Raw genomic sequence first — 144179 nt, 5'->3', positions numbered from 1 at the left:
GCTACGATTAAGGACAGAGTGGTTTCTAACCTGACAGTGTGCTGAGGAAAGTTCCAGCATGGCAGCTGTGCATCAGGCCTGGCGACCAGTTAGTCTACAAGGGGAGAAGAATTGGAGAGCTGTTGGAGGTTGTCTGGGTGAAACGAGGGTTCCGTGCAAGACTATCATTGAAAGGCAGGGAGAAATTGAGGATACTGTAATAGCTTATTAATCTTCATTCAACAAGAAAAACAAAAGGTAATTTGAAATCTTAGGAAAAACCAAACAGAACAAAGTCATGGGTCACACAGAAAATTCACTACTTTGTGTTATGACTGGGGAATGGGTTGAGTGTAAGGACAGGGAATTTATTTGATCTTGACTCTACCAACATTTTTCTCCAAATGTCCCTGGGGTTAAAACATTTTACTTGTAGACAAAGAAGAGTAATTATATGATACCAATTGGCTCTGTGATAAACAATATTTACATAGTAATTGCCATGTAAAAGGTGTTTATTGGCTTGTTAGTGTTGAGACTCAATCTATAAACAAAGTGTGGAAGATTTAATTAAGCTTATGGAATTGTATTTAAATGTTATTGTCCTCAATCATGTAAAAGAAAATATACAACAGAAGTATGGATACGGAAAGAAGAGAAATGAGAACAGTAAGTTAGGGACAGTCAGATCCTCAACTTATAATGGTAGGTGGTAGTTAAGAAATACTGCCAAAAGTTGATGGAACCAAAACTAGGTGTTTATGTATGTTATTTAAAATTACACTGGCAGCTGGTAGATAATGTGAATAGTTGAGTGCTACTATTTATTCCTGATAGAAAATAGAAGATGGTAAAAGAAAGACTGTTGTCATTTCTCCAGCTCATCACTAAGCAGTAAATAGTCATGTTTGTTGCTAAGAATATTGACTGGGGTATACTTGAAAATTAATGAGTACAGACATACAGTGCTTTTCAATTGCTAAACGTTTTCATTAAAGGGGACAGGCTCTCTAGGGCACTGACTTAACATTTTTAGTGCTTGAGGCCCAAGCAAAGTGAAGGGTGTGAATATTCCATGTTTCCAGCCACCTTAATTGTCTATGATAATGATAAAACTGCTGGAGAAATGTCCCATTAAAAACCAAAGAGGGCCAATTTCCAGATGCACCACTGAACACAAATGCACTTATTCTGCTGGTCCATTTGACAGCAGCCTCCTCAAGCCCAACTCAAGTGGCACTTGCCAGAGAGATGAGGCTGGAGCCAGTGGTCCCATTCACAGGACCTAGCAAGGCTGCAGCAGCACCTGTCTGGGCCTCTGTGGCCAAGGCAACTCTCTCTGCCAAGCTATCACCTGAGATTCAGATGCAAGAGGATATTTGCTTCAGGGAACATGTCTTGTACAAGGCAGGTAACAGCTTCAGACTCATGTCAGTGCTCTATTTGCTGCCCTACGAGACAGTGGAACTAAATGAGTGGCAAAGGCAGTCCTTCTCTGGCAGGCTTTCTTCTGAACTGATCTAGAGACAGGAACCTCTTGTTATGAAGAAAGACAGTTTCCCTATTCAGGGAGAATTACTGCCCTCTCCTGCTGACGCTGAGAAACCTGCTAAGTCTGATACCTTAAGTAGGATGCCCTTTAAAAGAGAATTCTTGTCAGGCATCTAAGTTCACTTTTCACTTTATAGTAGAAATTGGGCCCAGCTTGGTTGTTCCTGCCTGTAATCCCAGCACTTTGGGAGGCTAAGGCAAGAGGATCACCTGAGCTCAGTTCAAGCCTGCAGTGTTCTATAATTGCTCCACTGCACTTCCAGGATGGGTGACAAAGTGAGACCCTGTCTCTCTGTATAACTATCTATGTTTTTATCTGTATCTATCTGTATATAGATATAGATACAGAGACAGAGTGGAAATTGGGTCAAATGCCTGTAGTTATATTCTTTCTTAACACAGTGAGAATGAGATTCTGTAAAATAGGATTTTAAAACAAATTATTTACTATGACCCACGAAATATACAGAAGTATGCTCAGGTAACTGACAGCTGAGTTCTTACCTCCTAATTGTTCAGGATAGATAGGCTAAGCTTTGAAAAGTCTGCCTTGACCACAACCTTATGCTAAGGGATTGCTGTGCACTGGCTTCTCATGATGGAAGTAACAGTCAAGTTACACAATAGAGCCTCACTTCTATAGCTTAAACCAATCAGACCTGTAGAAGGTGTCTGATGTATAGATTAGCAAATCCATAGGCTGATGAATGGCAGCCTGTGATAGCACACAGCATGGGAACTCTGCCAAATAGGAACATCATGATACTTCCTCAGAAATCTGAATTGGAATTAGAGGAAGACAGTTGATGAGTTTGTAGGAGTAACAGAAGTGGGACAGCACAGTCTGAGAAGGTAATACACAGATAAAATATGGAAGCGTCCAGGAGACATCATTACCATGAGCATATACATTTCAAGGTAGAGCAAAGTCACTAGAGTAGAGGCTGGCGTGGATTGTGGAGATGGGGCGGCAGAAGCAAAGACAGAGACGAACTGAGTCAATGTTAATGGTGGAGTTCAGAGAGCAGATTAATAACATTCTGCCACTGAGAGAATGTCTGAGGTGCTCTGGTGCTTCCCTTGAGGCCTGGTATGCAGCTGTTTCTCGGCTTCATGGCATCCCCTTGCTTCCATGCATAACTTGATGAGAGACTCCCACAGTGTGAATGAACCAGCAAGGGTCTCCGTTCTTTGCAGCCCAAAGAACCCGGCTAAACACAACAACCCATCTGTGCTGCCTTTCTAGTTGGACATGTTCTTTTGAGACTGCTTTCCTGGGGAGGTGATAAAGTAACTGAGGCATTGAAAAAACTAGTCGGAAGCAAAGAAAATCAGCACTGCCCACTAAAGCCTAAGAGTAGCACACCAAGGCAAGTTCTTTTCTGGTATCCAGGAAAAGACAACTGAGGAGCAAGTGCTGAGTGCTTGGGGATTATGTCAGAAACTCCATTTCCAATGTCTTCACTGCCAAGGAATCCCCATTACCCCCACCCCACCCCACCCTCAACCAACCACTTTGGTTTTTCTCCAAGGACACTAAGTTTTGAAAAGATTTAATCTAGCAAACCGGCTATGTTTATTTAGGTAATGCATCATTTTCTTATTGGAATAGATATGAATCTTACCCATAAGCTCAGGACGAATAGATAATACTTTTTTTACTCTCCAGCGCTACCCAATTTTATTCTGAGTTCCCATTTCACTGAAGCAGGAGGAAATTTAACTCAGTCAATCTCGAGGCACTATGTCCCAAGTGAGGTAGGGTGCAGGGGATGGTACTGGTCACTGGCCATCTCTGTCCCCATGAGCGGTTAATTCTGAGATCTCCATGGTTCCTACAGGCTCATTCTCCACACCTCCCACACCACAGCTGGGCGTTGAAAGCTTCACTGTGACTGGAAACTCAGTGCTAGGGTCCCTTTCCCTGAGTGTGGCTTGCAGCCATCCCCTGGAAGGTGTGGCCCTTGCCTAGGGGCACTGTCTTGGAAAAGGGCAGTGGTCCAAGATTTTTCTCTTCCTCTTTTGGGCCAGTTGGGAAATCTTTGCTTTTTAGTTGCAGAGAACCCTCCCCTATAAAATTAATCTGGATGATAGGAAGTTGAACAGGAAGCCCAGTGCCTGTGGAAAACTTATTATATAACTGTAACTTGAGCGCTTAGCCATACACACACAAATGTGCATGCATGTGTGTGCTCAAGTGAATTAAATTAGTCACTAAAATCATGTTTTCTCTCTCAGAATTAAATAATAATTATGTTGATTGAATGCACACGACGTAGGAAGCGACATGGTAAATATCAATAAGCTAGTGGGATTTCTGGAGTTTCTTTTGGTTGAGTCCCAAAGCAAAGAGGAGCCATGTGGATTAGAGACTCTCGTAAAATAAATTCCGTGAAGCAAGTCAATGAACTGTTAGCTCAGTCTCATTAACTTTAGGGAGACCCCAGATGAGGCCTTATTTCTGAAATATCTGGTTGCAGGAAAAGTAAAAACCTGCAAATGTCTCCTTAATGTCTCTTGTTGCCACTAAATTGCTGCCCACTTAATTCTAACCCTGAGCCTCTGCAGAAGGAACTGAATGACACTGGGCTTGGGGATACAGTTTATTTCTGGGCTCCGGAGTTTCTCTTGTAAGTACCCTCCTGCATGTCTTCCAGAGTGAAAGAGTCCTCTCTGTTTCTCTCGGTTGTCTGTACTAACAGCCTTGAAATTATAGACCTGTCCCCAGTGATTGGAAAGTGCTGACTCATCAGTTCCAGGGTTTTCTAAAATGTGTTCAGTGGCCTGTGCGGGGAGAGAGGGAAAGACAGAGCAGAAACATCTTTCCTGTGACTAGGGCTTTAAGTTTAGTGTATTCAGGACTTCAGTGCACAGTATTTATCTGCCCTCACACAGCACTGTGCAGAGTGGTGGCGGTGTCCTTTCACATGAAAAATGGGGCTCAGAGAGGCAGAGGGGCTTGCTCGGGGTCATACAGCAGAGCTAGAACTGGACCAGCTCTTCTGTTTCCCACCTCCATGCTCTTTGCCTGATACCCAGTCCTTCTCAGTGGAACTAGGTAGTGGCCATACAAGGAGCTCTTAATATGAGCACACTTCTGGCCCAGTAGAAATAGCAAGAAAATATTAGATACATTTCTTGCCCTTGAGTCACATAGAGCTTAGTTGTTTTTTGTTTTTGTTTTTGTTTTTTTAACTTTTATTTTAGGTTCAGTACATGTGCCGGTTTGTTTTACAGGTAAGTTGCATGTCACAGAGGTTTGGTGTAAAGATTATTTCATCACTCAAATAAGCATAGTACCTGATACGCAGTTTTCAATCTTCTCACTTCTTATACCCTCCACCCTCAAGTAGGCCCCAGTATCTGTTGTTCCCTTCTTTGTATCAATGTATACTCAGTGTAGCTCCCACTTATAAGTGAGAAAATGCGGTACTTGGTTTTCTGTTCCTGCATTAATTCACTTAGGATAATGGCCTCTGGCTCCATCCATGTCCTTGCTGCAAAGGACACAATCTAATTTTTTAAGGCTACATAGTATTCCATGGTATTTATGTACCACATTTTCTTCATCCAGTCTACCACTGATGGACATTTAGGTTGATTCGATATCTTTGCTGTTGTGAATAGTACTGTGATGAACACATGCATATGTGTGTCTTTATGGTAGAACAATTTATATTCCTTTGGGTATATACCCAGTAATAGAACTGCTGGGTCAAATGGTAATTCTGTTTTAAGTTCTTTCAGAAATCACCACACTGCTTTTCACAATGGCTGAACTAATTTACATTTCTACCAGCAGTGTATAAGTGTTCCTTTTCTCCACAACCACACCAGCATCTGTTATTGTTTGACTTTTTAATAACAGTCATTGTGACTGGTGTGAGATGGTATCTCATTGTAGTTTTGATTTGCATTTTTCTGATGATTAGTGATGTTGAGCATTTTTTCATATGCCTGTTGGCCATGTATATGTCTTCTTTTCAAAAGTGTCTGTTCATGTCCTTTGCCCACTTTTTAATGGGGTTGTTTGTTTTTTCATGTAAATTTGTTTAAGTTCTTTATACATTCTGGATATTAGACCTTTGTTGGATATATGGTTTGAAAATATTTTCTCCCATTCTGTAGGTTGTTTGTTTACTCTATTGATAGTTTATTTTGCTGTGCAGAAACTCTCTAGTTTAATTAGGTCCCATTTGTTGATTTTTATTTTTGTTGCAATTGTTTTAGGTATCATTGTTATGAAATCTTTGTCAGGACCTATGTCCAGAATGATATTTCCTAGGTTATCTTGCAGGGTTCTTATCGTTTTATATTTTACATTTAAGTCTTTAAACCACCTTGAGTTTTTTTGTGTATAGTATAAGGAAGGGGTCCAGTTTCAGTCTTCTGCATATAGCTAGCTGGTTATCCCAGCACCATTTATTGAAAAGGGAGTCCTTTCCCCATTTCTTGTTTGTGTCCAGTTTGTCGAAGATCTAATAATTACAGGTGTGCAACTTTACATCTGGGCTTTCTATTCTGTTTCATTTGTCTATGTGTTTGTTTTCATACCAGTACCATGTTGTTTTGGTTTCTGTAGGCCTGTAGTATAATTTGAAGTAGGGTGGCATGAAGCCTCCAGCTTTGTTATAGCCTTGGCTATTTGGGATTTTCCTTTGGGTTCCATGTGATTTTTAAAATAGTTTTTTTCTAATTATGTGAGGAATGTCATTGGTAGTTTGATAGGGATAGCGCCGAGTCTATAAATTGCTTTGAGCAGTATGGCCGTTTCAATGATATTGATTCTTCTTATCCATGAGCATGGAATGTTTTTCTATTTGTTTGTATCATTTCTGTTTATTTTTTCTCAATGAACGAATTTTTTTTATTCCTTCTCATTTGCAGATATATGTATATATGCAAACACAAACATATAAACAAATGTGTTACTTTTTTTAGGATGTTTCTTTTTTTAATTTTACTTTAAGTTTCGGGATACATGTGCAGAATGTGCAGGTTTGTTACATAGGTATATGTGTGCCATGGTGGTTTACTGCACCTATTGACCCATCCTCTAAGTTCCCTCCCCTTGCACCCTACCCCCAACAGGCCCTGGTATGTGTTGTTCCCCTACCTGTGTCTGATTGTTCACCTCCCACTTATGAGTTAGAACATGCGGTGTTTGGTTTTCTATTCCTGTGTTAGTTTGCTGAGGATAATGGCTTCCAGCTTTATCCATGTTCTGCAGAGGACATGATCTCATTCTTTTTTATGGCTATGTAGTATTCCATGGTATATATGTACCACATTTTCTTTGTCCAGTCTATTATTTATGAGCATTTGGGTTGGTTCCACATCTTTGCTATTATAAATAGTGCTGCAATAAACATATGTGTGCATATGTCTTTATAGTAGAATGATTTATATTCCTTTGGGTATATAACCAGTAATGGGATTGCTGGGTTAAGTGGCATTTCTGGTTCCAGATCCTTGAGGAATTGTCATACTGTCTTCCACAATGTTTGAACTAATTTACATTCCCACCAACAGTGTAAAAGCATTCCCATTTCTCCACAGCCTCACCAGCATCTATTGTTTCTTGACATTTTAATAATCGCCATTCTGACTGACGTAAGATGATATTTCATTGTGGTTTTGATTTGCATTTCTCTAATGACCAGTGATGCTATATATTAGACCTTTGTCAGATGGATAGATTGCAAAAATTTTCTCCCATTCTGTAGGTTGACTGTGCACTCTGATGACAGTTTCTTTTGCTGTGCAGAAGCACTTTAGTTTAATTAGATTCAATTTGTCAATTTTGGCTTCTATTGCAATTGCTTTTGGCATTTTCATCATGAAGTCTTTGCCCATGCCTATGTCCTGAATGGTATTGTCTAGGTTTTCTTCTAGGGTTTTTATGGTTTTAGGTTTTACGTTTAAGTCTTTAATGTATCTTGAGTTAATTTTTGTATAAGGTGTAAGGAAGGGGTCCTGTTTCAGCTTTCTGCATATAGCTAACCAGTTTTCCCAGCACCATTTATTGAATAGGAGATCCTTTCCCCATTGCTTGTTTTTGTCAGGTGTGTCAAAGATCAGATGGTTGTAGATGTGTGGTGTTATTTCTGAGGTCTCTGATCTATTCTACTGGTCTGTATGTCTATTTTGGAACCAGTACCATGCTGTTTTGGTTACTGTAGCCTTGTAGTATAGTTTGAAGTCAGGCAGTGTGATGCCTCCAACTTTGTTCTTTTTGCTTAGGATTGTCTTGGCTATATGGGGTCTTCTTTGATTCCATATGAAATTTAAAATAGTTTTTTTCTAATTCTGTGAAGAATGTCAGTGGTAGTTTGATGGGAATAGCATTGAATCTATAAATTACTTTGGGCAGTATGGCCATTTTCATGATATTGATTTTTCTTATCCATGAGGATAAGATATTTTTCCATTTGTTTGTATCTTCTCTTATTTCCTTGAGCAGTGGCTTGTATTTCTCCTTGCAAAGGTCCTTCATGTCCCTTATTAGCTGTATTCCTAAGTATATAATTTTCTTTGTAGCAATTGTGAATGGGAGTTCATTCATGATTTGCTCTCTGCTTGTCTTTGTTGGTGTATAAAAATGCTTGAGATTTTTGCACATAGATTTTGTATCCTGAGACTTCACGGAAGTTGCTTATCAGTTTAAGGAGTTTTTGGGCTGAGATGATGGAATTTTCTAAATATAAAATCATGTTATCTGCAAACAGAGAAAATTTGACTTCCTCTCTTCCTAATTGAATATGCTTTGTTTCTTTCTCTTGCCTGGTTGCCCTGGCCAGAACTTCCAATACTATGTTGAATAGGAGTGGTGAGAGAGAGCATCCTCATCTTGTACTGGTTTTCAAAGGGAATGCTTCCAGCTTTTGCTCATTCAATATTATATTGGCTGTGGGTTTGTCATAAATAGCTCTTATTATTTTGAGGCATGTTTCATCAATACCTAGTTTATTGAGAGTTTTTAACGTGAAGGGATGTAGAATTTTATCAAAGGCCTTTTCTACATCTATTGAGATAATCATGTGGTTTTTGCCTCTGGTTCTGTTTATGTGATGGATTATGTTTATTGATTTTCATATGTTGAACCCGCCTTGCATTCCAGGGATGAAGCCGATGTGATTGTGCTGGGTAAGTGTTTTGATGTGCTCCTGGATTCAGTTTGCCAGTATTTTATTGAGGATTTTTGCATTGATGTTCATTAGGAATATTGGCCTGAAGTTTTCTTTTTTGTGTGTATATTTCTTCACGGTTTTGGTATCAGGATGATGCTAGTTTCATAAAATGAGTTAGGGAGGAGTTCCTCCTTTTCAATTGCTTGAAATACTTTTGGAAGGAATGGTACCAGCTCCTCCTTGTACCTCTGGTAGAATTTGGCTGTGAATCTTTCTGTCCAGGGCTATATTTTGTTGGTAGGCTATTACTGCCTCAACTTGAGAACTTGTTATTGGTCTATTCAGGGATTCGACTTCTTCCTGGTTTAGTCTTGGGAGGGTGTATGTGTCCAGGAATTTATCCATTTCTTCTAGATTTTCTGGTTTATTTGCATAGAGGTGTTTTTATAGCATTCTCTGAAGGTAGTTTGTATTTCTGTGGGGTCAGTGGTGATACCCCCTTTATCATTTTGTATTGTGTCTAATTGATTCTTCTCAATTTTCTTCTTTATTAGTTTAGCTAGGGGGTCTATGTATTTTGTTAATTTTTTTCAAAAAAACCCAAGCTCCTGGATTCATTGATTTTTTTGAAGTGTTTTTCATGTCTCTATCTCCTTCAATTCTGCTCTGATTTTAGTTATTTCTTGCCTTCTGCTAGCTTTTGGATCTGTTTTCTCTTACCTCTTTGGCTCTTTTAATTGTTATGTTAGGGTGTCGATTTGAGATCATTTTAGCTTTCTGATGTGGGCATTTAGTGCTACAAATTTCCCTCTTAACACTGCTCTAGCTGTGTCCCAGATATTCTGGTACATTGTCTCTTTGTTCTCATTGGTTTCAAATAACTTCTAGATTTCTGCCTTAATTTCATTATTTACACAAGAGTCATTCAGGAGCAGGTTGCTGAATTTCCATGTAATTATGTAGTTTTGAGTGAATTTCTTAATTGTGAGTTCTAATGTGATTGCACTGTGGTCTGAGAGACTGTTATGATTTCAGTTATTTTGCATTTGCTGAGAAGTGTTTTACTTCCAATTATGTGGTTGATTTTAGAATAAGTGCCATGTGGCACTGAGAAGAATGTATATTCTGTTGATTTGGGGTGGAGAGTTCTGTAGATGTCTATTAGGTCCACTTGATCCTGAGCTGAATTCAAGTCCTGAATATCCTTGTTAATCTTCTGTCTTGTTGATCTGTCCAATATTGACAATGGGGTGTTCAAGTCTCCCACTATTTTTTTGTGGGAGTCTAAGTCTCTTTGTGGGTCTCTAAGGACTTGTTTTATGAATCTGGATGCTCCTTTATTAGGTGCATATACATTTAGAATAGTTAGCTCTTCTTGTTGAATTGTTCTGTTTACCATTATGTAATGCCCTTCTTTGTCTGTTTTTGATCTTTGTTGGTTTAAAGTCTGTTTTATCAGAGACTGGGATTGCAACTCCTGCTTTTTTTGTTTTCTATTTGCTTGGAAAATGTTTGTCCATCCCTTTATTTTGAGCCTATGTGTGTCTTCACATGTGAGATGGGTCTCCTCAATATAGCACACCAATGGGTCTTGACTCTATCCAATTTGCCATTCTGTGTCTTTTAATCGGGGCATTTAGCCCATTTACATGTAATGTTACTATTGTTATGTGTGAATTTGATCCTGTCATCATGATGCTATCTGGTTATTTTGCACACTAGTTGATGCAGTTGCTTCATAGTGTCGTTGGTGTTTATATTTTGGTGTGTTTTTGCAGTGGCTGGTAGCGGTTTTTCATTTCCATATTTAGTGCTTCTTTCAGGAGTTCTTGCAAGGCAAGCCTGGTGGTAGCAAAATCCCTCAGCATTTGTTTGTCTGGAAAGGATTTTATTTCTCCTTCGCTTATGAAACTTAGTTTGGCTGGATATGAAATTCTGGTTGAAAATTCTTTTCTTTAGAACATTGAATACTGGCCCCCAATCTCTTCTGGCTTGTAGAGTTTCTGCTGAGAGGTCTGTTAGTTTGATGGGCTTCCCTTTGTAGGTGACCCGTGCCAAGACCAGCTTGGTCTGGGAGACCCTAACCCAACGGCACTAGAGGAATTAAAGACACACACACAGAAATATAGCCTGTGGAGTGGGAAATCAGGGAGACTCATAGACTTCAGAGCTGAGAGCCTCGAACAAAGATTTACCCACATATTTACTGACAGCAAGCCAGTGATAAGCATTATTTCTATAGATTATAGATTAACTACAAATATTCCTTACGGGAAACAAAGGGATGGGCCAAAACAAAGGGATGGGCTCTGGCTAGTTATCTGCAGCAGGAGCATGTCCTTAAGGCACAGATCGCTCATGCTATTATTTGTGGTTCAGGACTGCCTTTAAGCGGTTTTCCACCCTGGATGGGCCAGGGGTTCCTTGCCTTCATTCCGGTAAACCAACAACCTTCAGTGTGGGCATCATGGCCATCACGAACATGTCACAGTGCTGCAGAGATTTTGTTTATGGTCAGTTTTGGGGACAGGTTATGGCCAGATTTGGGGGCCTATCCCCAGAAGACCTGGCCTTTCTCTCTGGCTGCTTTTAATATTTTTTCCTTCATTTTAACCTTGGAGAATCTGACAATTATGTGTCTTGGGGTTGATCTTCTCATGGAGTATCTTAGAGGTGTTCTCTGTATTTCCTGAATTTGCATGTTGGCCTGTCTTGCTAGGTTGGGGAAGTTCTCCTGGATAATATCCTGAAGTGTGTTTTCCAGCTTGTTTCCATTCTCCCCGTCTCCTTCAGGTACTCCAATTGTATATTTGGTCTTTGTACAAAGTACCATATTTCTCAGAGGGTTTGTTCATTCCTTTTTATTTTTTCCTCTAGTCTTGTCTGCATGCCTTATTTCAGCAAGGTGGTCTTCAAACTCTGATATTCTTTCTTCCACTTGGTCAATTTGGCCATTGATGCTTGTGTATGCTTCACAAAGTTCTTGTGCTGTGTTTTTCAGCTCCATCAGGTCATTTATGTTCCTCTCTAAGCTAGTTATTCTAGTTAGAAGCTCCTCTAACCTTTTATCAAGGTTCTTAGCTTTGTTGCATTGGGTTAGAACATGCTCCTTTAGCTCAGTGTAGTTTTTTATTACTCATCTTCTGAAGCCTACTTCTGTCAATTTGTCCATCTCATCCTCTGTCTAGTTCTGCACTCTTGCTGGAGAGACATTGCTATCATTTGGAGGAAAGAAGCACTCTGGTTTTTTGGGCTTTCAGAATTTTTTCATTGATTCTTTTTCATCTTCATGAGTTTGTCAAGTTTTGATCTTTGAGGCTATTGACCCTTGGATGGAGTTTTTATGGGGGCTTTTGGTTGTTTTCGATGCTCTTTTTGTTGCTTTCTATTTGTTTGTTTTTCAGTGGTCAGGTCCCTCTTTTGTAGAGCTGCTGTGGTTTTCTAGGGGTTTTCTTCAGTCCTTATTCATCTGGTTTGCTCCCATGCCTGGAGATGTCACTCAAGGAGGCTGGAGAACAGCAAATATGGGTGCCTGCTCCTTCTTCTAGGATCTCTGACCTCAAGGGGAACCAACCTGATGCCAGTAGGATCACTCTTGTATGGGGTGTCTGACAACCCCTGTTGGAGGGTCTCATCTAGTTGGGTGGCATGGGGAACAGGACTCATTTAATGAAGCACTTTGTCCCTTGGTGGGGTGTGCTTTGCTGGAGGGAAACGCATTCATCTGGGCTGCCCGGATTCCTCAGAACTACCCAGAGGAAAGACTTAAGTCTGCTGGTCCACAGAGACTGCAGCCACCCCTCCTGCTAGGGGCTCAGGCCCAGGGAGTTCTGGGTTCTGTCCCTGAGCCTCTGGCTGGAGTTATTGAAGTTCCTGCAGAGAAGCCCTGCCAAGTGAAGAAGGAACAGTCAGGGTCAGGTCTGAAGAGGCACTCTGGCCGCAGTCTGCCACAGCCTGTATGTTGGGCTGGCTGTGGGGAACACATCTTGGGACAAAGCCATCCAGCCTCCCTGGCTCCAGCAGGGGAAAAGTGTGGCCTGGAGCAATAGAGATGGATGCTGCCCTTCCCCAACCCATGGAGCTTAATGTGTTAGGCAGTTGTGAGTCCCAGTGCTGGCTGCTGCCCCTCCCACAAGGAGCTCATCTGGCTTAGACAGCAGGCAACTGCAGCTGTGGTACTGGACTCCGCTTACCCCAGGAGCTCAGTAGGCTTAAGCAGATTCCAGCTGAGAGACTGTTGAGAATCTATGTGGCTCCAGAGTTGCTATGCTAGGGCCCGGTGGTGTGGGTTTGTGAGTGGGATCTTCCAATCTATGGGTTGTAGTTCTGTGGAAAAAGCATGGTTTCCCCGGCTGGTTAGCAGGCTCACTCACCACCTCCCTTAGCTGGGTGGGGGACCTCCCCTGCCCTGTGTGGCTTTCAGGTGGCCTGCTGAACCACACTGCTCTTCCTTCCTCTCCATGGATCATGCCAGCCACCTAGTCAGTTCTGATGAGAGAACCTGGATACCTTGGTTGACAGTGAAGGATTCACAGCCTTATTATGGTTTTTGTCAATGGGAGCCTCCGATCGCTACTCTTTCTAGTCTGCCATCTTGGCCCCACCCCTTCTCTGTTTTCTTTGAGCAGTGTTTTATTGTTCTCATTGTAGAGATCTTTCACTTCCCTGGCTAGCCATATTCATAAGTACTTTATTCTTTTTGAGACTATTGTGAATGTTATTGCATTCTTGATTTGTCTCTCACCTTGGATGCTGTTAATGTATAGAAATGCTACTGATTCTTGTACATTGATTTTGTATACTGGAACTTTGCTGAAGCCGTTTTTCAGATCTAGGAGCTTTCAGGCAGAGCCTGTGGGGTTGTCTGGATATAGAATAATATAATCTGCAAACAGAGATAGTTTGAGTTCCTCTCTTCCAGTTTGGATGCCTTTTATTTCTTTCTCTTTCCTAATTGCTCTGGCAAGGACTTCCAGTGCTATGTTGAATATGAGTGGTGAGATTGAGTATCCTTATCTTATTCCAGTTCTCAAGGTACATGCTTACAGCTTTTGTCTATTTAGTATGATGTTGGCTGTGGGTTTGTTATAGATGGCTCTTGCTATTTTGAAGTATGTTATCTCAATGGCATTTGTTGAGGGTTTTTAACATGAAGGGATGTTGAACTTTATTGAAAGCCTTTTTTTTTTTTTTTTTTTTGCATCTATTGCAATGATCATGTGGTTTTTGTCTTTAGGTCTGTTTGTGTGATGAATTACATTTATTGATTTGTGTATGTTGAACCAACCTTGCATCCCAGGGATAAAGACTACTTGATTGTGGTAGATAAGCTTTCTGATGTGCTGCTGGATTTGGTTTGCTAATATTTTGTTGAGGATTTTTACATTGATGTTCATCAAGTAAATTGGCCCGAACTTTCTGTTTTTGTTGTGTCTTTGCTAGGTTTGGTACCAGAATGGTGCTGGCCTCATAAAATGAGTTAGGGAGGAGTTTTTCCTCCTCAATTTTTTGGAATAGTTTCAGTAGGAATAGTACGAGAATACACCAGGTAGAATTTGGCTGTGAATCTCTCTGGTCTTGGGCTTTTTCTGGTTGGTAGACTTTGTATTACTGATTTAATTTTGGACCTTGTTATAGGTCTGTTCAGGCATTCAATTTCTTCCTAGTTCAATCTTGGGAAGTTTTATGTTTCCAGGAATTTATCCGGTGCTCAGCTCCCAACTTCTGCACTGTGTATTCTAACTGTGGGGGACTTGTATCGGGCACTGACTTTGTTCTCTGGCTCCTCAAGATTAGGAGTCCACTGCATTGGGAAGGCCTAAGTGCTCCCAGACTTCTGGCCGCTACACTCTGATGGGTGGTGTCAGCCAAAGCATTTCATAGTGTGGTGGTAGTGGGATCCATCCTTGTTTGCCTGTGCCAATAGTGGCAGCAGTGGCAGCACAGCAGAGTGCATGCTCTTTGGCTGTGGCCTGGTGCAAGAGGGTGCTGGGGTGCCTGCCTCCATGCAGCCATTTACCACAGTGGTGGAGGTAGCATGGCTTGGGGGGTGTGGGGCCCCTGCTGGTGACTATACACATGATTGTGCTGCTGTTGGTGTCAGTATGGGGGCATGGCACTGGCAGGCACAGGTCTGTGTGAGCATTCTTGCACCACAGGCAGGAGTGGTCACTCAGGGTGGAGGCGGGTTCACTGTTCTTTGTGCTTAGTTTCACTCCCATGGCAGTGTGGGCACAAGGGCAGGGCTGGCTGACTCTGTGCCCACCAAGGTGCCATCTGCTATGGCAGTTCAGTGGAGGCAGGAGTGGGCAGTGTGCACTCCTGCTGTAGCAGTGGTAAGGAAGGGTGCATGCACACATGTGTGCTGGTGGGGCAAGGAAGACAGAACCTGTCCACACACACATCCACCAGCAAAGTAATGTCGGGGATTGCTATGGGCCTAGGGGAAGTTGCATTGTGGGAAGGGAGCAGGTGGGCTGGTGTGTGGTTATGGAGTCCACTCCACTGGAGCTCTCTGCTGGTCAAGCATAGTCTGCCAGCACAGGAGCTATGATGTAGGCCCCCAGGGCACCCAAGGCTGCCCTGCAAGCAGGCATGGCCAGGCTGGGGCCCCAGGAGAGGCCAGCCAACCAAGCGTGCTCAGGTTGGCCCAGTCTGATGGGCAAGACTGCCCTGCAGAGTTCAGGTGAACAGTTCCCCTAGGGCTAAAGTCTCCTATGGGACCACGTCGAGCCTTGGGGGATGGGCATCCCTGGTTGTGCTCCACTAGAGATGCTCCTGCACAAAACCCTCTGGGTTTCACATCAGCTGGCTTGCTGTCACCACCACTTCTCTAAACAGCTCTCCCTGCCAATTCGAGTGTCCATGGTGGTTGAGGTGTCTCTCCTGCCAGAATTCCAGAGGCCCATGGTGAGAGCATATTGCTCCTTGCCAGTTCAAATCATCCATTCCCCCATAGTTGTTGGGGGCCAGGAACAAATCCCATTGTGCAGCAGCCCCATGCAGGGATCCCAGCTTCCTCCCTCTTCAGCCCACCTTCTGTGTCTTCCCTCTGTCCACGCTCAGTGCCTTCCCTCTGAGCTGTAAGGAGTGCTCCAGTTATCTTGGTCCCTCAGTGGCAGCTGTTCCAACTGGCTGCTGCTGTTCGGCCATTTTACCCAGTATTAAGGTGCAATTTTCTTTGCATGTGAAATGAGACCCATCTCACTGAGACTCCTAGTGCTGTGTGTGTGTTACTGGTGGCTACTATTATTTCCACAGGACACATCCTTCAACCTGCTGACCTCCATCCTCATTCATTCTGTCTCCTCTCCAGTGACCTGAATCCCATGCCCCTGAAACCATTCTGGCATTTTCCTCCGGCAGGAATTGCCACTCTCTGCTAGGTCATTCCCTTCCATGTCAAGCAAGTACTATAATACCTCCTAGCTTTAAGAAAAACTACCTGTCCTTGACCTTGCTTTTTTCTCCTTCTACAGCATCGTTTATCTGCTTCTTGTTGCAGTAAAACTAGTACTAAAAAAAAAAAAAGTCTGTATTCACTGTCTTCACTTCCTCTTTTTTCATTTCTTCTTGAGATCACCCAAACAAGCTTTGATCCTCACCGCTTCACAAAACTAGTCTTGTTAAGGTCACCAGGGGCATCCCTGCTGCAAATCCAGTGGTTCAGTCTTTGTCCTCTTCTGATTGGCCTCCTGCAGTATTTGGCACTATTCACTCCCTGCTCCTTGCAACCAGTTCTTCGTTTGGCTACTGGGACACCACTTTTCTGGTTTTCTGCATACCTCATTTCCTAGCTTTGCCTTTTCCAGGTCTCTAAACTACCACCTTCCTCAGAGCACAGAGCACAGAGCACAGTCCTCTTTTCTAATTACATTCACCTCCCAAGAAATCTCCTCCACTTTTATGCTTTAAGTGGCATCTCTCTGCTGTCAGTTCCTGTGAACTCCAGGATGGTACATCCAACTACCCACTCAACATCTCTACATCTCGCTTTCTCTTACACTCCATATCCAATCCATCAGCAAATCCTGTTGGCTATATGTTCAAATTTATTCAACTTCTCACTTCCCTTCACAAACTAGCCCCAGCCATAATGATCTCTCTCCTTGAATACCACACTAGATTTCTTAACTGTTCCCACATCTATACTTGTCTCTCCATAGTAAATTGCTACATGTCAGCAAGAGTTGTCTTTAAAATGTAAATCATATTATATCATTCTCCTGATCAAAACTCTCCAATAACTTCTCATAAAATTCTAAAGGTCTACAAGGCCCCCCGTGATCTGACCCCTAATTCTATCTTTAACCTCATGTCCTCACACTCCCTCTCTATCACTACTCCAACCCCACTGGTCAACTTACTATTCTTGGAGCCTGCTGAGAGTGTTCCCAGCAGGGCCTCTACCCTTGCTATTCCCTGTGCTGGACTCCTTCTCCCAGAGAGTGGAGAGCCAGTTGCAATAGTTTTCTATTGCTGCAGTCATTTTAGAAATTACCACATATTTAGGAGCTTAAAACAGCACCCATTCATTGTCTCACATTTCCACAGGTCAGAAGCCCACCACTGTGGCTGCAGCATTCCACTCCTAGGTATATTTCCAATAGAACACATACATGAGAGTACCAAGAATGTGTACAAGGATGTTCGGAGAGCCTGCTTCATGATACCCTCATATGACAAAGAGCCCTAACTGATAATAATCAACAGTAGAATGAATAAATAAATGCTGTATATTTTTGAGATGGGATGCTAGGCAATAAAAAGAGTGAACAAATTATAGCCACAGACAATGATGTGGATAAATCTAAATAACATAATTTTTGAGTGAAAGAAGTAAAAAATCTAAAATGTGTGATTCCATTTAGTTAAGTGAGTTCAAAACACATTGAAACTATAATATTTAGGGATAAGGAATATGTGACAAACTATAAAGGAACAAAAGGAGTAGTCACAGTCCAAGTCAAGATGGTTTCCTTTGTGGAGAAGGATGAGATAGGGATGGGAGAGGATTCTGCACATTTCCTTCTTGATCTGGCTGGTGGTCACACAGAGCTCCACTTCATGGGAAATTATTTAGCTATATAATTTTGATTTATGTGGGGTGTTTTGGTGCATATTATAACACAAAGAGAAAAATATATATGTACCTGGAAATATAGGTTTAGAGGAAACTGTTCTGCGTCTAGAATTGAAGGCGGGTTGTGGGTTTTATTCAGTGGGATAGGAAACTGTTGAAGTGCTTGTTTGCTAGGCAGGCAGGGGATCTTTTTACCAAAACATTAACATAAATCCAAGTAAATGAGAAGATTTCCTGTAATTCTACCATTTTCACTTTTGAGTACTTCTTAGAAAAATTTTACCATCCTTACTAGATAAGTGGATAAAACAGGATATGGCTTTAATTTTCAATACTTTTTAAAAAAGATATAGGTCAATGTTTCATGTCACTAACCAGTCTTCATAATAATTTTTATTGACTTTATAATGTTCATTTGAGTGGATTTACCTTAATTTACTTAACCATTCTCTTATTATTGCTTTAAATCCATTCTGACATTTCATTATTATAGGCAATACCTCATAAGCATCATATCCCCATTGAATGACTGCCTCAAAACACATTCTCAGAATATTATTTTAAGGTCAAAGATTATGAATATTTTAATGAATATTGATACTTGCAAATTACTTTCCAAAAGAATTTTTACTGGTTCATATTGCCAGCCAGTATGCATGAGCAGATTCATTCATTTAGTCATTCAACAAATATTCAATGAGCACCTATTGTATTCCAGGACTACCTCTGCTGTCAGAGAGTTCAGTGTCAAGTAAGGAAGACACACAAGCAAAAATAAACTATGATTGGGGGCCAAGGAAGATCCCCCAGAAGATCAGGCCCACATAGCAGATTAACTGTGAAATGCATGTGGCTGTGTTTTAATAGATGTGAAAGTTTGTTGACAGTTTTTGAGCAGTGTTGATATGAAAAGAACAACACTTCAGAAAAGTTAATTTGGCCACCAGTTGCAGGAGAGATTGGTTGTGAGTGGCTGGTGCCAGGGAGAAGGGTATGAAACTTTGGGGAAAAAGGGAATGAGGGTTCCTGAACCAGAGAAGAACTAGGAAAAGAAGAGCAGCAGAGAGGTGAAAGTGACTGTAACACTGTTTAACAAGCTAGGAGATCATGTATTAGCCATATAAAATGTTATAGTACAAACACAAAGCATGACTACATCATTAGGGTTGACAGTTCCACACTGCAGATGGCTGATTGACTTTGGGGTCTCATTGTGACATTCGTCAGCTCTACTCAGTGCCATGCATAACCTGATGGTTAGAAAATCATGTGGCCCGATTACTGTGACTGTGGGAATCTTAACGTCTATATTCCTAATTTCCTGTGTGTTTAAAACTATGCTCTAAATGATACTTGAAGGTAGTTTTTGCATCCTGTATATGCTGTGATTTTCCCAGGATGTCACTGGCCTCATACGATAATAGACTCTGACTGTCTGATACATTTGCTCTTGCAACACTGTCGCAATTTATTGCTGAAACTGAATACAAGTGGCATCAAAATGCTCCCCAACAGCTTTTACCAGCTCTCTTCACAAAGCGAGGAGGCCATAAATCAGGCAGATGTTAAACATCTGAGTTGAAGCTGTATCTCTCGGCCTGAGCCCAAAGCCTCTGGGTTGGCATTGATGTGTGGCTGGGAATGGTTTATGCTTGTCTTTCCCTCCAGAGCATATGGGACAGCACTAACCGAGAATTACAGACTGGGGATCCTGAAATCTCACAAAATTAATCAACTGTAATGTTTTTACAGAGATGGGGGAAATAGAAGAAGTATAACTTAGGAAAATGGCTTGGTTTTGCAACCCATAAGCTGCTATCTGTTCTGCTGCTTCTTGTGTGCAGTAGATGTTGAGGTCAGTATTTAGACAAACGCTGCCCCAGCGCTGTGGCGGCCACGCATCATTGCTAAAAGCATTCAAACCAACAAAATGAGATTTTGAATGTTCAGGAGATGTTGACTTGACTTAAATAATTTAAGGTCTTGTAAAACCAGGAACAAGCCCTGAAAAACTAAAATCTACATAAAAGAAACTTAGCTGTTCATATTTTCTTCTGTTCCCCTTGGCTGCCCATTAAATGTTCTGATCCTTCTCCACCTATCTTCATGGAATTTTTTATTTCCCTGCTCTTTTTAGTGATTTTCTTTCTAATCTAAAAGTCAACACTTATTTTCTCTGTCTGTACCTCCTGGAACATTGTGAACTCCGTCAAAATCTTTCAGAATAATACATTTATCATTTCTTAAGAACTTACTATGTCCCAGGCACTGTGTTGATTCCTTACATGTATTATTTCTATAAGGTTATTACCATCTTTCACTGGAGACAGTGGAAACTCAGGCAGGTTAAATATTGTCCCAAGTCACAAGACGACAGTGGCTTAGTTGACATCAGAATCTGTATCTGACTAGCTCGAAAACTTATTTTTCTTTCCGTTCCGGCTTCTACCTCCCAGATCTAAAACTTAGCAAAATAATCCAAACCCAGTTTTTCCCCTCAATAATTTTATAACGTTTGATATTTTATCAAATTTAACTGCAGATTGCACATTGTCACGGGCTCCTGCACCCAAGAGGAGTTAATGCCTTGCTGGGCTTCCAGCAGCAGCACTCCTATTCTTGGAGGTCTGGCTGAAGTTTTGCAAAGAGCAAGGAAAATCCCATTTGCTCCAGGCTGCAGACTCTGAGCAGCTTGGCTGCTGAGTCTGGGTCTTGTCCTGGAGCTGAAAAATATCACTAACCATGTCCTGTTTGGCAGATAAATCTTGCCACCATCATGCCTGTCACTGGTCGCATCTCACATGCCCCAGGCTATCTCCTGAAGAAGAATTGCCTTGCCAGGTGGCTATTTGGCCTGAACCACTGCTGCATATATCACCCAGGGAAATCAGATCAAGCCAAGAGTGAATTCATTGCATGTATTGAGGAGTGATTTCACCAGATAAAATACATAATGTGTCTTTGTTGATCTAGCAGACACCAAGGCAACCTTGCTGAGAATGGTCTGGTCTGGTCAGGAAAAGGAAGGGCTTCAGAGAGAGGAGTTAGGGAACCACCACATAGTCACTAGCAAGTTCACAGCAGGAAAAACCCTAAAACAATGCTGCATAAACAAGTTTTCATCTTTTTATTATAACTTTCAAACACTCAAAGTTAGAGAAAGTAGTAAAATGAAGTCAGATCAGACTCAACAGTTATTAAGATTTTGTTACATTTGCCTCATTTATCCCTGAAAACCCACTTTTTGGGGGCCAGAAGTAGGATTTCCACTTCAGGTCTTGGGTCTGCCACAGAAGAGGAATAGCAAGAGTTGAATTCTAGCTCCCTATTATTTTTATGAGTAAATTGATGCCCATTTATTTGTTTTAAAACATTTACTGAGTGCCTGAGCACTAAAAATGACAGAAAAAGAAAAAGGCAGCATGCTTTATTGGAAAGAGCTTTGGCTCTGCTGTCTACTACGTGCTCAGCAAATGGCCATGAACAATCTTCATGGTCATGGAACTATAATTACTATAATACTATCAGGATAAGATCCTGCCAGTAAGGGGCTTTCAACCTCACTGGGGGAGACAGACCTTCAAAATAATAGGTGCAACAAAGTCATTAATATAGGGATAAAATTTTCTATGGGGGCACAGTGGGGAAAATAACAAGAGGATGAGTTGTAACTGAGTGGTAATTGAACTGAGCCTGGACAAACACAGTAGGTGCCTCCAGGTGGAGGCTTGAGTATGGGTGGAATGGCAATCCAGGCAGATGGAAGATCCCCAGCAAAGGCACAGAAGTGTAACCCTTATGGGGAGCTCATCACACTTCAAATAGGTACATGACTGATCTAGTGGGTAGCAGGGGCCACATCAGAAAGAACCATTTATGCTTCAAACTTTATCCTGTAAACAGTGGGAACTAATGATGATAGGAGTCACAGGATTCAGCCTGGAAGCTGTACGTGATGGTGGGCTTAAAAGACTGGAGGTGGGGAAGCTAGGTAGTAGGTGTTAATTCAGATGAGAGATGCTAAAGGCCTCTGCTAAGACAGTAGCTTTTGAGGGCAAAGAAAGAGTCTAGGTAGGAGAAATGTTGGTGCCAACATCAATAGAACTTAGTGATTCACTAGATCTTTGAAGGGGCAGGGGCCAGAGGTACCTTGAGGAAGAAGAAGGAGTCAAGGCTGGTTTGAAGGTCCAGCTTTAATGTAATTCACAAGGGGAGCAAGTCTTAGACTCTGGTTACAGGCAGGATTGATCAGAAGGCACTTGATCACACACAATGATGTATTGTCCTTATGGTTTTCATTATATTTCATTTATATATACCATTATATTTCAGCTTTTATAATAGGCCTCTCTGGAACTTTATGAGCATATAATATTTATTTAACAGTTTTTTCAGTAATTACTAGGTTCTGCTAGTCTAGGCACTGTGAATACTAATGAACCTCATTAAAGCAGGAACCCCCATGATCTAATTTCAAAACAGGATTATGATTAAGGAAAAACATAGTCCATCAACTGAAAAGAAATTTCTAAGTTTTTTAATAATTGCTATTTTTGGATATGTTGAAAGGACTCACAGTCCCGAGAAACAGTTCTCTTTTTAATCTTTTTCTCTTCCATCAATTTTTCTCATACACTGCAAATACTCCCCCACATTTCTTCAGAACCACTCCTGTTAAGCCTTCTCCCTGCACTGGCTCTGATCACTCTTATGCTATTCTTTCTCCTTCTCTAGATTCTGTGCTATGAAAGGCCAAAGGACCAGAGGGCAAGAGCAGGCAGTAATTGATCAGACAGGCAAAGCCAGATCCCCCTTTAATGAGCAGTGAGAGAGAACAGTCTGGAAATATATATAATTATAATTTGGGTTTCATCACACAAAGATGAATAAGCCATCTGCGATGATGGACACCTCGCTCCCCAGTGATGTGTATATTATAATCATTTTATGTTTATTTTTGTTGTAGGCAACTTTCATCTTGTGGATGGCAATGCCAACATTATAATGAGCCAGGAAAGCTTGCTTACTGGAAGAGGGGTTGAGGGCAGCTGGTGTTAGAGGAACTGCCTCTGCCAGGAAGCTGGGACTGTCTGTTCTCCTTCTCCGAATTCACACTTCAGGCTGCTTTTGGTTGACGTTTTAGGGAGATGTTTTGGGATTGGCTCTCACAAGGGTAAGAGAATAATAGTAAGGCAGCCAGGGCTGAGCCAGAAGTTTGCTGCGGCTTTGGGGAGTCTCCTTGTTGTTGGTGACCTATGACTGTTCTCTCGCCTGCTGGCTGCTCCTGCCTGGCCCCTTTAGCATTTCCAATCTCTGATTTTGCCTGGCCCCTGACTTTGCCTAGTCACTTGCCTAGTCATTGGCTCCAGTATCTCCAGGGCCTGCCAATAGGTCTTAATTTTGGATGCTGTTTGCTATCTGGCCTTCAACCCCACTGCTGCTGTGATCCTGCATTTTGAAGGGCCCCACTAAGCAGTCCTTAGGGTCCTAAGCACTCAGGCAGGTGCACCCTTGGTACCTACTGCCAGAGACCTACTGCCAGGGGTGCACCTTCCTGACTGCTTAGGACCAGAGAGAATTTAGCAGCAGGATATGATGAGCCAATTAAGGACATGCAAAAGAAAGGGATTAAATTGACCAAGTTGGGCCAAAAGAGAAGGTAACTTAGGAGAAACTGTATAGAGTATAGTTTTTAATCTTGGTGGCAAATTGGACTTACTAGGGAGTTTAACAAAAGAAAAAGATGATTGGGCCCCAAACCAGTTAAATTAAAATCTTTGGGAATGGGGTCTGTAGAGGCAGGTCTTCAAGGCCCCCAATGTTTCTTCCCCCTGATATTCTCATCCTTTTAGGATTTTATCCCATTGAGTGTGGGTAGAACTTAGTGATTTGTTTCTAGTAGAATAAGGTGGAAGTGAAGATATGTGACTTGGAAACTATGTCATAACAGGCAGAGTGGCATTGCTTTGGAGAAAGCAGAATGCCATGCCAGTAGCAGCCTGGTGGAGAGGACCAGGCTGAGAAACTTTGGCCAAGAGCCAATAAATGAGTGAGCTAAATGTAAAGTATAGCCTCCCACCCAGTCAAGTCTCAGGTGACATCTTGATTACAAACATCATGAGAAACTCTTAGAACTACTTGGCTAAACTGCTATGGTATTTCTGATCCACAGAAACTGTGACATAATAAATGTATGTTTCTTAAGCCACTAAGCTTTGGAGTGATTTGTTATACAGCAATAGCTAATTGATACAGGGCTCAAGCATCTGTATTTTTTACAGGTTTCCCAGGTGATTCTAAAGTATAGCCAGAGTTGAGAACCTTCTGGAATCAAGGACTGAATGAGAGCAGGAACCTAGGAGCTCACTGGGAGCTGTGGAATGAAACAAATGTCGTGTGTCGGTAACCGTGCTAGATATTTATATATGGTATCACTTGCTGAAGTCAGAGCACCTTCCATAGGTTATGTGGTATCCTCCCTATTTTACAGATGAAGAAACTGAGACTTGGCAAAGTTACCCATTAGGAAGACTTGAAACCCAGGTCTAACCTTATTCAGAAGCCTGAGTTTCCTCTGCTATTTCTGATGCAGCATACCCAATCCCCTGTGAGATAGCTTGGACCAAAAACAGAGGTCTGGCTCCTGCTAAGCCAGGAGCAGTAATTTGCCTGCATGTCAGTTTACCTGGATTTACCTTCTGCTCCAGTGGCTGCTGAGAGCTTGCTGGAAGGAGTGCTGATTACATGCTCACCAGGGATGTAATGTGCATCACCACCTACCACTCAATATACATTGCAGGGGAAGCCTGAGGCAAGAGCATTTTTGGAGAGAAGAGGCCAGGACAGACTGTGCAGTCCTGACTGCATGATCCTAGTGAGGCCTCTCTCTTCACCCCTTGGAGAAGATTTGTGGGCCTGGAGTCCTAAGCTCTTTTCTCAGACCATTTTACCCCACCATTTAACTATGATTTTTAAATTTGAAGCCCTTTATGACTTCACGCAATGTACTAAAATGGTCCATGTGCTAGGGATACCTGCGCTTCCAACATACACTGCCTATATCTATGTCCGTCTCCAACCCTAGGGAGAAAATCTGCCTTTAATTAAAGATGGTTCTGGAATGAAGTTTAGAGAACAACTAGCCATAGAAAAAGTGAGAAAGCAGGTGTCCTTCAGTTGGAACTTTATAGGAGATTTTTAACAAAATCATTATCATCCAAGCCACATAGTGTTGTTCATCAGGCCTCAGCTGCAAAAACCAGTCCTAAAAGAAATACATTATCATAATTGAATAATCTTTAATTACTGATACCAAAGTGAAAAACAACAAAACCAAACCCAAACCCAGCTCTCAATTTATGGTTAGTGTGGATTACTTAAAGTTAATATCTTGTGAAAATAGCTCAGTAAATTTAATTACTCAGCAGTGGTGTCCCATAAATCTGAAAGTCAATAGCTAAGTCAATTAGCTGCTCTAGTCTAACTCACATTATCTTCACCTTCTATGGTGGCTTCTGGGTAAGTGCCTTTAGTGACCCAAAGCTGTTTTGTCATAGTGCTCAAGTACATGGAGATACTCCTGGGGCTTTGAAAAGTAGGGACAGTCATAGGGAGACATCACATTCCTTCAATGACCATTCATCACTATAGGACAGAGGGTAATGAAGCAAGGCACACCTGAGCCACCAGCGGCATGGGACTTGATGCAAAGTGGAAATCAATGAGGTGCAAACACTACGCCCATGAGGTCAAGGCAACATTCACTCACTTCTCCAGTTTTGTCTCTGCCCTTCAAATCTGGATACGATTTTAAAATATGTTTGCAATAAAGGTAAGAGTATGGCATTTATGAGGTAAAAACATTAATATGGAAAAATATGAAGAAGAAAATAAAATTGCCTGTAATCCACAGATAATGCTTCATAGATAACCACTTTTAATATTAATAGTTTGGTGTTTTCTTTTCTGGTCTTTTTTAACAAACACACATATTTTTAGAGTCTGCATAGTTTCCTTTCTTGCTTTTTAATTTATAATTATGTCATGAACATTTCCTCTTGCCATTTAAAATTCATTTAATGGACGATCAGTATTCTGTTGTTAGGCTGAGTCACAAGTTAATTTATCCATGTTGTATTATTGGACATACAGGTTGTTTTCAATTTTTCTTTATAGAAACACTATTTCTAGAAGTGTTCTATGTAAATATTTGTACTTTTCCCTAATAATTTTCTTAGAATAAATTCCAAGAAGTGGACTTTCTGGGCCAGAGGATTGCACATGTTTAGGTCCCTTTAGTCATGCTGTTAAAGTCACTGCACCTGTAGATACAGGACTGCCTTGTTTGGTTGCACAGTTTGGACACTGTGCAAAGGTACCTAGCCGAGAGGATGAATTAGGGCTGAAATCCACTCAGCAGTTCCCTTGCCCAGCCTTGCTCCCTGCAAGTGCGACACCACAGAGAAAGAAAGAAATGCTTTCTACTTTGTCCGAAAGCTCCACCAGGTTGTCATACCATACCACCCCACCTGCCCAGAAGGGGTTTGTCTTTCCACCTTGTCAGCCTAAATAGACATATTTTTGTAAATTCTACATAGGTACTGTATAAGTTAGCTGGAGGCTGGCTCCACAGTATAATTTTTTAAAATTGAGAAATTTAATGGCAAAAATTGATATCTCATTAAAATTTACCCGGGATGTCTCTTTCAGTTGTATGGATTGCCAAAGCCTTCCTTCAAACCACATCCACCGTTGTGTTGCATCTTCATATCAAAGTGCTTTCGAATCACTGTCCTCTGGATCACAAAGATCTCCAAATTGGGCATTCTGCCTTATCAGAATCACTGCCGTCCTGATCTAGCAATGTATGTGTTTCTTAGCAACCTCCTGCATGAGTCCAAGCTGGGTTTGCTGTAAAGGTAATGTAGCTTATGCTTCCAGGCCCTTCCCAAGGCCCTAGATCTAATTTGGTATTAGTAATTTTTTAAAGAAGAGTCATCCAAATTGTATAATCTTCAAATCCTGCAAAACACAATTCACTCCTGCCTGGGAGCTACACTTCTCAATTATTTCTGGGTCTAAATTTCATTTGAGTTACTATTCGCACTAACTGAGGTCTTTAGAAGCCATGGGTACAGGAAAGTGCTATCTTAAAACATGTTTTTCAGCCTCGTCAGGCCTTTTATTACCTACTCAATACTTTCTCAGTTATTGCCTCAGGATTACAATCTCTTCTGTCCATCACGATTGTTTAAAAATATATAATTTTAAAATATGTTTTTTATAACTTTTGGCTTGCTTGTCCCTTGACTGCCAGCTCAACTCCAGTAATCCTCTGCCTCACATTCCTGTCCATGTGCATGATACTCCTGAAGGATCCCCAAACCGTCTCTGGGTAACAAAGTCATCAGTGCCTCCTGATTATATTCATGCTGACTTTGAGCCTCTTGGCAACCACAGATAACCCTCGGGGCTACTTAAATATATGCACATTGCTAGACAATTTTTTTTTGTAATACATCTGTTCACATTTCAACAGTGCTAAAGAATCTAATCTTGCTTTGTAACCATAATCAGGGATGCTGAATTTAGCAGTAAGTAATTTAGTCAAACTGCCTGGTGTTACATCTTGTCTTTGTCCTTTTCTAGCTGGGGCAAATTACTTAACCTTTATGATTTTCACTTCTGTAAAATAAGAATGATAATAATACCTACCTCATGGAGTTTTCTGAAAAATAATAATACATATTGACTAATTAGAATAGAGCTTATAACTTAGGCAGTTATAATAATTGTAATGGTTTTTAAGGCAGCACTGGTTAGAATTAGAATTTTGGAAGAGAATAAGTAAATTAAGATGAGGTCTGTTTTGTACATTACTATGTCCCTGATGCCTAGAACACTGCCTGGCATTTAATAGTTATGCAATAGATGTTAGTGTTTAAATGAGTGAAAGAATGAAGCCTAGAACCAGAATTTGCAACCTTTGAATTGAAGGCCTACAAAGAAACTGACGTTTGGTTTGAGAGACTGAAGCAGCAGATGGCGGATGCAGTGGTTTATGATTTAATCAGAGATTGTCAAAAACTTCAAGTGGAAACAATCGATAACTAAGACATGATTTACTTAAAGGAATCTGGCTGTTTCCTCTAGACCCAAAACACAACTACTGAGCGGTCCATGGTGCCAGTTTAACTGGCAAGCAATCTTTGTGCTGAAACCCAGCAGTTGGAGAAGGTGGGAAGGAGTGGAGGAAAAAGGGATATTCATCTAGGGTGATGTTCTGGAGGGGCGTTAGCAACAGAGGGCCTGCCTAGAAACAGGGCTTCTAAATCTCGAACCCACAGAATCTGGGTCCACAGATGGGTGGGGGAGTGTGGTCTGTGAACTCCCTTAAAATTATATCCAGGGTATGGGAAAATCTGAGTATGTACATATGTGCATTATTCTGGGAATCCCAGTACTGTTGACAATTCTCAAATAGTTGCAAGACCCAGAAAGGATTAAGAATCATTTGAGTATCTGCTTAAAATCAGGAAGCTACAGGGAGGTTGTGGAAGGTTCAGGGTGGAAGATGACCAGCAACATTCTGTGTGATATCTTCTACCACTCTGCCTCTCAGGCAGGAAGGAACAACTGTTTCTCAGATGGAGCTGTGCTGTTCTCTCCAGTGCGGCCCCTTTGGGTGCTCACTAAACATTAGCTGGTCTTGGTCTCCTTGTTGAGCCATTCATTTGATGCTTGAGCTTCCATCTGATGCTTGGCTTGTGTGGGACCAGGCAATGTCCATACCTTAAAGACACTGAGTCAGAAGACAAAGAATGTACAAGGTAAGCATCTAGGACTGGAGGAAAGAATGAGTCAATGTCCATGCTCATCTCCAGTCTTACTGAGGGCTGCTCACATTCTTCTTCCCTTTAGTTGTTTCACCATAGGGGATCTGGGAAGAAAAGCTTCAGGCAAAGACATTGACTTTTAGGAAGTGGTTTTCTAGATGAACAGCTGCTGACTTTGTTGCTAGAGTTATAAACTCTCCCCTGGTCTTCAGGAAACACTGGAGTCTTCCTGATTTTGCCAGCCAAGGGCTGGGTGGAGATGAAGTAGTCACTTCAGGGCAGACAAATCGCATTTGGTTTTCAAAAGCTATAAATAGAAAATGTATTTTTACAGAATATGCCCCTGTAGGTCTAGCCCAACTTTAGGGTCCTTTACATTCAACAGACTCATCCGTTGGGTGTTGTCTTAGAGTCTCTCTGAGGTTTGTTAACACAGCAGGCAGACTAGATGCCAGCAGCTGTCCAGGGCGTTCAGCCTCTGCTACGTGCTGCCTTCTAACATGGCCTATTTGAGGTCACCACCTCACCTCGCCCTTGAAATGTAGGGAGGTGGAGCTTACTTTGAAACTGAAGATGAACACACTACTCACTTGAGTTTGAGAGCTTTGGAATACTTGAAATAACTGTTTTCTTTTCCACTATTACTTTTTTAAAGTTTTTGGTTTTGTTTTTTTTTGTTTTTTTTTTTAACGGAAATACCTGAGAGGTTTAATAACACGAAAGAAAGTCTGATAAGCTTGGTCTGGGAACATCAGAAGGTTTCAATTTTTTTCCTCTAATGAACACTGCATTGATTGACACATTTAAAAAATAGCTATCAGACACGAGTGACTAAAGATCTCATAGGGCTGATTGTCCTACCCAAGAGGTCATGCTGATTTCCATCTTATTGGTTTTACTTAAATACCACTCCCAGCCTCCAAGTGAGCACATTGTTCATGTCAGGGACTTTAGGTTATGTGACCTTTTTGCTGCCATCCTGCCCCAAGCATCATACCTTGTCTCTCAATAAAGAACATGAGTCTGATGATGATCCCTGGGATTTTGATTTCCAATATTAACAATAATGAGGTATGCTGTGAAGATGAAGATAGAGGAAGAAGGGACATTCACTCATGGCTCTGGGCCTGGTGGTTCATGCCTGTAGACTCAGCTACTCAGGATGCTGAGGCAGGAGGATCCCTTGAGCCCAGGAGTTCAAAGCCAACCTGAGCATCATAGTGAGACCCTGTCTCTTAAAAAAAAAAAAATATATATATATATATATATATTTTCACCCCAGAATTCATACAGGATAAAAGAGAATTTTTTAAAAAGAAAAACAAAAAACACAATGAAACAAAACAAAACAGGGTGCTATTTTTTAATGTGTCTTCAGCCAGGAGAAAATTTTTATCTAAATTGTGTTGAGCATCCACAACTCATGATGTAGTAAAAACTCAACCCTATCATTATCAGTTTTTGGGTAATTTAAATTTATCCCCTGCCCCTAGAAAATGTTTGGTAAATCATAGATGGTCCTATGGTCATTCTGAGTCTCAACACATAATCTCAATTCAGTAATAGAATCAATCCAGTCCATGACATTAATCAATGTCTCAGTCTTCATTCAGAGGAGAGACATCAACTTCTTTTTAGTGGGCTGAGGCCAATAATTGGCATCTACCTGCCTTTAAGGTTCTACTCTTTCTCTTACTTACCTTCTTGCAGACTCCCAAACTCCTATATTCTATCCTGCAAGGGCTGAAGAGGGGCAGAGAAAGAGGAGAGGTAAGGGGAAAGGAAAGCTCTGACTTGGCTGAGCAGCTTTTGCTCTCGGTGGAGAGTGGTTAAAACTCATTCTTTCTCTCCTGGGATATGCAAATACACCTGTCACTAGGGACCTCCCACATGCAAGTCTTGGACTATAAGGGATGCTGTCTATTCCCTAGACAAGCTGCTTCCCTTGTACCCTGGCTCCCTAGTGGCCCACTAGCCGAATGCTGGAGCTGACTTACAATACAAGCAGCTCACCAAAGCCGACTGTGCATGTCCGTTCCCAACTCCACAGAGACTTCAGACAGGTGGCTGGAAATTGGCCATGAGGGAGTATTTACACCCAAGAAATTGGCAAATGCAAAAAATCAGAGCCTTTTTTTTTTTTTTTTTTTTTTTTTTTCTGGAGAACTGGTTCTTAAACATTTACCAGCACATCGCTGAGTCCACCCCATCCTGGCTCGTGCTTTTGGAGTCCCACTGCTCTCCAAGGCAGTCTTCATGCGCAGGATTTAACCAGCTCTGGCCCAGCTTTCTCTCCCTCCTGTGTCTACAGGAAAGCCATCTTTTGTCTTACCAAGCTCTGTGAGGACTATAGGCAGATCCCAAGGTAACAGTGGCAGCTACTTTCTCCAAAGAAGGCCGGGCGCGGTGGCTCAAGCCTGTAATCCCAGCACTTTGGGAGGCCGAGACGGGCGGATCACGAGGTCAGGAGATCGAGACCATCCTGGCTAACACAGTGAAACCCCGTCTCTACTAAAAATACAAAAAACTAGCCGGGCGAGGTGGCGGGCGCCTGTAGTCCGAGCTACTCCGGAGGCTGAGGCAGGAGAATGGCGCAAACCTGGGAGGCGGAGCTTGCAGTGAGCTGAGATCCGGCCACTGCACTCCAGCCCGGGCTACAGAGCAAGACTCCGTCTCAAAAAAAAAAAAAAAGAATCTCTTCATCACATTTTCTGTCCTCTTCACACTTTGATTGTTTTTTAATAGCCTTTATCTGGCAGGGAAGAAGGGGCAAGTATCATGGAACCAGTTAAACTGGTCATTTCCTTTGGAAACTGCATCTGGGGAGGCTGTCTCACACTCATTTTGATATTTGATGTATATGGACCTTGTTTTAATTCCTCTTATTCATCCATGTGTCATTCTGGGCCAGGTTATCATTCTGCGGCTTTCAAAATGCTGGGGAAGCAAGCACTGTTCCACGTCATAACAATTAGAAGTCGTGCTGTCTAGTATGGTAATCACTGCACTCTTGTAGTTAAATGTAAGTTTAAATTAAATAAAAGTAAATAAAATTTAGTTCCTCAGTTGTACTAGCCACATTTCAAGTGCTTAGTAGCCATATGTGGCTACTGGCTTTTTATTGGACAAAAGATTTCTGACACTGCAAAAAGTTGTATTGGACAGTGCTTATTTAGATGGACTTCGCCATGAGAAGTTCAAAATGGCAGGGATATGATACAATAATGAAGGAGAGTCCTAATTCAAAATAAGTGCCGGTGCCTATTATATTAAGATCCTTAAAGTCTAGTTTGTACAGGCTACACAGCGTTTCACAACTAAGATTCCACTGTCAAGCACCAGAGAGGGACAAGAGACTGACATTGCACCATCTTGTAGCCTTTGGCTGCAGCACCACAGGAAATGAACAGATTCCTTGGCAAAAGTCATGAACATTTGCAAATTTTGATATGTATACTCTGGACTTTTACACTTGCTTTTAAAATATGGTGTCTGTTTGACAATGTCATCCTTCAACTGTTGTTAGTCTGCCTGGAGGTGAAAGTTGGGATGTGAGGCTGAGAAGAGGAAGCCAGGGAATGTCAGCCAAGGGGCATTCAAAATTAGTAGGGCTGGGTGCCGTGGCTCATGCCTGTAATCCCAGCACTTTGGGAGGCGGAGGTGGGTGGATCACCTGAGGTCAGGAGTTCAAGACCACCTGGCCAACATGGAGAAACCCTGTCTCTACTAAAAATACAAAAATTAGCTGGGCCTGGTGGCGCGTGCCTGTAGTCCCAGCTACTCAGGAGGCTGAGGCAGGAGAATTGCTTGAACCCAGGAGGTGGAGGTTGCAGTGAGCTGAGATCGTGCCATTTGCACTCCAGCATGGGCAACAAAAGCAAAACTCTGTCTCCCCCCCCCCAAAAAAAGAAAAGAAAATTAGTAGTTTCAGTAAAGCCCAAACTTTATGGGCTCCAGGAAAAATTTCCTTCTTACCAAGCACCAGAAATGTTTCAAGTTATATGGGAATTTTGAAGATTATTAGACTTAATATAGGGATTTAGACTTTATACCATCTTGACCAGATGATTTGTAATCCTAGTGAGTAGATTCTTGTACTCACTGTAGGCTGTGGATTTTCTGCAATCATGAGTAAGGGGAATTGATGCTCATGTTTCAGCATTCATGTATGAATGTCTATATGTTTTGAGGTGGTCAACTTGCTCTGATCACCATTTCTGAGGTCTGAGCAATGGGCCATGCCTGGGTAATACCTCAAAGCTATCACCATGAGCATTACTGTGCAGTAGTTTGAGGCCCCCATAGACAGAGTGTTTGAGTGAAAAATGGCTTTGGTCTTGGAAGCGGCTTTCTGGGGGCAACCCCTCAAGTCCAGTGCTTGAGGGACTTGTGTAAGCTGTGAGAAATCTTTATAACCTGGAGCAGAGACAGCAGTGAGGCAGTTTTGCTGCAGTATGTAGGCTTAATGGTCTAGATATTTTCATCCAGAGTTATGAGGCTTTTCCAAGGCTGACAGCGGTGCAAGGCCTGATGGTGGAAGAGGAAGTTAAGGTAAGGAAATGTGAGGAGCTCCAGTGGTAAATGAGGGAGCTCACCCCAAATACAGAAGAGCTGGGCTTGGCCTAGGGAGGCACTTTTCCCCTAGGACACAGGAAAGTCTTTCAAGAAAGATCACTAAACTTTTGTGAGCAAGATGCAAATGACCTAAAGATCACTTACTTGGAGGTTGATGGGTTGATGAGTAAATGGAAAATGATTGCAGTTTTTCTTTCTCTCTCTTGGATGCAAATATGGAATGATGAAGTTGTCTAAGTTTCTAGACACCATGCAACAGCAGCAGCTCTGTCCCTCTATTTGTTTTGGAAGACCAATACTTTTCTTTGCCTTGTTGGGGAATATAGAAAGAGAACATAGTTGCTCTTAGAGAAGTTCAAACATAAATCAGGTTGTATACCTTGAAGTTTTGGGGTTTTCTTCTTGTTCAGTTTTATAGAGAGAATATTCATAAGTGTCTACCTAGAGGAAGCTTTGGAAACACATCTTAGCCAACTGCCCCCAGGCTCCTGCTTAACCTGGGATGGATGCCCGACTCTGCAGATACCATATAAAAACTTGGATCCTAAATCAGGAGACCCTATTTTGTTTTAAAGTCCCTTTTACCACTGGTGTCTAGTACCTGAATCTATTGCCCTGGTTCTTTTTGGGGGTCTTTTACTTATTCTTTTCTCACTTCCATTGGGAAATTGAAAGATTTCTATTCCATATTTCAAGTTTTGCTATATTTTAAGTTTTTCCATACAGACTCCATCCCTGTGTTTTCAATATCTGGATGTCTGGGTCCCAGATCCTCACCTGGAATCCATGGGCCACTGATCATCTGCTTCTATAACTGTTAGAAAAAAGACACTACATTTGCTATGAACCCAGACTTAGGTTTGCTCTCTTTAGGATAGTATTTTGGAAACACCAAAACGAAGAAAATAGATTTACGCCAAATGTTACTTTAATCTCTAGTCGCAAATACAGCCATGCATCACATAATGACATTTCAGTCAGCAATGGACTACATATGCAACGCTGGTCCCATAGTGTTATAACATCATATTTTTACTGTACTTCTATGGTTAGATATGTTTAGCTACACAAATACTTACCATTGTGTTCCGCTGCCTAAGTATTCAAGACAGTAATATGCTGTACAGGTTTGTTGCTAGCAATAGGCTATATCATATAGCCTAGGTGTGTAGTAGGCTATGACATCTAGGTTTGTGTGAGTACAAGCTGTGATGTTTGCCCAGTGATGAAATCACCTAATCATGCATTTGTCAGAATATATCCCCATGGTTAAGCAATGCATGACTGTATTTCAAGAACACTTATTGTGGGCATTAACCTATGAGAATATAGAAATGTATAAGACTCAACTCCATCCTTAGACAACTTAAACTTTAGTTAGATACATAAAACAGAAGCATATGAAAAATTAAATGAGACCAGTATTAATAGCCAGTGTATTAAATGCCTACTGTGTGCTAGGTGATTTACATGCATTATTTTAATTGTCACAGTTACTCCACAAGGTATGATTATCTGCATTTAACAGATGGTAACCCCCATGCCTTAGAGAGGGTAAAAATTTTCCAAAGTTTACTTGGCTAGCAAGGAGAGGCACCAGGGCCTGTCTTCAAAGTCAGAACTCTTTCTGCTGAAATATATTGACTTTATATTTGCTCATTTTAACAAAAATAGAGATTATTGCTGTGTACAACATAAATGCTTAGTAAAAAGTTATAAGGAATTCTGAGGAGGGAAAGTGTTCTGTGGCCTGGGGTGGTTAGGGAAGACCTTGAGTAGAGATGGAGTGATTTGATCTAAGATTCAAAAAATCAGGAGGATTTGCCTAGGGAAGAGGAACGAGAGACCAGCCTACCTACAGGGGGAATGGCTTGAGCCACAGCCTTCTGGAGCCATCTTGAGGGATGCACTGGGAGGCGCAGCTTAGTCTCATTTCAGTTCCAACTGAGAGGCTCTACAGGGCTGGAGAAGTTTTGGGGATAGGATGGAGTTATGACTGTTATCCCCATGGTTGGGTTACCTTTCAATGCCCAGGTTTGCTTCTGGAAGGATTTTCTTAGTTTGTGTCTCCCATGGCAATATTCTATACGGGCACTGGGAAAACACATTTTGGGAGTGTAAAACAGTGTTGGCATCCCACTTCTTAATGGTGCAAGTTATGGGGCCCGAGAATTGCCTTAGAGGTTGAATAATTACTGGGTTTTGGATTTTTTAGTTCTCTTAAAAACTCTTCAGGCTTTGAGTCTATGTGTATGCTTCTGATCCAGAGCCAAAGTTCTTAACTACACAAAGCTATTGAGCCCAAGAAATGCTGTCTTTCTTTTTTAATTGAGACAGAGTCTTGCTCTGTCACCCAGGCTGGAGTGCAGTGGCACAAGGTTGGCTCACTGCAACCTCAGCCTCCCGGGTTCATGCAATTCTCCTGCCTTAGCCTCTCCAGCAACTGGGATTAAAGGTGTCCACTACCATGCCCAGCTAATTTTTGTATTTTTAGTAGGGACAGGGTTTTGTCATGTTGGCCAGGCGGGTCTTGAACTCCAGACTTCAAGTGATCCACCTACCTCGGCCTCCCAAAGAGCTGGGATTACAGGTGTGAGCCACCTGGCCCGGCCCAAGAATTGCTGTCTTTCAACCAAGGGCCGGTGCTCTGATGTCTCCCAGATTGTCAGAATAATAGTTTTGGGGCACCATCTGCAATCCTACCCCATAATCCAATCTTGCCCACCTTCATCTTCACAACCACCTCAAAAAGTTATCATCATTATCCTAATTTCACAGACAGAATAAGACACCAATGGAAAGGAGCAGAGGTCTTCAGGGTTCTCTCACTTCTCTAGGTTGGATGAGGCCCTGGCACACAAGTTCTCTAGGGAGTCCCCAGGTACATTCCACAAAGTTCTGGTCCATCTTTCTTAACAAATCTTTTGCCTTTGAGGTTTCTCTTCATGCCATCCTTCTGCCTTTGATCTGAGAAAACACAGGCCCAGTAGGTGTCAGGACTCTGGACTCATGGATCCTCCTTTTTAGAAGTGGGCAGTAGGGTGTGAAGCTTCAGAGAGTGCTCCTGGCCCCCTTTGCCTGTCAGAACCACAGGGAATAAATCCCCTCTTGGCCCAGCAGTAATCAGCTCATGCCTTGGAGCATGAAATTTGATTAGCCCTTTATCTCAGCTGCATTACTTGGACTGTTATTATGAGTCATAAAATTTACAAACCCCCATCCCACCCACCCCTCTGTCAGTGTGACACTGGTGTAGGACTTGGTGACCTTTAGGGAACAGGAGCAGGGCTTTGCTCTTTTTCATGTCTGTGAATTTGCATATACAGACCAAGGTCATACTGCCACAAAAGGAGACTCACTTATTAGGGAAATCCTAAGAGTTACTGAGGTTGCTTTTTGCCCTTTTGGTATACCACTCGTACAGGGGAGGGAAACGGTGTAGGTATGCATAATAAGACATGCCTATCGTATTTGCAATGCAAATTCTGTCCCAAATTAGAAAAAGAGCTACATTACTCTGTAGAAATGAGTTGAGGGTCTGAATCTGGAAATAGTAGCCTATACTGATTTCCCAAACTGATTTGCAAATTAGAATATTCTAGAGCACTGTTTAAAAAAAAAAAAAATCATTTCTAGCCCCTACTTCATACCTTTTGCATTGGAATCCATATTTCTAAAAATTCAGCCAAGGAGTCTGTATTGATCATTTTTGACCAGTGTTTTGGGATGCACTCATTAGCCTCCATTTGGATGCCTAAGGATCATGCATATCACAGCTTGGGTGCCCTAGAGATGCCTTGTTAACAGACAGTCACTCAAGCTTGAGTAAAGAGGGTTTACTTTAAGGATTCAACAGGCATGAAGGGCCAGAGAGAGAGTCCTCCTGAGTCATGTGAGAACAGACACTGTAAGTGGGAGTAGGGAGTCAGGACGGAGCCTGCCCTCTTGTTCCTGAAAGGCCACAGGCCCCTGCCTGACAGCTTCATGCCTCATTCTCTGCCTGTACACAACCCAGCCTACTCAGGTCAGGCATCTGCCATGCTGACTGGTTTCTGTATTTTGTGATCCAAATTATTTGGCTTTTCTGTGTCGTGGGTTCAATCACAGCCAAACTGACTGAAACTGAGAAAGCCAGGTCAGTGAGAGTCCTAGATCTCCCTTTTCCAGTCTTCTGAAGATCTTTCTCATTAAGATATAAGGAACAGGCTGGGCATAGTGGCTCATCCCTGTAATCCCAGCACTTTGGGATGCTGAGGCCGGTGGATCATTTGAGGTCAGGAGTTTGAAACCATCCTGGCCAACATGGTGAAATCTTGTTTCTGCTAAAAATATAAAAATTAGTGGGACATGGTGGTGGATGCCTGTGATCCCAGTTACTGGATAGGCTGAGGCAGAAGAATCACTTGAGCTTGGGAAGTGGAGGTTGCAATGAGCAGAGATTGCACCACTCACTCTAGCCTGGGTGGCAGAGCAAGACTCCATTTCAAAAAAAAAAAAAAAAAGACGTAGGGAACAATGAGAATGACAGGCCCATTGCCCAACATGTTCAATACACCATCAAAGAATAACATGCCATTTTAACCAGAAACTTTTATATGGACCAGAAGGAATCATGGTGGCATGACCAGCACATTCTCTTCTTGTAGTCAAGATGCATGGGAGGTCAAGTCAGAATCAGTAATTTTTATGGCATTTACTGTTCATCTCTTGATTCATTAAAAAAAAGTATTTATTCAGCACATATTTTGTGCCAGGTGCTTTGGGACCTTGGTACTGTTTAGGTGCTTAGAATACTTTCATGAAAAAAATAAAGAAACTTGATTTTAAGGAGCTTGCATTTTAGAGGAGAGATGGGGGAAGATAGACAATAAACAATAAATAAGTTATGCAGTATGTTAGAAAGTGATTATTTCTATGGAGGGAAATATGTTAGGGTAAAAGGGATCAAGAATTCCAGAGAGGTAGATTGCAATTTTGAATAGGGTGATCAGTATGGTCTCATTGAGAGAGAACATGTGAGGAAAGATTGAAGGAGGGTAGATATGTGTTGGGAGAGCATTCTGGACAGAGACAATAGGCTAAGAAAAGGCCCTAAGGAGAGAAAACGCCATTGTCACTGGAATGGGTGAGTGAGGACTGATAATGGTGGCAGAGGCCATAAGGACACAGCACATGGGAACTCATTTAGACTTTGGTTTTTTACTCTAAATGAGATGGAAGTCAAGGCAAGGTTGTAAGCAGAGGGATGACATAATTTGACTTGCTTTTTCATTAATTTTGTGTTTAATTTTCATTATGTAGACAAATAATATTACCACATTATTATATTATCATATAATATATATTGTCATATTATATTATTACTTAGTAATTATAATGTTGTATAATAATAGGGTCAATTATTACACAATATTTTATTATGTAGACAAATTTATATTTAAATTTTTTATTTATTTTTTAAGCTAAAAAAGCAGACAAAATAGTATAATAACCCTTCATGTGCCCATTACCCACTTTTACAATTATCAACTCATCAATATTTTATAAATATACTCCCCATTCACTTTCCCTCCTCTCTGAATTCCAGATATAATATTTACTCAGTAAACACTTCCGTTACGTAATGTCTTTTTGATTGAGGTACAATTTACAATAAACTACAGCTTCAGGAATATTTTCATACCCTTGTAACCATTATTCAGATAGGGATATAAAACAGAGTCTTTCCAGCACTCAAGATTCCCTTGTTTCTCAATTCATAACCCTACCACCACTATCCAAGGTAGTCACTATTTTAACTCCTATCATCAAAGATTAATTTTGCCTGTTCTTGAATTTTTTTGTAGAAAGAATCATACAGTATGTAGCCTTTTGTGTCTGACTACTTTAGCTCACCATTTTGTCTGCAAGATTCATTGATGTGATTGTATGTAGCAGAAGTTTGTTGTTTTTCACTGATGTATAGTATTTTATGATATGACTATTCCACAATTTATCCATTCTGTTGACAGCTGGATTATTTCCAATTTGGGGCTACTGTGAACATTCTTGTGCATGTCTTCTGTCAGACATATGAACTCATTTCTCATGGATATATACCTAAAAGTATTGCATCTAGGAATGCAATTGCTGTGTCATAGGGCAGACAAATGTTTAGTTTTAATGGGTATTTTCAAAGTGGTTGAACTGATTTCACTCCCTTTTGTAATGTAGCAAAGTTCTAATTGTTCCACATCCTCACCAACACTTAGTATTATCAGGTTTTTAAAAAATTTTAGTCATTCTGGTGGGTATTACTTTCCTAATGAGTAATATTATTGAACACCTTTCCATATGCTTAATAGACATTTGAATTAATATTTTATAAAATATCTGTTTAAGCATTTTGCACATTAAAAATGATTTATTTTGTTTTGTAGGTGTTCTTTATATATTTTGGATACAAGATCTTTGTCAGACATTTGTATCATGAATATCTTCTTCTGGTCTATTGGTTGTCTAATAGCTTTCTTGATGATTTGATCAACAGACATTGTTAATTTAATAAAATGTAATTTATCATTTTTTCCTTTTATGATACAGTCTGGCTTCTACATTTAGATACATGATCTACCTAGAATTAGTCTATGTTTATGCTAGGAGGTAGAAGTCAGAGTTAATTTTGTTTCACAGAATATGTGATTACTTCAGCATCATTTTTTGGAAAGACTATTCTTTCTCCACTGAATTGCAGTGGCTGGCTTTCTTTCTCTTCCTTTCTCTTGTTCTCTCTCTCGCTCTCTCTTTCTTTGCAAATCAAGTGATTACACAGGAGAGGGACTATTCTGGCCTCTCTATTGTGTTTCATTGATCTATTTGTTTACATTTGTACCCGTACCAAGCTGCCCTAATTTCTATAGTTTTATGGTAGGCCTTGAAATCGGGTAGTGTGAAGTCCTCTAACTTGATTATTCTTTTTCAACATTGTCTCGATTATTTTAGACAATGTGTTTTTGCATTTTCTTAAGTTTTAGAATCACTTTGTCAATTTCCAGAAAATCTCTTTTGATTTTGATTGGGAAGAATTGAATCTATAAATCAATTTGGCAAAAATTGGCATCTTAACAATATTGAATCTTCCTTTCAATGTACATGTAATGTTTCTTCACTTATTTAGGTCTTCTTTGATTTTTCTTAGCAATGTTTTGTAGATTATAGTGTAGAGGTCTTGTACATTTTTGTTAGATTTTGTATTAGGTATTTTATCATTTTTTGCTATTGTAAGTGGTAATTTTTTCATTTAATTTCCTAATTGTTTTTTGCAAATATATGCTAATATAATAATTTGTTTTGTATGTTCACTTGGTATCCAGCAGTCTTGATCAATTAACTTATTAATTCTAATAGTTTTTAGATTCTTTGGGGGAATTTCAACGTATACTATTATATCATCTGTGAATAAAAGACTTACTGATTCCTTTCTAATCTTTATACTTTGTATTATATTTCTTATTATTTCCTCATCACATTGCTAGGACCTCTAGTACAATGTTGAAAAGAATGGTGACAGTACATATCCTTATCTTGTTCCTGACTTTAGAGGAGAAACATTTCAAAATTCACCACTGAAAATCATGTTGGGTCCACTTTTTTGTTGTTGCTGTTGTTGTTTCTTTGTTTTGTAGATACCTTTTTTTCGTAAATTTTTTAAGGAAGTTACTTTCTATTCCTAGTTCACTGAGAGTTTTTTAAAAACTAAGAATTAGTTTTAGCTTGGGTTCAGGGGCTCATGCCTATAATCCCAGCACTTTGGGAGGCTGAGGCAAGAGGATTGCTTGAAGCCAGGTGTTCAAGACTAGCCTGGGCAACAAAGTGAAACCCCATTTCTACAAAAATAAAAAAACATAATAATAAATTAGTTTTTTATTTTTTTTAAATTGAGACTATCTCACCCTGTTGTCCAGGCTGGAGTGCAGTGGCTCAATCACAGCTCATTGTAGTCTTGACCTCCTGGGCTCAGAAGATCCTCCCACCTTAACCTCCCAAGTAGCTGGGACCACAGGTGCACACCAGCACACCCAGCTATTTTTTTTAATTAGTTGTAGAGATGGAGTCTCCCTGTGTTGCCCAGACTGGTCTCAAACTCCTGGAACTCAAGTGATCCTCCCACCTCAGCCTCCCAAAGTGCTGGGATTGCAGGTGTGAGTCACAGTGCCTTGCTAGTTTTGAATTTTATCAAATAATTTTTCAGCATCTATTGAGATAATTATGTATGTAGTTTTTCTCATTATTCCATTAATGTGATTAATTACATTGATGGATCTTCAAATATTAAACCATTTTTTCACATTTACAAAAGGACTACTCTTACTGTTGTGTTGAAGATAGATTAGAAGGGCCCCAGATAGAGGCAGGGAGAGTTATTAGGAGGTTATTGTAGTCATCCAGGAGAGAGATGTTGGTGGTTCAGACCAATGTAGTTGCAATGGAAGTAGCGACGAGTAGTCAAATTACAGTTATATTTTGAAATATAGGGATTTCCAGATATAGCTTATGTGGGAACTATAAGGAAAACACTGGAGTCAATAATGAAGTCAAAGTTTTTTACTTGAGCAACTAGAAAGAGTTGCCATCAACTAGGATAGGAAATGATGCACTTGAAACAGGTTTAGGAATTAAGAGTTACGTTTTTGACATGTTAAGGGAAACTGTGGAGATGTCCAGTAGGAAGTTGGACATATGGATCCAGAATTAAGGAGAAAGTTCTGGGCTGAAGATGTAAAATTGGGAGTCATTGAAGACTAGATGGGATTTAAAACAATGAGACTGAATCATATCATCAAGGGAGTTGAGTAGATAGAGGAAAGGTCCACTCCAAGAAGACAATGGGAGGAAAGAAAGAATAGTAAAGGAAGCTAAAAGTGGAATCACTGGGATAGGAGGAGAAACAAAGAAAGTCCATCCAGGGACCCAGTGAATAACACTGAATCGGGAACAGAGGCATGATGAGTCGTGCCAAAGGCTGCTGGTGGAACAAGTTAGATAAAAACAAAAATTAAGTATTAGACTTAGGAGTGTGTAGGTAACTGGTAACCTTTATAAGAATAAGTTTAAAGACAAGAAACTGATTGAAGGGTTTAAGAGAGAATGAGAGGAAAGTGCTTGATTAGAATACATAGCACTTTTGAAGAGTTTGGTAGCAGAGAGAGCAAAGAAATGGGGCCAGAGCTAGGGGAAAAGTAGGATTAGGAGAATGTTTATTTGCTTTAAAGATGGAAGAATTAATAGTATGCCTGCATGCTCATGGTAATGATCCAGTAGGAAAAGAAAAACTGAAGATATAAGAGAAGGAAGTGAATTGCTGGAGCAAAATCCTCAGGTAAATGAGAGTTGAGATCTACTGCACAAGTGGAAGATTGGCTTTAAACAGGGAAAGGAAATCACCCATGCCTTAGAGACTGAACATAGTTCTGGGGGCAGGATTGGTAAGCACTGAAATCCAGGTATCTCTGACTTTGTCAGATTGGGAATAAAGATGTAGTCTCCATGAGAGCCAAATCTTAATGTCTGTGAGCCCTCTGCTTGCCGCTGGAATCTCAGCCTTTTCTCCCAGTAGATTTAGAGACCCAGGGATGCTGCTTATACTTGTACCCACATGAACCCTGTTTATTAATAGCTATCACAGGTGGATAAACTTAAACTTCACACATTCAAACCCTGACAGTTCTACAAGGCTCAAGGCCAGAGCTCCTTTATCCCTGCTGTAAATAAATACTTCTTCTTAGTTATGCAAAGGCCCCAGAGCGGAGTTACTTATGCAAACTATGTCTCGAAAGGCACACATGTGACACCGGCAAAGCTGGATCAGGGTAGATTCTGGTGTCAGTTGCTGCACAAAGCCAAGAGCCACTATTTCCTCCCAACATCTGGTCTTAGCATTAGCTTGGGCTCATGATAGCTCAAGTCTTCTTCCCTGTGGTGAGTAAAGTCTCAACACCTCCACTATTGCTTCATTTAAGCTGGCTTTCACTAGTCTCCCTGCTCCCCACCAAACTGGAGCATGATAAAGACAGACAAAGGACAAAGAAAGACATTTGTCTCCAGGCACCAGTCTGTGTGGGTACTAGAAACACTAGGTGCAAATTTCAGTGCTGTGGCAGCAGAGTAGAGGGAGAGAAGGAAAGCACAAGCACATTTCACTGTCCCTGGGCATCCTACACCCTCTTCTTGCCACTGCACCAAGTCCCACCATATGCTAAGTCCACCAGCTGTGTTGTTTCTCACTGAACCCCACAATTTGAGTCTTTGCCCCAGTGATTTCTCAGCTTTTATGTAAATCAAGGGTCTGAAATGTATATACCGGAGGGAGTGGCATGACCTAATTCCTCCAGCTTCTATTCAGTCAATACATATGGAATCAGAACAAGGAATGCTTAAGTCTGTAGCAGTGTGAGGCTAAGATGATTCAAAGGATTTTTCTACTAGGGAATCCAGACTACTTAAGTGTCTCTCTTTCCAGGACACTGCTGTCGTGGGCACTGCCAGTGGCTGTCTTTATGGCTTTTTTTCTGAGTGTCATGGCTGACCAGCTGACATTTGCCTAGGCTCACTTTTCCTTTATTCATGTTAATTAAATCAAAGGTGTCATGGCAAAGTTTTGCTGGCCAAGATGCCAGAATTTTAGAAAGGATTTAACTCCAAGAATTGTAGAACTTTTATGTTAATAACTCAAATTAAAGTGTTTTGTGGGACAAAAATTGATGAGGCTTGTAAAAATCACCAGGGGAGGAGACTCAGTGCTCTCTGACAGCCTTTGCACATTTCTTGGATGAGTCATGAATCTCTCAGTGGAATTCAACTGGTTTGCTCTAAATGAAGTTATCAATCTGCCTTTCTCTGACCCCCAATATATACATTGATCACAATGGAAATTACAGGGTTGCAGCATCATAACACTGCTGTTACTTGTTAAGGATGACCATGAGTGAAAGTCCTGTGGATCTGGCCTTGTGGGAGACACGTCTTCTGCTTCATGGTCTCTGTGTTGGGTCTGCTCATCGGTTAGGTGTTTCTCTCCAGGGCTGACTCCTGGGAGACTGACTTGCGAGAGATTCTCTATTCTCTGTGCCCTGTAGAGCGATGGGGAAAGCTAGGCTTCAAGTAGCCACAGACTGGAACATCTATTTCTGCTGCTTCTTTTGGTCAGGAATCCTCCTTCTTTATATCCTGTGTCCAGATCCTACTGACTCAGCCTAGATCTCTGTACAACAGAGGGACTATGGGTCACTGTAATAGCCATTTACCTGGTATTCCCTCAAATGATAGATTCAGACAAGAGAGCAGAGTTTCTTCCTCTGACATACACATCCCTGGGATAGACAGTCTGGGTAGTGCATACGACTTTCCACTATCCTAGTGTCATTCCCAAATATACATCCATTTGCAAGGTGTGGTAGCAAAAGTCTTTTGAGTAAAACTAACGCATATCCAAATTCTAGTTTTGCCACTTATCCTGTGACGTTAGGAAAATTAATTTATTCTTTATATGGGAATAGTGGTTTACAGTTAAAGCGGTAGCCATTTGTGGGTTCACAAAACCAGCTTGGTCAATCCCCTCCACAATCCTTTGAGGCTGCTATAGTACCCCAATTCTACCAACAAGGAAAGGCAGCCTGGGCAAGGAGAAGAGGGAGGACCAGGTTTGCCTGTCCAGAGCAGTGAAACTGGGTCTTGCCCCAGGCTTTATGGAGAGAATCCCAGTGTTCTTTAATTTTTTGGTTGTCACAACTGCAGGGTGAAATGTTCCTGGCATCTAGTGGGTGGAGGTCAGGAATGCTTCTAAACACACTGCAAGGGTGCATGGGACAGCTGCCCACAATAAGGAATTATCCAGCCAAAATGTCAACAGTGCCAAGGCTGAGAATGGCAATAGACCCAAATATGACTTCATCAAAGATGGGTAAAAAATGTCCCCCAATTTGCTGAGTTCCCTTGAAAAGAATTGTATTTTAAACATATGTCAAGCTGCAGAGAATACTAGAATGTTCCTCTTGGCATTTCACCTTGGCATTGGCTCACTTTGCATATGTTCCTCTTTGCATAGGCTCACTTTTCTTTTACTCACATTAATTAAATCAAAGGTGTGATTGCAAAGTTTTGCTGGCCGAGGTGCCAGAATTTTAGAAGGGATTTAACTTCCTGAATTCTAGAACTCCATACCATACACATAAAATAATTCCAGGTAGATCATATATCTAAATGTAAAAGCCAGACTATCATTTCAAAAAAAGATAAATTAGATTTTATTAAATTAAGAATATCTGCTGATCAAATCACATCAAGAAAGTTATTAAGCAACTGTGATGGTTAATACGAAGTGTCAATTTGATTGGGTTGAAGGATGCAAAGTATTGTTCCTGGGTGTGTATGTGAGGTGTTGCCAAAGGAGATTAATATTTGAGTCAGTGGGCTGGGAAAGGCAGACCCACTCTTAATCAAAAGCAGTCAGAAGAATGTGGAAAGGCTAGACTGGCTGAGTCTTTGGGCTTTCATCTTTCTCCCGTGCTGGATGCTTCCTGCCCTTGAGCATTGGATTCCAAGTTCTTCAGCTTTTGGATTCTTAAAGGACTTACACCAGTGGTTTGCCAGAGAATCTTGGGCCTTCAGCCCCAGACTGAAGGCTACACTGTCAGCTTTCCTACTTTTAAGGTTTTGGGACTCAGACTGGCTTCCTTGCTCCTTAGCTTGCGGACAACTTATTGTGGGACATCGCCTTGTGATTGTATGAGTCAGTGCTCCTTAATAAACTCCCTGTCATATATACATCTATCCTGTTAGTCCTGTCCCTCTAAAGAACACTGACTAATAGAGCAACCAATAGACTGTAAGAAGATGTTCATGATATAAATGTCTGACAAAGATCTTGTGTCCAAACTATATAAAGAACTACAAAGAAAAAGAAAATAAACCATTTTAAAAATTGAATTAATCTTTTATAACAAACATTTTATAAAAGATTAATTCAGATGTCTAGTAAGCATATGAGAAGGTGTTCAATAACATTCATTAGGAAAGTACAAATTCCCATACATACCAGAATAGCTAAAGTTATTTTCAAAACTAATAATACTAAGTATTGCTGAGGATGTGGAACAATTAGAACTCATACATTATAGGAGGGAGTGAAATCAGTTCAACCGCTTTGGAAATACCTATTAAAGCTAAATACTTGTCTATCCTATGACACAGCAATTGCACTCCTAGATGCAATGCTCCTAGGTATATATCCATGAGAAATGAGTTCGCATATCCAACAGAAGATGTGCACAAGAATGTTCACAGTAACCCCAAAATGGAAACAAGCACTGTCAACAGAATGGATAAACGTGGTATAGTCATGTCGTAAAATATGACATACATCAATAAAAAAATAACAAACTTCTACATACAATCACATCAATGTGAAACAGCTTGCTGTGACAAAGAACAGAATTCTAACAAGTAGGAAACTCTTGGGTAGACAATTTAAAATATAGACCTGTATTAAATTCATAGAATAAACTAAACAATTTTATAAGGGAAAAGAATATATTGGAAGTTGTTTACATATTTCATAAGCTCTAACCACTGGTGTGCTGTATGACAAGACTTACAATTTCTAGAAACTATTTGTATACTAGATTCCCTGATAAAATAGTTCATGTCTTTTTGTAAGCAAAATTTCTAATAAATGTATTTGTCAGTGGGTAGTGTAGTTTATGGACATCTGGCAGCAAAATCACCAAATTTCAAACTAATAGCCCTTGTAACATCAGACCTTTACACATTTTACGTGTTGTTTTGAGATTCATAGATTCACATACATTTACTTCCCTCAGCTCATGAGAGTAAGGCTCATATTTTTCACGGCATATTCAGAGGTCTCAATCGTAAATTCTTACACAAATTCCAAAGGCAATATTTTCTTTAGACCCAGGGCACGTATTAGTATTTTTGGCTGGAGTTAGGTGAGATAACTCTCTAAAAGCGATGGCGATGGCAGAATATTAAACAGGCAAGTAGAGAAATCTCATACTTGGAAGCTACTTAAATGAGCTTGTTCCCAATATCGGTGATTCTAATACCAATGATGTCGACTGTTTCCCACTGAGGTGGCCACAGGAGTCTCCATGAGGAGGGCTGTTTTTGAGTTGACATTTGAAGAAAGACTGGAATTCTGATGGAGAAAAAAACCACCTAAGTGACAGAAATGACATAAGCAAAAGCCAGGGTCTGGGAAGTAAAAACGTAATTGAAGGAGAGTAATTTAAAGTACAGTGTTTATGAAGGAAGTATTCATGAAGAAAAGTAGTTGGAGATAAGACTGGAAAAAGCGATTAAGATCAGAGTTTTGAGAACACGGATTAGGGCTTTGGGTGTTTAAGGGGGCAGAACCATGTAATTACGTTAGCAGGGTGGGAATAACTTTCTTTAAAACTATTTTTGAAATCTCAGCCAAATTATGAAGTCTAAGCTTCCATAGTCTAATGAAGAAGAAGTGAAAAGCAGAATCCAGAAGGAGTAGTTAACTTATGGTTGGCAGGGGTTGGGAAGACGGTGGAGGAAAGGAGCTCCAGCCTGTGATGGGCACGGTGTGCCAATGCCGGGAGCCACTCTGGGCTGCATGAGGCAGGCGTGCACCTTGGATTGGCTGGGGTGGACGTGTCAGCAGCTCAGCCCCAAGCCCTGCCTGACTTGGCTGTGGTTTCCTAGTGTTGGCCTGAATAACCCCCGAGAAAGTGAGCTTTCCTGTTGGCATTCCTCACCTCTGACTTGAACTTGTCTCCTCCTCTGTAAGCAAAGATTTCTCTGTGTGGTTATGCTAACTGGCAGATTTTAGAACATTCTCTGGGTCTCTCTTCATTCTTCAGTCTTGTATATGTGAATCTAGATAAACTCTCTTTTCCATTATGGGACCAGGAGAAATTGTTGCTTGGTTAAGTGTAAGAGGAAAAAATACCAGTAAATTGGATTTGAGGTAGGTAATTTACCGTTTTGTCTTCCTGGTTTCCCTTCTGCCCTTGTCTGGCATTCCCTTTCCTTAGGGAAATGCACAGTTTTCTATTCCATGTGGTTCTGGTGGTACTGTCACTGCTGGTGCTCTGCTTCACTAAGCCACAGGTGTGGGCATGTGACCAGAGTCTGGCCAATCATAGTGTCCCATTCTCCAGGCCACAGTGATTGGACTAAGATGCAGGCATGTGACTGAAGCAGGACCAATCAGAATCCTTCTCTGGGACTTACGGGATCTGCCACAATGATGCTTAGAATTTTCTGTAATAAAGATCGTTTTTCAGTTAAAAAGAATGAGGCCACCACACTGAAAGAAGCAGAGCTGAGAGAGAGAGAGACCTGATAACTGTCCTTTGTGTTCCTAGATCTCAGTATGTAGGAGCCTGTTCCCCTACTGTCCCCTCTCCCCAGTACCTATTTCTTTTTTGCTTGAGTTAGTTTGTGAGTTGTATTTTGTTCACTTCAACTTAAAAACAAACCCTGATTAATATAAAAGTTGTTTCTTGTCATTTGCTTTATTATTAGCTTCAGCTGTATAACTTTTTTGGTCCTACATAACCAGCAAAGCCTTTTGAGGATGAGACCCTCTGTAGTGTTCATTTAAGCTTAGTCCAGGAGGTATCCTTACAGATGTGACATCTTTTCAATGTCTCCTGGCTTTCTATTCTCAATTCTGTGGAGTTATGCATCCCTAAAGACATCTCAAAATACTTGCTAACAACATAGACAGGGATACCTGCTCTTTGGGTCTAGTTTCCCAGCAAGGAAAATAGATTTTGTAGAGTATTTCTGAAAAACAGATGAAAATTGTGGTGATAACATACATCAAATACTAAAAAGAAAAGTGGTTCAGAGAAAAGGCATTATAGCTATGAGTATCATTAAGGTGTTTCATTATGTAGTAAACGAAATGCAGTTTCACACTCCATCAACTTAAGTTTAAGACACTGCGTGCGTGTGTTTGTATGTATGTATGTGTATAAGACTTTGCTACAGAAAATGGGACAACCTAAAGTCACTACAAAAGCCTTGAATCTTGATATTAGGAAAACATTTCACTTGTGTGTGTGTGTGTGTGTGTACACAAGAGTTCTTAAAGTGTTCTAGTAATACACTTCCTGTCAGAAACATTGTTGTTATCTTAATCCATGCATGCTCAGCTGTGAGTGAGTTGGGACAAATGAAAGGGGGAGCCAGGAAAATGTCCCTGAAATGAGATCATCTGAACCAGCCTCGCCAGTTAAGATGAGTGACTTTGTGGGGCAAGGCATGGCATTAGGAGTGGCCAGGCACCTGGGATGATGCCTGAGTGTGCAGTGGCAGCACTGTGGTTCTGAGTGGTTCTTCTCTTTGGAGCAGGACTTCAGGTGGCAGCTTGCAACTGAGGCAGAAAAGCTGTGCAAAGCTGCTTAGCCCAGCAATAGCAGGAAAGAAAAGCAGTCCAGGAAGAAATGCGACAGGACACCATGATGTCTTCCCCTTGCAATGCTTAGATCTAGTAATGCCTCCTATGAAGTCAAGTTTGCCACAGTGACTTCAAAGTGTAGCCATCTGTCATCTCTACAAAAAGCCTGAGGACATGAGAGTTAGTGCAACGTGCCATGGTCTGTGACCTTACAACTGATCCCAAGGTCTCAATCAAGATTCGTCATCCTCCACCTGGGTTTCTACATTCCCTCACCACAGTGAGCATTTTAGTGGGTCAAGGCTGCTACCCTGTAGGGTGGCTTGAACTTTCATCTTCGAAGGGTCTGGGCCTTTCCAGGCCTCAGTTGTATACCAATGGCCTATTTATGGTTGTCATGGGCACAGGAATCCCTGAGAGACACCCCCGGGGATCTCTGGGTTCCAGAGGCACTCCTTCCTGCCCCATGTTATAGAGTGGCAACCTGGCTCCTCGTGGTCATCAGGGCTGATTGCCCCTGCCAACAATGTAACTCCTTGCCATGCCTACTTCTTCACTGGCAGGAGAAGCCTAAAACAAACAGATAGCAGGCATGTCTTCTAGCAGAATTCCAACCATGTTCCCCCTTGGGACCTGGAACCCTTAACCAGCAGAGCATAAGGTCATGGGACAAGGACTGCAAATTCCACAGGGGGCCACTGGGAGTGATGGTGAGGGAGGAACCACTCCTACTTCCACCAGGTCACACCTTTGCAAACTGGTTGCCATGGCAGTGTAAGATGGAGCACAGAAGACGGCCAACACACTCAGACTCTCCCTCCATCTGTGTTTCTGTCTCTGTCTGCCTCTTTCTCTCTGCTCTCTGTCTCCTCCACCTTCTGAGAGCCTGGCTCCCTACAAGAGGGCAGAGACAGTGGCTACTGAGGTCACATCTGCACCTCATGGCCTTCCCAGCTCTGCCTCACCTGGGCTGCTCCTTCCTCAGAGTTCTGGGAACTCTGAAAAGCGAGAGCAGAGGAAAGCCTGTCGGTAGTTTGTGCTTGTGAAGGCGGTGCCCAGAAGGAGGGAAGATTCTAGAGCAGAAGGCTTCACTGACAGAAATTTGGTCAAGGATTAGAATTATTGGAAACTTGAATTTAACTGAACCCATCTCAGAGCAAACATCCCTTCTGTCCTTCCTGCCCTCTCAGTGGGTAAGTCACAGGAACAGACAGGAAATGCTCCATCTCTTTGTCCAGAACCACTCTTCCCTGGACGCAGTTAAGAACTGCTTCCTCCTTGCAGCAGGAGCTCTGTAGATCATCCGGACAGGCTCCTCCCTCGGGTACACAGGCCCTGCAGAGCCTGGGAGAGGAGGCCTGAGGTTCCAGCAGCTTCCCCTTCACAGCTCCCTCTGCACTCCATCCTCTCACCATCCAAGAAATGTGTGTATTTTCACTTCTGAGCCGTCGTTCATGCTGGCCTATCCTCTAGCATGACCTTCCCATCTCTTTTACACTTTTCTTAAAACCTTAAACACTTTTTTATAAAGCCCAGCCCAAGGATCATTGTCTGTGTGAAGGTCCAGGTGGAATTCTCAAGTATCCTATCTTCCTGTGATGATATCTCTACCCTAGCACTAAGTGATTTATATGTAATAATACATTTAATTCTTATCACAGTCTTTGATATAGAGCTTATTATTATCCCCATTTACAGATGAGAAAACGGAGTCACATGGAGATTAAATAACTTGCCCAAGGTGACACCATGAGTAATATTACATTCCAGGACCATGTCTTGTCTTCATACTGGCATCCACCAGTGTGTGGCATTGTGTCTGTCACATAACAGGCCATAGATAATGCTGCCAAGTGAATGATGTGGATGCTGGTGCTTGTTCAGAAGAGCCATATCAAGTCTGATTTAAGCATAAAGCAAGTGTGGTTGGTGCTTTGTAATACTAAGGCAGGTTCTTTTGTTTGTGAACTCTCTGGGCCTTGCAGTGCCCTCGCTACCTCTTTTCTTTCTGCTTTCCCTGTTTATTTCTTTCTCTGCTACATGAAGAACATAAAGGTGAATTACAAAGAGGAAGAGGTTTGCTTGGAGAAGAAGATTGGGGCCCTTGCTAAGTTAGGTGTCTGGTGACTCCATTGGCTTCATAGTCTTTTTCAGGGTTGGATAAATGAGAATTGACTCTGGAAGGGGTGGAAGAAGGAAGCTATCAGAGTACCTGGTGAGAAATTGAATTCAGAGAAGGGGAATGAAGTGGAATATGTTCTTTTCAGTCCCATTGATCTTCCTTTCCATCAAGGCATTTCCTGCAGGCTTCATTTAAAGGTACAGAATTATAGGAATTAGATATGTTACCCTATCTACAATGATGGCAGGATCATTTGTCAATGAAAAAAAATTCAATTGTAGAATTTCTAGAACACTCTTCATGCCTGACTTGTTTCTAAGATCCTTTTAATTGCATATGAGCCTTTTGTTTCTTAGGACAAAGTCATTAACCCCTACTGCACTGAGCTGAAAGAAGAAATGAAACAGTTTGATTGTCAGGGAACCCTGAGTAAAATGTTTCAGAGCTAGAATCTGTGCCTGCTCTTTGTAGTGAGGATCTACACCTGCTCCCTCCTCATTTGCAGTACTGCTGGGAGAAAGAAGTGATGTGGTCCACTATGACCCCCGTTCTTATTAGAGGTTTTCTAGGAAAGTAGCATCACAATCAAGGCTAAGCCATGGGAGTTAAGAATATGCTTATCTGGTGACAGAGGTGCAGGGTGGAGAAAGTAAGTCTTCTCTATACTTCTGATTGTGTTGTTGAACTATAGATTGGGAGAAATAAATGTATTAGTGTTGAAAATGTTTCCTTGCTTGTAAAAGGAGACAGAATGAATTAAAAGTGTTCTAGACTCAGAACTGGATTTCAGTGTGAAATGCTAGGTCTGCTATGAAATATAGGCACACATTTTTCCTTATTCCTCATTCCCTTCTTAATCCCTCCTTTAATCTTTAATCCATTCCCTCTTTAATCCTTCTACTCTAAATCGTATCCTCTGAATACAGAACAGATGAAGATGATGATGATCAAGATAATAATAATATGAATGTTAGTGATGATAATATTAATATGAACTATACTTTATCAGTTAGCATGTAGTAGATACACCAAAATATTTAATTCTCAAAAAATTCTTCATAGATACAGTTATTTCTATTTTAGAGATGGGAAAACTGAGGTCCAGAGAGGGAAAGTAATTTGTGTATGATTTGTGTAGGTTCACAGTAAGTAATGGCTGAGTCAGGATGGGCTTCAGAATATTTTTTGCCCCAAAGCTCATGCATGCTCTTAACCAGTATTTTACCCTTAGTAGGAAGAGAAATGTGATCCAACGAATCTCGGACGAAGAATCCAGTGGACTTTTCCTGCATAGCTCTTGGCCTCTGAGACAGTGTTCATGTTCCATTGCCATTAAACCCTACAAGTCCTCCTCTTTTGTGATAGTTAATTTTATGTAGCAATGTGCCTGGGCCACAGTGCTCAGGCATTTGGTCAAACATTCTGGATGTTTCTGTTGAGAGTATTTTTTTGGATGAGATTAACATTGAAATGTGTAGGCCCGGAATAAAGCAGATTGCCCTCCATAATGTAGGTAGGCCTCATCTAATCAGGTGAATAGAACTGACCTCCGCTGGACGTGGTGGCTCACAACTGTAATCCCAACACTTTGGGAGACTGAGGCAGGAGGATCACCTGAGGTCAGGGGTTTGAGACCAGCCTAGCCAACATGGTGAAACCCCGTCTCTACTAAAAATACGAAAATTAGCAGGGTATGGTGGCACACCCTTATGATCCCAGCTACTTGGGAGACTGAGGCATGAGAATCGCTTGAACCCGGGAGGCGGAGGTTGCAGTGAGCTGAGATCATGCCACTGCACTCCAGCCTGGGTGGCAGAATGAGACTCTGTTTCAAAAAATAAAAAACCAAAAAGCTGACCTTCTCTGAGCAAGGGGGAGCTCTGCCAGCAGGAAGGCTTCAGACTTGAACTGTAGCACTGGCTCTTCCCTGATCTGCAGGTTTTGAACTTGCCAACCTCCATAATTGTATAAGCCAGTTCCTTAAAATAAATCACTCTCTCCCCCACCCTTCTATACAAACACATCTTACTGATTCTGTCTCTGCAGAACCCTGACTCATACATCTTCCTTCCTAGACTTCTTCTCCTTCCCTTCCTCACTCATCCTTCTGCCCTGACAAGAGAGCTCCTCAGTTTTTAGATGGCAACTCTGTGCTTTTTTCCCTCTCTGTGTCATTTCCCTCAGAGAACACGCCCATCCTCACAACTTCACAATAGATGTGAGTCACTCCAGGACCCGAGTTTTCAGCCCCGACTGCTTTCTGTACCTCCAGATCCTCCATGCTTGCTACTGACTGCATCTTTGCAGGCAGATGTCATCAAACCCAGCAGCTGATCATTCAGCTCCAACATCATCGTGCCCTCTTCCTAGTCATGGGATTCCTTTAATCTCCCAGGCTTGAAACCTTGGAGTTTCTGACCTCTCTTTTCTCCCTGCTCCATATCCAGCTGGCCAGCCAATGTTTCACATTGCATTTCCTTGGCACCGTCTTTCTAGCTGTTCCTTTCTCTTTCAGTGTTGGCACCACCTGCTGCAGGCCCACTTATCTCCTTTCTGAACAGGAATCCTTGTCTTCAGGTCCACTCTCTTTTCCAGTCCATCTTGCGCAGAAATGGCAGATTAGCTTCCCAAAAGCACATTTTCTTCCTCTCTCATTTCCTAATTTGGCAGGACTGGAAGGCCCAAACTTGTCTTGAGCCAGTGGTAAGGCTAGTCCTGAAGTTGATCCTTTATTTGAGAATAAGACCCAACTCAGCATCTCACCACATGCTTCCCAGTCCTGGGAACAAATGCCACAAAGAATCTTACCCTCGCCCAGAAACTCCTCTGCAGCCCACAGTCTCTTATCAGGAGCTTCAAACATCCAGGAGTACTGAGTGAAGTTTAGATTGTATTGGACTTGGAATCTTAGGGAGGGTTACACCAGAATCCAGGACTAACACCCTGCATCATTCTTCCAGCCCTCAAGGGCTCTTCCCTGCCACCAGCCCTTGGCCCAGCAGGGAAGTCTCCCTCTTTCTCCGTGGTGTCTCCCTGGAGTCTGAACTCACATGTGGATGTCAGGGAGGGGACAGATTTGGAGAAGCAGCTCCAAAGAAAGTAAAGAATTTTTGTATTTCTAAATGTTACTGCAACCTCAGGAAGCTTCAGTGAGCTCATAAAGGCCAACAGCTGCTAGGGCAGTGACTGATGGAAATAACTTACCTGTAGGTATCTATACTGGAAGGAAAACTATTTTGGAGGGTGGGGATAATGTTGCGGAATTTTGCTCTAGTTCCCCTAAAACCGGGTTCTTGTCACATGACCAGGAAAATTTAGGGTTTTATTGGGCAAAAGGGGAAAAAAAGGAAAAAAAAAAACCAAAAAACTCAGCAAAGCAAGATGGAGTCCTGCTGACAGGCCCCCCACCTCCCAGATTGAATCCCAGGCCACCACTCAGGAAGAAGCCAGGCTCTTCCTGCTTACCGGTGGCTCCACCCTGTTCCCCCATTGCGCATGTGGGCATGTTCAGACAAGGCCCTGGGCAGGTTCCCTCATCTGCACAAAAGCATCTGTTGTAAACACTTGTGGGGTGGGTTGGAGATTCTCTGGGGACCCCTTTTTATTTGCCTAGGCATTTGGCTGTCTCATTGTGATTTTTAAAAGTTGCCTTTCAAGAATGATACAAGTATTTTTGGGTACTTCAAGCTAAAGACTTTTTACAGAATTGGGCCAAAGTTGTATAATAATAATTGCTATTATTTGTTGAGTACTTAATGGTGCCACACACAGTGTTAAGTACCTTGTATATGTTAATTCATTTACTCCTCACAATAACCTTATGAACTATAAACAAATATTTTAATGTTACAGATTGGAAACTAAGGCATAGAGAGGGTTGCCCAGGGGACAGCTAAATAAGTAGCAGAGTGAAGATCCGGACAGGCAGTCTGGCACCAAAGCTCATGTTTGTAGCTACTTAAAATTTGAAGACATAGAGAAGGAAGGATATCTAATTGATTCCTCTGTTTGGTAGGTGAGAATTAACTCTAAATGGTGATATTCATGTCTTGTCTTTAGGCCACAGAGAAACAATGATCACTAAACAGGGTCGGATTAACAGCTTTAGAAAAAGCTTTGGGGAAGACAGTTGTTTTTATGGAAGCCTGAACCATGCTGAATGGGCTAAAACTTGCTGTTGTAATATAATTCTATGTTGACTGGCTGGTCAGATTTGGCTCATTGCTGCAATCCACAATTACTTATCAAGCACTTACTACCTATTGGGAGCTATGCAGAGGAGTGAGGGTAAAAGAGTGAATCAGGCAGACCTGGCCCCTATCCTAAGGGAAGGATTGTCCTTCGTTGGAAACAAAGCTTTAACCCATAGTTTGATAAAAGATGGACCCAAAGGTAATATTCTATATGGGCAAACAAGTCACTTGAAAAATTAGGGCAAAGATCCTTTAGCTTATAGAGTAAAAGAGTGAAGAGAGGCCACATCAACTATCAGAGTAAAAAGTCTGATAGTGCACGGGACGGGATTGGTCTTGTGCTGCTCACTGCTCTGTTGAGTACAAGAGGGTGAGATTTCTGTGCAGATTATTCTCGAAAAAGCGTCAAGTACCTGTAGGCACTTTCAAAACCCATCTTTTGATGTTGATACTGTTGGTCACCAAGTCAGTATAAATTTTCAGTTGAGGGGAACAACTTGGGGGAAATCTCAGAGGAAGACTTGGAGCACAAGGAAAAGAAAAACAGAAAACATCCCTGGACTAGTATTAAAGTTCAGGGGACCTGCCAACAATCAGGCATTTTGCTTAAGCAGGTGAAAACATTGACTTGGGCTAAAATTAGTGTCTGTTTTGGGGCAATCAGAATAGCTTTAATTAGACATTGGCCCAATTGGAAGAGTTTTATCTTGACTGAGGAAAGAGTAATTTCTCTATGATGAAAATCTAACTTTGAAACTCCTGATAGGTGACTTAGAACTTGCTATGGTACCAAAGGGCTCTCAAATTTGGAGTGGAGTTAAGGTCAAGGCAAAATTTAATATATCCCTAATGGCTGGTGGGTTGTGTGCAGGTAAGGACCTAGAGGCTGCTTTCTATTGGGTCACAGGGTAACAAGGGGAGAGATAAGAGTAATTGAGGATAGATGGAAAATGTTAAATCCACTTGCTGTAATTGAGGAGAATTTTTCTTCCTTTCAGTGATACTGATTGCTCAGGGGCAGATAGAATGAGCAAAGGTATCACAAATGCTGAGTGTAAATTCCTTTGGTGTGTAAATAAACTTTAGTGGTTGTCCTTCTGCCTCACATTGATGAGGCAAAGCTGTTACATGACAGTGACACGTTGTTCACAAACCTCAGGTACTTCTCTAAGCACTGGGGAGCTGCTGGGGCTGTCTTTCTAAGGATTTCCATCTGAAATGGGAAAGTTCCCTGGCCCTCCCTCACAGGACATGTGACGGGGTGTGGCTCATCTGTTTGGCCGCCGTGTGTGCTCAAATCCCTTACCGAATGGGGAGCACATAGATGGGCAGGTGCAGGAGCCAGGGCAAGTTCCCCTGGACTCTGGCCCCTCGGTAGCATCCAAGGGCAACTATCTGCAACTCTCGAAACCCAAGTGGGCATGTGTTACAGTGCACTCTTTTAGCCTTGCCAACCATGGACAGCTTAAGTGTTAACCAGCTCAATGCCCTCTTGGTATCCAGGTCTTTGTCCAGTGTCCAGGAAGAATCAGGTCACACATGGACTTGAAGGATGGTGAATGCAGAGGTTTGAGTGGTGGAGGTGGCTCTCAGTGGGATGGATGGGGAGCTGGAAAGGTGATAGAGTGGGAAGACAATCTTCCCCTGGAGTTCAACTGTCCAGTGGCTGATCTCTCTGGCTGTCCCCAGCCAAACTCCTCTTGACATTCAGATGCTCCTCTTCCCTCTACCATGCCACTCTGCCATTCTGTTGCTCTTCTGTTCATCTCCTCATCTGCTTCTGGGGCTTGGGGTCTGAGGTTTACCTGGGTACAGGATAGGGGAGCGAGGTAGGCATGAAAACAGGAATGGCTTTTCCCATATAGGTCCTCAGATTTCCAGGCTTGAGGGTGGGGCCTTTGCTGTGAACCACCTTCTTTTAACCAGTATTTCCCTGTCTCCTGTCCCTATCACATCCAGTTGGAGCCTTTTAAATTGTAACCTCCACTTCCCCAGATCATCCTAGCCTTCAGTAGGGTGTTCAGAGAATGTGAGTGATTATGACAGTGATAACAGAAACCACTTTTGGCAATGAGTTCCCAGTGGACCTGCTGGGGCTTCAAGTTTCCCTCTTCCTTGGCCCAGTCCCTGGTAGCTTCTGTGTTCTACTGTAACTCTCCAGTGGATTCTTCTTGCCTGCTGTCCAGATAGAGTCAATTTGTCAAGGCAGGAGAATTGCAATAGAGAAAGAGTTTAATTGACACAGAGCCAACTGAATGGGAGTTTTATTATTACTCAAATCGGTGTCCTTGAGAATTGAAGGGCTAGGGTTTTTCAAAGGAAGTTTGGGGACGGGGTGGGGTTGGTTAGGCAATGGAGGCTCACTGCTGATTGGTTAGGGGTGCAAGCATAGGGGTATGGGAAATGATCCTCCTGGACACTGAATAGCTTCTGGGTGGGGCCACAGGAACAGTTGGCAGGTCCAGGTGGAGTCATCATCGGTAGATGGGTCCTCGGAGCCATAGATTTCAGATGTGCAAAAAATCTGAGAAGATACCTCAAAAGGCCAATCTTCCAATTCTACAATAGTGATTTTATCTGCAGGAGTAATTGGGGAAGTTGCATGTCTTATGATCTCTGGAATAAAGGCTGTCAATCATTTTTGTCTACAACTTAACAGAATTCAGGCCCCCCTCCTTCCTATGAACCCAAAATATCTGAGACAGGTTTCATTAATTTAGAAATCTTATTTTGCAAAGATTAGGGACGCACCCATGACACACCCTCAGGAGGTCCTGAGGACCTGTGCCTAAGATGGGAGTGAGGGGACTTCCAGATCAGGTAGATTTAAACATATTCTGATTGTCAATTCATTGAAAGAGTTATTATCAGTAGAAAGGAATATCTGAGTTAAGATTAGGGGTTGTGGAAACCAAGGTTTTATCATGCAGATAAAGCCTCCAGGTAAATGACAAATATAATAGATTTGATAATGACAGATAATGATGATAATGACAAATAGATAATAGATAATACATATAATAGATGATGACAAAGACAACGGATTGTAAATGCTTTGTAGCCGACTTAAGGTCTGTGTTGATTCCAGAGGGATATAATCAGGCACGTCTGACCCCCACTCCTCATCATGGCCTGAGCAGTCTTTCAGGTTAAATTTTAGAGTGCCCTGGCCAAGGAGGGCGTCCATTCAGATGGTGGCGGGGTTCAGGGGACTTCGAATTTCAGTTTTGGTTTACATTCTCCTAGGCTGGTGTTCTCTCAATAGCTTTACAAAGGCAGTTGAGTTTTGGGGAAGGGCTATTATCATTTAAAATATAAACTAAAAGTCTCCCAAAGATAGCCCAGGAATAGTTAAATGTAGCTTAAAGGCTAAAGGCACAAGAGGGATTGGTTAGATCAGATCTCCTCCACTGCTATAATTTTCTGACTGATACAAGTTTTGCAAAGATGATTTCACTATGTGGCAGGCTTCAAGTTCTCCTGCAGCCACCAGTGCATAACCTGGCTCTTGTGACTGTGAAGTCACATTCCAACCTCTAGGAAAGTAACATTTCCTCTGCCATTCCCAAACCCTGGGTTTGACTCATTTGACTTCAAAAGATAGTGGGATTTGGAGAGAAGGGAGAAGAAGTTAAAAATTTTTATTTCTGAGGAGAATATCCTTTTGCAATCCTTCTCTCTGTCAAACCTGTGGGTTCCCTTCTTCCTACTGTCATCTTCCTCTTCCTCATTAGATTAATTTGGGAGAAAGTCCATTTGGCTTTCTTTGATAAATTGTGATGAGATGGGATAGTCCCCTTCACCTCCTTCGTGTGCCGTGTGCGGGAACTGGCTTGTTTCACTCAGCCCACTGCTGGCCACTCCTCATAGGAGGAAGCATGAGAGCAAGTGAGTGCAGAAACCAGGGTGAATGAATGCTGGAACCAGCCAGTCGCTCCTCTCTGGCAGGAGCAGGCTCTGTGCGGGCCCTGCAGCAGCGTCCAAGCATGTTACAACCAATGATATTTCAGTTCTGCCCTCCGGGGATGGCCAAGTGCCAACCAGCTCAGTGAAGGGTGGGGATGGGCAGACCCTGCCCTCTTGGCACCTGGGTTCTTTTCCAGCATCCAAGAAGAATCAGGTCACACAAACTGTTTGAAAGGTAGTGAATGTGGAAGACTTTGTTGAGTGGTGGGTGATTCTCAGTGGAAAGGGAGGCTGAAAAGGGGATGAGAGGTGATCTTTTCCTGAAGTCCACTGGTCTCTGGCTGGGCGCCTCTCTGAAGCCACACCATCTGAAGTTAGCTGTGTCTATCTGTAGTCTCCAGCGCTAATTGCTTCTCTGTGTGACACTCAGCCGCTTGTGTTGCTCTGCTAGCTGAAGTCTTTTATGGGCACAGGATAGAGGCGAGGCAGGCCAAAAAGGCAACATTTGGGTAGAAGAACCGGGTCAGCTCTTTTCACTTAGGGCCACAGTTCCAGGCTTAAGAGTGGGGTTTAGCTGGCAGCCCAGCCCTTTTGTATCAGTGGTAAGATGGGCCTGAGGCAGCCTCTTACTGGACAGGAGTCCCCGCTCCGCGTGTACTGCAAGCAGGGCCTAAAAGGGAGCAGAAGGAAGGCATAGAGGGACTGGAATTGACTAGGTGTTCAGAGCCTGAGAGATATAACAGGTGTGACTGGCTGGGGCCAGCATCACAGGCAGTAGAGAATTTACCAAGACAATTATAGATAAAGGAAGGCAGATTTATTAGAGAAAGTATGAAGATATGTTGCAGGAGTGCAACAGGCAGCACAGCAGAGAAATGGCTGTCTGCAAAGAGGTAGGGGTTGGGGGAAGTTTTATAGGGTCACGCTGGAGGGGCTACATGCAGACAAGGTTTGCATATAAGGTCATGCTGCTGGGACTCCATGAAAGGAGCAGCGAGGTATTTGGGAACAGGATGTCGTACCAGTGGGACCTGGTGCCCTTTCCTCATTTTTACTTACTTATTTTATTAGGACTCCACAAGACTGAAATCCCGTTTCTTCCTGTGTATGTCCCTCTGTGCTTCTCACCAACAGAGCAGTTAGAATGGATGCCTAAAGCAGGATGTCAGCCTTGGGGACAAAGACAGAGGGCCACTTGACCTGCTTCCAGCCCAGTTTACCAGCTGAGGACGAAGTTAGGCCGAATGTTGAGGGCCACCATGTATGATGGGTGTTTTGTGCATTTAAGACACAAAGGTCTTGACTGAGGGAGCAAAAAGCGGGGACTGGGTCCAGTTTATGTTCCTTTAATTAGGATGACTCTGTCCGGAGGAAGGGCCACAACACTGTGAGCCTAGGGATATTTGCCCAGAGAGGCCTCTTTTTCCTAATTTTCACTAAGGTGCTACATCAGCTGCCCTGCCTTTCAGAGGTGTTCCTTGTGCCACTGATAGCCCTTAGTATCCTGCAGCAGCTGTTGTTGGAGGAGTTCAGGGTTTGGAACCATAGCTTTCTCTCTTTCCTTCAAATGCTAGTCATAATATACAGCTGCTGCTTTTGCCATGAGAATCTGTCTTGGCCTTTCTGTAGGGAACTGACTGACTTTGTAGGGAACTGACTGACTTTGTTGGGAAGTTTGACACTTTCTGATTCTCTTCCTTTATGTGTGCAACAGGGATTCTCAGGAACATTTTTCATCTGGAAACGTAAGGATTTGGAGAGCTGATTCTCGGAGACTATGGGTTAGCAAGGCTTACATTGTTCCACTCCCAAGAGAAAATTTTAGGGAATCAAAGGAATAGAACAAAACCAGGATGGGGTGAGGGTTTTATTCTTCATGCCTTACACAATGTCATTGAACTTTTTGCATGATCAATACCTGTAGAATATCTGTCAGAAAATAGAGGCCACCCACTTCTTGGAGCACCACATGACAAAGAAAAAGCTTTAATGTATGGCACCTGTTAAACATCTTTTGGTGTAAATGAAAGAGATTGGTCACTTCCAGGGGGACGCGGGGAGCAGCTGGTGTCTGCAGATCTTTTCCTTCCACAAACCTCTTTCATTCAACTTTCCCAAGACAAGTGGCAGGCAGGTCTCAAATCTCTATTCTGATGTTTGATGCCATTCAAGGAGCAATCTCATTAAAGAAAAAGGCTGAGAAACTAGTTTGAGTATTATCTGACTGTAATTTGACATTATCATGAGTTGAAAATGACAGAATTTTGTTGAACAAAAACCCTTTTGACTGATGTGTGTCTCTTCTAGTTCTGAGCATTTCAGTCATTGTTTTATAAAAATAATTTTATTTACTTGAGGTTTGGCAAAGAGAAAGAGAAACTATTTACTCTTTAAGGCAAGAATTGCCTTATAAAGAGTATATGACCTGTTTTATTTTTTGCACAAATTTATGCAATACATGTGCAACTTTGTTATGTGCATAGGTTGGGTTGTTGTCAAGTCATAACTTTTAGTGTATATTCCTCACCCAAATAACATACATTGAACCCATTAACTAATTTGTCATCATTCATTCTCCTCCCAACACCCTCCCACCCCGCCACTCTTCTGAGTCTTCATTGTCCAACATCCCACTCCCTACATCTATATGTACATATGTTTCAGCACCCACTTATGAGTGAGAACATGTAATGTTTGACTTTCTGTGCCTGGATTGTTTCACTTAAGATAATGTGACCTGTTTTGTTTTGTTTCCTTTCCAGAAACTCTTTATATCTTTCCCTATCTCCAGTGCTCTAAACTGTCATGATTATATGCCTTGGTCTTTTCCATGTATTGTGTTGAGAGCTTGGTAAGCCTTTTAATCTGAAAGTTTATGTCCTATGGTCTGCGACATTTATCTCTTTTACATTTCTTTGAAAATCTTGTCCCCCTCTGTTTACTCTGTTTTATCTTTCTGGAGCTCAGAGGATTCAGATGTTGGATTTCCTGAATTAAACCCCTAATTCATTCAAAAAATTTTTTTTCATGATTTTACTTAGTTAACTATCTTTAACATTTTTTAATCTTTTATTTATCTTTTATTCATGAACTATTTTTAAACATTTTAAGACAAACCCAAACTTACAGGAAAGTTACAGATACAACAGAAATAACTTTTTTCCTAGTCCATTTGAAAGCAAATTGTGAACATGATACATCATGACATCTCACTGCTTTAGTCTGTATTTCCTGCAAACAAGGACGTTCCCCCACAAAAACACAAGATAAGCATAACAATCAGAAAATTAACATTTATACATGACTACCATCTAATTCTCAGACCCCAGTTAAGTTTTTCTGTTTTTCTCAATCATGTCCTGGACAGCAAAAAGATCCAGTTCAGAATCACATGTTGCAGTTAGTCATTTCTCTTTCATCTTCTTAATCTAATTTTTCCTTCATGACTTTGACACTTTGGAAAAGCACAGGCCAATTGTTTTGTAGACTTTCCCTCAAATTGGGTTTGCCTGATGCTTTCTCTTGATTCGATTCAGGTCATGCATCTTAGGTAGTAGATTTCACAGATGGGCTGCAGAGCAGTCTCACTGCATCCGCTCAGGTAGTGCATGACTTTGATTTGTCCTATCCCTGATGATGTTCTCCTTGATCGTTTGATTAAGGAGGTATCTGCCACATTTCTCTGTAAAGTTTCCCTTTTTCCCTTTGTAATTAACAAATGCTTTACGGAAAGGAATTTTGAAACTCTGTAAATATCATTTTCTTCATCAAACTTCCCATATAGTCAGTATTTATGTGGGTATGACTCATGGTTTCCTATTATGTTCAGTGGATTATAATCCCTTACCATCATTACTGATTTTGATGTTCAGAACGTCCCCAATTTGAGCTGGTTTCTGGATCTTTTGATGTGTCGCATCATTCTTTGAGAGCTTTCTTACTTTTAGGCATACAAAATATTCCAGACTCACCTTAGTGTTGGAATTAGCCATCTTTCTAGTGGTCAATGGTATTTAGAAGTTGAGATTTGAGTGCTGTGTTTATTGCTATTGGGGCACTGCCAAGCCCTCTCAGAGGGTAATACACACAATACACACACAAATGCACAAATAGTATATACATAACTATATATACATTTTATTCCTATATCTATCTATAGTGAAACAATATATAGGTTCATTCCAATACCTCTAATACTATAAGGTTTATTCTAGTTTTCTCTTTTTCCATATTTTAACTTCCTTCTCTGAGAGTGATATCTTTAACATCTTTACTTATCTGGTCAATGGCTTTATGTAACCAATTCCCAATCAAAGCCATCTTCCCCTCCCCCATGAGGATATCTGCCTCATCCTGGTCAGGATCCGACTCCCTGTGCCAGGCTGCTGCTGACCCCCCAACTATGTGGATATCTTCCTCACCCCTCTCGTGCTCAGACACCCCAAGCAGGGCTTCTGAGTCTGCACAGATACTATTTCAGGGTCACCCTGCACCAGGCCACCATACCCCCATACCCCCAGGTAAAGCTCCAATTCCTGCACTGAGCCACCACATCCCCTCCCCTCCCTTAGCCACCACACACATAGTCTCCATACTTTTCTCAGCCTCATCTCATGGTTTTGAGACAGAATTGTTCATAAAGGGAAAAAGAAGAAAATCTCTTGATCTTTTTATTTTGCCTTCTAGAGTCTCTCTTTTCCTTTACCTTCCAATCTTTCTATTAAACTTTTAAAAATCTATGACTTTTTTTTTAAAGACAGGCTCTTGCTTTGTCACCCAGGCTGGAGTGCAGTGGCACAATCGTAGCTCACTACAGCCTTGAACTCGGGGGCTTAAGTGATTCGCCTGCCTTAGTCTCTCAAGTAGCCCAAGTGTGTGCCACCATGCCCAGCTAATTTTTAAAATTATTTGTAGAGATGGAATCTCACTATGTTGCCCAGGCTAGTCTCAGACTCCTGGCCTCAAGCAATCCTCCCTCCTTGGCCTCCCAAAAAGCTAAGATTACAGTCATGAGCCGACATTGATAGCAGTGGCAGACCCTCCAGAGCGGCTGCTGCCATCTGCCAGCTGCAGCTGGAGGCATGGGTGGTGGTGGCAGGAGTGACTGCAGGAGCAGTAGTGGCCACAGTGGGCCCCTGTGCCTCGCGTCCCTGAGGCAGCTGACTATGCCACCCCCATCGTCTCACAGCCGGGCGGGACCCGCTCCCAGACCCAGAGCCTCCGCTGCAGCCTCAACCTTGCTGCCTGCTTCATCTCGGGAGCCTGTGAGCACCCGGCGGAAGGCACAGCCGAGACTTACTGGGACAACTCTGAGAGCGTCAGGTTCATTTGTATGGGGCTGGCCAGGGCCGCCATGCCACCTGCATCTTGTCCACCGATGCTGCAGGGAAAATGTGGACAGGAGGTGGGCAGTCCCTAGAGCCCGCCCCTGGAAGCCCCTCAGAGCCCACTGCCCTGGGAGCCGCAGTGATGGGGTCGGACTGAGTTGTCCGCTGGTGGGGGGAGCAGCACAGTCAGGCATGGAGGGGCTGGCAGAGAGGGGCCTCGAGGCGGAGGTGTGTCCAGGGTGGTGGTGCGCTCCACTCTCCACGGAACCAGCAAGGGCTGGGAGCAGGCAGGAGCCCCACCCTCCCAAGTGCAGCTGCAGCCACCCAAGTCATGGCCGCAGACCCAGGCATCTCTGCACTCTCAGGGTCGGGAAGGCCCCCGCGCCCTGCCCCCACAGGCTCAGAGGTGTGTGTTCCTGCTCCCGCTCCCTGGCCCCTCCCCACTCCCTGCACCTGCTCTGATCTTGGAGCAAGGTTGTAGCCTAGTCTGCACGCTGCCGCAGCCCGGGCAGATGTGTGCACGCTCGAGGCAGCGTGGACATGCCAGCCCCCTGCCTCCTCGCCCCGCTGGACTTTGGACGCCAAGGAACACAAGAGGGAGTCCAGGTGGGCCTGAGGGCAGCTCAGTGCTGGCCTACAGGTGCCTATTGGCCCAAACAGCCTGAACGCCATGAATGGCAGTAGAACGCAAACAGGCAGAAGGGGACGGGTCCTCTGTGAATCCCCACCTTCAAGCTGGGGAGCGCTTGAACCCCAAGGGCGGGGCTGCAGTTCCCATAAACCATAGTGGGAACTTGTGGTGCTTTTTCCAGGCCCGCCCATCGACCAATCAGCATGCACTTCCTCCCCTCTAAGACCCGTAAAAAGCCTGGGACTCACCCAGACCCAAAGAGATGACTGGAGACCAGCTGCAGAGAGGTGCTGGCTACCCTAGGGTCTCCTCTCTGCTGGGAGCTGAACACTCCTGAGGATGACCTGCCCAGCAGAGAGGAGCTACCCTCTCTGCTAAGAGCTGAACACTCGTTGGGACACCGTTGGGACACCGAGAGGGGTTGCCCACTGCGGGTCTCCTGTGAGCTGTTTGTTACTCAGTAAACCTCCTCTTTGTCTTGCTCACCCTCCACTTGTCTGTGTACCTCATTCTTCTTGGACTCAGGACAAGAACTTGGGACCTGACAGATGGTAGAGCTAAAAGAGCTGTAATACAAACAGGACTGAAACATGCCCTTTGCTCACCATACTGTGGGCAATAAGGAGCAAAGAGAGGAGAAAAAAGCTGCAGCCCTCAGGTAGCCCAGACCTAAGAGCTTGCCAAGCTGGGGCTGTGACACCCTCTTTAGGGCTCTGTGATTCCTGGTGTCTCCAAGCTTCTGGGTGACAACACGTTCCCTGATGTCAGCCGTAGAAGCTGCCTATGGTATGCCTGTTCCAGCTGCTGCCTCACAGGGAACCAGCCCCTTTGCCGGTGCCTGGGGCTGCCCACCCCACTGGAGCCAGCATGCCTGGTTGTGCACAGTGGCCGGACCCCATGCTCACTTGCTTACACACCCCTCGCCGCCCTACTCACCCTTGGCAGGTGTGGATCAGGCCAGAAGCGTGAGCTGAGCACAGCCTGCAGGGGCCAAGCCAAACTTGGACTTAATCCTCAAGAGCTCTTTCTTGTTCTCTGAGATGGAGTCTCGCTCTGTCACCCAGGCTGAAGTGCAGTGGCGCGATCTTGGCTCACTACAAGCTCCGCCTCGCAGGTTCACGCCATTCTCCTGCCTCAGCCTCCTGAGTAGCTGGGACTACAGGCGCCCGCCACCACGCCCGGCTGATTTTTTTGTATTTTTAGTAGAGACGGCGTTTCACCGTGTTAGCCAGGATGGTCTCGATCTCCTGACCTCGTGATCCGCCCGCCTTGGCCTCCCAAAGGGCTGGGATTACAGGCGTCAGCCACCGTGCCTGGCCGAATGTTCTTTTTAAATAGCACTCTGATCTTGTTTAACAATTATATTTCTTCTCTGTCTTTTTATCTGTTGCTTTTCTTTTCTCCTATTCTCTGCATTGTTTCTGAGAGTTCTAAATTTCTTTTTTATTGTTTGTTATAATTTCTGTCTTTCATGTGGGAGACTTCCTCAAATACCTGTTGATGACCTGTCCATTTGTATTTAAGAATGAGCCAATAAAAAGCCAAATGCAGGTCCTATGTATGGATGAGACCTGCCAGCCAATTAACCTCACCATGACAAAGACCTTCCTTATGACTCCTTGGTTCCCTTGTATCACAAGACACCCCTACACTTAAGCTTCCCTATGTCACAAGTTACATCTAACCATAAAAAAGAAATAGGTATTAGGAAGAAATCCTTGACAGCTTTCTCAAGTTACTAATCCATTTCTGCATAAATGTTCCATGCAAAGACATAGAAGAGAACATCTAAAGCTTCTTAGACTTGAGAAGGCTGAGGAGTTGAATCTCTGAGATACTGAACTTCTGCATTTCTTCCTCTTCTAAGCAGATTTTAGTAAATGTCGATTATAATCCAAAATTTGAGTCTTTATTTACAAACTAACTATAGGATATAGATGTGCGTGTGTGTGTGTGTACACAGATTTATCTTCTAGTTCTGTCTGCTGAGAAGACCTTGAATTAATGATACCCTTGTAACTAAAGGTACATTTAGAATCAACACTAGTTTTTAAATTTCATTCTCCAGTAAAAGCAATGAGAGCTCCTTGGCGAAATGGCTCATTTTAGGCTAGGTTAGAAAAAGTACAAGGTAAACCTGGAATGTCTTATGTTTCCAGAAAGTAAGAAAGTATCAAAAATTGTTGGGGATATGTCAAAAGGACAGAAAAGCCTATTTTAAAAAGTTTTCACTGGTCAAATTTGGGACAATTTGAACAACAAAATAAATAATGAGAATAATGGAAAATAACCCATAGAATAAGAGAAATGTCACTGAGTCCATCCTGATATAGATACTTTAATAAATAAATAACAGAGGAAAGACAAGAAAGCTCTCACTGTAGAATTTCAAATAAAAATGTAGAAGGAGTTATGCAGAAAAAGAAAATCATCATTTGGCACTCACCAGAGTAATAGTTGTTGCATGCAAGAAGCATCAATGCATGCTAAAACTAGTGGGTCAAAATTTGTTGAGAAACAGAATATGTTGCTCCCTATAATATGGTTAACTAATTTAAAAAGCAATGTTAGGGTGGAGAGGCCTGGCAGATACCACATTAACCAAGTGATCAAAGTTAACCTCACTAGTAATGAGATACATGGACATTATGTCCTTCCTGATATGGTGCACTGAGAAGGAACATTCTCCAAGGCAACTGACTAGTACTTTTTAAAATTATTAAAGTCATTCAAGACAAAGAAATAATGAAGATCTGTCTTAAATTGGGAAAAACTAAGGAGACACAAGAACTAAGTGCAGTGTCCTGTATTAAGTCCTGGACCAGAAAAGTAAAATTGGTAAGGTTTCACTAATGGCTTAAATTAATTAATAGTATAGTATCAATGTTAATTTCCTGATTCTGATAATTATACTATAGCTATGTAAAACATTAACATTTGGAGAAGCTGGGTGAAGGGTGTATGTACTATACTTGCAACTTTTTTGGTAAGTCAGATTGTTTCCAAATGAAAAGTGTTTAAAATTTTTAAATAAAATAATTAAATCAGGGCCCTACCTTGCTTTTACACAGCCCTGAAACATCATCATAGATAAGTCTTTCACCGGTGTTGTTCATTTTCTCCAAAGAACCTCTCTGCCAGCCTTCTGGGAGGGGATGAAGAAGGCACTTAGAGTTTCATTATTTATTCAATGTGTAGATGTTCATGCAATTCTCTCCTTTTCATTTAGTGCTTTACCCTTTATTGAGCCTTGTGTTTCTAGGTCTGAGACCTTTATGGCTCAGTTTCTCCAAGGAGTATGCTTCTTGTTTCCTGTAATAGGTAGAGCAGGGCTGGCCATGTGGCTTCCTGGGGTAGGAGAAAGGATGGGACTCGGCTCTAAATGCTTCTCATGAAGATTTTTACCAGTTAGGTTGTTTTCAATCCCACTCCTCGACTTCCCCTTCAGAGATACCCAGTGCCTCCAAACCTAAAACTTCTTAGGGGCTGCGTGGTACAAGTCAGCTTGCTTCTCACTGGCCATCCCTCTGAAGGCAGCTGGGCTTGGACTTTCTCCGTGAGTCATCACTCATCCATTCACCTTCCATTGTCCTGCTCTATATTGTCTCCCTGCCCATTCTCTTTGTCTATAGGGTTTCTTCCTTTAGGTGTCTGTATGGTCATTTTAGAGACATTGCAGTGGATAGCAAAGATAAATGCATGCTTCTAATTTCCAGGCCTTACTGAAAGTTCTCAAAATATTTTGTATCTTTTCTCTGAGCAAGTCCATATGCTCCTCGTGCAAAATGGATTTGGGCTAATGCTATAACATTCAGAATTCTGAAGCAATATATGAAGACTAGGTTCCTCCTTTGGACCCTTGCAACCTTGAGGGTCACTTGACCTTGGCATTTAAAAAGGTCTCTAGTCATATGAAAGACTAATGTAGGTTTTCATTTCAGAAACTAGCGTCTGTCAAATATTCAGGCAATAGACCTCCAGGTGTATTGTAGAGGGGACTTTTTTTCTGGGGATTTGCAGATACAGGGTCATTTAACTAAGCTTTGAGATGCAGCCACTCTGGGAAGGGAGGGAGTAGAAAGTGAACAGGAAACGTAACATGGCTAAGAGCATGAGCTTTGGAGCTAGACTTTCTGAGTTCAAATCTCCCCTCAGCCACTTGCTTGCTGTATGTTCTTGAGCACGTTATTTATCCCTTAATATATTCAAGTTATTTACCTATAAAATGGGTATAACGATACTCACCCCATTGGTTCATTGTGAGGATTAAATAATACCATGTATATAAAACATAAATGTTACCTAATTTTATTACTACACCCTATTAAAATGGTTTACTTGCTGGACCTTCCAAGGATGACAGAAGCAAATAGTAGGGAAAAAAATAGTGTGCTCGTTTAAGAGACAAACCATAATAATCTTGCCATTTGGAACCAAGGTGGAAAGCATGGACTGGGCGCACTGCTCCCCTGGATGCTCTGAGCTGGTTTTGGTGTCTGAGCCATTCGAGCTGCAGCGATCACCTTCCCACTCTGTGCTCTTCCCTGCCGGTGACACTGTTCTCTCCTTAGCAAACCAGAGACCTTTCAAGTGAGGCTTCTTGGCAAAAAGGACCATTTTTGTTCTCCTTTGAAGTCTGTTTGGCAAATAATCCCTGTCTCCATTTTTTTGGAGGTTTAAACCCATGTGTATCTTTGGTGTAAAGCACTGATAACTGACCCAAGGCCTTTACTCCGGACGAGAAGCCATGCCTGAAGGAAGCAGCAGGACTTCTGGCCTACGCAGCTGCCTTTGAGTGGGGCCATTAGATACATAGGAATGTTGTCCAGGGTCTTAGAGAGCGCTCTGTTTCTCTTTCTCTCTCTCAAGTTCTCCCTCTCTCTTGCTCTTTACTTTCCTTCTTGTGTAGTTCATAGAAGGAGGGGTTCATAAGCCCCATCCTGCGTGGTTAGCTGGTGGTTGCCAGGAGGTCTTCCGGATCAAAGAGGTCGTGGATAGGTGGCGTCTGCTATTGAATTTTAGTAGATTCCCTCCAGGAAAGTTATATGGCTGCCAAGAAAGATTCTGTTACAACAATAAGAAGAGCAGCTGTTGTCTCCATGACTGTTGTTCCAGAAACTCATAACAGCATGAACCTTGGTTTTAACATTCTTCTAGAGGGGCTTGGAGAAGACATTTTACAGCTGGCAAATGTTTTTAATCATAACATGGTGTGTGTTCACCAAGGAGCCTGCAGAAACCACGGGGGATACAGAGTATGACTAGAAGCGTTGCAATTTCTATAGAGAGCAAAGCGGGGAAGAGAAGTGATGGTTGTTGTCTTAGAAAACAGGAGAAGTTAACTTCTCTTAACATATTTTGGGGAATAAGATTGTTTTCACTCACATACAGGCAAATATTTTTAAACACATGTTCTCCCTAATCCATGGGTAAAATGTCTTAAAGGAAACAGACCCACTTCATGCACATAGGTGACTAGCACAGATCACCTCTTGTAAGTGTTACTTTTTCTATTGCAGATGAAAATTTCTGAAATCCATTAAATGGTACTGTTTTCAGGTCACAGAAGATGATTTTGATACAAATGGATGTGAAAGTCTTTCTGTGCAGCATGAGCAAAGCATTTGAGCTCTGGTTTTAAGTACTGCGGTCCATAGAACACATCTATAGTTCCTTCATTTAGACCCAGTCACCGGGTAGGGCCCACGAAGTAGTTGATTGCATGTAAGAAAGCACCCAACCCTTTTGTTCCTATATGAAGTTGAAAAATCAAACACAATTAGAGAAATGATAATTCCAACTTCCCTGACTACGTAACATTAACCACTCCCAAAGAATGGTGAATCTAAGGAGCATCTTGAGCAAATAAATGGTCTTACAACATTTAACATGTAGGATATTCTATTTTAAAATGAAGATCCAAGGCTACTGTGAGGAAGCATTAAAGGGTTCAGCCGGCTGCCCACACAGGCTTCTTGGAGTATCCTTTAGCAGGGACATCTTTGTCCAGTATCTGAATCTTCAGCATCAGTACGTACAGATGTGCCCTAGCTCTCAAGTATGGAGGAACATTTTCCAAATGCATAAGACACTGATTTTCAAACATATTAACATAGGACTTCTACAATGAGAGACCAGGCTTTTCAGTAATTGGATACTTAGTCCACCTATCTGTGTCATCTCCCTCTCAGTGTCTTCCCTGAAGACCACAAGGTTCCTTGGTGAACTTAGAGAGGAGAAAAGATTACCTAGTTTCATGGGACCAGCATGTCACAAGAACTGGAAGTCTTGTCCCAGTTTCACAGGAAAAGCCATTTTTCTAGCAACCAGAAACCATGAATTGGTCAGACTACTGGTTAGACGGATTTTTAAAACCCTGACCAGGACTTCTCTATTTATCTCCTGTCCCTAGGGTCTTTGGAGAGCTTTGCATTTGCATTTGTCATTAGCATGCCACAATTTTCAAAACTGTAGCTTACTCAATAAGCTAAAGTTCATTTGAGATGAGAAGTTTCCTGTGGAGACACACAAGACACCCGGGGCCCTTGGCAACATTCGGGAGACACTCCAGTCTTATCGGTAATGTTTGCCAAACATCTCTGAGTGTGGACGACTCACAGGGGAGGAAGAGCTGTTGGGGGCTAATCCCATGCATTGCATATTGATGTGTCACTTTGTGTTTTCAAAGATGTCATTTTCTGACTTGTTTCTAAATCCTAGTGCTAATTTTAGGGACTTTTCTGACTATCCAGAATTATATTTTGTAGGATATTTATTGGATCACCAGGGAAACAACTTGTTATAATTCTACTTAGTGAAGCTGCATACATACAAAATCAAAAAGAAGAAATAAAACAAACCATGGCTTACCCCCATCAGCTTCATTCATAGGCGTGCAGCCTCTTGAGATTCTTCTAACTTAAAGTGGGGATAGGAGGAATGTTTAGGATGCCTCGCATACCAGTCTGCCATCCAGATGCATTCATGGAAGTGTCTCACCGTCTTCAGCCAATCAGCAGCCTGAGGGTACTTGACCCTGGTATTTGACCATTGTCTGTTCATATGTGTCTGGAGACTTCATGGTCTCTCTGAGAAGCTCTGAGTCTGCTTCTTGGGTACACAGTGGTAAACCACTGAGATGGACTGGGACCTGATGAAAACTGCAAATGCAGCTGGAAACAGTCAACTTTGCCATCTCTCAAAAGATAGGCTGAGATGCTCAAGTTTAATCTGTTGTGTATGTGTGATGAGGAAAACATCAAGAGCCTGGGAAAGGAACCTAAACCTTCTTCAGCCTTCCCCTTGATCGGGGTTGTGTCTGCCTCTGCTATATTTGGGAAACTCTTTCCATATCCTGGAGAAAGCCCAAGAACTTTGACCTTAAGTTCTATGTAAGAATTTGATCCAGGATATTGGAAAACCTTTAAGGAAAAGTTTTATTTTCAAAGATCCTTTTCCATCTTGTTAAAAGTTGCAATCAAAATTCACTTCGAGGCCAGATGCAGTGGTTCACGCCTGTAATCCCAGCACTTTGGGAGGCCAAAATGGAGTGGACCACCCGAGGTCATGAGTTCGAGACCAGCCTGGACAACATGGTGAAACTCTCCCTCTACTAAAATTACAAAAATTAGCCAGGCATGGTGGCACATGCCTGTAATCTTGGTTACTTGGGAGGCTGCGGCAGGAGAATCACTTGAACCTGGGAGGTGGAGGTTGCAGTGAACTGAGACCATGCCACTGCACTCCAGCCTGGGTAACAGAGCAAGACTCTCTCTCTCTTTTTCTATATATATATGTGTGTGTGTGTGTGTATGTATTTTTTTAATTCTCTTTGATTCTTTTGCTTATGTAAAAATCGTTCTGTGAGAACTTTTTTTTAAAAAAAGTTTTATTTTTTAGAACAGTTCAAGATGTACCTGTCTCTGCTTGGCTGGGATAGTTTGCCAACCTTTTCTTGCTTTTGATGACCTTGGCATTTTTGAGCAGTACTGAGCAGGAATTTCATAGGACACTCCTCTATTGGAATTGGTCTGATGTTTTCCTCATGATTAGCCTGGAGTTATAGATTTTGAGGAAGAAGATCACAGAGATAGTGTCATTTTTATCGCATCATATCAAGGTTACATAATCACATGATTTATGGTTGTTGATGTTGACCTTGATCACTGGACTGAGTTGTGTTTGTGAGGCATCTCCACTGTGAGGCTACCTTTCATTTTTCTGTCTTCGTATACTATACCTTCTGGAAGGAAGCCACTCAGCACGGCCCCCCTTAACAAGTGGGGCAGTACACTCCTTGAGGGCAGAGTGTGTATATAAATTGTTTGGAATTCTGCGTGGGAGATTTATCTCTCGCTCCCCTCCCCACATTTATTAATGTATTCCATCATTTACTTACATCAGTATGAACTCATGGATATTTATTTTATAACTGGATTATAATCCAATATACTTAATTGTGTTGCCTAAATTGCTTCAATACTGGCTATTGGGAATTCTGATAATTGGTTCCTGGGCTCCTTTGATGTACTCCCACCAATGTAGTATTTTTGTTTGAGTAGGTTTTTAGTACTTCCTTTCTTTCTGGCATTACACAATCATCCACGCTTATCATGTACATTTTTTGCCCCAGCCTTAGAATCAGCCATTTCTCCAAAGCACTCTGGTTCCTTTTATTGGAAAATAATAATAGAAATAAAAATCTGGGTTGTAGATGCACTTGGTGCTACTGGAGTGTCACTTCATCTAGGCCCACTCAGCTGAGAGAACCAAGAAATACGTGTGCGTATCCCAACACATGAGTATACATGCATCTATAAGTATTTTAATATGTAACTGTCTGTATCTGTATTAAACTAAGAAATTCCTCTGATATCTCTATCTCTAATCTATTACCATACAGGTCATTCTAGCCTCCTCCCCTTGCTTATCTGTAAATTCCCACTCCAACAGTGAGAAATCTTGCTCTTCGGGAACTGTTTTATGCAGATAAACCAATGCTAACATTTAAGCAAACATTTTAAGCAAAGACAGAAATGTCTTTGTCTCTGTCCATGTTCTTGCCTTTCTGCTAATATTTTTCTAAACATATATGCTTACATATATTATTTCCATATTTTCACATAAATTGTACATATTCTTACATATGTACCTTTGTAATGTTCTTTTGTCCTATGTAACTACTTATCAGACACATATTTTTTTTCTTATTTCCATAAGTTTTCAGGGAACAGGTGGTGTTTGGTTACATGAATAAGTTCTTTAGTGGTGATTTCTGAGATTCTGGTGCCCCATCACCCGAGCAGTATACCTGTACCCAATTGATAGTCCCTCATCCCTCTCTCATCCTTACTCCCATGTCCCCAAAGTCCATTGTATCATTCTTATGCCTTTGCATTCTCATAGCTTAGCTCCCACTTATGAATGAGAACATGCAATGTTTGGCTTTTCATTCCTGAGTTACTTCACTTACAATAATGTTCTCCAATTCCAACAAGGTTGCTGCAAATACTATTATTTTATTCCTTTTTATGGCTGAATAGTATTCCACGGTGTGTATATATATATATACACCACAATTTCTTTATCCACTCGTTGATTGATGGGCATTTGGGCTGGTTCCATATTTTTGCAATTGCAAATTATGCTGCTATAAATATGTGTGTGCAAGATGTTTTTCATATAATGGCTTCTTTTCCTTTGTGTAGATACCCAGTAGTGAGATTGCTGGATCAAATGGTAGTTCTACTTTTACTTCTTTAAGAAGTCTCCACATTGTTTTCCATAGTGGTTGTAATAGTCTACATTCCCACCAGCAGTGTAAAAGTGTTCTCTTTTCACCAAATCCACACCAACATCCATTATTTTTTTGTTTTTTTGTTATTGCCATTCTTGCAAGAGTAAAGGGGTATTGCATTGTGGTTTTGATTTGCATTTCCCTAGTCATTAGTGATGTTGAGCAGTTTTTCATATGTTCGTTGGGCATTTGTATATCTTCTTTTCATAATTCAGACACATCTTTTTATGTTAGTAAATTCTGAGGTACTCTTTGTTTTTAAACATATGTATTCCATAAATTCACTAGTCCCTTATTAATGAATGCCTCGTTTGTTCCCAAATTTATCACTATTACAAATAATGCCACAGTGCAAAATCCTTCTGGATGTTACCTCTGCAGAATATATTCCTAAAAGTGGAATTTACCCTACAGATAGGAGTCTTTAAATTTTTCAAAGCACTTTCAGGAATATGAAATTTAATTTAGGCTGGACTTCTAGGAGTCAAACAAAATCTGATAGTTTATTTGGGGGTGCACTGAGTGAGGGCCCCACTGGCTCTGTCTTGGTGCCACAGTGGAGAGGGTCTGTAGGAAGGGCCCAGGTCTGTTTTGGCCTCCTCCATGGATCTGATGCCTTCTCCCCTGCAGGTTGCTTTGAACTGTCCTTGGGTCAGCACCTGGGATCTCCCTAAAGACAGAGTCTGGGTCATTGCACTTGATTGTTCTCTGGCCTAGTCTGACCTTACTCAGCAACCAACTGCTCAAATCTTCTCTGAGCCCCGGTCCCCCGCCACCACCTTTCCCCATGTTCCTCTCTCTTGGCATTTCTAGGTCGATTCAACCCCGACCTAATTGATTGCTGAAAGCTCTGTGCATATCAGCCTCTGCTGTATCCTGGGAGCACCATTAACACATTTCTTTAAGTATCAGGGATAGGTGAGTCAATTTGCAGATCAAGCAAGAAAGAATAGAAATTAGATTAAAGCTTCACTCAAACCTTGCAACCGAACCCGGGACAAGACCTACTAGAAAGTCAGACGTAGAGGCTCTGTCTTTGACATCCTGGTGTGCTGATTCTACTAATCTCTGCCCTCAGTGTCACCTGCCAAGCTGCTTGCTGAAAAAGCTGTGGAGAACTTTCTTACAGGTATTTTCTTTAAAGAAACGCTCAAGGATTAGAAGTCTTCTTGATTCAAGGGAGTGAAGTGGTGATGAAATGGCAAAATGACACTCTGTGGAGTCTGTGATTCCTAAACTCATGCCACCTGGGTGAGCATTTATTCCCCTCATGTATTTGTTGTGAGAATTAGATGAGAAAATGTATAGGATTTAGCATAGAGTGGAGAGTCCGTAAATATATAGTAACAGCCAAAATAGCTAATATTTATTGAGAATGGATTATACACCAGACACTCTTCTTAGTATTTTACATGTGCTAACTCATTTGATCCCCACAGCAATACTGTGAATTGGGTGCTATTCTATTTCCTAAGTTTACAAATGAGGAAACCTAAGTACAGGAAGTTAAAGCAACTGGCCCAAGGTCACACAAGTAGTAATGAGATTCAAGGTCAGCCATCTGTCTTCAGAGTTTGTACCCTCCACTCCACTCCGCTGGCCCTCATGAGGTGCGGTGTTCCCTAGTGGGATGAGGTTTACCGTTGGAATCCATGGCAGACACTGCTAGATGCCTCCCCAGTGTCCCTTTTCCCACCTCCTTGCTAATTGAACTCCAATATTTTTTGCAGGGTGGTAACATGTCCGGTTAAAAATAAACACCTTCCCAGGATCCCTTGCAGCCAGGGTGGATGAGTGGCCCAGTTCTGGCCAATGAGAAGGAAGCCAAAGGGACAGACTCAGCTGGCACCACCTGTCCATCATTCCCTCCTCTCCTCTCCCGCCTGCCCGTGATTGTGCTTGCTGGAAGTGCAGCAGCCTTCTTGTGGGCAGGAGGATGACGCCACATGCCCAGGGTGCAGAAGCAGGAAGACAGAGGGTGGCTGGGGTGTCGGCAGCAGTGCAAGCCACCAGCAGTCCTGGAGGGCTCACAGCTGACCTTGCAGTGAAGGAGAAAAATGATTTCCTGTTTAGTTCTTTCACTGTGAGTCTGGTTTCTGTTATCTGCAGCCAACAGCAGTGGTAACTGAAACAAAATCCCAGCTGTGCTAGGAGGTCCCTCGAGTGAGAGGGAAGTGTGTGTGCGCATGGGCGCATTTTGCTTCATTAGTTCTGAGCCTTGGTTTACTAATTTTTTCTTATTCCTCATGTTACACCCCACAATATCTGGAAAGGCAGGTATATAGCCCATAACTGATGAGAATGAAAGGAAGGAAGGAAGGAAAAAGGGGAGAGAGGAGGGAGGGGAGCAGTAAACAGCCATAGTCCAGAGGGTGATACAGAGTAGGACTTATCCTTTCCCACCGGGCTGCAGAGTCAGCCTGGGATGGATGCCCAGAAGCTTTGTGTCCCCTGGCCTTGTCTCAGTTTCCCTTTTCTAGCTCTTTCCCCTCCCTCACACTCCAGTTTTATCTTGTGGGTGCTCCCTGTGGTCAAAGCCAAAGAGATCCTCAATTTTGGTTTTACCCTACAAGGGCAGCAGAGGAATCTCCTACTGTTCTCTGTGTGAGGGTCACTCAGGGGGTTCTGAGACCTGCTAAAATTGATAGTACTAATAGCATGGATGCAGGAGACAAACGATACAGGTTCAAATTTCACTCTATCATTCTTAGCTGTGTGATCTTGGAGAAGTTACTTGCCTTCTCTGTGCCAAGGATTACTTATCTCTTAAATGAGAGTAATAATAGGGTTTATTAATAGAGTTTTTGTAAATGTATATGTCAAATATTTAGAAGAGTGATTCTTGACTGGGGGCAATTCCTGTCCCCTACCCCAGGGGCCGTTTGGCAATGTCTGGGACATTTTGTTGTCCTCACTGGAGGAGGTATGCTGCTGGCATCTCTCTAGTGGGTAGAGACCAGGGATTCTGCTGAACATCTTACAATGCACAAGATAGCCCCTACAACAGAGAACGATCCAGCCCCAAATGTCAGTAGTGACAAGCCTGAGAAACCCTGATTTAAAACTATGCCTTGCTCATGATAAATGCTATAAATTAGTGTCACTTTGATGTGTTATGCTAAAGATTCCCTTTCCACTCTGGGTGGAGATAAAAAAGAATCAAAGAGGGAAAGGGGACCAACATTTTTGTTCTGCCATGTATGTGAGAGGTACAATAATGAGAAATTTTAAGAGGGTTGCAAGTATTTGAGATGTGTCTTTAACATGCCTCACACTGTGCCTGGCATGTAGTAGGTGCTTCTTAAATAGATTTTAGGACAATCATACTTTAGTCATTGATCACATTGAGGGCTATGGATCTTCTTGTGAGTTGGAGTTGCTTTGTATTTTCCTGAAGCCCTTTGGTAACAAGACATGAGGTGTGTGGGGGTGGGGAAAGTGCTGGAGCTGTTGAGTTCAGCCTTGGGGAGGTAGTGTCATGGCTGGCTTTTTTCTTCTCCCCTGAAAATGTTGCCATTCAAGGAGGGAGAGTTGGTCTGCTTGGCCTTGGTATTTGGGGTGGGGGATCTGGGAGGTGGGAAGACTGAGTGTCCTGAGGCTAACTGCTTAGAGAAGGGGTTGGCAAATTGTTTCTGTAAAGGGACGCATTTAAATAATTTAAGCTTTTGGGGCTAAGAGGAAAAATTAAGGATATTATGCACATAATCATGTAACAAGAGAGAAAACACATGGCTACACATTTTTATTGAGATAATTAAAAACTTTATGAACACTAAATTTGAATTTTATATAATTTTCACATATCATAAAGTATTATTCTTCTTTTGATTTTGCTCAATCATTTAAAAATGTAAAATTCATTTTTAGCTCTTGGGACGTATAAAAACAAGTGGTGGACTGCATTTGGCCTATAAGGCTGTGGTTTGCCAACCCCTGGCTTAAAGCATCATCACTTCAGCCTGTGGCTGGTCTTTCCCTGAAGCCCTAGCCTGGTTCTCTCCATCACCAATGCCGGTCATGTTCCTTTTAGTGAAGTCCCTACTGGAATCCCAGGCTATGCAACTGAATCCCTGTGCAGTTCCCCAGCAGCCAGACTGATTGCAAACAGTCAGCCCCCTAGGGCATTGGGCACTTTGTGCTAGAGGCCAGGACTACACAGGTGGAAAGGTTGTGTCCCCACCCCGGCATTGCTTGCCATGTAGTGAGGAGACACCACGAATCAGGACAGTGAGATGGAGGTCATCGTGGGCACAGTGCTCAGATCAAGGGCATGGGGAAAGGAGCACCCAGGTTCTCAGAGGGCATAGGGAAAGCTTCATGGAGGTGTTATGCTTGAACTGAGACTGGAAGAATATATAGGAGTATTTTAGAGATTGGGGGTTGAGGGTGTAAATTTTCAGGCAGCTGAAAAGAGCATGTGTGAATGATGGGGGATGAGATGAGAGGGCATACCATGTTCATGGACTTAGAGATGCCCTCCTTTTTATTGCCAGCACATAGTTTGAGAAGGGAGAGGGTCAGCTATAAAGCTGGACCAGCAGGCAGTGCTGAGTGTGGCTGTGGGCTTGCCTCTGGGACCTGCAGAACACTGCCATGTTCTCATCTGTCACCCAGGCTTGCACCTGCTGCTCGGACTCACACCTTGAGGCTGGGCTACAGTTGGTGCTTTCAGACCTCCCACCTGCCTAGACTTCTGCATATCACCCAACTTCAGACTGGGCCAAACCTGCCCTTTGCCAACCTGGTAGCCAGCCCTCCTGTGCCCCTGCTGGTGCACCTGCTCTACCCCTGAGGATTTTTCAGCTCTGACTTCCACAGAAAAGACTCCTAATTTCTGATAAATAAAATTGTTTCCTGGAATCTGGCCTGTTTCCTCTCCTTCCTACTCACCAGTGACATCTGGACTCACTTATTTTCCTCATCGGCTTTGTAAATGGGAGAAAGTAGAGACGCCACATGTGGGCATTTTTACCTAATCAATCAAGGAGACAGGGCATGTGATGCCCTTGCTATTCTGAGCTGCACAGAACCCCTGCCTCATGTGATGGCTGCAGAGAACACATCTTTGGAGGTGCATGGCTAGAGGCATCAGGGATAAGCTCAGATTCAGCCTGAGGCTATTTCTCCATTTCAGATATTAAATTCTGACTCTGTTTATCTCCAGTTGGTTGTATTTTTTTTCAGGGTCTACCAGAAAAAACCCGACATTAGGAATTGGACACCTAAGATCTTTAAAAGTGAGTGAAGTGGAACCCTTACACACTACTGATGGGAATATAACATGGTACAGCCACTGTGGAAGACACATTTGGGATTCCTCAAAAAATGTTAAACATTTGACCTAGCAAGTTCACTCCAAGCTATATACCCAAGAGAACTGAAAATGTATATTCACACAAAAACTTGTACGCAAATGTTCACAGCAGCCAAATATTCATAAATGCCAAAAAGTAGAAACAACCTAAATGTCCATCAACTGACGAATGGATAAACAAATGTGGTAATGCCCACAGTGGCATACTATTCAGCCATGAAAAGAAATGAAGCTCTGATATATGCTATAACATGGAAGAACCCCAAAAACACTTTGTTAACTGAATGTAGCTGGACACAAAGGACCACATATTGTATGATTCTATTTATATGAAATAGCCAGAATGGGAAAATCCATAGAGACAGATAATAGACTAGTGGCTGCCAGGGGCTGGGAGGAGGGGGGGTTGGGCAGTGAAAACTTAATGGGTACAGGTTTTCCCCTGGGGGTAAACATGCTCTGGAATTAAATAATGGTGATGGTTGCACATCATGAATATACTAGAAGCCACCGAACTGTACATTTTTAAAAAGGCAAATTTTATGTTATGTGAATTTTATCTCAATAACAATAAAAAAGTGAGTGAGGTTAGCATTCAGCTTCCTGCGCAAATAGAACCCCAGGTGCCACAGGGATGTTTCCGACGTCCTTAGCTCCTGGCTCTTACAGATCCTGAAGCCCAGTGGGCCCGAGTCCAATTTATGCTACTCTCTAGAAGAAGGCCAAATGAAGAATTGGCCCCTCTCCAATCCCAAGAACAGGCAGTAATTCTTCTTTTGTGACACCATTGAGATGGATATTTATATTTGGATAGTTCATCCGTTATTCTTATGGATTCTGTGTTGACACTTGGTTTGTCCCCTTGATCTGGAGGCCCAGGGCTCGTCTCAGGCAGGGGCTCCAGATCTGTGAGGAGGGGAAATGTCTTTTCTCTGTCACTTCACCAAGTCTCCCCAGCTGTCCACAAATTCTCTCCACAGCCTCTCAAGCATTCACAAGCTCATGCATTCCAAAGGCACCCCTTCAGGTTTTTGGGCCAGGACCAGGTACTGTCCTAGGCCCTGAGGATACGAAGATGAACAAGACACAGTCTCTGTTCTCCAGGAACAAGTTGGGGAGGCAGAGAGGTGAGAGCACAAGTGCAACACTGGTGTGACAGAGGAAACGGCCAAGGGCGAGGCAGTTGGCAGAGGGGCCGGTGGGGGGTGCACGAGTTGGGCCTGGGAGAACAAGTAAGAATTCACCAGGGAGACAAGGCAAAGAGACAGACTTTTCAAAGCCACAGTGTGTGAAATAGCCTGGTACCTTGAGGGAAAAATTTGGGAGTGGGGACAGAGGGTGGTCAGTAGATGAGCAGATAAAGTTGGATAACTAGGCAGGAGCAAGGTTTGGAATGCCTTGTTTGCCAGTCTGAAATTGGGGTCTATCCTGATAGTGAAGAGAAACTACTCAAAGATTTTAAGAAGAGAAGTCCCATCATCACATTTGTACTTTAGGGGGTAAAACATTCTGGGAGCAAAGGAGAGCCTGGATTGGAGAGAGAGTTGGAGTGGAGGTCAGCCAAGAGGCTACTGCACCAGTCTACACGTGAGATGAGGAGAGCTGGATGAAGGTCACGGCCGTGGGGTGAAGGGGCAGGGACAGAACTGACTCGGCGCCGAGTAGCCATGGATGATGCAGTAGGGTCGGGGATATGAGGGAAAGAGCAGCCCTGGGAGACTCCAGGTTTCTGACTTGAAAAGAAGTCATTATGTGAGAAGAGGAGCATATTTGGGGGAAAAAAGTGACAAGCTGAGATTGGGGCAGGATGATCTGAGAACCTGAGGCACATCCAAGTAAAGATGTTAGGCAGGCCAGCAGGGCTTGGAGCTGGGGCTCAGGGTAGAAGTCAAGACAGGATGGTGGCCTTGTGCACATGCCCCATTTCTCCCCAGAAGCTTGGTTTGGGGAGCCATGACCTGGAAGCTGCTGGCGCCTGCTCCTGCCAAGGTCATCCTGGTTTAAACTCTTTCTGCCCGTTGGCATGTGATTTAATGCTTTTCACTTCTCCCTTTAAATGGAAATGCATAAAATGATCTCTGTCCTCCAGTGGGAATTGAGATTTTTTTCCTCTCTCAGCTCTGACACCTGCTACTGTTTCACTCATTATTAAAGGTCTGTGTGACTGGGTGGCATGCCTCAGGCGGTGCTAAACAGGGGTGCAGGAGGGCCTGGAGAAATGTCAGGAGAGAGGCATCAGAAAATGATTCACAGCAGCAGAGAGCAAGAAAAGACACGGCATGTGCTCCAATGTCTTTGCAGGGCCTCCAAGTAAAGATGCCACCCTGTCCCTGGAATATTAGACTCTGCTGCCGTGGTGCCTTCCCTCTTCCCAGGCCTCCTTCCTACCGTAGCTCCTCCAGTCCACCTTCTGGGTGTGTCATTCTGCAGGGTCACTGCCTTTCCTCAGTCCCTCCTGCAGGATGCTACCCCGATCTTGGCTGCTGAAATCCTCCCCTCTGTACTGGTTACCTATGCTTTTGTAACAAATTACCACAAACGGAGCACTCACACAGCACAGATTGATCATCTTACATTCCAGAGGCAGAAGTCTGACACGGGTCTCACTGAACTAAAATCAAGATGTTAGCAGGCTGTGTTCCCCTCCGAATTTCTAACACAGAATCTGTTTTCTTGCCTTTTTCAGTTCCTAGAAGCCAGCAGCATTCCCTGGCTCCTGGCCCCCTTATATCTCCCAAGCCAGCAACAATGGATGGAGTCCTTACATCGCATCACTCTGACCTCCTTTTCTGCTTCCCTCTCCCACTTCTAAGGACTCACGTGATTACACTGGGCTGGCCTGAAAACCCAGGCTGATCTCTCTACATTATGGTCAGCTAATTGACAGTCTTCATTCCATCTACAATTTTAGTTCCACTTTTCCAGGTCACATGTAAACAGATTCCAAGAATCAGGATATGGACATCTTTGAAGGGATTCTACACTAGGCACACGTGGCTATTTACACTTAGATTTAAGTGAAACTTTAATTCATTTAACTTACGGTGAGGCTGATACTCTGCAAGTCTCTGAGGCATATAGCAATAAATCAAACAGTTTGATCTAGAGATATATGAGCTGATAACACTTGGGTCTGCTTGTAGCAGGCCTAGCTTCCAGGGAAGATATTTATGTTTGAGCAAGGAGATTCTTGTTAGGGGATCGCAATTATAATATTAGCAACATTTATTGAGCATTTAAGTTCTATGCTAGCAATATGCTAAGGAGTTTTCATGCATTTTCTCATTTAATTCTTAGAATACCCCATGAGGTAGATAGTATTATACCCATTTTACAGATAAGAGATTTTGAGGCTTGCAGTGGTTAATCAGCTTGTCTAAGGCCACATAGTCACATAGTTTATAAGTAGTAGAGTCAGAATTCAAGGTGGGGTTGCACATGGCAGTCTGGGGTCTCTCTGTCTCTGTCCACTGTGCTGCCTCTGTCACCATGAGGAGTGGCCCCATTGGGGCCAGACTAAAGGGCAAGCTACCCAACCCTACCAGGCTCCAGTCACAAGTGATACCCTCAAGGGAACCTCTATCTGAAAGGCCAGTGGCCAGGAATCAGATATTGGGGTGGGGACACAGGCTGTGGGCGGTGTTCTACACAGCCCGCTGTCCTGGCTTTCCTCAGGCCTGCTGTAGCTGTGGGTTGCTTTTCTTCTTCAGCCCTACTCAGGCTGTAGAGGGAGGCAGGAGCCACTATCTAGTCCCAGCTTGTTTGCCAATTTATTATCTTGCAAACAAATCCTGCCTTGTGGTATTGTTGCTGTAATGGGAAAGAAGTTCATCTATTTCCAATTCTGCAATGTAGGCAGACTTCTAAGGGGTCTGTTTTCAGTTCACATATTAATGTGCCTCCTGCCACAGCTCCAAATAGCTTCTGCTTCTACATGTGGGCCATTTTACTTGAAGGGATGGGGAGGGAGGAAGGGGAGTGGAGCAATATTTTGTTTGTGTACACTTCCATCTGGGACAAGGCTAAAGGGACCAAACCTTGTCCTGTCTTGAGACAATACCCAAAGGCACCTGGACAAGATAAAAATCCAAATCCTTTATCTGTGAAAATTCTTTGCTCCAACAGAGCTGAAAAGAAACATGCATCTGTGTGTGTGTGTGCACTCATGCGTGCAGCATGCGTAGTAAAGCTGTCAAGATCTCAGGTTGCCCCTCCTTCAAACAGCATGTTACTTACTGTCGTCTCCATGATCCTTATAGCTTCCTGTTTATCTGGGGACACCACAGGTCGCAGAAGGACCAAATCAAGGAGTGGGAGATCCTTCTTTATGCTCTTGAGGCCAGCCAGGGACACATTTTACAACATCTTGTTTCCCCCAAACAGCGCTAGGCTGAGACACTGCCAGTTAGAAATTCTACATTGCAAGGGTTTTGCTGACATTTAATACCCCAGTCCATACGATGCCATGATATTATTTCATGTTTAACAAACTGAAAAAACAAAACATCTTCTCAGCCTCGGTGGGCAGACCCAGGCAGAGCTGAGCTGTTGGGAGGCCAGGGAGTGAAATCCTGGAGGGGACCCAGGAGTTCTGCAGCCCCTCCACCTCACATCTGCGGCTCTGACCATGGCTTCTCTTGTCCCAGTGCCTGATGAGTTTTATTATTATGATTATTACGGAGACGGAGTTTCGCTCTTGTTACCCTGGCTGGAGTGCAATGGCGAGATCTCAGGTCACTGCAACCTCTGCCTTCCAGGTTCAAGCAATTCTCCTGCCTCAGCCTTCTGAGTAGCTGGGATTACAGGCACCCGCCACCACGCCCGGCTAATTTTTAAATTTTTAGCAGAGACGGGGTTTCCCCATGTTGGCCAGGCTGGTCTCGAACTCCTGACCTCAGGTGATCAACCCACCTCAGCCTCCCAGAGTGCTGGGATTACAGGCGCGAGCTACCACGCCCGGCTCTAATGAATTTAAGAAGTTAAAGTTCCAAACTAGAGAGGAAGATGTAAATGTCCTTAATTCTCTGTCCTGAGACATCATTCATTAAAACCCTAATGTTTTAGTCTTTATTTTAGATTACATTTTTTAATTTATCTCCCCCTTCCTCATATGGGAACCTAGTGACTTTCAATTACCGCTATCTGAGAAGAGATGTGTTTGTGTACATAGCCAGGGGCTTAGATGTGTGCTTATTGTTTGCAGAGTAGTTTTTGTGCTCTCCCAGGTTTTTTCTCGCTTATGTGATGCTCCTTAAAATCTACCTTTTAATCTTCACAGTCTGGTTCTCATTTGTGTTCAGGCTCTGGGTCTTCAGACCCATGTGTTGCCTGCCCCACCATGTATTATTCATAGACACACCTGTTCTTAAGAAGAAACCAAACAGAGATGAATTCATTTTTTGGAATTAATTCGTTTTTTTAAAATTCATTGTAAGTGGGAAATCACAACTCTCAATTATAAACCTGGTGCCCTTATCCACTCATGAGTTATTCTGGAAACATCCCTTGAAAGCCCTCTTCCCCAGCAAGCAGAGGCCTGCCTTTCTTTGCTTCAGAGGGAACCCAAGAGCCCTGCTGGAGGGTCCTCGCCAGGGACATATCTTTGTAATCTCTGATGTCACTCAGTTGCATTGTTTTTGCCTGGCAGGAATGGTTCAGCATTGAGAACAAGCCTGCATCACTGGAATGCATTTCGTGTTGATATAAGAAATTTGCAGAATTTGGAAAATGGAGCAAATTGTATCCTATGAGAACCTTGCAAGGTTTGCATTATTATCGAGCTTTCACCTTTGCTATTATTGATTAGTTTTGTTCCTAAACTTTATTTTTAAAGCATTTGAAGTAGTCTTCTGGTTGAGGATGATTCCTAAATTCTTAGTTGTTCCTTTGATGCGTATTTGTCTTTGAGCTTCTTAGTTATACTGGGACCCAAATAACACCTCTTCTTATGGTAGATTTTTCTCCCAGAATGAACCAGCTGCTGTTTTGATTCAAAGCAATGCGGCAAAGAGGCATGGCATGTGAGGCAGGGAAACCCACAAAAGCTTTTGACAGTAAACTGATATTTCTTTCTTTCTTTTAGAGATGGAGTTTCTGCTATGTTGCTTAGGCTGGTCTCCAACTCCTGACCACAAACAATCCTCCTGCCTCAGCCTCCCTTACCTGGCTGAAGTTGACAAAGATGTTAATCACTTTGTAATATAGTTTAAATGGTTGAAAGAATGGCCTCTAGGGTAGGAAAAATTCTACCCATATTAGTCAACTGACTTTGGACAGGCTATTTAACATCTCTAAATCTAAGTAAACTCATCTGGGGGTGGGGGTGGGGAGAGAGAAAGAGTAAAGGTTTAAATGAGATATTCGATTTTAATACTGACTGCTCTCATTGTGTTAGACGTTATTACTGTTGAATTTGTGAACTGAGATTTAAAAGTATGACATTGAATGGGATATGGTTACATATCCAACATGTGTAGATAGATGCACAGGATGGTTTGTGTTGAAGACAGCTGTCTCCATGACAACCACGTTGCCCTCTACTTAGCAGGTCCCCTGACAAATCACCTAAGGCAGCATTTTACTTATAGCTCAATGATTCCTGGCTGTTCCAAATGCTTTAATAAGGAGGAAGAAAAATTTTTCTCCTTTTTAATATAAGAATAGCTTTTATTAATTTTAATTGCACATATAATACATTAACACATTCTTTTTCCTAAAAAAAAAAATTACAGATAAGGCTGAAATCCCCTTTGACCACCAGCTCCAATCCTCATCTCTGCCCCTGAGGTAACTCTTGGTATCAATGTTACATGTCCTGTGCATTTTACCATGCTTTAAAGACCCATAGTATCTATATCCATAGAAAAAATATTGTTTAATATGCCTGGGTGTTTTATATATAAGTTATCATAGTGTGTGTCAGTCTGCAGCTTGATTTTTGTTCACTCAACAATAGGTCTTGGGGATCTTTCAATGTCAGTACATGTAGTATATATATTTTAAAACACTGCTCTGTGTATGTGTGTGTATATATATATATATGTATACACACACACACACGTGTGTGTGTGATGAATGAACCATAGTTTATTTAACCAATCCAATTTTTACACTCAGTTCAGTTATTTCTGCACTTAACATTTGATATTTTGCAAACAAAGCTGCCACAAACTTGCTGAGACCAACCTTCTGGGCACATGGATAAGTGTTTCTCTGGGGTAGATATGGAGAAGTGGAATCACTGGAACAGAGTATGAATATTTTGCATTTTGATAGATATTGCCAAATGTCTCTGCAAAGTGATTATACCAGCTTATGATCCTACCTAGAGAGTGAAGAGTATCATTTCCCCCAAGCACCTTTTATTTTTTTCTAATTTAGCAGGTAAATAAAAGAGATCGCTCTCTGATGTTTGAATTTCTATTTTCCTGACTACTGGTAAAACAGAGTATTATTGCCATGCACTTATGGGCCACTTACATTTTCTTTTCTGTGAATTACCATTTTATATCTTTAGAATATTTTTCTGTTGGATTTTTGTTTGCTTGTTTTCTTTTCAATCTGTAGAGGTTCTTTATATAATCTAGATACTTATCCTTTGTTACAAGTATTTTCTCCTTTTGTCTTTTCATTTTGCTCATGTTGCCTTCTGTCACACAAAAGTTTTTGTTTTTGATATAGTCGAATTTATCAGTTTTTTAATGTGTTTTGTTTTTTGTGTCATTTAGAAATCTTTTTCCATATAAAATCATAAAAAATCCTCCCACATCATACTTTAATTTTTTTTACATCTCAGTCATTAATGAGAGAAGCTTTCTAGATAAGCCAGTCCCTATGTATGTTGCAGGTGTATCTGCAACCAGGTAGGAGTGAAGGTCCCTTCCTCTGGAACCCGGCAGGAGCCCTCAGGGAGGATGGAGCAGTCCCAATAGTTTCCAGCAGAGGGCAGTGTCTGCGCGGGTCTTCCTCTACTGGGACCCTGAGGGGTTCCCTGCCTCACCAAAGGGAACAGGTAACTGCTCTGAAATTAGCAGGTCTTAGGGAGGGGAGCATGTATCTGGTCACAGAAAAGACCAGGAGCAAAGTCTGTTTCTGCATGTGTTCCACAGTGGGAAATAAAACAGGGCCACGGGGACAGTGTCCTGGTGGACCCTGTGTTTTTTTGTCTGCATATGGAAAGAGAGAAGACTGGAGTGAGCCAGGATCATAGCCAGCTTTCTCCAAGGGAAGCTTCGAGTCCAGCTTCAATCTGGTCAGCACACCTGAGATAAAAGCTTAGGTTTTACAGAGAACACATTATTTACCAGACAAACAACAGGCAAGATGGAAACATGCAATCCCCAAGCTTATTCTTTTGATGTCATCAATAATTCAAGCCCTGTCTCCTCTGGTGGGGGAGTGGGGAGAGGAGAAAGAACAAAAGAGCCCCGTGGCCAGAGGCACAGCTGACTTCAGAGGGGAAACCAAGGAAACAACAGACAGCTCTGTTCAGCACGTTCCCTCCCCACCTCACCCCAGGCACATCCCGGGCTAGCAGCTCTGTCTTCTGTTGGTTTGTTTAATACTATCAACGTGCGCTATGCTGTATCGTTATGAAACCAGGACAGCCTTGGCAGTGAAACTCACAGACCCACGTAAATATATTAATCTGCCTAGATTTGCAAATCTGAACCAGTCTCTTGGCCCACCCATGTGCTGGTTTTTCTCTGCTTGCCTTCCTGTGTCCACTTCGCACCTTTCTCTGGCCTTACTCTGTGCCTGGGAGGCTGCCTGTGGGGTGAGTCAATGGGCTCCTGGCTCCTCAGCTTCTGCTTTAGGTGGACCAATGGGAGGCACCTGTGGAGCGGTCTGGGCATTTCCCTCCCAAGATCTCTCCTGGTTGAACTGTAGTTGGCAGTGGATCCCTTCTTCTGCAGATTCAAGGCAGCCTCCTGCTACACTTGGACAAACAACTACCCACTCTCCCCTCTTTTCATTTCATGCCTTGGGGTGTTGGTGGTTTCTGGATAGTTTGTGCTTCACTGTCCCTCACTGGCTTCCCTTTTCCCTGCTCACACCCTTAGAAATAGTTCCTTCATTCATTTCTCTTCAACCTTCTCTTCTGAGTGTACTGTTTGATTCTTGCCCTAACCCTGAAGAAAACAGAAAACTAAATCTGTCTTAATTCTTCATCCTGAAACAGATCAAACATACAATTAAAATTTTATTATAGTTTTGGATTCTCTTTTCCACACAGTCTCCAAGCCCAGGGTGGCTGCTGCCCTCACACCTTTCCAAGAGACAGCACAAGGAGTCATTGCAAACCTGCCTGAAAAGCTCCCATTGGCTGTATTCCTTTTCTGCAGTTCTCTAGTGTTGATTTATCAAAGACCCCTTTCCTCAGGCCCACAAAAATGTCCTATCGCTATAAATACTCTTCAATCCAGTTCTAAACTTTAAAGGCAAACAACCTGGAAGATGAAAGGATCATACGAACCAATTTGGATGCCTGGAGGTTTAACTAATTCATTAAGGGATGGTTGCAGAAAGTTGCTGGATACGTAAACTGCATTTATATGCAGCCCTCATCTTCAGGGACAGGATTGTTGTTCTAAAAGCTAAATAGTTGCAATAAGCTGGCATTCCAAGTAGATGAGGCCACTTAGTTTTCATCTCTCCACAAGGCGTACATGAGTAAGTGAACTGGGTCCCCCAAATCCCCCTTCCCTTCTCCTTCCACCTACTGGTGAAGATGTAAATGAACAAAGCCCAGAGATTGCAATAGGAGCAACAGGACCCTAATTAACACATTGGATAACCCAAATAACTGAGAGCTGTTTGGACACCTACTTTAATTAACTGCTAAGTGAGTCTTATTCCCTACAGACTGTCCCAGTTTTCATCACGTGTTCTTTCTGCGTGCATCTCTTCTACATCTGTAGCTACGAGACTGCCTCTCTTCCTGTCTGGCTCTCACCCCATTTTCAGCCCAGCCTCATGACTAACAGATTCCTTGGACACCTTACCAATGTCCAATCCATATCCAAAGCCTAAGGATGTCATCCAAGTCTCTCCTTGATGTGTACTCCTCTGCTCACCTCTACCACCAGCACTTGGTCCCAGGCCCCTGCACAACTTCAGCAGCTTCATAGTTGCTCCATACTCCTAAATCAGCACTTCCCTCTCCACGGCACAGCCAGAGTAAGCTTTACAACATGGAAATCTGTCCTGGATACTCTCCTACTTAAAATCCTTTGAAGGCTCCCCATCACTTTTAGGATAAAGACTCAAAGCTTTATAAACCTGCGGCCTAGTCCTGCCCACCACTTCTGTGCCCATCCGATGCCACCACCCTCTGTCATGGCCTGAGTCTCTTTATGGTGCTTTTCTCTGATCCTTAAACTTGCCATGCTCTGTCTCAGCTCACGTCCTTTTCCTTTGCCTGTGATGCTTTCCTTACCACCATCAACACTTGCCTTTGCCTAGTTAATTCCTGTGCATTCTTCAGAATCCAAACTCCAACAATCTCCTTCCTTAAAGGAGCCTTCCCTAACCTGAGACTAAGCCAGGTTCCCTGTCACACATTCCCCCAACATGGTCACATGTTGTGATGACTACGTACTTTAAAAATTGAGGGTTGTCTCCTCCACTAGCATGTAAACTCCTTGAAGTTGGGAGTTGTGTCTTTGTGCACCTGCCATTGTGTCTGGCATCTAGGCCTATCTCAGCAAAGACTTGTTGAATGAATGGATGGACACTATTGTGCTCTTTCTTTTAATATCAGTGGGTGATGAGGGCACCACCACAAACTGAAGAAATGCAGGTCCTCAGTCTAGAGAGATGTATGCGTGGTACTGATCAGAGTGGGAGGTGGACTGTGTTGTTGTCTGACAGCTGACAGTTCTCTGATTTTGCAGAGTAGGAGGGTATCCACATGTTCTTGCCTCTTCTGTCTGTGTAGATACTCTCCCCTTTTGGCTCCATCTTGTGCCAGTGTTGTGTACATGCCCACCCACACCCCCAGCCTGTGACCTGGGAGAGCCCCACCAAAGCCCCGCTTCCTCGTGGCTTCATGCCCTTGTTTATTCTTGGGCTGGGAAACCTGAGTCTTCCATTCCCAGGCCTGCTTCTGATCATATACAATACAGTACTTAAAAGCCAGTTGGTCTCCTGGAACTTCTTTCTTCCCATTAATTGTTGGCAATGCAAATGAAGGATTAAATTACAAGCAAGAGAGACTTTTTGTTCAGAAGCTTGAGTTTTAAGAACCGTCCCCAGGGAAATCAAATGGAAGGGGGAAAACCAAGCATACAAGGCCTTCCTTCCATTCCCCCAAATGTCAGCCAAGATTGCAGCCTAAGGGATGAGTTGGAAGTCGGGGAGCCAGGGCTTGGAAAAGTAATTGTTTATACCAGGGCTTTTCATACTTTACCATGCATCAGAATCAGCTGGAGGGCTTATTAAACACAGATGGTGAGGCCCACCCCTAGAGCTTCTGATTCAGTTGGCCTGGGGTGGGGCTCAAACATTTGCCTTTTCAAAGTACCCTGGTAATGCCGATGCTGCTGGTCTCTGGGGCCCATACCTTGAGAACCACAGCACGACACTGTACTCTCTCCCCATGTATTCTAACTCAGTGCCTCTCAAACACCAACGGTGATGAGGATGCTGCTGCCACACTGAGGTCCCTACGCTGAAAAGCAACACTAGGTAAACAGTTGTCTTCTGGAGCTCTGCTTCTCTCTGATAGACCTCTTTTCCTTCCTTTATGCCTTCCTGGGATATTGGGGATATTTGGGGAGACCTTCGAGAGAGACGGGTGCCAGGGAATATCACTCTAAGTCTTCTTGGGTGTCATTGGCGTGACCGACAGGAATCCAACATTTATGTGCCAGAGGTTTATTTTGTCTAAGCTACGAAAGGAAACTTGGCCTTCTTTAACCACCGTTTGCTGGAGAGAGCCTTGCCCGTGATGCTGATGGGTGTGAGGAAGAAATACAGTGGAAGAGCTGCCCTGGAGGAATCATGCTGCCAAGTCAGACAACTGGAACATGTCCCACTACCGGGAGTAGTTTCACTAAGGTTGTGAAAGGGTGGGATTCAACGGGGAAAACGAAAGCTTGCTCCCTTTATTATAAAAAGTGTTGGCCGGGCGCAGTGGCTCACACCTGTAATCCCAGCACTTTGGGAGGCCGAGGAGGGTGGATCCCCTGAGGTAGGGAGTTTGAGACCAGCCTGGCCAACCTGGTGAAACCCTGTCTCTACTAAAAATACAAAAGAAATTAGCCGGGCATGGTGGCAGGTGCCTGTAATCCCAGCTACTAGGGAGGCTGAGGCAAGAGAATCCCTTGAACCCCGGAGGCAGAGGTTGCAGTGAGCCGAGATCGCGCCACTATACTCCAGCCTGGAGGACAAGACTGAAACTCCATCTCAAGAAAAAAAAAAGGAAAAAGTATTGTGTTGGCAGCATATGGTTTCCGACCACGAGCTCTGTCTGGGGTTAAGGGACATAGACTCAAAGGCTTAAGTGAAATCGCATTTGTAGGTTGTTTACCACAGAGCTTAGCCCTTAGTATGTGCTTCATCAATGACGACTGCCATCATTTTTAAATTGGGAAGCACCAATTGTAGTAGAATCAGAATCCACGTCGGAGGAAAACTGGCAGCTTCCTAGCCTATAGAATCAAACTGGATGTTTTGGCCACTGGGATTTCCTATGCTCCGGAGGCCTAGCTCAGCCCCTATGATATTTGCTACATTTTTGTTGAATGAAAAGAAGGAGCTATACAAGTCTGGGTAAATGGGTAGGTGGGGGGGATTTGATCTCATGGAAATTGTCCAAAAGGAAAAAATGAATGGAATTCTGAAAGTGAGGACTTTCAGACCCTGAATAACCTTGCTCGGTTTATTTATAAAATGGGTCACTCCCAATCCTTGACAGGGTTATTGTGAGAAATGTTTTATGATGGAAAGTGCTTGGTTAATTATAAAGCATAAATCAAGTATTCATTATTTTAATAAAGTGGAGGACCTAAAAGTACCTCACGGGTCATTTGAGTTGTGATCACCTCAGTGATGAGGCTGGGAGGAAAATTTTCCAGCCATCAGGTGTTGGTATGTTGGACAGGCCTTTCAGGCTGGCTCTCACTGGCTAGAAAACCCTCTGAGCTTCTTCGTATTATTTGCTAAATGGGACATAAACCTTTTCAGAAAGCCGGAGTACAGGTGGGCCAGCAGGTAAGGCTGCCTGAGAAAGACTCACCTTTGTCGACCCAATAGGGAGCCTGTGAGCCTGGCTGGCAAGGAACGGCCCTCAAATCTCCCTCCCCAGCCCCTTCTCAGTCTAATGCATCTCATTTATTGTTAATGCTGTTTCCGCTGGCTCATTTGCAAACAGCCTGAATAAAACATCAGAGCAGAGCGGGAGGGGTAATCCTGTCTTCTGCAGCTGCCTCTGCCACACTCCTGTCCTCCTTCCCTTCCTCCAGTCCCTTCTCCCCTCATTACTCTGATTAACAATCTTTACCTAATTGGCTTGTCATGAAACAGCCAGATAGGACTCCTGGGCTCTTGCAGGGATAGTGAGGAAAAATCTTGGGCAGGCCCAGCATTTGTGTTTTTTTGTTTTTGGTTTTTGGGGTTTTTTTTTTTTTGGTTTTTGTTTTTCTGGATGTAGGGGGGAAAAAAGCAAACACTGAATCTTCTCATAACCTTAGAGAGGAGATCTAGGAATAAAGTGGCTGCTCTGCTCATTCCAGGGAACTGCCTTAGCCCGCAGGAGGATGGCAAAGGGTTAGCCCAGTAGCAAACCATTCAGCACAGGTGAAACGCTGTGTGGTGTGAGGCCCTGTGGTTTCTAATGCACGCGCTACACATTGGGCTAGAGATGCAAACCTACGCGTTGTCCTGAAAGAAGGCAGATCAGGAAAAGCATGGCTCAATAGGCATGTAGTGAGCATGACTTTCAATCCACACACACAATTGTAAAGAAATAGAGTTTCTGTAATTTTCTCTAGTTTAACTTAATTACTGACTACCCCGATTCTTGTAGCAACCACTTCCTTGCATTTCTTTATAGCTTTCTCACAAAAAGTGCATCCCTAAGGCACTGTAATTTAGCTTTGCCTATTTTTAAAAATTTGCTATGTCTTTTTAATATTTTTAACTTAGAAGTTCCACCTAGACTTCATCTTATTCTTACAGATTGTTTTTGTTTTCTTTTGTTTAAGGTAAAGTTTCCCACAGTCTGGATTTTGCTGATTTTTATTTAAGAAAACAGTTCAATATGTTCTTCTGAGCTCTGTGTTTTCTGCAAATTGGTAGCTGGATCCAAAGGCTTGATTAGACTTAAGTCTGATCCCCTTGGCAAGATTATAGATGGTGTTGTGTTTTTTGTTAGGAGGCAAATACCGTCTGCATGTCTCCCTTTTGTGATGTTAGCAGCTGTTGAAGTTCAGTGCCGAGATCCATTAATTCACTGGGGGTTGCAAAATGGGAATGTTCTAATTCTCTCTTTCATGTATTAGTTGGAATACTTCCACAAAGAGATGTTTTCTCTCCTCTCTGATTTGGTTACCCAGTGGCACAGTTCACAAAAGAAAGACAGGATAGATGCTTGATTCTTTGCCTTTATTTATCCGTTTTCAAGATAATAAGTAGGTGCTTTTTATTCTCCAACAAAGCAACCAGTCTGTTTTGTTTTTCAAATATCATGAGGAACTCATGGATTTAAACACATTAGATGGATTAAATATGTATATACAATTGAAAAATTATTTTTGAGATACAAATGTCTCATCTTTGGCAGCAAGAGCTCCTTCAATTGGCTCCTGAGTCCTTTTGACATGACCCTAGTAGTCTTTGATAGCTTCCCTGCTATCTGGAATAACAAGATGTTCCAGACCCATCCCCTGTCCCAGACTGAAACCAGCCATTTTTTTTAAGAACTCTGATTTCTTTTAATGCGATATAGTATTTTGAGACCTTAATCATTGTGCTACGGATGCTCATTGCTATTCCACTATGAGGTTAGTCATTCTTTTAAGTCCTTTCCATTGGACAGAGCTAAAGGAGCTGGGGGAAATCTACCCCCAGCCATTCTGCAATAACGCTTATTTTGAAAACACTAATTTGTTCAACCACAATTGGTATGTTAGGGAACAAGTGGAGCATTACACAAATTTTGTGTTTGGCTATTTTATACAGAAGAAATAATCAACGAATGCAGAAAACCACACCAAGCTGAACAAAACCATGTAAGAATACATAAAATAATAAAAAATAAGAATAGTCTTTTTCAAAATCAAAGAGAAGCACAATCTATACACCATCTCTCTATAAACACCTTAAACAGAAATTGCCAGATCTAGTAGATGCGACACCTTTTACTGCTGTGAGTAGTGGGTTTAGTGGTTTCAAACACTACTCTAATTTCCAGAATTTTCAACTGGGGGGCAAAGTTGCAAGTGCACATGAAAAGGTAGGAAAGGAACGTCTAGCAATTACTCAGAAATTAACTGAATAAAGCTACAGAAGAGATAAAATTTTCAATTTTGATGAAACAGGTTATCTATTACAAATGCATTCCTCAAAGAGCCTCTCTCTCAAAGGCAGGAAAACATGACCCAGGATTTAAGGCTACAGAAGGTCAGATAACTCTCATGTTCAGTGTCAATGCCCAACAGAGGACACTGAGCCACGTTCATCCACATCTAATCCGTCCAGTTTCAGATAAGCTTTCTTCCACCCCTTCATGATAACTGAACATGCAAACTTCAGGTCTTTTTCAATGTGAGGTACCATGTTTATTGTATTATTTACCTATTTTTAACATATTTTTAACCATGTATATAACTGCTATGTCATTTTTGCTAGATTTATATCCTTTTAAAAATTTGTCACTGAAGTTTTTGAGTGCTGTGCCTTTACCCACATTTTGACCATAAACCCAGTGGTTTTTAATCTTGTGATTTTTTTGCACAATGAGGTGATTTTTTTTTTCAGGAATGCATATGTTATATTCTGGCAGAACTGAATACACACACACACCTCATGAATTCATACGGTCTTTCCAGTTTAATTTCAGTACTATAAGATTTTTACTTAATCTATAGGACATCTGTACTTCCTTTCTTCTATACCCAAAATCCTGGTTGTCAAGAACACAGGAAATAATAGACTATTCAATAAATTATTAATTTGCATTATCCCATTTTATACACACAACAGCCTCAGAATAACAATGCGAAAACCACCACCACCTCTATGATTCCTGAGAACCCTCCCAGGGGGAGCCCTGACTGCTCCTTTCAAGAGCTGGCAAGGTAAAGACAAGACTGCTCTGGTCTCTCCAGAACTCCTTACAAACCTCCCTGCACTCACTATGACTGGAATGGTGTGATGGGTAATTTTATGTGTCAACTTGACTAGATTAAGGGATGCCCAGATAGCTGGTGAAACATTATTTCTAAGTGTGTCTATGAGGGTGTTTCTGGAAAAGATTCACATTCTAATCAGCAGTCTGAGGAAAGATCTGCCCTCACCAATGGGGGTGAGCCTCAATGGAGGCTTGATAGAACAAAAAAGTGAAGAAAGGGACAATTCTCTCTCTCTTCTTGAGCTGGGACATTGTGATCTGCTGCCCTCAGAGCTCCTGGTCCTTGGGCCTTTAGATTCTGGGATTTCACCAGCAGCCTCCCCAGTTATTAGGCCTTTGGTGTTGGACTGGGAGTTTCACCATCATCTCCCCTGGGCCTAAAGCTTGCAGACCACGTATTGTGGAACTTCTGAGCCATAATAATCATGTGAACTGATTGCCACAATAAATCTCCTCCTATCTATCTATCTATCTATCTATCTATCTATCCACCTGTCCATCCTATTGATTCTGTGTCTCTGGAGAACCCTGACTAATACAATTGAGTAAAATCCCTCCTAGGTTCAACTGCTATTCTCATGAGACCCTGCTTTGCTTCCCAGTTTTGGGGTTGGCCTATTCTCAAATCTGTCAGATTCCCCCTTCCTCTCTCAGCTTCTTCTGGCACATACACTGACACCTTGAAGATCTTGAAGCTGCTGGTGGTTTGCCCCATCTGCTTGTATTTTAGGGTTTGTGAGAATACTTTGTCACTTAACCTTGTAAATGTTGTCCATGGATTTTATAGTTTTTGGCTGTCTAATTGCTCCGTCTGTTTTATGTTGGAATTCTGGGAGATTTAAAAACTATGCCACTGTCATTTCTATCTTCTCAGAATCCCTCCTTGATAACCATTTCTTTCATTGTTTGTCTTTGAAGATAAATATTGATTTTTTAAAATCTACAGATGTTTTACATTTTTATTAGTTAAATCTATTTGATCTTACCCCATTGTTTTTATGTTAAAAAAAAGTCCTTTACCATGTAGAGGTTAGACAGAAATCCTTCTACAATTCCTTGTGACGTTTTAAGTTTCATTTTGTACACATAACTCTCATATCCATCTTATCCATTTGGAAACTACTTTGTAAAATACTCTGGGAGGAATATCTAAGTCAATTCTTTTCTCCTAAAATACTAAAATTTCCAACTCCATTTATTGACTTTGTAATTCCTCCTTTATTATAGATCAATTATAAATATCAAAGTCTATATCAAGGTTATCTCTTCTTGGTGTGTCTGTCCATTTTTCACAATTGTACCTCAATACTTACTTATTTCAGCTTACTGGTATGTTTTAATATCTAGGGCATGTCCCACCTCACTATTTGTATTTAAATAAAAAAGCCTACTTGTTTTCATCTGTATTATCTCTCAATGAATTCCAGCAGAGGGAAAGTTTAAAGTCCATCTTTTGGGTAGCTCTTTGGTTCCCTGACAATTGTTTTATTTGAAATGTATCCATATCTACTTGTTTGACCTCTTCCAAATGGTGCCAAACATTCCAGGAGGTGCTGTCCATGGCTGTAGCTGAGGATAGGCTGGCCAGGCTCATGACATCTTATTCAATGCTGTGCAAATAAGTTTGGGGGAAAGTTTAGGGCCTGACATTACACCTGCTCAGTTAGATGATGGAAAGTCATTGAGCTTAGGCATACCATCTGACAGTCAGGGTTCAACCAGGTAGACAAGACTTCTTGTGCCAAGAGACTTAGCCTTTCCAGCTATGGTTCGAGAACATGCTCAGCATTGATAGGTCCAAGATGGGGAAGAAGGTCCATTCACAGGTAGCAAGAACTCAACATCAAGCTTCAGGTCAGAGCAAATGCTTCTTAAAACAAATGACATACATTTACAAGACAGCTGGTTAGAGCTATGACCATGATCTGAAGCCATGGGACAGAACAAAACTCATGAAATTACATGGAACACAAATCCGTGGTCTTAATCTCTCAAGGTTGCTGAAACCATCTGACATGGCACAGTCATAAGTCAGCAAGAGCAATACAACATATTTGATCCTGGACTTTAATTTTTTCTACACAGAACTTTCAGTTCTGACCTTGTGAGGTGAGACTGACAGCTTATAAATGCCTTCTCTTCTCTTCCTGAGACAAAAACAAAAACAAATGAATATGTCCAATAAATGGAATATAAATACTCATCTTGTAAATAAACTTGGAAAAATATTCTGAAATATCTCAGAAAGCATCATGCTAGAGCCTCAGCTGAGATTCAGTAGATTTTATTTTATGTACAGCCTATTGTTTAAAGGGATATGAGGAGTCAAATAATAAAACTCAGCCTTCAGGAAGATGCAGAGATACTAAATGGGAACAGGCAGCTCATGTCTGTCGGCAGTGAATCCTCTGGTAACAGGCCCATTAATCTTTTTGTATTTTCTGTTTTCAGCAGTCAGAACCTTCAATGCACCTGCAAGAAAACATATTCACTGATTCCATTATCTCATTCAAATTTAGAGCGTCAAGAACTCTTAAGGATGACCACTTCCATCCCCCTCATTTCATAGCCCTAGACAGGAGACCCACAGTCCTGCAGGGGAAAAGGACTGGCCCAGAAAACCCATCTGCAGAAAAGCCAGAACCTCTCAGGTCATTGCTGTAAAATGGCAGCTGCACTCAAAGACTTCACATTCTTCTCATGTTGTAGAAGGGCCAAATGAAGCCAGCAGTAGGGAGACTGTGGGGACAAATTACCAAGGGATATCCCGGGAATCCTACTGGTGAGAAAAGCATCAGGCTGAAAGGACCAGAGCTTATATCGGTTGCTTTTGTATAAACTGCCCACAGTGCTCTCTCAGCGGGTGCAATCCTATAAGCAGCCACAAATAGAACATGGGAGCAGTGCATTTTAATTACCTAAAGAAAATAATAAGGAACGATTTTAAGCTAGGAGGGCTGCCATAATACTGTAAGTAAAGTCAATGCACTGCGTAGTACATGAAATGAATTAATTAGTATTTAAATAATAGAAATGACTATCAATTAGAAAACATTACCACAAATCACTTGCTACACAAACAACGCTTTTTGTTTTGCTATTATTAATAATTCCAGCTACTGATTTTCTGTAATTGTAAACCACAATTTCCTTTTGGATGAACAGCTGAGGAGGGTTGCAATGCAAAGTCAAGTTCCCACTCACAGGGATAAAAGTCACCTGGTACCCCGTTCCCCCTTCTGCTGACCCTTCAGAGCTCGCTTGCTTCTCAGCCTCTGTTCTCTGCTGTCGGAGAAACCTAAGAGAATCAATCGCTGAGGATTTGCCCATTATGGATAGAACTGGCTTTTATATTAAAATCTAACATTCAAGAAAGCACCTGAGGCAACATTTTCTGTTTCTGAGCATGGCTTGCTCCGATGAAATCATTCCACCTTGTATGACCAGCTCAGTAATGGTAGGAAGCAGATCTTGTTGGGTAGCAGATGACAGGGAATAATTGATTCATTAGGAGGCCTGGGCCTGTGCTTTGGAAGAGCAGAGTTCAGACTCCTACTCTTTAATAATCTCAATGTGGGACAAGTTATTTAACCAGTTTGAGATTTTATTCTCCCAGCTATAAAAGGTAGGCTGTGCTTCTAGGCATTTATTTGACAAAGAAACAAGTGGAGATTGTAACTGTTATTTAAATCCTAAAAAGGACATATGACAGATGAGGAAAAACTTTGCTCTCCTTTCCTCATTTAAAATAAGTTGTCTGTTAAATCTCGGGCTGACTGTGGTTGGGTCAGCCGTCTATCCTGGGTGGACAGGGCTCCAAGAACAAAGGTGCAGGCTTCGTGTGTTCTGTACTTTCCTCGTTCCCTCTGAAAGACACACATAGAGTCAGGTGCTGCCAAATTAGCAGAGCTGGCCTTTACCAAGCGCTTCTGGTGGCCAGCACCATCCGGAGCCTTGACGCGGACTGTCTCATTCATTCCCCCAGCAGCTCTATGAGGTAAGCCATTTGTGCCCCTTTTTACAAATAAAGACACTGAGACACAAAAGGTTAAGGTCACAGAGCTAGCAAATGATAGAACCAGGATATCAGCCCAGGAGGACTCTTAACCACCCTGCCAAACTGTCAAATGTACAGTAGTCATCTTGGGATGGGTTTCTGCCCTGAACCCCTGCCACCTCTCCTGTTCAGTAATCTGGGTCTAACAATGTAAAAGGCAATAATTGTCTTACATCAAAGGGCCTTTCCAAGCAGAAGCCCGCTTAGACTGCACTTCCTCCTGGAAGCCCTCCCCAGGGCTCTCATAGCGCCTGGGCTCTTCCTATCCTGGCTTTAGGCTCAGTGGCCCTACAAGACTGGGAGCTTCTGGAGGACAGACAGTTCATTGTGCCCTCAGCCTCTTTTGCAGAGTCTGCCACTAGTTAGTAAATGTTTTGATAACAAGGCCTTTCTCTTTCTCTTTCACACACACCCAACAAAGACTGATGACCTTTGGACCCCAAAAGTACCAGAACTCCTCTCCAGAACCCCTGAGTTTGTAATCTCTCCCCTCTGACCAAGGGCCTTCTCTAACCTATCCCCAAAGATGGGTAGAGGAAGTGGGGACAGGAAAGAACGGCTGTCCCACTCTAATTCTGGGTTTCTATCAGACACGATGAGGGGTTTCCAGTGCCTCTCTGCCCATCCCCCTAGGCACCTTTCTCCCCCAGAACACTGGATTTCTTTTCCCAGGCCCTTCCTCTGCGGGGCTGGGTGGAGGAGGCAGCAGACAGAGCCCATGAGAGCCAGAGGACCCCAGTCTCTGCTGGGCTGCTCTCCTAGCTGCCACCTGCGAGCCACCTCTACCCTGCGAGCCATACCACCCTCTCTTCAAAGGTTAGTGCAATAAAACAGGAAATAAAAAGCAGAAAGCCCATATTCTTTGGCTGATCAGTCTTTGTAATAAATGCTACAAGGTGGAACAGAAATAAATTTATGAACTATCTGAGCTGCAATTTCTTGATTTCAAAGTAATCCAATCGTGGGGAAATGTCAGTTCCAATTGAAAAGGAAAACAAACTTCAAGTGTCTGGTGTTCCCTAGCCTGAGCAATCGCCAAGGTAATAAATGTGGTAATTGTTTGAGAGCTCCAGCAAGTCCTGTGCCGGGCTTAGTGGCCGTGTGTGTTTGCGTGCACTCCCGCAAACTTTTCACTCCTCAATAGCTCACGCTCTCACCTCTCCCAGTGCCCCTCCTGCCCATCATAGAAGGGGCATTAGTATTTGAGCCACAGCTGGTCTACAGAATCCAGAATCCAGAATGCAATGGAAAAAAGCCCAATGCCATATTAAAACCAGGAGCCGCCATGGATCTAGAAGGCAGAAGCCAGGCTGAATCGATCAGAGGCTGCCAGGGCATTCAAAACATTTACCTGGATCAGTGGGAAATGACTTAGAGACTGCACCCAGCCCAAGTGCCTGACAGACGCGGCTTCTTGAAGACTTGTAGGGTGGTGTAGCAGCCAATAAAACAGTCTACACTGGCCCTGATTTCTACCATGCAATTCTTATTGTGTTACTCTCCATTGTCCATTGTTTTTGAGATAGAGTCTAAATTCATGATCTGACCCCCAGCCTATCTGTCCTCTCACACGACCAATCACACTCTGCTCCTTTTTACTGCGTTACACTTATTTTCAAAGTTTGCCTGAACTCTCTTACTGCCAAGCCTTTGCACAGCTGGTTTCTTTGCCTGGAGCATCTCCTCATCCTCTTCCCAATCCCAGACATAGTTCCCATCCCACCCATCATCTGGCTAATTCCATTTGTTCTTCTGGTCTCTCTTTTAGCCTCAAATCCTCTAAAAACCCTCCCTGATTCCAAGATAAGGCTAGGTTACCCTTCTATCCCTAGAGACATTTCCTTGTTTCTTGTTCTTGTCCCTGCAATAACACATAACCATCCATATTATAATTAATTACTCAAGAAGAGAAACAATGTCTTTGTCCTAGTGCTTAGCCACTGTGCCAAGGTCACTGTAGCTACTCAATAAATAATTTCTAATGGATGGATAAAGTGTATCATATGGGAATCTGTCCATGAATACTAGTTTAGTGCCTTTGTCTTTTTCTTTTTTACATAAAATTAGATAAACTTAAGGTATCTGTATATAAAGGCCCAAAGTGGTGTGGTTCAGTTGATGAGATAAACATTTCAGATTTGAGCATAAAGTGTGTCTTATTCTGAATGGAGATCCACCTGTTTATGCATTCACACATTTAAAAATGAAAAGCAAATCATGTTTCTGTGACAGACACTGCTAGTTGCCTACTACTCAATAAATGTTGCCCCTACTTCTCTTTTAATAGAACTTCGATTCTGTTTGTGGTGTCAATGTACCCAGCCCCAGAGGATGATTCCTGTGGTTAGGAAGAACCTGAGTCCAGGTTGCAGCATCTAAGCCAATCATGGAATCCTAGTTCCCTTTGCCAGGGTAGACATGTGGCCTGACTGGCCACTGAGATCTGGGGTGAGGTCAGCTGGCTACTCCAGGAAAATGTTCCTTTCTGATAAAAGAGGGAGCATGTATTAGTTCATTTTCATGCTGCTGATAAGGACATACTGGAGACTGGGTAATTTACAAGGAAAAAGAGGTTTAATGGACTCACAGTTCCATGTGGCTGGGGAGGCCTCACAATCATGGTGAAGGCAAGGAGGAGCAAGTCACATCTTACATGGATGGCAGCAGGCAAAGAGAGAGAGCTTGTGCATGGAAACTCTCCCTTATAAAAGCATCAGATCTCATGAGACTTACTCACTATCATGAGAACAGCATGAGGAAGACCTGCCCCCATGATTCAATTACCTCCCACCAGGTCCCTCCCACAACACATGGGAATTCAAGATAAGATTTGGGTGGGGACATAGCCAAACCATATCAGAGCAACAGGAAGAGAAAGGGTCCTCCTCCCCATCCTCTTCTTTGGTGCTTGGGAAGATGTTTTGTGAGGATGTGATTCTGGTGAATGTGCAGCCATCTTGCCACCATGAGAGGAGACATCACTGACCTACTGGGAAAGGCAGAGCAGAAAGGTAGAGAGTGCCTGGGTCTCTTCTGCCCCTGAGCTGCTACCCCCATATTGGAACCACCTACTTCTAAGCCTTTTGTTACAGGAAATAGTTAAATGCCTTTATTGCTTAAGCCACTGTTTTGAGGTTATTCTATTATTTGTAGCTGAAATAATTCCTGGCACAAATGACTTTGAAATTTATCTCTGAACACCCCAAATTCATTATTAGCAAATATCAGAAACTTCACATCACTCCAGTCTGTAATTTTGCATCGTTTTCTTAGGGTCTGGAAAGTTTTTACAGCTGGCTTTTATTGACTGTGGTGGCTGATATGTTGAAGAATGGCGCTCATTGGTTTGAGGCTTCTGCCACTGCTTTTTTTGATGAATGAATATTCCAATCCTTACATTTTTCTCATTATATTCCTTGACTCCTCAGAGGAATTGGCCGGGGTGGAACTGAGACCTCCTCACCTGTATTTTGAGACTTGTCCTAGGAATAACTCACCAGTGTGCTAGGGGGAATAATGGCCCCCAAAGATGCCCATGTCCTAATCCCTGTGAATAGTTCACATTGCAAAAGGCACTTTATAGGTGTGATTAGTTTAAGGGCCTTGAGATGAAATTATCCTGGAATATCTGAGTGGGCCCAATATAATCACAAGAGTCCTTAAAACTCGAAGGGAGAAAGAGAAGAGGGTGAGGCGGAGATGCACTACAGGAGAATGGTCGAAGATGCAGCACAGTTGGCTTTGAAGATGGAGGAAGCCTCTAGAAACTGGAAATGCAGAAACAAGGAATGCAGGCAGCCTCTAGAAACTGGAAATGCAAGGAGAGGGATTTTCCCCTAAAGCTTTCAGAAAAGAACACAGCTCTGCCAACATCTTGATTTTAGCCCAGTGAGGCCCATTTCAGACTTCTGACCTCCAGGACTACAAGATACTAAATTTATGTTACTTAAGCTGCTAAATTTGCGGCAATTTGTGATAGCAGTGAAGGAAACCAATACAATGAGAGGGCCTTATTGACTGTAAAACTGAGCACTTCTGATTTGAGCAAGTACCTGGGTGCTGTCTGCCTGAGGGAGCATCCATAAAGCATAAACTCAAGCCAAAGCTTGAGAGGCCGGGCTCAGTACTGGAGCAGACCTCGTTTCAAAAGCATCAGTAAGTAGGTAGGTCTCTGATATGGTTAGCCTTTGTGTCCCCACCCAAATCTCATCTTGAATTGTAATCCCCAGGTGTTGAGAGAGAGAGACCTGGTGGGAGGTGATTGGATCATTGGAGCGGTTTCCCCCTTGCTGTTCCTGTGATAGTGAGGGAGTTCTCATGAGATCTGATGGTTTTAGAAGTGCCAGTTTTTTTCCTGTGCTCTTACTTCGCTCTCCTGCCACCTTGAGAAAGCTGCCTGCTTCCCCATCTGCCATGATTATAAGTTTCCTGAGGCCTCCTCAGCCACATGGAACTGTGAGTCAGTTAAACCTCTTTCCTTTATAAACTACCCAGTCTCCGGTATTTCTTTATAGCAGTGTAAAAACGGACTGATACAGCAGTTCTCCTTAAGGGAGAGAAAAACCACCATGCTGTGAAAGACAGTACACATCCAGGTGGGCTGGGATTCTAAAGATGTCATTTAACACTTGGGAAACCAGGGCATCCTACCCTGCTGCCTTTTCTCCCCACTCCCCTCTCCACCTCTTGTTTTCCCATCTAATGCCCATGGGAGTGCCCAGAGTGTGTGTCTCTTATAGCCTGCAAGCAGCCTTATATCCCACATGTGGTTAGGAAGAACCTGAGTCCAGGTTGCAGGGTGGAGAGAGTGCTCTGGATCCAGCCCTGGAAAGATGTCATTTTCTTCTATCAACAGCAGCAAATAATGGGCCATTCATTCAACAAATGTGAGTTAAGTTCCAACTCACTGCACAGTGCTAGATGCTGAGGATACAGTGTTGAACAAAATAGATATGGTCCCCATCTTCTCCCCTAAATTCTTCTGAGGAAGACAGATATTGAACCAAAATACATTAAATAAAAATATAACAACACTTAAGATATATGATATGTGCAATGGAGAAGAACAGGATAGTAAGAGAGAATATGAAGTGACTAATTTGGATTAGAGGGCCAAGGGAGGTGTTTCTTAGGAAATGATATGGAAATTGAGACGATAAGTAGGAATTAATCTAGAAAGAGCTAGAGGAAGGGAGATCTAGGCCCAATAAGCAGAATGTGCAAAGGCCCTGAGGCAAGAAGGGAGGGGCAGGTTGCTGTTGCAGTTGTGTAGTGGATAAGGGGGAGCAGGGTATGAGAGGGGCTGCTGCCTTTTTAAAAGGCTTTGGTGGTTTCAGGCAAAGGTTCTGATTTTCATTTGTCAAGATGTCTGTGACATTAACTATGGGTGCCCATTTATTGAAGAAAAAGCAGTACAGAGGAAGGCTCAGGGCCCCAAGCTCCACGGTCCCCTGCAGCCCATCCTTTCTCTAGGGGGTGAATCATGGGGCAGGGGTGAGGGGAGCCAGCAATACTTGTATCATTTCTGTGTATGTCTTTCTTCCTGGCTCAGTTTCTTTGCTATAACCTCTGGAAATTTTCAAAATTAGAATAATTACCTATATGGGAAGCCTGAGATGCAAATCAAATGAAAGGCAGTGGAGGGCTAATGAAGGCCAAGGACCTGGCAACTCAATGAAATGAACAGCCCTGTTACAGGTAGAGGATGACACCATATTATATGCTGCTTGAGCAGGAACAAAGGGAAATTCAGGACTTGTATTGTGCTCTAAAAGGGCAACTAAAACTTAAATATCTATTATCCATCTGCCTGCCTGTCTGTCTATCTATCTGTCTATGTGGCAAAGGAAAAAAATAAGGTTTAGATGCCTTGGGCAGGCAAAGTGCTCTTCTTATGTGGTACAGTTAATTGAGTTTTCTCAGGTCTCAGTCAAGCTTCAGTTAATGAGGTCGTGAATGAGTCAGAAGATGAGCCTCTAAAGCCAATATGGTAGAATGTACTTTGTACTTTGGATTGGCTGAGTCACATGTATATGTTCAAACTGAGATGAAGTAAGATTGAAGGATAATGCAAAACAAAACAAAAAAAATTTCCTTTTATATGTAATAAAATCTGAACATAGTATGCATATATACTTAAAATCTTTGATACTTATACACATATGTAAAGTTAATTTATTCATTTAAAAACCATTCTTTGAAAACTACATATGTGCCAGGAACTATTGTAGGAATAGACCTGATTTTTCTGAATCACAGATGTTTGAAAAATACAGGTTGTCCCTGAATTTCATCTGATCCAAATTTTATGCCACTTTTGGAAAATACATGTCAATGTAGTTGGCAGACCATCATCCTCGGAATCTATCTTAATGGGTTTTTCAGTTTGGGAACTCAGTGAGGTCCAATGCTAGTAGGCTCTGTTTAGGTGTTTCCCTATTATGCTGTGGGGTTACAGGATCTTGGATTCATCCAAGAGATACTAATAAGTGCACAGATGAGGTGCTGGGACACTCTGGTAAAGATGACAATCAAAGTTACAGCTCTGAGTGGGCTGACAATCGACTAAGAATTTAGCGATCAATTCTTGACATTAAACAATGTCAAGAAAACACTGGAAGCTCAGAACTGGGGAACATTTGCTTGAAACCCACTAACTCAGGGTAAATCAATTAAGCTTGCATTTTCTCAGCTCATCCAGTTTCCATAGAAGCTTTTGTTGGTTCATTTTCATGAAAATTCAGCCCCTACTTTTATTGTCAATAAGTTAATAGGCTTTATTTTTATATTCTTTTATCCTGAGATATAATTCTTTATGTTCATAGATCAATATTAGGGGAAATTTCTTTGCCAAGTAATGATCCATGTAGTCATAATAAAAGGGAAAAATTCCAAAGGTTTTTAGAGCCAAAAAGAATTATTATAGATTCAAGTGGTTCCATAACTGTGTTGTCCAAATGTTTCCCCAAATTTATTAGCCATTTTCAGTCCTTTCATGATTGAGAATGAACCTCTTGCTAGCTGGGGCCAGAAAATAATCTGTTGAATTTTAGAGCTTGAAGGCATCTTACATGCTATAAAATCTAATTCATGCACTTAGGAATGAGGAGACACAGACCATGCTGTTGACAGCTCTGCCCATGCGAAGTCTTCCAGGTCATGGCCATTGATTTCATAAATTACAAATAGGATCTTGCTTAACCACTTGTGTGAATCTTTCTGCCAGTCTAAGTTGCTTTTTGAGAAAGGCTGAGGCCGAAGGAAGTTAATCTGCTTTAGATGTAGCCGTCACTGTAGAATTGAGACTAGAACTTAAGTCTCCCTAACAATTAATCTAGGACTAATTTTCATGTAACCAAAAAGCATCTGTAAAATGGGGATAGTAATACCACCCCCACTGTGTTATTGTAAGGATTAAACAGGACAATTTGTTAGAAATCATTAAGTTTACCTAGAGTTTGTTTTACTGTAGGTCACTTGCCTCATCAAAAAGGTGGGTTTCTCAAAGCACCTGAGGGCAAGTTTGCAGGGAGACTTCAGGGAAGAACTGTAACCAGGAACTAGAATGCCTCAGGGCTCTCTCTCTAGCTGTCCTCTCTAACTCTGCCTTCACATTTGTTTGAATCTTCTTTATTTATAGACCATAAATCATGATTCATAAATCATGGTCACCGAATTTATGTGTGGGAGATGAACTCTTTTAGTTTCCATTGGCCATTCTCAGGGAAGAAATTTCCTTGCCCATATGTTAGGCACAGACCAGGGAACTGGGTATGTTAGGGACAGAAGTAGTGGGGACAGCAGCAGGATGACCATAAGTTTGAAAAGTGTCAGTAAATAGGTAGTTCTCAAGGGAGAAGAAATTTTCATGAGTCCTTCAGGACTCAGTACAAGCCCAGACTGGCTGGGAGTTCTAAATATTTCCTTTAACATTTTGGAAACGAAGACATCTACTCTGCTGACTTTTATTCTCACTCCTTCCCTCCACTTCCTTTTTCCCCTTCCTAATGCCCATGGGAGTGCCCAGAGTCTATGGAAACTGTGATGGTTAGGAAGAACCCGAGGCCAGGTTGCAGGGCGGAGTGTGGGCTCTGACTCCAGCCCTGGAAAGACGTCAGCCATTTTTAAAGCAACAGCAGTAAGTGATGGGTCATTTATTTAAAAAACGTGAATTAATTTCCAACTCACTGCATGGTGTTAGTTGCTAGGGATACAATGTTGAACAAAAGAGATAAGGTCTCCATCTTCTCCCCTAAAATGTTGTAGGGAAGCAGATGTTAAACTGAAGACAACAAAATATATGATAACACTTATGATAAGTGTGATAAAGGAGGAAAATAAGAAACTAAGAATAACAGGGAGGACTAATTTAGATTGAAGAGCCAAGGAAGGTTTTTGGGTTTTTTTTTTTAGGAAATGATATATAAATTGAGACTTGAAAGATAAGTAGGCATTAATCAGGGATACAGCTGGGGGAAGAAAGATTCCTGTACAGGAAACAGCATGTACAAAGATCCTGAGGCAGCAAAGGGGCCTTTGAGCACCCTTTGGGCTCCTATCATTTAGAATGTGATAACTAGAGGTGGGGAAGTATGGTACTCAGAAAAAGAGGACCAGAAAAATAGCTCAGGAACTATCCTCTACAACTGTAAAAGGTTGTACATATAAGAGTTTTAATATAGACTTAGAGAATCTAAATTATTATAAACTTAGAGAATCTGTCCTCACATAGGCAGATTGTTATACAATTAATAACCTGACATTGGGACTTTTGGAAACTACTCATGCAACAGATGCAGAGGGACAAGTGGAGAGGGACATTGTGTGGACTACCTTTGGGGCCTCTGCTCTGGTGGAAGAAAGTGGCAGGATCCTATTGATTTAAGGATCCAGCTCGGGACTTGTCATTAGCCTTATGGGATAGTGCAGAGTGGTAGCCAGTTGGCTTATCAGTCGGGTCAACAACAGTTTGTGTTCTTGGTCTCTTTTCCTTTCATGAATATGGAGCAATTTATTCCTAAGTAAGGATCATTCGCTTGGAGCATATACAAGGGGTCTTCAAAAAGTTCATGGAAATGTGAATTATGGAAAAACTGTGCATGGATTTCAATATTTTTTGCACCAAAATAAATGTGTAATAACTTGTTATAACATGTCTTAACAGGATATAGTTTGAGGTGCTAAGAAGGATAAGACATCCACTTAAAAAGAGCCCCTATCACTTCGGGAGGCTGAGGCAGGCAAATTACTTGAGGTCAGGAGTTCGAGACCAGGCTGGCCAACATGGTGAAACCCCATCTCTACTGAAAATACAAAAAAATTAGCTGGGCAGTGTGATAGGCACCCGGAATTCCAGCTACTCAGAAGGCTGAGGCACAAGAATGCTTGAATCCAGGAGGTGGAGGTTACAGTGAACTGAGATTGTGCTACTGCACTTCAGACACAGCAAGACTCTGTCAAAAAAAAAAAAAAAAAAAAAAACACCTCTATCAGAGCAACATTAATTCTGCTAAATTTAAAGCAAGAACAAACATCAGATTTGTGTTGAAGCTTAGGTGGAAGAATGGTGAAATCATTGATGCTTTGTGAAAATTTTATAGGGACAATGCCCAGGAAAATCAGCAGTTTACAAATGGATACCTCATTTTAAGAAGGAATGAGGCAATGTTGACGATGAAGCTCATAGCAGCAGACCATCCACATCAATTTGAGAGGAAAAAATAATCTTGTTTGTGCCCTAATTGAAGAAGACCAATGATGAACAGCAGAAACAATAGGCAACTCCATAAACATTTCAATTGGTTCAGTTTTCACAATTTTGACTGAAAAACTGAAGTTGAGAAAACTTTTCACTCAACAAGTGCCAGACCCATTGCACCCCAGATCAACTGCAGATAAGAGCAGAGCTTTGAATGGAAACTTTAAATAAGTAGGATCAAGATTCTGGAGCATTTCTTCAAAGAATTGTAACAGGAGATGAAACATGGCCTTACCAGTACGATCCTGAAGACAAAGCACAATCAAAGCAATGGCTACCCAGAGAGGGAAGGGGTCCACTCAGAGTAAAGGTGGACTGATCAAAAGCAAAAGTTATGGCAAAGTTTTGTGGAATGGTCATGGCATTTTGCTTGTTGATTTTTCTGGATGCCCAAAGAATAATAACATCTGCTTAGCATAGGAGTGTTTTCAGAAGCTAAAGCTTTAGCAAAGAAAAGAAAAAGACAGAAAGAAAAAACACCTGCAAAATCTTCATCAGAGTCCTTCACCATGACAATGCTCCTGCTCATTCCTCTCATCAGACAGGCAATTTTGTAAGTGTTTCAATGGGAAAACATTAGGCATCCACATTACAATCCAGATTTGGTTCCTTCTCGCTTCTTTTTGTTTCCTAATCTTAAAAAAAAAAAAAGAAAAAAAAAATCTTTAAAAGGCATCAATTTTCCCTCTGTTAATACTGTAAAAAAAAAAAAAAAGAAGACTGTATTGACATGGTTAAATTTCCAGGATCCTCTGTTCTTTAGGGATGGACTAAATGGCTGATATCATCTCTTACAGAAATGTCTTGACCTTGATGGAGCGTATGCTGAGAAATGCAGTTTATATTTTTTATCTTTATGTTTTAACTCAATTTTTTCATGAGCTTTTTGAAGTCCCCTCTATTTGTGAACTTCTATTTTCAGACCAGGATGTGAGAGAAATGCTATCAGGTCAAGGGCAGTACAGTGAGTGATCTAGCTCATCTCAGCTCCTCCCTCATTCAGTTTAACCATGGAGTTCTCACACAGGCTTCAAGAATTGAGGAAATTGCTAATGGAATCATCACAGGGGTTGGCAAACTATAGCCCATGGACCAAATCTGGGCTGCCACCTGTGGTTTACTTATTACCTATCACTGCTTTCTCACTTAACTGAATGACCCACAAAGCCTAAAATATTTACTCTGGCCCTTTACAGGAGAAGTTTTCCAGCTCCTGGACTATACCACGTATGACCCATAAACTATTATGGGAATGATAATTTCACACTAAAAAGCTTGAAACAAGTTACAAGAGAAAGTGTAGGGCTAGTGAAGTTTTATTTTTTTCATTTGAGGAAAGGGCTCCATGTGAAGAGAGAGAGGGAGGGAGGAAGGAAAGCAGGCAGGCAGACACTGATTTGGTCTAGTCTAATTCTTTCATTTTACAAATAAGGACACTGAAGCTCAGAGAAGTAACATGGCCTCCTGAGGGCATACGACTAGTCACGTGACTCCCAGTGCAATGCATCCTCTCTCTACTCAGTAGGGCCTAATACATCAAATTGCCGACAGTCTTTGTTCTAATTTCCAGTTTGCCTGCTCATATTCTATAGTTTCTTTACTTGGTAGGTATAGGAGTTAATGGCTTGGAAACTTACCTTTTGGATGATCAGAGAGTTGCCTGGATTACTCACAGGCAGGCCCCTTTCACTGTAAGTTATGAAGAGGAGGAGGGAGTGTGTCCAGGGACCGTGTGCTTGGAACCAGCGTGGCAATGTGTGAACTAAGCAAGTATGAGCCATCACATACTGGCACCGCTGCACCCTTGACTCCTCACACATGTCTGCAAACACACATCAGGCTTCCTAAACGGGGCGGATGGATCTGAATAACTTCAAGTACCCTGAACACCAGCCATCTGAATGTAGTCAAGTAATATTGGAGCTTGCATTCAGCACATGCCACTCATCCTTCCTTATCTGCCACAGTCAGCAGCATGTCAGCAGCTGGGAGTGCTTAATCCACATTCCTCAGGCTCTCCCATTTCCTCCTGGTGCCGGGAAGAATTAGACAAACTCCCAAATAGGTCCGGCCAACTTGCGTGGGGCCAGGGCACCTGGCAGAGCGCTGCTGGTGGCTGATTACATCCTCTGTTCTCTCAAGAGCAAGTTGCAGGACGAAGTCTGGGGAATAGACAAATCCCTTCCTGGGCCATTTGATCAGAAGGTTCATGAGCTCAGCTTTGGGGCAGTCCCAGACCAGTCCACTCACAGCGATTATCATGGTTTCTCTGAGGTCTCCTCTTGCTCCCCTCCACCAGGGAGATGATGGCTCTGAATATTTGTCCTGGCCCCTAAATAGCCACAGCCTTTTGAATCCCCAGATGTTCACATGGGCCTTTCAGGTCATTGTCTTTTCTATCAAATAATTTAGCAGATAATTTACCCTAAATAATCTGCCTAAAAAGGCCACAGCATATGCTGACTGTCTTTTACCTGAGGGTGAGTCTGCTGTCTGCTGCCTCATTTCTTTTTAGGGCTGCTTCTTTGTTCGGCATCCCCACCACACACACACAAACACACACACACACACACACACACACACACACACAGCCACTTCTGAGATTGGAGCAGCCCTTTGTTCAAAAGGCTCAAGACACCATTCGAGCCTCGAGCTCTCCCTCATCATGTTTTTCATCAGCTCTTGATTCATGCAAAGAGGCTCCTAAAAGCCCCTGCGAGTCTAATGAACTAAAACCATGCCTTCCCTAGGCTTCTCCTTCCATCACATTCAACAAAGATGCGATTGAAGCATTCACTGTAATATTGGGTTTCCCTACGCTTGCACACTCTGCTATTCTCCTAGATGACTCTCAGACTACCAATGCCTCCTTCACTATTCTTGCTCTAGACAGATAATCTTGTTTCTAATTCTCTGGAAAAATTGAAGCAGAAACTTTCCACATATTCTCACAACCACATCTATCCCCCACCAGCATCTGTACCACAGATTCTGCCTCTGTGTATATTACTTAGATAAACATCCATTCTCTTTTGTCTTTTCAAGGACATTCTTCCAGCAATTTATCTTTCTCTCTGCTATATCATCAATTTTCTCTCTATACTGAGTCATTCTTTACTTGGGAGATACACGCATACAGTTATTTCTCCCATCTAAACAAAAGTGGGAAAAAAAGCCTTGTTCTTAACTCCACTTTCCCCCACCTACTACATCCCATTTCTTTGCTCCTCTTTGCCAAAAAACTCCTTGGAAGAGACGAAGGCACTAGTTTCCATCAGTTCCTCTCCTCCCATCTCTCCTAAACTCTTCTAACATCAAAGTCTTCTTGTCAAAATCACCCATAACTTCCATTTGGTTAACAAAAGGTAATCCACGTTCCTCACTTTCCTTGCCCTATCAGCATCATTTGACACAATTCAGCCTCTTCTCCTCCTGGCTACACTCTCTTTTCTATTTGTTTGTTCTGTTTGTTCTAGCTAGGCTTCCACAACCCCATACCCTCCTGGCCTTCCTCGTTTCTCAATGAATACTTCTCAGTCTCTTCTGAGTCATTCTTTTTCCCAACTTTTCAGTGTTGGACTACCCTGGGGGTCAGTCATTGAATCTCTTCTCTTCTCTGTCTGATTTCATTTCCTTAATGATCTCATCATGTCTCTTGGCTTTAAATACCATCTGTATTTCTCCAACCCAGACCTTAGTCTGGAACTCTAGACTAGTATATGCCACTGCCTACTTGACATCTCCACTTGGATGTCTGCCTTAGTTCATTCCTGCTGCTATGACAAAATACCTTAGACTGGGTAGCTTATAAATAATAGAAATTCATTTCTCATCATTCTTGAGGCTGGGAAGTCTAAGATTAAGGCACCAGCTGATTTGTATCTGGTGAAAGCTAACTCTCTGCTTCATAGAGGTGCCTCTTGCTGCCTTATCCCATGGCAGAAGGGGGAAACAATCTCCCTTGGGCCTCTTTTATAGGGGCAATAACTCCATTCATAAGGGCACAGCCCCCATGATTTTTATTTTTTATATGGTGCCTCACTCTGTCACCCAGGCTGGAGTGCAGTGGCACAATCTCAGCTCATTGCAGCCTCCCAGGTTCAAGCGAGTCTCCTGCCTCAGCCTCCAAAGTAACTAGGACTACAGGCGCGTCCCACCACGCCCAGCTAATTTTTGTTGTGGTGGTTGTTGTATTTTTAGTAGAAATCGGTTTTCACCATGTTGGCCAGACTGATCTGGAACTCCTGACCTCAAGTGATCTGACTGCCTCAGCCTCCCAAAGTGCTGGGATTACAGGCGTGAGCCACCGCGCCCCGCCCAGAGCCCTCATGATTGAATCACTTTCTAAAAGGCCCCACTTCTTATACAACCTGCCTTCAATTCCTCTCCTCCCATCTCTCCTAACTCTTCTAACATCAAATTCTCCTTGCCAAAATCACCAGTAACCCCCATTCGGTTAAATTCAAAGATAATCCACAATCCTCGCTTTCCTTGACCTATCAGCGTTCATTTGACACCAAGATCACATTGGATACTCGTTTCCAATGTAATTTGGGGGAGACGCCAACATTCAGACCGTAGCAATGTCAAACCAGCAGACTAGCACCTCAAATTTGTCCCAAACTCTCAATCTTCTCCTTTGAATCTGCTCCACCAGAAACCCTGTTTTTCTCTGTTGATGGCAACTCTATTTTTTTTTTTTTTTTTTAGCTATTCAAACCCGGAACTTTGGAGTCACCCTTAACTCCTGTCTTTCTCTCATAATCCATATCTAATCTTTTAGTAGGTGCTATTTATTCTATCTTCAAATATACTCAGAATCTGACTTTTCTTACCATCTCTACTGCTACCACCCTGATCTGAGCTACTGTCATGTCTCACCTGGATTATTATGAAAACCTTCCTGCTATCATGTTCTTCCTGCTTCTATATTTTTCTCCACTACCTGAGGGTACTTTTCATGCTTTTAAAAGGTACATTTGATCAGGTTTGCTCAAAACCCGGCAGTGGTCCCTGTGGTGGATGGAAAAACAGTCCCTATAACATATCCATGTTCTCGTCCTTGGAACCTGTGAGTGTTGCCTTACATGGCAAAAAAAAAAAAAAAAAAGGAGGAGCTCTTTGTTAACTGCAATTAAATTAAGGATCTTGAGGTTGGGAGATGATCCTCGATTACCTAGATAGGCCCTAAATGCAATCACATGTATCCTTATAAGAGCGAGGCAGAGGGAGAGTTAACCAACAGATAGAAGAAGAGAAGCCAGATGATCATGGAGGCAGATATTGAAGTGAAGCAGCCTCAGGTGCTGGGAGAGGCAGGGAACAGATTCTTCCCCAGAGCTCCTGAGGAGCACAGCCCTGCTGACACCTTGATTTCAGCCCAGTGAACCTGAGTATGAACTTCTGACTCTTAGTCCTATGAGAGAATACATTTTATTATTTTAAGCCACCAAATTTTTGGTGATTTGTTATAGCAGCTACAGGAAACTAGTATATCCCCAATTTCATTCAGAGTAAAAGCCTATAAAACCCTGCATGATCCAGCTCCTATTAACTTCCTGACTCCACTCCTCCTGCTCTCTTCTCCCTCACTGGTTCTGGGCACACTGGCCTTTTTCCCTTTGTTCTGAAATAAACCAGGCCCCACCCTACCCCACGAGGCTTTTGCTCGTGTTGTTTCCTCACCTGATGCCCAAATAGCTCCCCCACTTCCTTCAATCATAGCTCATAGCTCTAATGAGGTCTTTCCTTAACGCACTAACACCCCAAGCTTCTCGGCCCTTTACCACCCATTCCTAGTCCTCTTTATCCTGATCTGCTTTTTTTCTTTTTCTAAGCACTCCTCCCCTTCTAACCTGCAATGTAATTTACTTGTTTATTGTATATTTTTTATGTATTGTTCTCTTCCCCTGTAAGATTGTAAGATTCTCAGGGCAGAAGCGATGACCTAATTTGTTCTGTGCTGTATCCCAATCACTTAGAATAGTGCCTGACACATGTAAATATTTGATTAATATGTGTTGAGAGCGTGAAAGGATGTCCTCAGAGTTCCTGTGGTGAAGATAAAAATTAGAGACAACCCCTTGTTTCTCCATCTCCCACCCACTTCCTTCCAAGGCCCTCACTGTATTGTCAATGCAAACAAACATAGTAAGACAGAAAATTCAGTTCAAGATGATGGGGAACATCTGAGTAGGTTAGCACAAGCAAAAGTTTCAACCTCCTCCTCCCCTTACCCTGGCCTTTTGTATACATGAATATGCAAGACCCATAACCTACCAAAATTTTGATGGTTAGTCTACAGAATTGTTTATGTAGCAGGCAAAATAATTGCAGGCCACAAAACTTAGGTGTTCAAACACATAAGTTTTAAATTTTTTCTTTAACTATCTTGAGTCATTTCACATGGTTGTGGAAAATGCAGTCTCACCAATTGAGGGCAAACTCAGTCACTTCAGGGTTATTTCCTTCCCCCACTTTCCCTGGTGTAGGCTCTATGCCCAGGGGACTAACATGGTGTTGTGGCATCAGGACCCTGGCTACAGAGATGCCTGCCAAGTTGTCATTTCCTAAAATGTTCACATTCCTTTTTGCTCCTCAGCAATTACAATTCATACTAGATCCATTACACTTCTTACCCCAGTTAGGAGGCCGGATCCAACTATCACACCTGTGCTACTCTTAGCCTTTAAGAGAGAAAAGCAGGCTGCCTTGGCTTAGCTGCCTGAGCAACCAGGTGATCTGAAAATACCGAACACCACTGAGTCCTGGGCACTGTGGATGGCAATGCACAAGTCCCTACCATCGGACTATTATGTTCTAGAGAAGAGAGCTAGGTCATAGACACGAAAACGAATCAATGAAAAGGGGAGACATGGAGTACTGTGAAGGGAGCCAGAGGTGGTGAAGCTATTCTCAGGTATGACATTTAGGCTGAAATAGAATGATATAAGAAGGAAGCAGCCATGCAAAAATCTGGACGAATGGATTTCCAAGGGGGAAGAAAGAGAAGTGCAAAGGCTCTAAAACAGGAAGGAATTCGGCCTCTTTCATGAACTGAAAGATGATTGCATAGTTAGAGTGGAGAGAAGAAAGGGAGAAAGAAAGCCACAGAGGTAGGCACAGCCAGATCAGGCAGGGCCTTGCAGGCTATAGTAAGGCACTGGTATTTTATTCTACGTGTAAAAAGATCCCCTGAAGCCATCTCTATAGCATTCCGACATCTGTCCTGCTATGGTCTGTTGGAAAATATATGTTAGGATTTTCCCCTTCCATGGAAACTGAAGAGAACCCTGGCACGTAAGCTGTCTACCTGCTCCTCCTCCCCCAGCCCCGTCCCCAAATCCTCAGGTGTCTACATAGCCATACCCTTGGCTTAGCTGGGAATAGGGCAGGACACAGAGTCCCCTCTTAGAGACACCCCTCATACCTAACCACCTTGTCAGCAAAACTTGTGAAAGACTTTGGAAATAGGCAAAATTGATTAGTAGGTGTCCTATCTAGAGCACCCTTCTGGGTCATCTTTTATTACCAGCTATTGTACAACTCTGTCAAGATGTGGAATTCTGGTACTAATGCAAGTAATTCCTGCCCACGGGAATGCAAACTCTGTCCAGGGGAAGGAATTTGATTATTTCTATGTAGAAATTGATCAGTTTTGTATCTATCTGTATTAAGCATTTCTGATGTTCTATATATGTGATATTTTTAAAATTCTCCTTTGAACTAGTTATAACATCTTACCAGTTTCCTCATTAGTAATGATATGTTTATTTTGTATTTGTGAGTCAAGATTCTGCCTTTTATAAATAAGTATTATTTGGGAACCTTAACCTCCTCTCTCTTCTTTCTCCCCTGCCCTCTTTTTCTTATTCTCTTGTTCTGAACCATCACAAGACCCAGAGGTAAGTGAAAGGCAGATGGCATTCTTGTTCATGTACAGAGGAAACAACTGGAGCCTGGGGGAGTGAAGACGCCTTTGGTTTGCTGCCTCCTGTTCTGGGGTTCCATGGTAAGTGGGAGAAAAGCACAGCCTCACAGGCTGTTTGGGAAATGCATTGAAGTATTCTTGGGAATAAGGAGGGGTCTATTCCCAGGATGTAAATTTCCTGCAATGTACAATGCAACCACCCCACCAAATGAAGATTATCCTGCTACAAATACCAGGAGCACCCTAAGGGAGAAACACTGTACTTGGACAACATAGATCTGCAGAATGTTGCTCTTGCATATGGGGGCTTTAATGACTGCCCCCAAGAATCCAGCTGGGACCCAGACAAACATTTTATTCACTTACCAAATCACTAACCCAGAGTCAGTTTTATGGTCATATCCCCGCTGCCCGACATGCGAAAAAAGGTTTATGGCCTTCAGTAAAGACTTTTCTCTATTGAGTATCGAATTGAGTATATATTGTTTTAAACTCCAGCATCCTCCAGTAAGATTTATATTCTTATTTTGCTTAAGAGTCACATTTTAATGTGGCAATAAAAACAAGTGAGATTTGTCTCATTGGAAAGCATCCTGTTTAGTTAATTGTCAGACCCTATGCTGCAAATCACTGCATTGGATTTCTTGTACCCAGAGAAAGCTGCTGTTTCTTCCTCTCCTCACATGAGTCACATGAGCCTGAGAGCCATGTTGAAGGGAGAAGATCCAGAGCTAGAGGCAGTGGGGAGGGGAGAGTAGGAAGGAGGAAACTGCCCTATGTTTTGCAACACCTTCCACAAAGCCTGCAATGCATGCATCAGTTCCCTTGGAGGCAGTGCGGTGAATGGACAGTGCCCAATTCTGAAGTCAGATCTGCAATCCCAGCTCTGCATTTACCGGCTCTGTGACCTTGGGTTGTTTAATGTCTCTGAATTTCCAGTCCCCTTCCATCCCCCACATAGATTATAATGATGCTATATCAATCCTCCTGGCTTTGTTTGGAACATTAAATTAGGTAATGGATTCAAAGAAGCTGGCTCCAAAAAAGGCAAGCAGTACATGTTGGATCTTTCCCCAGTAGAGGCTGACAACCTTGAGAGGCATCCAGCACAATGTGCCTGACACTTGCCAGGGGTCACCAGAACTACAGGCAAGTAGCCAGATAAGTAGGGGCAGACAAGCAGACATCGGGGGCTTAGGGATTCAGGCAAGAGTCTGAGCAGCAAGGAATGAGGACCCAGGCAAGATTAGGGAGAGAGGAGGTCAGGAGCAACACGGAGAAGGGGTGACAGGCACACAAGTGAAGAACAAGAGTGGGCTTGTTATTAGCCCAGTTAGCTTCTGGAGTATTTCTGGACCAAGACCAGGAAGGTCAGAGACAGCAGGTAGAAGACAATGGGCTGCTTCACTTGACAAGGAAAACGGCGTGTGTTGGGCAGCGTGAAGCATCGAGGGCTGCCAGGCAGAGGCAAACCAAATAAGTCCCTCTGCAGGGCCCTTCAGTATACAGCACAATCTGCCCCTTAAGTAGACCTTGGTTTCCCAGCCTTCGCCACCCACGGTGCACATAAGCAGTGCTAAGGGCGTCCCGACAATACAGGATGGCAGCTGTGATGCATCAATGATTCAAGCATCCATTCAGTAGGAGCCTCTATGCCCTAACAATAATTTGTATACCCTTGGGGCTTTCAAGTGGGTTTTATCTCTAGTGTCAACTCTGAACAACTGGTAGTGGCTGCCTGAAATATATTTCTGTAGAGAAATATTTTCAAGGCCACATTTGAGAAGAATGCTGTGATTGATTATTTATGTCTGCCAAGGGCTTAGAAATGATGAGTGGAGGTATACTTGCTATCTTTTAGCTTGAAGTAATGCAGCCAATTCCTCCTAGCTGGTGTGCAGCTGGAGCATGCCTATAAGGTGCTGGTGGAGGAAGTTACTCGTTCATGTATTCATTTATTCAGCATTCTCAGAATAGCCTCCATCAGCAGCACTGCCGCACTGGAGGAAGAGAGGATGTGCTGTAGGAAGAAGTTCTGGGGACTCTCAGAGCTGTTTTCCAGACTCGAGTGTGCTTTGGCACTTCATTTAGATTCAACGTCAGTAAATAACCCTGGGAAGTAGAAATTATTATCAACCCAGTTTTTCAGGATAGAAAACTGAGATTAATTTTGGTTTGGAAACAGCCAGTGGAATAATTCCTACCATAATAATTATGTCCTAAAATGCAGTCATTTGCATCTTTCACTGAGGGCCCTGAAGAGAACAAGATCATGCTTGTAAGAAGTCATTTGCCCTCTGTGTTATTTAAGGGCAGCCTTTCTGACATATCAGCCAGCCCTCAGCCAAGCTCTGAGCATTACCTAAACTCAGGGAATGCGTATTCAGTGAATTGGCCTTTATTTTATCTCCCTACAAAATAGCTATTTAAATATCCCTCGAGTATGCACTTTCTGAATCATTAAGGCTTCAGGGTGCATCAATTACACTAATTTGGGAAAGTGATCAAATTCATGCAGGGCTGTTATTTTTAAAGAAAAGACATTTTAGTGTATTGATGGGATATTGGTGTCCGGAGTATATAGATTTCCAGTTATCTCCTGTCATGGCAAGAGTCCATCGGGTTCCTTTAAGAGATGGAGAACACATTATGCCTGGTATTAACAAAGATCAATTTCAGTAAAGGAAGACATTCAACACAAGGGAATTGAACTGAGCTGGGAATAAATGATGTAATGTTTGAAGCAATAAGGGATAAGTCATTCTGGGACTCCAAGTTCTTGTATAAATGATGATTAAATGCAATTTTTGTCCTTGCTTTTTGCAAGGGGTGATTTTTCTTTACTGTAAAGCATAATGTATCCATTTCAGCCTTGTCAGCAAAGTATGCAGCTCATAATTGGACTTCTTAAAGATTTCAGATTTCTTTGGTCCTAACGTGAAGGGAGGGTCTTATCTTTATTGCCAACTCATTTCTACTCTTCAAACCAAAGTGACAGTCTTTTATAAGAATTTGGCTTTGGGTGTTATCTTTCAAGAAAACTGTATTCCAAACTTCAATACAGTGAATAGAGTTACAAAGACACCATGAGGATAATATGGAAGATTTTGGAAATAGAGTACAGATAAGCTCTCTGCTGAGATGTGAGATGCAGTGAAAAAAGATGACAAGATGAATAGGAATAACAGTGGTGCAGGATTTCTATCAATGTCTCCATGGGAAAAAGTCAAACCAAAACAGACTTTCTCATTTTTCCTGTGAATACATTTTGCGGAGGGGTGGGGCTGGGGGAGGCAGTCCACAAAAGCTATTTAGCTATTTAAGCCTACTCATAACAATATGTAGAGCTGGGAACGACCTCAGATAATTCAACAGATAAGAATACTAATACCCAGAGAGGGAACGTGACTTACCCAGGATCACAGTTTCTCTTCCTTCTGGCTTGAGGTATTTCTTCGTAGCTAATTTAGGAAATTTCATTTTTTAAAGGGAACATCATTCCAATTTTTTTCAATTTTGTTTTTGATGGTGATATTGATTTTTGAATATGCACCAAAAACTAGCACCATGATTGGATGCCAGAAGTTCTAACTTGGAACTAAATTGAATGCTGAGTTTCTGATTCCATGTTTCTTGGGGATGATGTGGCAAGCATACAAAAAGCACATTTTCACAGAGCAACATTTGGAGGGCAGGCAAAAAAAGAGAAAAATTATATTTTAAAAATCAGTTTTGGTGTATCAAGTAATAGCTCTTTTCTTACCAGCGCCCTCCCAAGACAGAGGACTGGGAAGCAAAAAGAGACAAGGGTCGAACTACCTAAGGGTTGGCATTTGTGATGCCTCCAGCTCAGAGACAGGCTTATGGAGGAGCCAAAGTCTAAACCAGAAGAAAAGAACCAAGCACCTCACCCTTATTTTTATTTTTGCCCATGCCAACATTTTTTCCCCATCTAACCTTTAGATGGGCTCTTTTAAGGACTTACTCCAGAATGAAGAGGATTGCTGGGAGCCACAATTCTCAACTTCAGAGAAAGACACATCCAGGGTTTTCTTGAGCAAAGACGGAGCTGCCATCCTGACACCTAGAATAAGAACTCTGAAGTGGGGCTTCAGAAGTTTTATTCTTTGGGAGCTACTTATAGCAGAAAAGGTGTACAGCGCTTATTAATGGAGAACACACACAAGATGGCAGCCCAGAGGTCTGGGCTCCAATCAGAGCACTTCTGTCCACCAGCTCCATGTTCTTTGGAAAAATCTACTTCCTGCCATTAGACTAACTGACCTCTAGGTCCATGGGGATAGATCATCCAACAGCCCAGTCCATATTCTCACCCCTGTTATCCCCTCTGCCTTATCCAGCAACTGCCACCATCACATCCAGAACCATGCCACCCTCCTCCCTCTCTTTGCACTGCTTCAGGTTTGGAATCTCCACTCCTGGTGTACTAGTCAGGGTTCTCTAGAGGGACAGGACTAATAGGATAGATGAATATATGAAAGGGAGTTTATTAAGGAGTATTGACTCATACTATCACAGAGTGAAGTGTCACAATAGGCTGTCTGCAAGTTGAGGAGCAAGGAAGCCAGTCTGAGTCCCAAAACCTCAAACGTAGGGAAGCCAACAGTGCAGCCTTCAGTCTGTGGCCAAAGGCCCAAGAGCCCCTGGCAAACCACTGGTATAGGTCCAAGAATCCAGAAGCTGAAGAACTTGGGGTCTGATGTTTGAGGGTAGGAAGCATCCAGCACGGGAGAAAGATGAAGGCCTAAAGACTCAGCCAGTCTAGTCCTACCACATTCCTCTGCCTGCTTATATTCTAGCCTTGCTGTAGCTGACTAGATGGTGTCCACCCAGATTGAGGGTGGACCTTCCTCTCCCAGTTCACTGACTTGAATGTTATTCTCCTTTGACAACATCCTCATAGACACACCCAGGAACAATACCTTGCATCCTTCAATCCAATCAAGTTGTCACTCAATATTAACCATCACACCTGGCCATCTCCCTATTCCTCCCACATATCTCTAGTCCCACCAGAGCTGCCATCTAGTCCCTCCATCCTTCAAGATCTCCAGTTCCCTGACTCTGCAGAGCCTCCCAGCATTTTCTGGCTTTCCTTCCTTTTCTACCTATGTTCTTCATGGGTAGTCACTTCAATAACACTCTTCCCAATACCCTTCTCTGCTTCTGGAGCTGTTCTTTCTCTGATCATCACACAACAATTCTAACTCTGGACAAATCCAACCATCCACTTCCTCAGATCCTGCTGCTTAGTGGTGCCTGTGAAAACCTATCATGGTGCCTGCCTTACAAATTAAAGATGCCAACCCCTTGGCACCTGAAGTTTCCAATCTGGTTCCAAATGACTGTTTAAAACCTTTAGCACTCTCCTTAAGCCCTCCACTCCATTCCTAGTCCTAGTTTCCTTCCTGTCATTTGCAGCAGATAACCTGGCTTTCTATTTCCTGAGAAAAAGGTCAGCAGGAGTTGGGATAACATAGTTTTGTGAAGTCTGAATGCCCTGTACTGGGAAACAAGAGGGCAGTTCAGACCAGGGTAGCATGAGCCAGAAGGAAGAACATTCTTTAGCAACCAGAGAGGATGAGAAACCAGATGGCTCTTCAAGGTGGGTCCCAGTGCAGGAGGTCCTGAGGCTGAGGGAGCAGGGTTCATTAGATACCTTTCGACAGGACTAGTTCCATGCCTTACGGAATTTCTAGTTGGATTCAAATCTCAAGAGTTTTTAGTTTCTCCTCTACCTGAAACTTTTAAATTGTCCAAGTCCTGAGGATGAGGCAGCAGAGTTCATTAGATACCTTTTGACAGGACTAGTTCCGTGCTTCATGGAATTTCTAGTTGGTTCAAATCTCAAGATGTTTTAGTTTCTCCTCTATCTGAAACTCTTAAATTGTCCAAATCACAAATAAATTTGCTTTGAAAGGCATTTCTGGATATAGAGTGAAAGAAAAGATGCCATATAATAAAGCTGTCTTCTTTATATTGAGCTGGGCCACGGGAGTCCTTCTCTGAAATTCTGTAACTCCAGTAGAGTTCTGGGCCAATTATTTCCTCTTTTGTTTTCATCCTCTGGCTTCCCCGCAGGTGTAGAATTTTAGCCTGAAGAAAGATTTTTGGCTAGGGATTCTGCTCAAGCCATGGAGTTGTGGAGGAGATTCTGACAGATCAGAAGTACACTACGTGGAGGGGCTCTATTATGGTTGGCTTCTCTGCCTCACTTTGTTTTTACTCTGCTTGTTTTTTGATGATTCACAGAATTCCTAAGCAGGATAGAAGAAAGTAATGACCAAGAGCAAAGAGTATCGCTTATTTTACTTCTTTTAGTCATAAGGTCTGGATGTATTTTGGCTCTTCCCCAGTGCAGGAAGATAATCCATAGCAAGTTATTTTTTAGGTGCAGTTTTTGGGAATCAATTTCTTGTTATAGAAGTCAGTAGTTCTGTGCACACATAGGCAGGCCCTAGGGACCACATGGCCAATGAGAAAGACTTTATCCTACATAAAAGTTCCTGGACAAAGTACAGCTGTTGAGCCTTTCCCCAGGGAGTAGCAAGGGCAAATGTAGTGAGAGTGAGAGAAAGATTACAAAGTGGACAATATAAGGATTACGAAGTGGACAAAAGAAAGCACCTGCCCAACCTCTTAGCTGAGTCAGCAACCTTGCAACTCCAATGGAGTCACTGGGCCTCCTTTCTTAAAAGCTGAATGAGAGGCAAGGGGGTGAATAATCACGGGTAATGGTTAGCGGGAGTTGGACCGACCACTAAAAGCAGGAGCTATTGGTCAGTGGAATAGCTGTGGGCCAGGGCTTCACTTGAGATATATTTATTAAACCAGGGACATGCTTAAGTTTCCAAAAAAAATTTATTTAAATGAGTTTATATCCTTTAATAAGTCATGATGTTTGTTATTTAAAGAAGCCTAGACAAATTATTCTGAAATAAAAGTTACTACATTTTGTTGTGTCAGTAAATATGGTTATCCATGAGGTTGTTTATGGTAGATACTCTCACCTATTTCTAGAAGAGGGTTTGGCCAGGCGCGGTGGCTCACACCTGTAATCTTAGCACTTTGGGAGGCCGAGGCAGGCAGATCACTTGAGTCCAGCAGTTTGAGACCAGCCTAGCCAACATGGTGAAATGCCATCTCTACTAAAAACACAAAAAAATAGCCAGGCATAGTGGTGCAGGCCTGTAGTCCCAGCTACTGAGGAGGCTGAGGCAGGAGAATCCCTTGAATCCTGGAGGTGGAGATTGCAGTGAGCCAAGATCACTCCATTGCACTCCAGCCTGGGTGACAAGAGCAAAACTCTGTCTCAAAAATAAATAAATAAATAAATAAATAAATAATAAATAAATAAACAAAATGGGTTTAAAGAAAAACAACAAAAGAGGATTTGTAGTGGCATTTTCAATCTCTCATCCCTTTGGCTTTTGTTAACATAGGCTAAGTTCCTTGTTCAGAGTGACCCTGAGTGACCCTTCCTCCATGACTACAGCTCTCACAGGATCCTGGTAACAAGCACAGGGGTGGTAATGGCTTCCGCCCTTAGCAGTTTCTTGGTGCCTTAACGTGTGTTATTGGTTCTCTTAACCCTGCCCACACCTTTGTAAGAAGGCTCTTATTAGAGTCTCCTCATTGAATTCTGTTTCTTGCTGGAACTCTCATTGCTATAATCTCCAACATGTTGGAAAACCTATAAATTGTAACAGTTAAAAGAACCTCTGTTCTTGGACAAAGTATCACACTTGTAAAAAGATAGCCCTGGTGTAGTGCTTTGTACTTGTTTCATGTGCTGTTTGTTAAATCTCAATTCCGTCTTACAGGAAAGGCAATTGGAGCCACTGGGGGTTTAGGAATTGTACGGGGCCTGTGACTAATTAAGGTTAGGGTGGTCAAGAACTCAGCTGTCCAGCACTCTGCTCCAGCCCAGATTGTTCTGACCCAGCAGCAGTCAAAGGAAGGTGAACCTTTGCTTTATTATTTATCCTTCATTAGTTTCTAAAGACTCGAGAGAGATGCTCCTGCGTAAGTGCCAGCCTTAGCATAACTTCCAAATTGAAAATAACAGGTCTCCCTTCAAGGCCATGTGGTCATCTCCTCTTAATTTCCACTCAAGATCCCTGCTGCTTTTTAGAACCATCAGCCTTTCATAGGCGGTTCTGTCTCAAAGGAAATCTGACTAGAATGGGCAGCTAGGAGAGGTCTCATATCATGATGTCAGGTATGTTTCTCTCCTGCTCTGTCTTGCTCTCTGTTTCTGTTTCCTGGTTTCTCTCTGTATGTCCGTTTGTCTTTCCTATTTTCTTCATGCCTTCCTCTCCTGAGAAGTCTTGTGGGACAGGCTGATAGTCCTTTGCCTGTTGAGATACCCAGTAACTGCTAACAGTGGGAAGCCATCGCCACCCCAGGCCATTACCAGAGCCCAGTGAGAGCTGTAGCCACTGAGGCAGGGTCACTCAGCCCCTGCTAGAGGGGTGGCACTGATGCAAGGAGAGAACAACCAAGAAATGCCCTGGTCTCCTCCTCCCCTTCTACCTTCTGATCTCCTGCTGGTGCTTCCATTGTCCCAAAACTGTAGGTCAGAGTGCAGTGGGATCTGGGTGATGGGGTCTATAGGAGCAGCTTTTGGGGGAACCGTAGGGTAGAAAAGGGCAGGGCATGGATGGAAGCAATGGCTTGGGTGGAGGTGGAGAACAAATAGAGAATAACCAACACAGGGATGACCCCACCTGTTGACAACAGTGAGTCTGGATAGTGGGATGAATGAAAGCTATTTTAGTTCATTACTTTATTACTTCCCCCTGCCCAAATGGCAGCTTTGATTCCTTTCTTGATGAATTCCAGAGTCACTCTAAACATCTCTGTTTTCCTCATTCTCTCCTCTCCTCTGCCTCGTGCTCTGTTGGCCCAGGCAATCTACCAGTGCCTGGACTTGATTGTCTACAGCAAAGTTGAGTTGGGAGTTGCATCTCCTTTCTCCTGCATTCTTCTTTGCTGAAGCTAAAAAGGAAGGCAGTTTCCATGTATAGTCTCCCAAGCAAGCCATGGCACATGTCTGTCTACTCAAATGGCAGCCACAGTTGTGGTGCTCTCATTTCTATAAATTTGTGTATCAACAGATACAGGAGACAGACTCTAACCATGAAGCTAATGAAGTTTAATCTTCAGCATCCCCCGACTCACTCACACAGGCCCCTTCCAAGGTCCTACCAACAGTCTAGAAATTCCATATTCACAAGTGTCATTGTTTATCTTACAGAGCCCTCAAAATAGTATAAACTTCAGGCCCCACAAAACCTGGACCTATCCCTTCCTCTTTATCTGTGTCCCTGAAGACACCTTTCTGCCCATGTCTGTCCACAGAACTTGCGGCATTCTGGAGCAGAGGTAGTTAATATATGATAGATCTATTGACTAAGACTCCTCAGACATGTGGTCCAGTCAGTGGGCCCAAACAAAGGAGCAATTGCAAGATGCCATCTCATCCTAATAAAGCTGTGGAAGTGAAACACAATTAGTGACACAGGTGACAAAGGGAGGCTGCTGAGGTCTGGCTAGTCACAAAGCATTGGTGCTCTGCAGTTTAATAAACCCCACATGTGACACCATGGGGACAGTCACCTTGGCTGCTGGCTGGACGACTTGTGCACCTGCTTTTCTGAGAGGTGTGGTGAGGAAAGTTTTGGGTAGGCCCTTTCAGAACTAAAACTGGTCCAGGCCATGGGGATGCCAGCAGGAGCTCTGTACCTGGGTATATTTGGAAATGCCCACCCTAGAATACGGTACCCTGGGTTGGGTCACAGAAATGGGGTTGTGGCTCATTAGTTCCAGCCCCAGCTAATACTGCCAAGCACCAGGTTATGTCCCAACCATCAGATTTCTTTTTATACATAGTCACAAAATACCTACAAAGCTTCATGCTGTTGGCTTTAGGGAGCGACAGGTTTAGGATACAGATACCGTAATGCTGATCCTTCTCTCCACAGAAAAACAAGTCAAAAACCCAATCTAGATTGACAGCCTACTATATGGCAGCACTGAGCATTAAAAAAAACAATTTACATTTTTATATGTATTTAGAATTTCAGAACTTAGCAGGTCCTTATTTAGAGACAGAGGAGAAGGAAGATGGAGGAGAGAGAAGATGGAAAGGAGAAAGAATACTGTACTTACAAAAGGGATTAAGAGCAAAGACTCTGGAGAGTTTGATCCCAGCCACTTTACCAGCTCTAGGCTTCAGGCAAGAAACATCACCTTTCAGGGCCTTAGTTTCCCAATTTATAGGACAGGAATAAAAATAGTACCTGCTCCCTGGGGTTGCAGTGTGGATTAAATGAGTTAGCACGTAAAACCCTTAGAGCCATTCCTGGCACATGGGTTGAGCTCAGTAAATATTAACTGATGCTATTTTTTATATTCTTGGACAACATTGCAGGCCAGGAGCACCATGTTTGTTGGATGAAACTCTGTCTTTGCATAGAAAGGACTAAGGCTTTGAGCTTACTAGCCACAGGAACTTGGTCCCTTGACTTCCCCCCTCAGTAAAGCAAGGATGCCAATAATCTCTGCCTCATCAGGTGTGTTCTCAGAAGTAAATGAGGCAGCCTTCAGGCCTGACCTTTTGTTCTCTGTCAAGGAAATTGGAATGGCTGAATTATTTGAAAGGCATAAAATTACTAAGTCACCTCGAGTTTGCCTTCCATGTTTGCTGACGCTAGAACCTCTGTCAGCTCCCCTCCTCCATCCTGAGATAAGTGTTTGCCTTCACACATGCTCAAGACTCCTGAGAAAAGCCAGTCCAACCTCCACAGCCTCCAGGATGCTGCAGGGTTTCATCCCGAGGCAGATTCACTTCAGAACCCCCACACCTGCCCAAGATGGGACACTGAGGACCAGCTGAGAGCTCAGGCTCCACAAAATGCTCAACAAACTGGGCACGCTGGGCCTGGGAGCTACCCAGGCAGCTGGGCCATGAGGAGGGCAGGAGCTCCGGCTCCTCTCCAGCTGGCAGGTCTGCTTAATGAGCTGCACTCAGAGCACAGTGACAGGGGCTTTTTGATGGGCAGAGTCATTAGCACTCCATTTTAATTATCCCTCCTGGCGTTCCCCATCACTTTTCTTTCACTTTACCTGACGGAGCTACTAGTGGCTCCCAAATGCCAAATGGTAACAAGTGAATTGAATTACTGTAAATGTGGATGACTCTCAAACTGGTTGGAAAACAAAGGACATTAGTCTTCTCTTGCAGTGTCAGCTGGGCAAGTCTTGCCTCCTTGGGGGCCCAGGAAGGGGGCTTATATCTGAGATTCACTTATGTCTCTGTGGGGTCTAATTTCTAACAACCGGTGCAGACAGCCTATTCAGGAAATGCAAAGAACAACATGTCAGTAGCCCCTTAATGCCATTCCAGCAAAGAGATAAGAGAATGGAGAGAGAAGAAGTACAGCTATCCCCTCCTGGTAGCTCTGAGAAGATGGGGACTAACATAGAGAGGCAGTATGAGGGGAGGAGAAGCGGGGGACACTCTCCTTGTTAGGAATTACCCCTAATGGCTTCTATGACTATCATTGTGATGAAGAACTGTTATTTGAGAAGAAAGAGGGATCTCTCAAGATAAAAAGGTTATTCAAGAAAGTTCTGTTGGTGGCAAACTCCACTGGCATTTCTCTGAACAACATTTTTTTTCCTATATTTCCAAAAGACATTTTTGCAGGGTATACGATTCTTGATGGGCAGTTATTTTCTCTCAGCCTTTTGGAGACAGAATCCCTCCACCTGCTGGCTTCCATTACTGCTGTTGAGGAAGCTAAAGTCAGTCAATTGCTGTTGTTGGGATCCGAGTTTCCTCTCTGGCTGTTTTTAAGATCTTCTCTTTGCCTTTGGTATTAAAGAGGTTTCACTACAATGTGGCAAAATGTTGTTGATGGAAAAAACCAAACTCTGTAAAATATTTGAAGAGGCTTATTCTGAGCCAAATATGTGAACCATGGTCCATGACACACAGCCTCAGGAGGTTCTGAGAACATGTGCCCAAAGCAATTGAGTTGTAGCTTGGTTTAGGGAGACAGAAGTTACTGGCAAAAACATAAAATTGATACATGTAAAATAGACATTGGTTTGGCCCAGAAAGGTGGAACATCTTGAAGAGTGAGGGTTTCCTGATTGGCAATTGGTTGAGAGTGTTAAGCTTTGCCTGAAGAGTTGAAGTCAGCATAAACAAATGCTTGAGTTAAGATGGGGTAGGGGGTTATGGAAACCAAGGTTCTTCTTATATAGATGATGCCTCTAAGCAACAGACTTCAGAGAGAATAGATGGTTAATGTCTCTTACTGGACCTTAAAGTGTTAGACTCTTTGGAAAAAGACCAAGAAAGTACAGGAGGTTCTCTACTGTATGCAGATTTCCTCCACAAGATATAGCTTTACAGGGCCATTTCAAAATATGTCAAAGAAATGTGTTTTGGGGTAAAATATTTTTATTTTCTTCACGGCCTGCTATGTGTCACATGACGCTATGCCAGAGTCAGGTTGGAGCTGGGTATCTTATTGCCACAAAGAATCTGGTTTTTCAGTCTTACAATCTCCCTTTTAATGTCAGTGCTGGTCAGTTGTGCCTAAACACCTAAGTGAAGAGGGTATAATGAGGTATGTCTAGGCCCCCCTTCCCGTCATGGTCTCTCTTGGCCAAGGAGGTTCCATTCAGTCAGTGGGGGGACTTAGAATTTTATTTTTGGTTAACAGTATAAATTTATTTTTATTATCCTGCTTGGAATTTATTGCAGTTCCAAATCTGGAAAATTCTTGGCCTTTATTCTTCAAACATGGCTTCTCCCCATTTTCTATATTCTGTCTCTGCAATTCCACTTAGATGCATATTTGACTTCTCTGCCCTTCATACCTTCTTGTTTCTCAGGCGTTTATCTGTGGGAATCCCAAGAGTCTGGTTGAAGGATTTTCCTCCAGAGAGGATTTGCATTTGCTTCTGCCACATGCCAGATGTGCTTCCAACACTGGGTTGCTTTGAATTAATTTCTCATTAATATCTCTGGGTTTTTCTGGTATACATAGGTAGCGTCCAAGCTCCAAACCTGTATGGGCACAGGCTTGTGGTTACAAATATTTAAAAGAGATTTTTCATCTTCCAAAGGCCAAAGCAAAAATAATCACATTTTCTTGTTTGTGCCCTGGTGAAGCAGAATTTTTTCCTAGTGGTTTTTTTTTTTTTTTTTCCCCCCCCCCAGTGGTTGTAGCATGTAGAGAATTCCTGCCCTTCCAATTCCCTAACTGGTGGTGATCCATTGTCTGGACACCTGCCCCACCATGGCCATAAAACCCCAAGGCTCTAGAAAAGATGATAGGGCCAAGGAACCCCTGGGGGGCAGCTGTTGGCTTCCACAGCCACTTTATTTTCATATTCTGAGCCTTTCTCTACTGTCTCAGAAGTTCTGAATTCTTAAAACATTTTGGTCAGCATTTTAAGTTGTTATTGTTTGCCTATTTATTTTAGAATGGGAAAGTTTTCAGGATTTCTAGTCCACTATATTTTCCACCTTCTGTATTTATAATCGCCTCTTGGAAGAATTTATCAGCTTCTCACTCTCTTGATATTCCCTTTGTTCCCAGCAATCTCCTATGGTATGGGAAGAAAATCCCTCCTTTTGTATGTTTTATCTCATACATTGTTTAGCCTCTATTTTATATATATATATATATATATATGCTTTATCGTGTGTACTTTAGGTTAATATATTAGTATATTCTTATAATGTATTATTAAATAAAAGTACAATTTTTAACTGATAGGGATATGGAATCATGAGAGTTTGGAGACTCCACTGCCTTTTTTTGGAGACAGGATCTTGCTCTGTCACCCAAGCTGGAGTGCAGTGGTACGATCTCAGCTCACTGCAACCTCTGCCTCCCAGGTTCAAGTAATTCTCCTTCATCAGCCTCCCTGGTAGCTGGCATTACAGGCACCCGCCACCACACCCAGCTAATTTTTCTATTTTTAGTAGAGACAGGGTTTCACCATGTTGGCCAGGCTGGTCTGGAACTCCTGACCTCAAGTGATTCGCCTGCCTCAGTCTCCCAAAGTGCTGGGATTACAGGCATGTGCCACCATGCCCAGCCTCCACTGCCTTTTAAAGCCCATTGTCTATGTTCTTATGAGTTTTAAGGTTGGAAAGAAAATATTCAGAGCTTTGCGCACAGCGAACTCTACTTCTTCAGACTAAAAACAAAAGGTCTGGCAGGGTTACACAAACAGATCCCGTACCTCAGGGTAGAGGTGGGCAGACAGGTAATGTACTTGCTGGGCTGCAGGTTAGGAGATTTTAGTTGACTCTGACTGACCCATGCTCTAAGACTCATTTTCATTTCTTTTCTGTAGCCCATGCTTTTTCATTTCGGTATTTCTCTCTGCTACCTAACAAGCTTTTCTACAGCTTTGATTCACCCTATTGACACCACAATAGTTTAGTTTTTCTGTTTAAAGAAAAAAAAAATAGAGAACTGGCACAAAAAAACCTATCAAAACTTTCAAAAACAATTGACAGCTTCTGGCCCCAAATCACCAGTAGAAGCTCACCTGGGTTGTCCTCCAGATACCTTGCCTGGGGCTGTATTTGCTGTCAGCCCCCCACCATCCTTTCAGCAATCTCTGATGCCATGTTGCTCTGCCGGTCTGTCTGCATTCCCTGTCTGGGTTGTGTTTTCAGGCCTCAGAGAGTGCATTTCATCCTGACAGTGGACACAGTGAACGAGGTTCAAGGAAGCTGTCTGGCTGAGTGACCACAGTTCAAGAAGTCTATAAACAAAAGCTAGAGAATCAGAGCTGTCTTCTTCATTTTGAAACTGAATTGCATGCAGCCTTGGATTCTTTTTTGATTATGATCCCAGGTCTCTCATTTCCTAAAATGACCCCAAATGGGGATGTAGAAAAATGCTCAGTCTAAGGCTATTTACTGTTTATAGCCTTAGAAGACAGTACACAGAAGGCTCACATGATAAATATTATATAAATATGTGTGTATCTGTCTGTGTCTTGTATGTATAAATTGATATAATCCTTGTGATAGCAACAGCTTTTATGCAGTCATAAATAAGTCTTTAGATGTAGAATTGTGATACTCTTGTTTATTAGTATTGAGGAAACATGGCACAAACAAACAAAACATTTCATGCTACAGTGGTTGTGTGCACTGTTACCTCCATCACATAGACATATGAATGTGCCATGTCACAGGTGAGTCACTCCCAAAGATATTCAAAGCTGAAGCTGCAGCCATTTTTTAAAATCAGAATCTTTGATAACTCTGAATCCATTAATGTGGACAAAAACAGGTTCAGACTGCACTGTGCCAATGGGCACTATTACCTCCTGTTCAGTTAAGTTAAATAAACTGGGTCTCCAAATAGGCTTACATTTTCCGAGCTAACAGTCCTCCCCTGTTTATATTTTCTACTTAAGGAGGATATTTTTTAAAAGCCTATTTCACATAATCAATTTTAGTGGGCCCTTTAAAATGGGAGGTGAGCTGGAGGTAGTTCAGTTTGTTTAACAATAACTTCAGCTTATTGAAGTGAGCATTAGCGTATCATGTCCCCATATGGCGGTCATTAGAGAGAGGGGAAACTTGAGAAGCTTATCACTCTCAGATAGCTAGTAAAAGGAATTGAAGACATTTTTATAGGACCTAAAGATAGTGCCAATAAAGTTAGGACAAAATTCATTTGTAGATAAGCAAGAGGAGGAAATCTTTGAGAAACTAAAAGGTCTTAGCTCTACAGTATACAAAGTAGAGAAGCTTTCAGGTGAGAAGTCTATGGTTCATGTGCATATTCATTAATGTATTTACCTTTCTCAGTCACTCAGTTAACCAGTGTTTATTGAGCACCTACTATGTTCCCAAATGTGGTGGCTCCTGAGAATACAGTGACAACCAAGGCACAATCCCTATCTCAAGGACCTCACACATAGATGATAGACTAGGAAAGAGGCCACTGAGTGCAAAGGGATGGAATAAGTGGAAAGGGAGGCAGGGGGTATTGTGCCAGTGCATGTGGTGGTTACAGGAACAGTTCCTACCTGACTTGCTAGGGCAAACATGGGGTGTGGGTTGTTCCAGGCAGATAGAGCTAGAGGTATAAAAATCTGCAAGAAGAGAGAAAATGGGGTGTCCTTCAGCAACTTCCAAGTAGCTATTTATGGCTTCCACTAGTTCAAGGAAGGGAATATCAAGAGGTAAAACCTGGAGAAGTAAGCAGGGATCCAGATCACAAAGAACCTTGTATGATTCTTGAAAATGGAAAACTCTTAAAAGGTTCTAAGCAGGGGAATGATGTGATCAGATATCCATTTTAGAAAGATGGTGTATTAGTCTGTTCTCACACTGCAAATAAAAACATACCCAAGAGTGGATAATTTATAAAAGAAAGAGGTTTAATTGGCTTACAATTTAGCATGGCTAGGGAGGCCTCAGGAAACTTACAATCATGGTGGAAGGGGAAGCAAACAAGTCCTTTTTCACATGATGGCAGCAAGGAGAAGTCCCAAGCCAAAGGGGGGAAAGCCCTTTTAAAACCATCAGATCTTGTGAGAACTCACTATCATGAGAACAGCATGGGGGTAGCTATCCCTATGATTCAATTACCCTCCACCCGTCCCTCCCATGACACATGGGGGTGATAGGAACTACAATTCAAGATGAGATATGGGTACAGACACAGCCAAACCATGTCAGATGGTGTAGGCTGCAGTGTGCGAAATGAATTGGAACAGGGAGAGGTGGACATGGAGGGCGAGTTGGGAGTCTGGTAAAGCAACAAATAAGCCAAAGGATACAAGTGGCCTGAACTAAGATATCTGACATGGGATAGAAAGAAGTGAACAGACTGAAGATATGCTAGGAATGTAAAATTAGGACACAGAAATGGGTTGAATATGGAAGAGGAGGAAAGAAAGAAGCTAAAGGGATTTTGGGTTACACCACTGGGTGGGAAATGGTATCACTTAATGAGATAGTGAACAAAAGGGGAAGAGGGAGTTTAAGGAAAACAATGGTGAATTAAATTTTAGATATGTCATGTTTGCCTTTGGGATATCCAATTAAACTCTTAGATATATGTATCTGATGCCCAGGACAGGGAACTGGCAGGACTTAGAGATTTGGGAGTTATCATTTTATTCTTGGTAATGTAGGCAATGAAATATGGATGAAATTACCCTTGGTATGGGGAGAAGAGATCCTAGAACAGAGCCCTAGGGAACTAACCAATATCAAAGGGATGGAATGAGGGTGAGGAGCCCATGAGGCAGCCTGAGGATCAGTGGAGTAGAAGACCTAGGAGAGCATGTTGCCAGAGGGGCCATGGGAAGAGAGGCTTTGGAAACAAATGGATTGTCAACAGAGTCAAATGCGACAAAGAGGTCATACAAAATGAAAGAGGAATTTTAAAAGAATTACTGGAGGTGTCCACTGTCATCAATGGTAAGCAGATCATTGGTGGCCTGGGTAAAAGCAGTTTCAGTGGCACAATGGAAGAGGAAACACAGCTGCAGTGAGTTGCAGAGTGAATGGAAGGTGAAAACGTGGAATTTAGAGTAAGAACAACTTTTTCAAGATTCCACATGTGAAGGACATGGAAAGAGGAGGCAATAAGTGCCAGAGGAGAATGACAGGATAGAAGGCAATTATTTAGAAACTAAATGATAGAAGAGACTTGAAGTGATTCAAATTTTCATGAGAATTAGCCAATAGAGAGGCAAAGATTCATGAGATGGAAGGAAGAAGGGGGGATGATTAGAGGGGTATATGTGAGAAGGTGAGATGGGGGGCTTGCCTGGGTCCTGGGTGCAGAGAGAGGTACTGACCTTGGTAAGGAGGACAGACCTGGTGCCAGTTAAAAAACAATCACAAAAACCCAGGCAGGTACACCAATACATGTTGATGCCCTCACATCTGGAATCGACTGAGGGTCAGCTAACTGGCTCTACTGATCTTGGCTATACTCACCTCTCTAGGACTCCACAGCTGTCATCTGATCTGGATGAACCTCATCTGCTCCACAAGACCCTCAGCCTCCTCCTGGGATGGGTAGACTTGCCTGGACTTGTTTATTCTCATGGCAATGGCAGAGATGCAAGAGAGCAAGCTCCAATTTCCAAGCCCATCTGCAGCCTCTCCTTGTATCATGCCTGCTAATCTCCCACTGACCAAAGCGAGTCATGTGGCTGAGCCCAGTATCAGGTCAGTCCACCCACACATTGCAAAGTTAAATGGCAGAGAGCATGAGGTCACAGATATCTTAACACAGATAAAGGGAAATACAGTTTTGACATTTTGTCAAACACAAGAAGAAAAAGCGGTTTGTAAGAATCCAAGGGAAAAAGACAAAGCCTAGCCATTCGCTCCTCTTTCATGCAGATCAAGGTGCTGCTGTATTATTTATGTCCGGAAAGGTTAACACTCAACTGTGGTTAATGAGCAAAGTCAGCCTAGATGAGAACACTTCATGATAGGGTCAGCATCACCTTATAAAACTTAACGACAGCAAAGTCAGCTTTATTGCTTTTCTTGAAAGGGGGAAAGCCCTCCACCACCTCAATGAAGTTGGTGGAATCTGCTCCTGGGCAAAAGAAAAAAATGTTCTCTCCAAAGCTTGTTTATGAGAGAAGATTACTGGACTGTGAAAGAGTTTAATTTAAAGAGTAGGGTGGGGAGACAGGAGTGTCTGCAAAAGTGAGGAAAAGACAGCTCTGGCTGATATCCATATTACACTTGGAAGGGCAAGAAATGAGCTTTTGGATCAATGAAGCCAGGTTTTCAAGGGCTAAACCACAAAGGTAGGGAGCAGAATGTTGATTCTGTGATGGGGAGTGCTTTCCCCATATGCTTCAGACATTCCCCAAAGTTATCATCACCTGCCCTTCTCCCTCCTCTCTATTTTCAGGCAGAACCATTCTATAAATACTTCGCTTTGCTTCTGAAACACTAAAGCACAGCACTGCGAATTATAAACCTTCAGTGTACAGAGGTGTCTGTGGTTATCACCTGTGGATCTTGCACTTACATAAATCAGGGGTCTAGATGAGTTGCTCCCCCTCCTTTCAATTCAGTGTGTTGTGATGTATTCCCCGTCAGGGGCATTGATGGAATCTAGTGTCTAATTTTAACTAAACCGTCAGAAAATGAACACACAACTTTGAAAGTTTCCTGCAAAGAAACAGCAGTTGGAAGATTTGCTGGTCTTGGACAGGAGAACAGACCTAGTGCCAGTTAACAGCCACAAAGACCCAGGCAAGTACACCGATACATGTTGATGCTCCCACCACTGGAATCAACTGAGGGTTGGCTAAGGAGCTCCACTGATCTTGGCTGGACTCACCTGTCTGGGGCTCCACAGCAGTCAGCTTACCTGGGACTCCAGCAGCTGTCAGCTCATCTGCTACACAGGGCCTCGTACTGGGATCGGTCAACTTGCCCAGGCTTGTTTTCCTCACAGTGTTGGTGTAGATGCAAGAGAGTAAGCTCCAATGCCCAAGCCCATCTGCAGCCCCTTCTTGTGTCATGTCTGCTAATCTGCTACTGACCAAAAGCAACAGGGAAATGGGAAATGGCTGGGCTGATGAGCAGCCCACCACAAGAACAAGCTCTTGGTCAGCTACACTGCAAAGTGACACAGTGGTGAGGTGATGTGATCACTTCAGAGAAGTCAGCTAAAGGGGAAAAAAAATTGAAATGATGAAGAAGATTACTGTTTAAAATACGTATTTATATCCACTATCATTAACTATCATTAAATGGTCCCAAGTGCACATTGTACCTGAAGTTGTCATAACTAGCAGGACATGAAAACTTTAAGCACTCAGAACCCAGATACAAACTTCTGCAATTGCCTCAGCAATAGCCTAGGTCATGTAGTACCCAATCCAGTGTTTTTAAAAATGCGACTAAACTACAATAAAGAAGGATCTTTAAAGCCTTCTTACTTAGAGGAAGCAAAAGGCCACACATCTTTTTTCTAGTTCTTCCTTCTATTGTGAAAATAACTGAAATCAGATGTGGAAAAGAATATGGCCGCACACAGAAATGAATTACTTTGTCAGCCAATGATATTAAAAGATGCATAGAAAATATTGTTAAAGATTAGAAGAAATGTGTCTGGAACAAGAGTGGGAGGTTTTAAGACTTGGGGATGAAAAGATGTTATCTAAATGAATGGTATTGCTAGGTTCTGTTTCCATAATGGCTGTAGAAGAACTGATTTTGTGAGTCAATAAAAAAAAGAGGTATGAAAGAAAACAGATTCTCCACAGAAAATGACATCTTGAAAACTGAATATTACCTCCAGTGGAGCAGGTGGTTTGATTGGAGGAAAAAAAGGATTCCAAAGTCAGGCTGTAGAGTTGTCCCATGTGTGAAATTCATTTAGTTCATTTTTCCTTAACAAGCTACTGTGGCAAAGAAGTAGAAGGCAGAATTTCATAGGGCAGTACTTGCAAATCTGAAAGTGCGTATGGTTCACCTGGGGATCTTGTTAAAATGCAGATTGTAATTCAGGAGGGCTGGCCTGTACTGGGATTGTGCATTTCTAACAAGTTCCCAGGCGATCCGGCACTGCTGGTCCATGAACTACTCTTGGAATAGTGAGAGCGTAAAGAAATACAAAATGTTAGGGTTGGTATTTATTGTATAAAAATAAGATCATTGACAATATAATAAAATCTTCAGGTTATTTGGTATGGATCATGCAAATAATTTTCACAGAGAGGTTTGCTGGTCACCTTGTGTCCGTGTCCTAAAGAGCTGTCATATATGAAGATGTGCTGCTAATTTTACCTTTACAAAAATACCATATTTTCCAATTTCTGACCTTTTAAATAATGACAAATTGTTGTTGATAGAATTCTATCCAGCAGGAAATAAATAAATACATCTAATCTATTTCTTTATGCAAAAGTGGCAATTTAACAATGAATGGGAAAGTAACTGCTCTTCAGAAAGCTTTGTGCTGTGAAGAGAACATTGTGAAAACAGATGTTTTCATTATGATGAGTTTTTTGTTTTTTTTTTTTTTTGAGACGGAGTCTGGCGCTGTCGCCCAGGCTGGAGTGCAGTGGCCGGATCTCAGCTCACTGCAAGCTCCGCCTCCCGGCTTCACGCCATTCTCCGGCCTCAGCCTCCCGAGTAGCTGGGACTACAGGCGCTGCCACCTCGCCCGGCTATTTTTTGTATTTCTTAGTAGAGACAGGGTTTCACCGTGTTAGCCAGGATGGTCTCGATCTCCTGACCTCGTGATCCGCCCGTCTCGGCCTCCCAAAGTGCTGGGATTACAGGCTTGAGCCACCGCGCCCGGCCTATGATGAGTTTTTGTTGAAATGACAAAGCACCACCCACAAAAACTTTCTTATTTTCACACTAAAGAATTTGGAAACTGAATTTTCTAATATTTAAGTCATTTACATAGTGAATTTTGAACACATTTGCTAAAAATGTAAAAACATCAACTTCTAATTTCTTTGCACGAAAACTAATTTGGTATCAGAGAATATCGAAAATGTTAGCTGAATTTTCACAAATACTTTTGCATAATTGGTGAATAAGACTGAATAATTGTAAGGAACATGGCTGTGCTTTGGTCAAGGACAGACCAAGGTAAACATCCAGAGTGACTTAGCGAGTTTAGAGCACAGGTGTGTAACTCCACTTGTTATCACAGCCATGTAGCCATAACATAGGAAAGCCATCCCTTGGCTCTAAGTCGCTATTGTCTGTAAAAGGTATACTTGCCCTGCTGACACTGTACAGGTGCACTGGCGCCCAGAGAAAGAGAGAGACAGTCAGAGCTGTCCATCTTTGCAGACAGAGCAGAGGCCAGGACACAGGTCAGCTTGCTAGTGCCCAGAGAAAGAGTTAAGTTGCTGACACTGAAGGCAAGGGAGAACTAGCCATGCAGCTGTGTGTGTGGGAGCCACTAAGCAGCTGAGACAGGACAGACAGAGTCAGAAAGCTGTTGACAACTGCTGCTGAATAAAATCATCTTTCACCTGCCTACGGCCCCCTGAGTGTTCTTTCTGCTCATCTACACACTCCCTCAAACCTCAGCATGGGCTGGAACCTGACCCTGGCCATGACAATAATGAATACTATAATTTAGTAAGAGAGACCAATGGTGCATGCCTTCCATATGAATCTATGAAGGATCTTTTTTTCCCTCTGATAGAAATTAAAATCAAGCAAGCAAACAAACCCAACTTAGAACTGGACCCTCCAATGAGTATACTACAAAGTCCTAAACCAAGATTTGAAAACAAAGTATTTTCAAGTGCATTGTTCTCACTAATACTAATAATGTGTAAAAAGAGCTTAGTAAGAATAACATTTTATCATTAATAACACAATTACAAAGCATTGTTTCTTTTTTATCTTATACTTCATAATTTACATTTTGTATGTATTTTCACATATATAAAACATTGATACATCTGAATAACCTATGCAAATACACATATATTTTAGGGGGTTGTTTACTGTTTTTAACATACGGGTCATGTAACCCAAAAAGAGCAGAAGACACTGATGTAACTTAACACCTTTATAGACTGTAAACTCTGTGTGGCTATTTTCTTTTCTTTTTCTTTTTTTTGAGACAGAGTCTTGCTCTGTCACCCATGCTGGAGTGCAGTGGTGTGATCTCGGCTCACTGTAAGCTCCACCTCCCAGGTTCATGCCATTCTTCTCCCTCAGCCTCCCCAGCAGCTGGGACCCGCCACCACACCCAGCTAATTTTTTTGTATTTTTAGTAGAGACGGGATTTCACCATGTTAGCCATGATGGTCTCGATCGCCTGACCTCGTGATCCACCCGCCTTGGCCTCCCAAAGTGCTGGGACTACATGTGTGGCTATTTTCATTCATTCATTCAATGAATATTCACTACACACAAACATTGGCTTAATGAGTATTGATTGCATTTATATTCTAAAAGACATTTAAGCTAAGGGTGATTGGATTTTGTTAGCAATATGCAAAAAATATGAATGGGCTATTCTCATGGAAAGAAGAAAAAAGTTATCCTTTAGGTTGGATCAAGCAGCTGTGCCATGGAATGCCAAGAGTCTGTATCATCCCCGTAGCATTTATTGCATCCCTGACATGCCTGGTGAAGAAGTGTGAGCCAAGGAAAGGATTTGTTCCTGGAGATCTTAAGATCTTAACACGATTCACAGCTGGATCCCTACTGCTGACTCATGAGATCCACCCTCTGGAGCTGGCATTCTTCGGCGGAGCTGTGCAGAAAAGCTGAAAGGCCCAGTCAGAAGATTTGTATAAATGTTGCTTCATTTTTCTGCTTAAGAGCTTATCTTTTCCTTTAGAAAAAGAGTTTCTGAGGAATTCTTATCATGAAAACAGTTTGTATAAGCTGCCTCTTGTGAAACCATTGCTGTGGTTTCGCTAAGATAAGTCCTATTGTACATGATCAGCAGTTTAAAGAATTCCCAATGAGAAAACTGAATGAAGGGAGATATTTGGCTCTTATTTAAGGAGAAGTAGAAATTACTTTCTTTGTATTAGAAAGAATCTGAGGCAGAACCATGCTTTCAGGATAAAGAAAAGGGTGTTTTTTCTCTCTCCTTCTAATTTTGATTTAGGGAAGAGAAGTAAAAGAGCTACTGTTGAAAAAAGGGAGTTGAAACCCAGGAGGAACTAAGTCATCAGCAGGCTCTAAATGAGGCTGGAGATAACAGCTGAGAGAAGCCACAAAGCTTTGCAATATAAATCTAGCCTGAAGGTCCAGCTCCCCACATCAGCCTCGAGGCATTCACGTCAAATTAGAACATTTCAATCAATATGGCTATGTGGGAGGATTTAGATTTAATGATGATTAATAACAAACATATACGGAGTTAACAAAATGTTTCTCTAAGTGTTGATTTTTAAAGAATAAGCCACTTTATTGTTTATTGTTCTTTCAAGTCAGCAATTTTCAAAGTATATTATGTAATTACTAATTAATTATACATTTGTTAGCATGGACTTGAGAAAACAACAAAATGTGAATCTCAGGAAAAAATCTTTCCTGATAGAGTGCCCAACAGGGCACTTACTGCCATTTGGTGGCAATGTATACTGATTGTAGGAAAAGAGCCTACAGGTTTTTTTTAATCCCAATTTTGTATACAGAGATTCATATTTCCACCCACTCTTGTCCTATTTTCTAAGATAATATGGGTTTTCAAAAGCTACAAAGATGAAGACAGCAATGTTAACTGATTCAACAAATCATTACGGAGCATCTACTCAGTGTCAGGCACTATTATAGGCACTGGAGATACAGAGATGGCCTAAAAAGTTGATGACCATGCTCTCATAGTATCCAATATCTGATAAGAAAATGGACAACGAATGAATGGATGAATAAAATAATTTCTGATGTTGTTAAGTGCTATATGAAAATAAAACAGGGTAAGCTGGTAAGGCGTGACTGGGAGAAGGGCTCAGGGAAGAAGATCTCTTTGAGGAGCTGACGTTTGGACTAAATTACAAAATGGAATTGAACTTTGCAAAGATCTGAGAGAAGAACATTCCAAGCAGAGGGAACAGAAAATATGAAGGCCCCAAACGGAGTGCAACTGTTTATTTTTAGTGAGCCAAGGAGAGATTGGTAACAGGTCAATTCAGATAGAGAGGCAGGTCCTAGATTATGTAAGGCCAGTTTGAACTTTATTTCAAATTTTTGAATATTCATTTTAAATGTATTATGAAACTTTATTCTAAGGACAATGGAAAGCTGTGAGAAATGGAAAAAAGACACAATATTTTGCAGCGTTTCCCTTCAAGCATTGGACTCTGTTTTCCCAGCTCTGCCATCTGGACTAGACTTGTGGCTAGTTTTGACCTCAGAATGGCAAAAGCGATATGTTAATTCCAAAGCCTCAGCCTCAAGAGTTCCTGTAGCTTCTACCTTCACCTCTTGAAACAATTCTGCCATTATGTAAGAAATCCCCAGCCGAACTACTAAATGGTAAGTGACCACATGGAAGAACTGCCCAGCTAAGCCCAATCTATATTGCTGATCCACAGAATTATGATAAATAATAATTGGCTGTTTTAAGCATCTAAGCTTGGGGATGGTTTGCAATAGATAACAAACAGGAACCATAAGAGAATTTTAATCCTAGGAA

Source organism: Theropithecus gelada, chromosome 7b (assembly GCF_003255815.1).
Source record: "Theropithecus gelada isolate Dixy chromosome 7b, Tgel_1.0, whole genome shotgun sequence".
In the NCBI taxonomy this organism is placed as follows: Eukaryota; Metazoa; Chordata; class Mammalia; order Primates; family Cercopithecidae; genus Theropithecus; species Theropithecus gelada.
Note: the sequence above shows the minus strand (reverse complement) of the source record.